This window comes from Bubalus kerabau, chromosome 7 (genome assembly GCF_029407905.1).
Source record: "Bubalus kerabau isolate K-KA32 ecotype Philippines breed swamp buffalo chromosome 7, PCC_UOA_SB_1v2, whole genome shotgun sequence".
Classification (NCBI taxonomy): domain Eukaryota; kingdom Metazoa; phylum Chordata; class Mammalia; order Artiodactyla; family Bovidae; genus Bubalus; species Bubalus kerabau.
Window position 1 is genome coordinate 82,903,347 of NC_073630.1, and position 144,179 is coordinate 83,047,525.

The 144,179-nt window shown below is 36.7% G+C and overlaps 1 non-coding gene across 1 annotated transcript; it reads left to right on the forward strand.

Annotated features, from left to right (window-relative positions):
* Positions 1-84,338: 84,338 nt before the first annotated feature.
* On the forward strand, positions 84,339-84,411 carry TRNAC-GCA (transfer RNA cysteine (anticodon GCA)). The gene has a single exon. It is a non-coding gene; the product is annotated as a tRNA-Cys (tRNA).
* Positions 84,412-144,179: the final 59,768 nt, after the last annotated feature.

The following is a 144,179-nucleotide window of genomic DNA, read 5'->3' on the forward strand; positions in this document are numbered from 1 at the left end:
CAATAGTTATTTCAGAGAGCTAAGAATGTCAGACTCTGACAAATGTCAGTAATATAATTATTTGATGTAAGACAGATTTTTATAGCTTCCATTTCTACTGAGTTTCCTCAGTGTGCATATCCTACTAAAAACATAAACAGTGAAATTATAAATTTCCTTTCCACTCAATCAGTCTTAAAACATACAAAGGCAGTAAATTCGTCTTTTTTTTTTTTTTTAAGTAACAGTTTTGGAAATCACAGTTTAATCTATATAAAACTTTTCTCTATCCAATTTAAAAGCATTTTTACTTAAAACTTTAGAATAAGTAAGCCTTACTTTTTAATTTTATGAATTAAATATTTCTCTAGCTTTCCTCACTGGGAAACAGGACAACAGTTCATAAAAGCAATTCATTAGCACTATGAAAGATTGTTTTTAAAATAATATAGATATTAAAATATTGTAAAACTTTAATTTCTCTTATAAAATTTAAGGTATACAATGCCATGGGGCTTCCCAGGTGGCTCAGTGGTAAAGAATCTGCCTGCCAATACAATAGAAAAAGGAGATGCGGGTTCAATCCCTGGGTCAGAAATATCCCCTGGAGGAAGAAATGGCTCCCTACTCCAGTACTCTTGCATGAAAAATTTCATGGACAGAGGAGCCTGGTGGACTACAGTCCATAGGGTCTCAAAGAGTTGGACACGACTGAGCATGCCTGCACTATACAATGCCATAGGGACTATTGAGGGAAACATTTGAAAGCTGTCTTTTACAAGTGAATCTTTTTTCTCAGCTTCAATTGTAATCACTATTTCCATTTTGATATGTACCATAAAGAGCTTTGTAAAGTGCATGGACATGCTCACGCATGTGCACACACACACACACACACACACACACACACAACACTCTCTGTCTTTCAATATTTTGCTCTCTAACCGGTGAGGATGATACAAGGACCACGTCAGTCAGTCATTAACCTGCTACAGGCAGATGATCAGAAGGTGGGAAGAGTGAAGAGAGTCATATATCATTACCTCTTCTCTGGTAGGTAAACAAAGACTATATTACTCCTAGAATCTCTACAATTTTTGTCACATGTTCTTTTCTCATATTGCTCTATTAAAGGTGTTGGTGTTAAAAGCTCTTCTTAGTAACCATCTTACTGTACCCTCCCTTCTTTTTTCCCTAAATCTTTTAACAAAGTAATAAATAAATAAATAAAAATTAGTCTTTTTATTATGTCATCTTCAAATAACACGTGGAGAAGGCAATGGCACCCCACTCCAGTATTCTTGCCTGGAAAATCCCATGGACAGAGGAGCCTGGTAGGCTGCAGTCCATGGGGTCGCTAAGAGTCAGACACGACTGAGCGACTTCACTTTCACTTTTCACTTTCATGCATTGGAGGAGGAAATGTCAACCCACTCCAGTGTTCTTGCCTGGAGAATCCCAGGGACAGGGGAGTCTGGTGGGCTGCCATCTATGGGGTCGCACGGAGTCAGACACGACTGAAGCAACTTAGCAACTTAGTAACAGCAATTAACACAGGCTCCCCAGGTGGCACTAGTGTTAAATAACTTGGCTGCCAATGCAGGAGATGCAAGAGACCTGGGTTCGATCCTTGCATTGGGAAGATTCCCTGGAGGAGGGCATGGCTTCATGGAGGTTCATGGAAAAACCCATGAACACAGGAGCCTGGCTGGCTATGATCCATCAGGTCACAAAGAGTCAGACATGACTGGGCACATATCATACACACACACATAGCAAAACAAATTCAGCACCAAGAACCTAGTAAAACTAACCAGACTGTATGTTTAAGACAATCTCAGCAGTAAATTTATTGGACAAAAAGAATTTGAGTACAAGAGACTGGAGAACATATTTGATTTGAATCTGTCTGTGAATACAATGAAATGATGCCACATAAGAAGTTCCAATATAAAAGTGAGGGAATACCCAGAACTGTCAAGGAATAAGAACATGTATCGATACATAAAATTATGAATTTGGATTTATGGATTAGTTAAATAAAGAAGTCCTTGAGGCTCCTCTGTCCTTGGAATTCTCTAGGCAAGAATACTGGAGCAGGTTGTCATTTTCTCCTCCAGGGGATTGTCCAACCCAGGGATTGAACCTATGTCTCCCACCTCTCCTGGATTGACAGGTGGATTCTTTTCCACTCAGCCACCTGGGAAGAGCAGGTCATATGTGAATTCACTGGGCAAATTGCTAATCTCGTGTATGAATTAGGGACATTTTATTATTAAATAATATATTATTTGTACATTTGATTGTACTTGATTAGTTACAAACAAGAGTGGTGGTTGATATCAGTCTAAAATCATGATTTATATTGTCTGAGAAGTGTGTTTCATAATATTGACTTAAGACAAGTGTATATTGACATGGATATGACTGAATATTGACATTCAGTCTTAGAAGTGTGTTCACTGGAATGTCTACCAGTCTGGCTGATGTTTAAAGTGTAAGGCTGAACCAGTTGGTCTGGTATGCTTACTGAAGCAAGTTGTCATTGATTGTTCACACTAGATTACAATCCATCCTGGTGCTCACCTGTTACTTATTACTATGACTATAAAGTTGTCATTGATTGATTAAACAGTTGGGGACCATTTTCAGTATCACTGGTTATAATGAGTTGCCAGTCTTTACTGGGAATATGGGGATTATATTTTTATGTTTTTAACCACAGTGGGTATTGACTGAAAATTTGCTCTTGTCTGGAAAATAAGTTACAGATAACTTAGATAATTTTTCATTTATAATTTTCCATTGCTACAATCGACATCAGCCTCTCATTACCAATTCTTCATATTTTAAAAGTTCAACAATGTGATTAATAGATTGCTATCTTATCTGATTCCTGGAGATCATGTTCTATTAGCCAGTGACATAAATTTTCATGTCAAGTGAGACCACCAGGACTCTATATCCCCAACACTTGGGAATCGAGTTCATAATAGCATCCTCTACAATTAGTCCTGACCCACAGAGGGCAGAAACCATCAAGGTTTTCAATGCTGTTAATCCTCTTATTAGTACTATCCTTATCACTGGAATAAACAGAGGGCCATCTCTGTTGTCCCTGGAAGCATAGTCATCTGGAAAATTTGTTTGGCTTTACAGCTTAAAGTTCATTTTCCTGAGCTTTAAAAAACCCTTTCTCGTCTTTTCCTAGCAGTTTCAGAATTTCCATTTTTCTCCCATGCTCCAACAAACTATTCCAGTAGCAAATACAATGTGACCTTACCAGGTTATTAAATTCTGATTTCTAAGAGTAACTCTTAGACAAATAAACTGTTATATACATTGTTATACTCTGACACCCCATACGTTCTTTTTCAAAATTCAGTCCCCTGTATATTCTGCTAATTCTGACTGGTGCATACTAGAGGGTGTTACAGCTATTTGATTTTTTAAAAAATCCCTTTTCTCACATAATATAAGCAGTATTTACTTACTTAGGTCATTACCTGAATGACTTCTATATTATGGAGTGCACTGCAAATTTTATTAAAGCCTTATCTATGAACATCTGCAATTTCTTTCATTATTCTTGAAAAAGACATGTACTCTCTCTCTCCCAGCCCCATATATATATGATACAAACTGTCATTCTTTCTATATATATTAGGGAGTAAATATAGTGAAATTGCACATGACACTAGTTGAATAACTATAAAATAATGAAAATGGAAATATAAAATATTTAATTAAATAACCAATACTATTCTTATGGATTTGGAGAGAGAAGATTTTGTAGAAGGCAAATCCCTTCAAATTTTTCTAGAGATTCAATGAAAATCCTATGGAATCCCTAAACAAATTATATAAAGTTGTTTTTAAAATATTGTACCAGCCTTTTAAAAGAAATTGACGGTTTTACTTCAAATAGTGCTTGAAAGTGAAAGTCGCTCAGTTGTATCTGACTCTTTGCGACACCATGGTCTATACAGTCCAGGGATTCTTCAGGCCACAGTACTGGAGTGTGTAGCTTTTCCCTTCTCCAGGGGATCTTTCCAACCCAGGAAGAACCAGGGTCTCCTGCATTGCAGGCAGATTCTTTACCAGCTGAGCTATCAGGGAAGCCCCAAGTATTGCTTGGAAAGACAGAAGACTTAGGGCAGACCAAACGATCTCAAGGCAGAAGGACATGATGGATAAATATATACCACATGATTATAAGATTTGATATAAAGCTAGAGTAATCAAAATACCATGGTGTAAGACAGGCATATAGATTAATCAAACAAAATAGAGTACAGAATAGATTCAAATTTAGATGTTCAACTGATTTTCATCAAAGGTGCCAAGTTAATTTGAGGTGATAATACCAAATAACCCATAGTAAAATATTAAGAATTACTCCAATGAGTCAACTCTTCACATCAAGTGGCCAAAGTATTGGAGTTTCAGCTTTAGTATCGGTCCTTCCAAAGAATACCCAGGACTGATCTCCTTTAGAATGGACTGGTTGGATCTCCTTTCAGTCCAAGGGACTCCCAAGAGTCTTCTCCAACACCACAGTTCAAAAGCATCAATTCTTCAGTGCTCAGCTTTCTTTAGAGTCCAACTCTCACATCCATACATGACCACTGGAAGAACCAAAGCCCTGACTAGATGGACTTTTGTTGACAAAGTAATGTCTCTGCTTTTTAAAAAGCATGTCCAGGTTTTTTATGCTGTCCAGGTTGGTCATAACTTTCCTTCCAAGAAGTAAGCATCTTTTAATTTCATTGATGCAATCACTATCTGAAGTAATTTTGCAGCTGCAAAAAATAAAGTCTGACACTGTATCCACTGTTTCCCCATCTATTTGCCATGAAGTGACATGACCAGATGCCATGATCTTTGTTTTCTGAATGTTGAGTTTTAAGACAACTTTTTCACTCTCCTCTTTCACTTTAATCAAGAGGCTCTTTAGTTCCTCTTCACTTTCTGCCATAAGGGTGGTGTCATCTCCATATCTGATATTTCTCCCAGCAATCTTGATTCCAGCTTGTGCTTCTTCCAGCTCAGTATTTCTTGTGATGTACTCTGCTTATAAGTTAAATAAGCAAGGTGACAATATACAGCCTTGATGTACTCCTTTCCCAATTTGGAACCAGTCTGTTGTTCCATGTCCAGTTCTAACAGTTGCTTCCTGATCTGCATACAGGTTTCTGAAGAGGCAGGTCAGATGGTCTGGTATGTCCATCTCTTTCAGAATTTTCCACAGTTTATTGTGATCCACACAGTCAAAGGCTTTGGCATTGTCAATAAAGCAGAAATAGATGTTTTTCTGGAACTTTCTAGCTTTTTGATGATCTAGCAAATGTTGGCAATTTGATCTCTGGTTCCTCTGCCTTTTCTAAAACCAGCTTGTACATCTGGAAGTTCATCGTTCACGTATTGCTGAAGTCTGGTTTGGAGAATTTTGAATATTACTTTACTAGTGTGTAAGATGACTGCAATTGTGCGGTAGTTTGAGCATTCTTTGGCATTGCCTTTCTTTTGGATTGGAATGAAAACTGACCTTTTCCAGTCCTGTGGCCACTGCTGAGTTTTCCAAATTTGCTGACATATTGAGTTCAGCACTTTCACAGCATCATCTTCTAGGATTTGAAATAGCTCAACTGGAATTCCCTCACCTCTACTAGCTTTGTTCTTAGTCATGCATCGTAAGAACCACTTGACTTCACATTCCAAGATGTTGGCTTTAAGTGTGTGGTCAAACCATCATGATTATCTGGGTCATGAAGATCTTTTTTATACAGTTCTTCTGTGTATTCTTGTCACCTCTTCTTAATATCTTCTGCTTCTCTTAGGTCCATGCCATTTCTGTCCTTTATTGAGCCCAGTTTACATGAAATGTTCCCTTGATATCTCTAATTTTCTGGAAGAGATCTCTAGTCCTTCCCATTCTTTTGTTTTCCTCTATTTGCATTGATTGCTGAGGAAGGCTTTCTTATCTCTCCTTGCTATTCTTTGGAACTCTACATTCATATGCTTATATCTTTTCTTTTCTCCTTTGCTTTTCACTTCTCTTCTTTTCACAGCTCTTTGTAATGCCTCCTCAGACAGCCATTTTGCTTTCTTGCACTTATTTTTCTCTGGGATGTCTTGATCCCTGTCTCCTGTATAATGTCACGAACCTCTGTCCATAGTTCATCAGGTACTCTGTCTATCAGATGTAGTCCCTTAAATCTATTTCTCACTTCGACTGTATAATCATAAGGGATTTGATTTAGGTCATACCTGAATGGTCTAGTGGTTTTCCCCACTTTCTTCAATTTAAGTCTGAATTTGGCAATAAGGAGTTCATGATCTGAGCCACAGTCAGCGCCCCATCTTGTTTTTGCTGACTGTATAGAGCTTCTCCATCTTTGGCTGCAAAGAATATAATCAATCTGATTTTGGTATTGGCCATCTGGTGATGTTCATGTTTAACCTTCACTTAATAATGAGATGTTAACTTCAGCATTCATTATAACAATAAGATAGAGAGTTGTCTAAATACAATATATTTCTGCCATATTCTTCAACAGTAAAAAATAATAAAAGAGTAACCTTGAGGATTGATTAAAAAAGAATTCCATGATAAACTGCTTAATTAAACTGCAAGGAGCAGAATGATGCAAACATTATAATGCCATGAATGTAGTTAAACTATGGGGATAAACTGATTCAATTTGTAAAATGTCCTAATAGTTTACACAGCTTTATAATATTCATTAAACATATTTGTACATTTTATATTTTTATATTACATAATTTTATGATAATATGTTATCCATACAAAACTATTAGAAAGTCAGTAAGACAGTATTAATTAATTTCAATTTGCTAATGAGGAATCATATTCATTGGAGTTGAGAGGACCAAAACCACATACAGATGGGGTGAAGGTTTTGGCTTTACAACTTAACAGCATATAATACTGTAGGTAATATAATACTGAAAAGATTTCAAATTCTATCTGATAAAGGGCCTCCAGAGAACACCAAATCTAATGTATAGAATGCCACATTTTGAAATACACTTGGATTTTTACTGTGTAACCTAAAAATATCAACCACCACTACTTCTTTAGAACATTAGAATTATAGACATAATTATTTGCTAATTCAAGCAAAAGTGAAGGTGTCTATTTTCTATTGGTGGTAGAAAATACACCTCCAGGATAATATGGATACAGCTTACTTCCATTGATATTCTCTATTACCTTGACTCCAGATAGTACCATCTTTCTCAAAACAGGGGGTAGAGGAAACACTTTTCCTGAGCCATTTGTGTGATTCTATTCTTAATGTTGCAAAAGGAATGCTGTTTTGAAAGTAAAGAGGAAAAGATAGTGGTGAAATTTAATCTACACAGATCTTAGAAAAAATGTCATATTGTTTGAATATTTATAGGTTTAAAAAAAACCACAAGTATATAATCTTGGAAAAAAGTATCTCTTAAACAACAGAAGGTCAAGATTTAAGATTTAGACTTCTTCATGGCCTCATATTGTTACCACAGGCTGACAGAATAGCTGGAAGGCATTTCTACAGCTTTTGAACAGATGATTACTTACTCTGATATCCCAATAGTATTATTTTGCACCTTAATGGCAGATCTTATTCTTAAAAGTCAATTCCATTTAAAATAACAGAGTGCATGTCTGAACTTTTGACAAAGACATTTTAAAAATTCAGTAAAATAATCATTGCTATAAAATCTAGAAGTCCTAGCTCTCCTCTTTCTTACAATTTTTACAAGCTTGCTTGCTTTCTTTGTATAGAAAATCCTTTCATATTATCTGGCTTCTTTTAATTTTCTTTAGTATTAATTGTATCAGGGCAATCAGTAATATCTTTTCTGATAAAATATCACCAGTTGTGACAAGTGGGGAGAGACCGCAATAACCTAAACTTGTTTCCCAAATTGATTTTGCTTCTTGTGTCTTCCGATTGTTATGACTATGGTTGACACATTTTATACATTGACAGTAATCATTAAAATAAGAAGAAAAGAATATTTTAACACATACATTAATTAAGACTTTATGGTTACTTATTAGTCTTGTATGTAAAAAGAGGTAAAATTTATTATGATTCATTTTGCTATTTTTGCCTGTGGAAATTAACAAAAATAATATCAAACAAAATATTGTATCCCATATTACCTTTATGCTGAGTTTAATTTCCTGTCTGTAAAAAAACAAAAACAAAAACAAAAAACAAAATCCTCCAACTTCAAATTTTCATCCTGTTTACCTTTCTATCCTACATCACACAATTTAAAATAAATTTAAAAAATAACATGTAAATAATAACAATTTTTCTCAGAGAATTGGTCCCAACATACCACAGAAGACTGAAACTCTGTTAGTATATGAACCAGAGATCAAATTGCCAACATTCGATGGATCATCGAAAAAGCAAGAGAATTCCAGAAACAATATATATATTTCTGCTTTATTGACTATGCCACAGCCTTTGACTGTGTGGATCACAATAAACTGTGGAAAATTCTGAAAGAGATGGGAATACCACCTGACCTGCCTCTTGAGAAACCTGTATTCGGGTAAGGAAGCAACACTTAAAACTAGATATGGAACAACAGACTGGTTCCAAATAGAAAAAGGAGTATGTCAAGGCTGTATATTGTCATCCTGCTTATTTAACTTATATGCAGAGTACATTGTGAGAAATGCTGGGCTGGAGGAAGCACAGGCAGGAATCAAGATTGCTTGGAGAAATATCAATAACCTCAGATATGCAGATGACACCACCCTTATGGCAGAAAGTGAAGAGGAACTAAAGAGCCTCTTGATGAAAGTGAAAGAGGAGTGGAAAAGTTGTCTTTAAGCTCAACATTCGGAAAACTAAGATCATGGCATCTGGTCCCATCACTTCATGGCAAATAGATGGGGAAACTGTGGAAACAGTGGCAGGATTTATTTTTCTGGGCTGCAAAATCACTGCAATGGTGACTGCAGCCATGAAATTAAGACACTTACTCCTTGGAAGGAAAGTTATGACTAACCTAGACAGCATATTGAAAAGCAGAGACATTACTTTGTCAACAAAGGTCCATCTAGTCAAGGCTATGGTTTATCCAGCGGTCATGTAGGGATGTGAGTGTTGGACTATAAAGAAAGGTGAGCTCCGAAGAATTGAAGCTTTTGAACTGTGATGTTTGAGAAGGCTCTTGAGAGCCCCCTGGACTGCAAGGAGATCCAACCAGTCCATACTAAAGGAAATCAGTCCTGAATATTCATTGGAAGGACTGATGCTGAAGCTGAAACTCCAATATTTTGGCCACCTGATGCAAAGAGCTGACTGATTTGAAAAAACCCTGATGCTGGGATTGAGGACAGTGGAAGAAGGGGACGACAGAGGATGAGATGGTTGGATGACATCACCAACTCAATGGACATGGGTTTGGGTGAACTCCTGAAGTTGGTGATGGACAGGGAAGCCTGGAGTGCTGCAGTTCATGGGATCACAAAGAGTCGGACACGACTGAACTGAACTAAACTGAACTACCACAGAAGAAAACCATTTTGATTTTGTAGATATATGAAAGTGAATGTTGCTCAATCATGTCTGACTCTTTGTGACCCCATGGACTAAACAGTCCACAGAATTTTCCAGGCCAGAATACTGGAGTGGGTAGCGTTTCCCTTCTCCAGGGGATCTTTCCAACCCAGGGATCGAATCCAGGTCTCCCGAATTGCAGGCGGATTCTTTACCAGCCTGAGCCTCGAGGGAAGCCCTTGGAGATATGATAACCTCAGTCGGAACTGAGTAAATGAATTGACTAGGGTCATGTTGCATGTGCATCTTTCAAACAGAAATCCCAAGCCTTCTAACCCCACGTATTAGGACTTCTTCCATTTAATGTTCCTCTAAATAAAATGTCAAGTAATCTTACTTTATTATTTTTTAATGTACATTCTAATTCATTTTTATTCCAGCTTACACAAATTTGTCAAGTCTGATGAATGAAATGTATTTCAGTGTTTACTCATTTCATCTCAAGATACCTCTGTCAATATTTAATCAGCAATATTCACTGGCCATCCATAGTATGTTCTTTTCCTTTATTTAACCTCCATTTTTTTTTCATGGTTAATAATTTTTTGTACATTGACAAGTTTCCTTTGGAAATAAAAGGAGATTATATAACATAAATTGAGCTTGGTAAGAGACACTTTTCAAAATATGCCTCAGTATTCACAATAATAATACCAACTACAATTTTGCTTGTAATATTCTGCAAACAAGACTTTAGTCTTCCCAAACTCATATCATTATTAACCATGTCTAAACTCTGCTTCTGTAGACATGGATTCTGAGACAAGAGTTCTTGTTTAAGTAGTGTATTGGGGAACTGTCTTCTAGAAGAAGCTAGTAAAGAAAGCACAGCAAGGCAATGTAAGAAGCTAAGCAAGAATGTGGCCTCCCCTAGAGACTACATTCAAGCTGATTCCATCAGAATAAACTGAAGTGCAAATTATACCAAAGAGTTAGGTAAACTTTTTGAATAGACAACCAGCTTAGTGTATCCCATTATGGTCAGTCATTGAGTAATATGTGGCCCAATATATGTGTGGCAGGTATAGACTTGTGAATATGGTGCTTTCATTTGGCTAACGGCTGTCTGTTCTTCAGAAGCCGGCAGCAGTGAGTTGTCATCAGTCAACTCTCACAGTGGTTGGAGGATGGGTGCATCAGCTGATAAAAGAGACTTGAGTGGAGCATCACCAATACTCAGTGTAACCCATGACTGCCCCCATATAGATTTACTTCTTTTTTCTACTAAACTACACAAATGGGGCAAAAATTCTCCAGATTTAGAGGTTTATGGCTGGACACAATTTCAGGGAAATATAAAAATATATTTCAGAGTTAATGAGACAAACCATAGACCTCACTACTCCAGTTGTTCCCAAAGTCTTTACTAACATTTATCATTTCATTTCTCCAGAATCCATTCTTGATAACTTTCTATCTATTGGTTTAGGTGGCACACCTAGTTAATTGACGGAGATTCTGATCTCTGACAACTTTGAATTTCTGCCTCTATTCAGGAAATGGCTGCTGTATTTGACTTACACTTACAGATGGACACTAGAATTTCAAGGGGTATCCTGGAGGATTACCTAAGAGTCTAATATATTCCTCCATCTGTGCTCAGTTACTCAGTCATGTCTGACTCTTTGGGACCCTATGGACTATTGCCCACCAGGTTCCTTTGTCCATGGGAATTCTCAGGCAAGAATACTGGAGTGCATTGCCATTTCCTTCTCCAGGGGATCTTCATGACCCAAGGATAGAACCCATGTCTCCTGCATTGGCAAGCAGATTCTTTATCATATTCCTCTATATTCCCATTATAAAGCAAAAGCCCAAAACCTTTATGTAGATAAGAGTCAACCATTGCTGGTATTATAACTTCTTTATTTGCTTGGTGGTTTACTGGCACAAAGTAAACATAACATCTATGGTTTTTTATTCAGTAAAACTCTCACTTTGTTTCTTTTTGAAAATACCCCTCCACCCCAAACATAGGAACTAGTACATCTAGTCCCACAGAGCCTAAAATTACAGGCTCAGATTCCCCAAATTAACATTGGTAAGTGGGGACACTCATTCCTATACCATAATTCCTGAGTTCATATATTCTACCTACTGGCTACCACATAGAGATCGTTGGTGTAAAGTGTATGCTGCATTCTAAAGCATTGTCTTCTATCCTTGCACAGTGTCATCTTTAACCTGAAATATAATCTATACCTACAAAAGGCTGTCTTATCACACTTGTCCAGTCATCCACTCTGGGTGGTATGCTATTTAGTAGGGTCAGTGAATTCTTTCACCATTTCACTTCCTCTGATGTAAGCAATATTTTTAGACTTAACATCAGCAGGTTGGATATTTTCTTAGCCCTTGTAGCACAGACTAAGGCAATGAGGTCAAGAAAGTATAAGCATAGCCAAAATGTGTATCAATACTGGATGTGTATCAATTTGAGTTGACATAATATATTGTTCTTTCCAAGTTGAGATGGATCTGAGACAATCCACTTTCTACTTGGTAGTACTTAGAAAACTGTCAGGGAGTTAGTGTTTTCATTCTTTTTTTTATTTTCATTGCAGTGAAACTCATGTAACAAAATTAACTTTTTAAAGTTTTATTCATTTGTGGTCAGTACATTCATAGTGTTGTTCAACCACTTCCTCTGTCTAGTTTCCAAACATTTCATCACCCCTAAAATAAGACTCTGTACCCATTAAGCAGTCGCTCCCCATTCCTTCTCCTATATTCAGGCAACCAACAATCTGCTTCTACATCTGTGGATTTATTTATTCTGGCTATTTCATATAAATGGAATGATACAATAGATGAAGTTTTATATCCAAATTCTAGTATTTTTGAGGCTGATTCACTGAGTAGTGATAGCCTGCATCATTATTTAATTCATTTATGGCTGAATAATATTCCATTGTATATACCACAATTTCCATATCCATGAATCTGTTGATAGATATTTGGGATGTTTCCACCATTTGGCACAATGTGACTACTGTTTCGCTGAATATTTGTGTACAAGAATTTATTTGAGTATCTGTTATATACTTTTCTGGTGTAGAGCCCACGAATAGAATTGCTGAGTCATAATTGTATGTTTAAATTTTAGGAAACTGCTAAACTGTTTTATACAGTGGCTATGCGATTTTGTATTTCCACCAGTATTGTGCCAAGGTTCTAATTTCTCCATATTGTCACCAACACTTGCTTTTTATACTTTCAAAAATTATAACCATGTCATCATGTATTATTATTTTCATTGTATGGGACTTTCACCTCCTGAGTTAAATTTATTCATAACTATTTTATTATTTTTGATATTATGCTACTCTGATGCTGGGAGGGATTGGGGGCAGGAGGAGAAGGGGACGACAGAGGATGAGATGGCTGGATGGCATCACTGACTCGATGGACGTGAGTCTGAGTGAACTCCGGGAGTTGGTGATGGACAGGGAGGCCTGGCGTGCTGCGATTCATGGGTCGTAAAGAGTTGGACACGACTGAGCGACTGATCTGATCTAAATTAGATTAATTTCTTAATTTTGTGTTGAATTATTGTTAGTGTAAATAAATGTGTCTAATTTTTATATATATATATTTTTTTTTATGTGCAAGTTTATTGAATTGGTTACTTAGTTCTAGGAGTTTCATTTTTTTCAATTGATTTTTGTTTTGGTGCATGAAGTCTTTAGAGTCTATAATCCTATCATCTGGAAACAGATAATTCTCCTTCTTCCTCTTCTATTTGGATGTTTTTTGTTTTTTTTTTACCTGCTGTAGGTAAGACTTTCAGTACTATGAAATATAAGTGGTGAGAGTGGTCATTCTTGCTTTGTCCTTGATCTTAGAGGAACAGCTTTCAGTTTTCCACCACTGAATATGTTATTTGCTATGAGTTTTTCATATGTTGAGATAATTTCCTTCTATTTCTAGTTTGTCAAGAGTTTTTGTGATAGGATGCTCAATTTTGTCAAATGCTTTTTCTGCATCTATTGAGATGATCATGTGATTACATTTGTTCATCATTTATAGATCTTTTTAGAATATACACAATATTACAGTCTTCTTTTGGCTTCTCATCTATCTGCTATTGTTAACATGATATCCTATTAGTCATTTCTGTAAGTCTCAATCATTGGGCATTTTTGTCTGCCATTTTTAATTTTTGACTGATTATAGCATCCCTGATGCCATGAGGCAGTTTGCCTACCAAAGGCAAACTGTACCTATGAGCTAGTACAGAGTTAAAGGGTTAAAAGTGTGAAATTTGAAGTTAAAGATAATTGAGTTTGAATCTGGGATCTATCATTTATTAGCTTAACCAATAACTAGCTTAGCTATCACTTAATCTTATGAATTCTTAGTTTACTCACATTTAAATTTGGGATAATAGTAAAGCTTTTATAGGATTGTAGTGAAGAAAACATAATCTTTATACTTTCTAATTCTAATATATATAATAATTTACAATTATATTTAGTATTACTGTTAAAAATATAATAAAATGATAAAAATTGTTAAGAAAATAATTGAAAGTGAACACTGAAATCTGGGTATATTGCAGGAATAGATGGTCTTCGACAGGCTGAGTAGCTACTTAACAATCTAAGAATACAGTCAGCAGGAACAATGGAAAAAGGATTATTAAGACAGGTTTGCTTCTCTGATAGTTCAATTTGTAAAGAAGCTGCCTGCAATGCAGGAGACCCTGGTTCAATTCCTGGATTGGGAATATCCCCTGGAGAAGGGATAGACTACCCACTCCAGTATTCTTGGGCTTCCCTGGTAGCTCAGCTGGTAAAGAATCCACGGAGGCCTGGGTTTGATCCCAGGGCTGGGAAGATCCCCTGGAGAAGGGAAAGGTTACCCACTCCAGTAATTTGGCCTGGAGAATTCCATGGACTATATAGTCCATGGGGTCAAAAGTGCTGGACACGACTGAGTGACTGTCACTTTCACTTTAGGTGACTTGCTAAGCAACAGAAGGGGATGTACCTAGGAATTATGTTTTGTATACAAATTGAAAAATAATATTTTGTATATAGATTGCACCTAAATCTTCAGGTGAGCAGCACTAGTTCTAATACTGAGAAAATCTATTTATATTAAATACTAAAGCCTATAGTGAAAAGTCTCCAAATTTCCATGGTCACTTTTCTACCATCAGCATATGATATAGAAATAACTGGTAAAGACACAAAAACTGAAAAAGTTAGCACTTAGTACTACCCTGAAATATACTTTTTGTTTTTTGCTGGTCATCAAAAATACGTTTTAAATTCTATGTATAATGTTATAAAAATGATGTGTCAAGAAAACCAGACAGTTAAGCAACTATACTTATAAAATATTGGAGTAGGAACTGACAACCCACTCCGGTATTTTTTTCCTGGAAAGTTCCATGGACAAAGGTGTCTGATAGGCTACAATCCATGGTATTGCAAAGAGTGAGCTGCTGAGCATGCACACACTTATAAGATATTTAATCTATCACTGTTCTAGATTTTGGAGATACTGGAGATGTAAAATCATCATTATTTTCATGGAGTTTACCATGTAGGCAGTAATTCTTAAACAAAAGAAATTTTGTAACTCAGGTGACATTTATTAATGTTTAGAAACATTTTTGGTTACTGCAACTAGGAAGATCTGGGGCTAAAGCAGAGAAGAGATGAGGTTAGAACAGAGCTCTGAAGATCTTCAACATATTTAGTGGTTCAGTAAAGAAAACAAAGCTGGCAAAGAAGGCTGGGAAGGAAGAGTCGGATATAAGAGGAAAGCCAAAGATGTATATCATCCAAATTTTAACGAAGAAGAAATGGTTAGTTCAAATTCTGTGTGCAGAGATAGAACACATACAGTGGGGGATGGTTGAATATATTGGACTTCACAACAAGCAGGTTATTGGTACCCTCAAAAATAGCAACTTGTTGTGAATAAAAGAATTGATTATTTGAGAAATAAGTGTTCTGAAACACGTTTACAGGATTAAACAACACATTTGATAACTTTAGCTGCTAAGGAGAGCAGAAAATGGAACAATATTTAGAAAAGGATAGGCTCAAAGCAATTTTAGTTGTATTTTGTTTGATTTTTGTGTATTTTTTAATATTGGTGATACCAGTTCATGTTTCTCAGCCACTGACAATGATTCACTAGAGAACAAGAGGTTGACAATTCAGGTGACAATATACTACAGGGACTAAAAAGGCAAATCAAAGATAAAACAGAAATAACTGTATTATTAGTCAAACAAACTAAAGCACAGATAACATATGACAGACTTTATGCTTGAGTAAACATTCTACTTGATTTTATGTTTCAGAGTTATAACTGAATAAGATAGCCTGTCTGTTAATCAAATAAGACTGTTTTAAAATTTTCATTTTTTATCTAATAAGGAGCAAAAAAAATTACCATTGAGTGTTCTTAAAAAATTTGGAAAAAATATAAGAATATTCTTATTCTGAAACATGAATGTTCATTTATATACCTTAAACATGTAGATTTCTTCAAGGTATAAGAATTAAATTAATTACTTTTTTAACCTTAAAAAGGTAAACAATTATAAAACTGCATAAATTTTTAAATTTGATTTAGATTATCATTCTAAGCCATGGGTTAATATTTGTGCATAACCTAAAATCAGGAAATGTCTTCTTTGATCAATGATAACAAGTGGTATCTTTCAAAATTTTTATTGACCTATATACTTTTTATTTTCATTCCAATCCCAAAGAAAGGCAATTCCAAAGAATACTCAAACTACTGCATAATTGCACTCATATCCCATGCTAGTAAAGTAATGCTCAAAATTTTCCAAGCCAGGCTTCAGCAATGCATGAACTGTGAACTTCCACACAAATGGAGTATTACTAAGCCATTAAAAAGAAAACGGATGTTCAAGCTGGTTTTAGAAAAGGCAGAGGAACCAGACATCAAATTGTCAAAATCTGTTGGATCATTGAAAAATCAAGAGAGTTCCAGTAAAACATCTATTTATGCTTTGTGGACTATGCCAAAGCCTTTGACTGTGTTGATCACAATAAACTGGAAAATTCTGAAAGAGATGGGAATACCAGACCACCTGACCTGCCTCTTGAGAAACCTATATGCAGGTCAGGAAGCAACAGTTAAAACTGGACATGGAACAACAGTCTGGTTCCAAATTGGGAAAGGACTACATCAAGGTTGTAATTTGTCACCCTGCTTATTTAACTTCTATGCATGGTACATCATGAGAAATGCTGGGCTGGAAGAAGCACAAGCTGGAATCAAGATTGCCGGGAGAAATATCAATAACCTCAGATATGCAGATGACACCATCCTTACAGCAGAAAGTGAAGAAGAACTCAAGAGCCTCTTGATGAAAGTGAAAGAGGAGAGTGAAAAAGTTGTCTTAAAGCTCAGCCTTCAGAAAACTAAGATCATGGCATCTTGTCCCATCAGTTCAGTTCAGTTCAGTTCAGTCGCTCTCATGTCCTACTCTTTGAGACCCCATGGATCGCAGCACACCAGGCCTCCCTGTCCATCACCAACTCCCGGAGTTCACTCAGACTCACGTCCATCGAGTCAGTGATGCCATCCAGCCATCTCATCCTCTGTCGTCCCCTTCTTCTCCCGCCTGCAATCCTTCCGAGCATCAGAGTCTTTTCCAATGAGTCAACTCTTCGCATGAGGTGGCCAAAGTATTGGAGTTTCAGCTTTAGCATCAGTCCTTCCAAAGAAATCCCAGGGCTGATCTCCTTCAGAATGGACTGGTTGGATCTCCTTGCAGTCCAAGGGACTCTCAAGAGTCTTCTCCAATACCACAGTTCAAAAGCATAAATTCTTTGGCGCTCTTCCTTCTTCACAGTCCAACTCTCACATCCATACATGACCACTGGAAAAACCATAGCCTTGACTAGACGGACCTTTGTTGGCAAAGTAATGTCTCTGCTCTTGAATATGCTATCTAGGTTGGTCATAACTTTCCTTCCAAGGAGTAAGCATCTTTTAATTTCATGCTGCAGTCACCATCTGCAGTGATTTTGGAGCCCCCAAAAATAAAGTCTGACACTGTTTCCATTGTTTCCCCATCTACTTCCCAGGATGTGATGGGACCAGATGCCATGATCTTCGTTTGCTGAATGTTGAGCTTTAAGCCAACTTTTTCACTCTCCACTTTTACTTTTATCAAGAGGCTTTGTATTTCCTCTTCACTTTCTGCCATAAGGATGGTGTCATCTGCATATCTGAGGTTATTGATATTTCTCCCGGCAATCTTGATTCCAGCTTGTGTTTCTTCCAGTCCAGCGTTTCTCATGATGTACTCTGCATATAAGTCAAATAAGCAGGGTGACAATATACAGCCTTGATGAACTCCTTTTCCTATTTGGAACCAGTCTGTTATTCCATGTACAGTTTTAACTGTTGCTTACTGACCTGCATACAGATATCTCAAGAGACAGGTCAGGTGGTCTGGTATTCCCATCTCTTTCAGAATTTTCCACAGTTTATTGTGATCCACACAATCAAATGCTTTCGCATAGTCATTCATGGCAAATAGATGGGAAAACAGTGCATACAGAGGCTGGCTTTATTTAGGGGGCTCCAAAATCACTGCAGGTGGTGACTTCAGCCATGAAATTAAAAGACGCTTACGCCTTGGAAGGAAAATTATGACCAAACTAGACAGCATATTAAAAAGCAGAGACATTACTTTGTCAACAAAGGTCCATCTAGTCATGTCTGTGGTTTTTCCAGTAGTCATGTATGGATGTGAGAGTTGGATCTAAAGAAAGCTGAGTGCCAAAGTATTGATGCTTTTGAACCATGGTGTTGGAATGGACTCTTGAGAAGGGGAAAGTCTACCCACTCCAGGTTTCTCAAGACTTCCATGGACTGTATAGTCCATGGGGTCACAAAGTGTAGGACACGACTAAGCAACTTTCACTTTTACTTATTTTTTCAAATGTGGCTTACACTTGAAATTATATCATTAAAGTTCTACAAACTACAATGACTGCAAAAACTGTATTTAATATTTGTTTTCAACTTATATCAGAATAATTGTCATTTTCCTTTGTAATAGAAATGATTTATGGATCTTTCTTATTGCAAAACTTATTTGTCTCTCTTAATTTAAAATACATTATAACCCTTTAATATACACTTTATTAAATTTTCTTGATTCCAAATACTCATTTGAATTATTAAAGAGATAACAAATTAATCAATATTTTTCTAATCCCATTGTGGTAATAAACCTGTCAAAGATGAAGTTTAACAGAGTTTTCTACTTAAATGGTTTCTTAATAGTTCAAAAAGATTTAGTAATTGGTGGTAATCTGAAACATCTGTCAAAACTGTTTCACTTCCATGAAATAATTCCAAAATTACATTTTAAATTATTTATTGTCCAGAAAAGGCTTACCTCTACTGCTTTCTTTTCTTCTATGGCATTTTTATTAGTTAGTGAGTTAGTGTTAGTGGCTCAGTCGTGTCCAACTCTTTGTGACCCCATGGACTGTAGCCTGCCAACCTCCTCTGTCTATGGGATTCTCCAGGCAAGAATACTGGAGTGGATAGACATCCCCTTCTCCAGGGGATCTTCAAAACCAAGGATTGAACTCAGATCTCCCACGTTGCAGGCAGATGCTTTACCATCTGAGCCACCAGGGAAAGTTAAAATCTATATTTTTCATGTTTATGCCTAGACATATATGTTCATGTGATACATATTTTCTAATAGCTTATCTTCTCTAACAGCCATAATTTGTAATAATGCAGAATATAGTTCTTTGCATTAATATTTCCTGTCTGTTTCACTTTAATTTTGCTTCTTACTTTTGTATTTAATGCATTAATGAATTATAATATTTAGTAACTTCCACTTTTTAGGTCATTTTCTTAGTCCAGGCTACTATAACAAGCTACTACAGATTGGTTGGTTTAAACAATGAAAATTAATGTTTTGCTGTAAAGGTCAACATTTGGATGCCAGAAGAATCAGTCTGACTTTAAGAGTTCTCTTTCTTTTTGCCAAACAACTGTCTTTTTATTTGTATCCAATACTTGGAAGAGACAGAGAAAGGAGGAAATAGGTCTCTCACCTGTCTTCTATAATCCCATCATTAGAACTCTACCTTCAATACCAAATTACTGCCCCCTAACCCCATCTCAGAGATCAAATTGCCAACATCTGCTGGATCATGAAAAAAGCAAGAGAGTTCCAGTAAAACATCTATTTCTGCTTTATTGACTATGGCAAAGCCTCTGACTGTGTGGATCACAATAAACTGTGGAAAATTCTGAAAGAGATAAGCATACCAGACCACATGACCTGCCTCTTGAGAAACCTATTTGCAGATAAGGAAGCAACAGTTAGAACTGGACATGGAAAAACAGACTGGTTCCAAATAGGAAAAGGAGTTCGTCAAGGCTGTATATTGTCACCCTGCTTATTTAACTTCTACGTAGAGTACATCATGAGAAACGCTGGGCTGGAAGAAGCACAAGCTGGAATCAAGATTGCTGGGAGAAATATCAATAACCTTAGATATGCAGATGACACCTCCCTTATGGCAGAAAGTGAAGAGGAACTAAAAAGCCTCTTGATGAAGGTGAAAGAGGAGAGTGAAAAAGTTGGCTTAAAACTCAACATTCAGAAAACAAAGATCATGGCATCTGGTCCCATCACTTCATGGGAAATAGATGGGGAAACTGTGGAAACAGTGTCAGACTTTATTTTTCTGGGCTCCAAAATCACTGCAGATGGTGACTGCAGCCATGAAATTAAAAGACGCTTACTCCTTGGAAAGAAAGTTGTGACCAACCTAGATAGCATATTCAAGAGCAGAGACATTACTTTGCCAACAAAGGTCCATCTAGTCAAGGCTATGGTTTTTCCTGTGGTGATGTATGGATGTGAGAGTTGGACTGTGAAGAAAGCTGAGCACTGAAGAATTGATGCCTTTGAACTGTGGTGTTGGAGAAGACTGCTCAGAGTCCCTTTGACTGCAAGGAGATCCAACCAGTCCATTCTGAAGGAGATCAGCCCTGGGCTTTCTTTGGAAGGACTGATGCTAAAGCTGAAACTCCAATACTTTGGCCACCTCATGCAAAGAGTTGACTCATTGGAAAAGACTCTGATGCTGGGATGTATTAGGGCAGGAGGAGAAGGGGACGACAGAGGATGAGATGGCTGGATGGCATTACTAACTTGATGGACATGAGTTTGAGTGACCTCCAGGAGTTGGTGATGGACAGGGGGGCCTGGTGTGCTGTAATTCATAGGGTTGCAAAGAGTAGGACAGGACTGAGCGACTGAACTGAACTGAACCCTATCTCATTGGAAAATAGGGTTTCAGCATATGAATTTTGGGGTCTATAAACCTTTAGCACATAGCACAATGTATCCAAATTTTGGATTCACTGTTTGTTTTTATTCATGAGTTGAGAACCAGATCTACTTTTAATATGTTTTAACTTTTATTTAAAGTACTTTTTTCTTTTTATTCTTTTATTTTAACATTGATGCTCCACACTGTATTGAAAAAGTAATATATATATATATATATATATATATTTACAAGTAACCTAAATTTATTTATATCTACAAACACATTTTTCCATCATTCATTTCACTATTTCAAATTTTCTAATCACTATATAGTCAGCAGTCACTATAGAAATAGTATACCTCTTTTTTTTAATTTAAATTTATTTATTTTAATTGGAAGCTAGTTACTGTACAATATTGTGTTGGTTTTGCCATACATCAACATGAATCTGCCACGGGTGTACACGTGCTCCCCATCCTCACCCCCCCTCCCACCTCCTCCCAGTACCATCCCTCTGAGTCATCCCAGTGCACCAGCCCCAACAATTGCCTAATCACATATCATTTATCATCTGACATTTATCTGAATTCTTTTTAAAATAAAGATAATAATTTCTAACATATGTTATATATGCCATTAAGAACTGTTAGACTATCAATCCAGTATTACTCATAATTTTACTTTAGGTAGGTTCATTAATAAAAGAAAAACTGACTTAAAGGCTTTGCATAATGTGTCAGGACAATTATAATATAATCCTTCAAAATTCATTCAGTCAACATTATTTCTCATCTGTATAGAGAAGTGCATAATATTATAAAACAATCTTCTGTAGACATGCACACAGATTTCATTTTTTTCTACACCTGTTTAACTGAAATATTTAAATGATTAAATCTTTGTATGTATGTGATTCACAGTAAATTTTTTGATACATAATAGAAATTTTAGTCTACTTTTTCTTTTTTTTTTTTAATTTTATTTTATTTTTAAACTTTACATAACTGTATTAGTTTTGCCAAATATCAAAATGAATCCACCACAGGTATACATGTGTTCCCCATCCTGAACCCTCCTCCCTCCTCCCTCCCCATTCCATCCCTCTGGGTCGTCCCAGTGCACCAGCCCCAAGCATCCAGTATCATGCATCAAACCTGGACTGGCAACTCGTTTCATACATGATATTTTACACTCTTCTCCATGTAACGCTGTGAACCTCTCTGAGTGACCCTCACAGTACTTTTTCTTGAAATATAAGGTACAAAAATGTTGCAAAATAAGTGAATAACATAATTAAGCATAACACTATGTTTATTTCACAATCATTTCACCCATCTTCATAAATAATTGCCTATTAATATATGTAATAAATCTTTATTAAATATTTATTCAGCCATTCTAAATTATCTATTATAAATGTATTATGTACCAGACTCTGCTAGGCACAAGGTATATATTGGTGAGTAACACTTTTATAGTCCTAGGAGTTTTGGCATGAATATTCTATTTGAGTATGATGATCAAATGACATAAACATACTTACAGATTTTAGTAAGTACAACCTTACAATATTTGCAAAGATTAGCTAAAGCAGTTAAACAGAAAGATAATTTGGACTGAAAATTTAGAAAGGCATTGCAATACCTATTTTCCAATACCTTATCTTCTAAACTGTGATTGACAATCCTATCTTCAAATAGACTTTTAAAATTATATTGTTCTTACAGCAGTCACTGTTAATTTTTTTTGTTTATATTTTTACAAACAGAAGCTTAGAGTGGTATTTCAGTATGAATCTTGCCACATATTTTTATTAAAAATTCTCATATTATTTTACTAATTTATTCATTTTGCATACATCAGATTACTAAGTATTTAATGTTTATCAGGAACTTATGTAGGTCCTAATTATATAGTCTCTAATAAGAAAGATGAATTTAACATCATTATAGTAGATTCTAGTAAATTAAGAGATTCAGTAATCCAAAAACCAAGAGTTATATAAAATTCTGTCCACTGAGATTTCCCTTCTTAGCTGCTCATTAGAACCACTTACTGAGTGAATGAATAACCCCACAGCTATCCATTTAAAAATAGTACTAACTTAGAAATTAGAGCCACTTATAACCAGAATTAATATGTCCCACTTCAATTAACTACTCAAAAGTTTTTACCCATGACATTGTGAATGTTGAGGGAAGATTGACATTCTGTCAGTACAATCAGCCTGGGACTCTGTGACACTTGCTTGTTAAAATTCCAAGTGTGTTCAAAACTACCTCACATTAAAAAGTTATAATTTGATTTTTTATAAATAATAAGTGGTTATTTTCCTAGCATATGGATTTTATTAGTCAGGGTTCTCCAGAGAAACAGAACCAATAGGACCCCAAGGGATGTGTGTGTGTGTGTGTGTGTGTGTGTGTCTCTCTCTTCATATACAGCATATGTGTACATGTGTATGTATATGTAGAGAAAGAGAGACAGAGACTTTAAGGAATTGTCTCAAAGGATTGTGGAGGTTGTCAAGTCCAAAAACTACATGGTAAGCTGGCAATCTGGAGACTCAGGGAAGAAGCTGATATTTCAGTTCAAGTTGGAAGGCACTCTGCTGACAGAATTTCCTCTTCTTCTGGGGAGGTCAGGTTTTTTGAAATGATTGGATGCATAATATGGCCCATGATATTATGCATGTAAGTTGCTTTGCATGCATATGTGCTAAGTTTTCAGTGGTATCTGACTCTGTGTGACCCTATGGACTGCAGCCTGCCAGGCTCCTCTGTCCATGGGATTCTGTAGCAACAATATTGGAGTGGGTTTCTGTGTCCTTCTCCTGGGGATCTTCCTGACCCAGGAATCAAACCCCCATCCCTTATATATACCTGCATTGGCAGGTGAGTTCTTTACCACTAGAGCCACCTGGGAAACCCAGTAAACTGCTTTACTCATATTTAAATGTTAACCTCTAAAAAATGCCTTCACAGCAATATTCAGACCATTATTTGACCAATGAGCAGGGTCCTACATCCTACCTAGCCAAGTTGAAACAAAAAACTAACTGTCACATTTAACACAGTTACCTTTTCAACTTATCTTTTCTTATTGCATTAATCTTAGGAATGCTTTTTTCTTTTTATTTGCTAGGTGCAAGTGACTTTCCCCCCTTATTTTTCATTTGATGAAAATACTCCCAGTTCCTTTACTGGAAATAATATTATGCACACACATTGCCCCCTGGAACAGGGATAACTCCCTTATTTGTTGTTCTATATATTCATAAATGTTCATTGTTTTTGTGTCTGCTGCTGCTGCTAAGTCACTTCAGTCATGTCCGACTCTGTGCAATCAAATAGATGGCAGCCTACCAGGCTCTTCCATCCCTGGGATTCTCCAGGCAAGAACACTGTAGTGGGTTGCATTTCCTTCTCCAATGCATGAAAGTGAAAAGTGAAAGTGAAGTCGCTCAGTCGTGTTTGACTCTTAGCGACCCCATGGACTGCAGCCCACCAGGCTCCTCCATCCATGGGATTTTCCAGGCAAGAGTACTGGAGTGGGGTGCCATCACCTTTTCCAGTCTTTGTGTCTATTTACACTATCATTCTGATGGATTTAATAAAGAGAAGTTTATGGGTAGATAACTTCTACCCATAAAGTTTATGGGTAATGTAACACTCATGGAAAAATCAGTAATGTGTTTGAAACCTTTCTGCCTGTCTTTACATTCCTAAATTGACAAGGGATCACATCACAAAATATACCATTGTTAAAGTTCTGCACTCAATAAGGCAGCAACTTTGGCAAACTCAGCAGTGGCCACAGGGCTTGAAAAGGTCAGTTTTCATTCCAATCTGGAAGAAAAGCAATGCCAAAGAGTGTTCAGATTACCACACAATTGCACTGATCTCACAAGCTAGCAAAGTAATGCTCAAAATTTTCCAAGTCAGGCTTCAACAGTATGCGAACTATGAAATTCCAGATATTCAAGCTGAATTTAGAAAAGCAAAGGAACCAGAGATCAAATTGCTAACATCTGTTGGATCATCGAAAAAGCAAGAGAATTCTAGAAAAATATTTACTTCTGCTTTATTGACTAGGCCAAAGCCTTTGACTGTGTAGATCACAACAAGCTGTGGAAAAGTCTTCAAGAGATTGGAATACCAGAAAACCTTAACTGACTCCTGAGAAACATGTATGGAGATCAAGAAGCAACAATTAGAATTAGACATGGAACAACAGACAGGTACAAAATTGGGAAAGGAGTACATCAAGGCTGTATATTGTCACCCTGCTTATTTAACTTACATGCAGAGTACATATGAGAAATGCCTGGCTGGATGAAGCACAAGCTGGAATCAAGATTGCTGTAAAAAATATCAATAATCTCAGATACTCAGACACCACCCTTATGGCAGAAAGTGAAGAAGAGCTCAAGAGCCTCTTGATGAAAATGAAAGAGGAGAGTGAAAAAGCTGGCTTAAAACTCAACCTTCAAAAAACTAAGATAAAACTCAACTTTTAGAACTGCCTTATAGTCCAGCAATCCCACTGCTGGGCATACACACAGAGGAAACCAGAATTGAAAGAGACACGTGTACCCCAATGTTCATTGCAGCACTTTTTATAATAGCCAGAACATGGAAGCAACCTAAATGTCCACCAGCAGATGAATGGATAAAAAAGCGGTGGTACATATACACAATGGAGTATTACTCAGCCATTAAAAAGAATACATTTGAATCAGTTCGAATGAGGTAGATGAAACTGAAGCCTATTATACAGAGTGAAGTAAGCCAGAAAGAAAAAAAACAATATGGTATACTAATGCATATATATGGAATTTAGAAAGATGGTAGTGATAACCCTGTATGCGAGACAGCAAAAGAGACACAGAAGTATAGAACAGTGTTTTGGACTCTGTGGGAGAGGGAGAGGGTGGGACAATTTGGGGGAATGGCACTGAAACATGTTTAATATCATATAAGAAATGAATTGCCAGTCCAGGTTCAAAACAGGATACTCGGGGCTGGTGGATTGGGATGACCCGGGGGTATGGTATGGGGAGGGAGGTGGGAAGGGGGTTCAGGATGGGGAACATGTGTAAGCCCGTGGTGGATTCATGTTGATGTGTGGCAGAACCCATACAATATTGTAAAGTAAAAATAAATAAATAAAGAGAAATTAAAAACAAACAAAAAAAAGAAAACAAAAAAACAACCTAATATCATGGCATCTGGTCCCACCACTTTATGGCAAATAGATGGGAAACAATTGAAGCAGTGAGTAATTTGGTTTTTTGGGTCTCCAAAGTCATTGCAGATGGTGACTGCAGTCATGAAATTAAAAGACTTTTGCTCTTGGGAAAAAAAAAGAAAGTATGACCAACCTAGGTAGCATGTTAAAAAACAGAAACATTACTTTGTTAACAAAGGTCCATCTAGTCAAAGCTATGGTTTTTCCAGTAGTCATGTATGGATGTGAGAGTTGGACTATAAAGAAAGCTGAGCACAGAAGAATTGGTGCTTTTGAACTGTGGTGTTGAAGACTCTTGGCAATCTCTTGGGCCACAGGGAGATCAAACCAGTCCATCCTAAGGGAAGTCAGTCCTGAATATTCCTTGGAAAGACTGATGCTGAAGCTGAAACTCCAATACTCTGGCCAGCTAATGCGAAGAACTGACTCATTTGAAAAGACCCTGATTCTGGGAAAGATTGAAGGCAGGAGGAGAAGGGGACGACAGTGGATGAGATAGGTGGATGGTATCACTGACTCGATGGACATGAGTTTAAGCAAACTCCAGGAGTTGGTAATGGAGAGGGAAGCCTGGCGTGCTCCAGTCCATGGGGTTGCAGAATCAGACATGACTGAGCGAGTGATTTGAACTGATGTAACCCTGCCACTCATTTCTGAAACACTTTAAGAATATATCTGACAGCAAGCTCCCACAAGTCTCATTAAAAATATTTTTAGACAAATTTATGATTAAGTAAACCTTGTAAATAATATTTCATTTTTATAGTTAACTGGTTAATGTTACAAACATGAGATTTACTGATGGCTGAGAGAGTTGTCATAGTTTCTGCAGAAGCTCTAGGAATATACTAGTTAGGCTTTTGAAAATATAAGGGATTATAAATATTAATATAAAATGTGAGTATTAGGAGGTATCACAGATTAAATCCTAAAGAGACACATGAGATTTTTTGTTTGTTTGTTTTAAATGCACAATTTTCAACTTGCCAAGCTCTATATTTGAAGATGTGTCTTTAATAATTTTTGCCATACCACCACCAACACTCATCACACTATGGCTCTTCTTGGGCAAAGAGTACTAAAAAAGTAATCTGAAATTGCTTCTGAGCATGAGATTTATTTTTAGCATACCTCACACTATTATGTTATCCACGTATTCAAATGTTCTAAATATTAATTTACTGTGTATTGTATCATCCTTTTTTAAACAATATATAATAACACTTATCAACTATTATAGGATCATACAGAATAGTTTCATTGCTATAAAAATGCAATGTTTATGCATCCCTCCCTGATGGATGACATATTTATTTAAATATATTTCAGTTCAGTCGCTCAGTCGTGTCCAACTCTTTGCGACCCCTTGAATCGCAGCATACCAGGCCTCCCTGTCCATCACCAACTCCCAGAGATCACCCAAATTCATGTGCATTCAGTCGATGATGCCAACCAGCCATCTCATCCTCTGTCGTCTCCTCCTACTGTGCCCAATTCCTCCCAGCATCAGGGTCTTTCCCAATGAGTCAACTCTTCCCATGGGGTGGCCAAAGTATTGGAGTTTCAACCTCAGCATCAGTCCTTCCATTGAACACCCAGGACTAGTTTCCTTTAGGATGGACTATCAAGAGTGTTCTCCAGCACCACAATTCAAATGCACCAATTCTTCAGCGCTCAGCTTTCTTCACAGTCCAACTCTCACATCCATACATGACCCCTGGAAAAAACATAGCCTTGACTAGATGGACCTTTGTTGGCAAAGTAATATCTCTTTACTAGATGCCATGATCTTAGTTTTCTGAATGTTGAGCTTTAAGTCAACTTTTTAACTCTCTTCTTTCACTTTCATCAGAGGCTTTTTACTTCCTCTTAACTTTCTGCCACAAGGGTGGTGTCATCTGCATATCTGAGATTATTGATATTTCTCCCGGCAATCTTGATTCCAGCTTGTGCTTCTACCAGCCCACCATTTCTCATGATGTACTCTGCATAGAAGTTAAATAAGCAGGGTGACAATATATAGCCTTGATGTACTCCTTTTCCTATTTGGAATCAGTCTGTTGTTCCATGTCCAGTTCTAAGTGTTGCTTCCTGACCTGCATATAGAGGCAGGTCAAGGTGGTCTGGTATGCCCATCTCTTTCATAATTTTCCACAGTTTATTGTGATCCACACAGTCAAAGGCTTTGGCATAGTCAATAAAGCAGAAATAGATGTTTTTCTGGAACTCTCTTGCTTTTTTGATGATCCAGCAGATGTTGGAAATTTGATCTCTGGTTCCTCTGCCTTTTCTAAAACCATCTTGAACATCTGGAAGTTCACAGTTCACATATTGCGGAAGCCTGGCTTGGAGAATTTTGAGCATAACTTTACTAGCGTGTGAGATGAGTGCAATTGTGTGGTAGTTTGAGCATTCTTTGGCATTACCTTTCTTTGGGAACAGTATGAAAAGGCAAAATGATAGGATACTGAAAGAGAAACTCCCCAGGTCAGTACGCGCCCAATATGCTACTGGAGATCAGTGGAGAAATAACTCCAGAAAGAATGAAGGGATGCAGCCAAAGCAAAAACAATACCCAGCTGTGGATGTGACTGGTGATAGAAGCAAGGTCTGATGCTATAAAGAGCAATATTGCATAGTAACCTGGAATGTCAGGTCCATGAATCAAGGCAAATTGGAAGTGGTCAAACAAGAGATGGCAAGAGTGAATGTAGACATTCTAGGAATCAGCGAACTGAAATGGACTGGAATGGGTGAATTTAACTCAGATGACCATTATATCTACTACTGTGGGCAGGAATCCCTCAGAAGAAATGGAGTAGCCATCATGGTCAACAAAAGAGTCTGAAATGCAGTACTGAAATGCAGTACAACAGAATGATCACTGTTCATTTCCAAGGTAAACCATTCAATATCACAGTAATCCAAGTCTATGCCCCAACCAGTAACACTGAAGAAGCTGAAGTTGAATGGTTCTATGAACACCTACAAGACCTTTTAGAACTAACACCCCAAAAAGATGTCCTTTTCACTATAGGTGACTGGAATGCAAAAGTAGGAAGTCAAGAAACACCTGGAGTAACAGGCAAATTTGGCCTTGGAATACGGAATGAAGCAGGGCAAAGGCTAATAGAGTTATACCAAGAAAATGCACTGGTCGTAACAAACACCCTCTTCCAACAAAACAAGAGAAGACTCTATACATGGACATCAACAGATGGTCAACACCAAAATCAGATTGATTATATTTTTTGCAGCCAAGGATGGAGAAGCTCTATACAGTCAGCAAAAAACAAGACCAGGAGCTGACTGTGGCTCAGACCATGAACTCCTTATTGCCAAATTCAGACTGAAATTGAAGAAAGGAGGGAAAACCACTAGCCCATTCAGGTATGACCTAAATCAAATCCCTTATGATTATACAATGGGAGTGAGAAATAGATTTAAGGGCCTAGATCTGATAGATAGAGTGCCTGATGAACTATGGAATGAGGTACATGACATTGTACCGGAGACAGGGATCAAGACGTTCCCCATGGAAAAAAATTGCAAAAAAGCAAAATGGCTGTCTGGGGAGGCCTTACAAATAGCTGTGAAAAGAAGAGTAGCGAAAAGCAAAGGAGAAAAGGAAAGATATAAACATCTGAATGCAGAGCTCCAAAGAATAGCAAAAGGAATAAGAAAGCCTTCTTCAGTGATCAGTGCAAAGAAATAGAGGAAAACAACAGGATGGGAAACACTAGGGATCTCTTCAAGAAAATCAGAGATACCAAAGGAACATTTCATGCAAAGATGAGCTCGATAAAAGACAGAAATGGTATTGACCTAACAGAAGCAGAAGATATTAAGAAGAGATGGCAAGAATACACAGAAAAACTGTACAAAAAAGATCTTCACGACCCAGATAATCACGATGGTGTGAGCACTGACCTAGAGCCAGATATTCTGGAATGTGAAGTCAAGAGGGCCTTAGAAAGCATCACTAAGAACAAAGATAGGGGACGTGATGGAATTCCAGTTGAGCTATTCCAAATCCTGAAAGATGATGCTGTGAAAGTGCTGTACTCAATATGCAAGCAAATTTGGAAAACTCAGCAGTGGCCACATGACTGGAAAAGGTCAGTTTTCATTCCAGTCCCAAAGAAAGGCAATGCCAAAGAATGCTCAACTTACCGCACAATTGCACTCATCTCACACGCTAGTAAAGTAATGCTCAAAATTCTCCAAGCCAGGCTTTAGCAACATGTGAACCGTGAACTTCCCGATGTTCAAGCTGGTTTTAGAAAAGGCAGAGGAACCAGAGATCAAATTGCCAACATGCGCTGGATCATGGGCAAAGCAAGAGAGTTCCAGAAAAGGATCTATTTCTGCTTTATTGACTATGCCAAAGCCTTTGACTGTGTGGATCACAATAAACTGTGGAAAATTCTGAAAGAGATGGGAATACCAGACCACCTGATCTGCCTCTTGAGAAATTTGTATGCAGGTCAGGAAGCAACAGATAGAACTGGACATGGAACAACAGACTGGTTTCAAATAGGAAAAGGAGTTCGTCAAGGCTGTATATCGTCACCCTGTTTATTTAACTTCTATGCAGAGTACATCATGAGAAACGCTGGAGTGGAAGAAACACAAACTGGAATCAAGATTGCCGGGAGAAATATCAATAACCTCAGATATGCAGATGACACCACCCTTATGGCAGAGAGTGAAGAGGAACTCAAAAGCCTCTTGATGAAAGTGAAAGTGGAGAGTGTAAAAGTTGGCTTAAAGCTCAACATTCAGAAAACGAAGATCATGGCATCCAGTCTCACCACTTCATGGGAAATAGATGGGGAAACAGTGGAAACAGTGTCAGACTTTATTTTTCTGGGCTCCAAAATCACTGCAGATGGTGACTGCAGCCATGAAATTAAAAGAAGCTTACTCCTTGGAAGGAAAGGTATGACCAACCAAGATAGCATATTGAAAAGCAGAGACATTACTTTGCCAATAAAGGTTTGTCTAGTCCAGGCTATGGTTTTTCCTGTGATCATGTATGGATGTGAGAGTTGGACTGTGAAGAAGGCTGAGTGCCTAAGAATTGATGCTTTTGAACTGTGGTGTTGGAGAAGACTCTTGAGAGTCCCTTGGACTGCAAGGAGATCCAACCAGTCCATTCTAAAGGAGATCAGCCCTGGGATTTCTTTGGAAGGAATGATGCTAAAGCTGAAACTCCAGTACTTTGGCCACCTCACGCGAAGAGTTGACGCATTGGAAAAGACTCTGATGCTGGGAGGGATTGGGGGCAGGAGGAGAAGGGGTCAACAGAGGATGAGATGGCTGGATGGCATCACTGACTCGATGGACGTGGGTCTCAGTGAACTCCGGGAGTTGGTGATGGACAGGGAGGCCTGGCGTGCTGCAATTCTTGGGGTCGCAAAGAGTCGGACACGACTGAGCTACTGATCTGATCTGATATTCTTTGGGATTGGAATGAAAACTAACGTTTCTCAATCCTATGACCACTGATGAATTTTCCAAATTTGCTGGCATATTGAGTGCAGCACTTTCACAGCATCATCTTTCAGGATTTAAAATAGCTCAACTGGAATTCCATCACCTCCACAAGCTTTGTTCATAGTGATGCTTTCTAAGGCCCACTTGACTTCACATTCCTGGATGTCTGGCTATAGGTGCGTGATCACACCATCGTGATTATCTTGGTCATGAACATCTTTTTTGTACAGTTCTTCTGTGTATTCTTGCCACCTCTTTTTAATATCTTCTGCTTCTGTTACGTCCATACTATTTCTGTCCTTTATTGAGCCCATCTTTGCATGAAATGTTCCTTTGGTATCTCTAATTTTCTTGAAGAGATCTCTAGTCTTCCCCATTCTGTTGTTTTCCTCTATTTCTTTGCATTGATCACTGAGGAAGGCTTTTTTATTTCTCCTTGCTATTCTTTGGAAGTCTGCATTCAAATGGGAATATCTTTACTTTTCTACTTTGCTTTCCCTTCCCTTCTTTTCACAGCTATTTGTAAGGCCTCCTCCTACAGTCATTTTGCTTTTTGGCATTTCATTTCCCTGGGGATGATCTTGATCCCTGTCTCCTGTACAATGTCATAAACTTTCATCCATAGTTCATCAGGTACTCTGTCTATCAGATCTAGTCTGTTAAATCTATATCTCACTTCCACTATATAATTCTAAAGGATTTGATTTAGATCATACCTGAATTGTCAAGTGTTTTTCCCTACTTTCTTCAATTAAAGTCTGAATTTGGCAATAAGGAGTTCATGAGCTGAGCCACAGTCAGCTCCCAGTCTTGTTTTTGCTGACTGTATAGAGCTTCTCCATCTTTGGCTGCAAAGAATATAATCAGTCTGATTTCAGTGTTGACCATCTGCTGATGTCCATGTGTAGAGTTTTCTCTTGTCTTGTCGGAAGGGTGTTTGCTATGACCAGTGCGTTCTCTTGGAAAGACTCTATTAGCTTTTGCCCTGCTTCATCTGTATTCCAAGGCCAAATTTGCCTGTTACCCCAGGTGTTTCTTGACTTCCTACTTTTGCATTCCAGTCCCCTATAATGAAAAGGACATCTTTTTTGGGTGTTAGTTCTAAAAGGTCTTCTAGGTCTTCACAGAACCGTTCAACTTCAGCTTCTTCAGCGTTACTGGTTGGGGCATACACTTGGATCACAGTGATATTGAATGCTTTGCCTTTGAAATGAACAGAAATCATTCTGTTTTGTTTCATTTGTGTGTGTGTGTGTGTGTGTGTGTGTATGATTGTATCCAAGTACTGAATTTTGAACTCCTTTGTTGACCTTTGTGGCTACTCCATTTCTTCTAAGAGATTCCTGCCCACCATAGTATATGTAATGGTAATCTGAGTTAAATTCACCCATTCCAGTCCATTTTAGTTCGCTGATTCCTAGAATGTCAACATTCACTCTTGCCATCTCCTGTTTGACCACTTCCAATTTGCCTTGATTCATGAACATAACATTCCAGGTTCCTATGCAATATTGTTCGTTATAGCATCAGAAGTTGCTTCAATCACCAGTCACATCCACAAGTGGGTATTGTTTTTGCTTTGGCTGCTTCCCTTCATTCTTTCTGGAGTTATTTATCCACTGATTCTAGTAGCATATTGGGCATCTACTGACCCAGGGAGTTCCCCTTTCAGTATCCTATCATTTTGCCTTTTCATACTGTTCATGGGGTTCTCAAGGCAAGAATACTGAAAAGGTTTGCCATTCCCTTCTCCAGTGGACCACATTCTGTCAGACCTCTCCACCTTGACCATCCATCTTGGGTGGCCCCACAGGGCATGGCTTAGTTTCACTGAGTTAGACAAAGCCGTGTCCGTGTGATCAGATTGCCTAGTTTTCTCTGATTATGGTTTCAGTGTGTCTGTCCTTTGATGCTCTCTTGCAACACTTACCATCTCACTTTGGTTTCTCTTACCTTGAATGTGGGATATCTCTTCATGGGTGCTCCAGCAAAGCACAGCCACTGCTCCTTACCTTGGACTAGGTCACCCTTCCTGACTTTGAATGTGAAGTAGCTCCTCTTGGCCCTCCTGTGCCCACATAGCCCTGGTGGCTTAGACCATAAAACACCTGAGTGCAATGTGGGAGACTCAAGTTTGATTCCTAGGTCTGGAAGATCCCCTGGAGAAGGAAATGACAACCCACTCCAGTACTCTTGCCTGGAAAATTCCATGGACTGAGGAACCTGGCAGGCTACAGTTCATGGGGTCGCTACTAGTCAGACATGACTAAGCGACTTCACTTAAATATATTTAAACAATTATTAATTATTCATAATCACATCACCTTGTGTCACACAATATATATGGACATCAAAACTGAAAGATTATGATTTCCAGAAAATATTCATTCAGAGTAACAAAGATATAAAAAATCAACCCTAATTATTCTTTCATTTTAGCTTATTTTTTGACAGACCATATACATAGTAAAAATTATGATTTATTAAGAATTGAGGATTATTTAAATATTCATATACTATTTAAAAAGTTTAAACATTTAATTCAATAAAATAGAGTGCAACACATAATTTATCATTAGAAAAAAAAAAGAAAAACATTATTTTAACCATTCACAAATACACACTTAACTTACCATCTCCTTTCTCATTTACACTGGGAGTAGATATATCTGTTCACCTTATTCACATGAATGTTTATGGATGCAATTTCTAGAATTGTACTTCTGCCACATCAACAATAATGTTTTTTATAAATCTATTTGAACAACAGGATAGATACCTACAAATAATAAATTTGAGTTTATACTGCACACTTTATATTGGGATAAATTCCCAATAATTTAAATATTTGAATTAACATTATCAAAAAAATTTAAAAATAAGTCTAAAAGAAAGGTATTTTATAGAATCAAAGTGCTAATGCCCTTTGTTATTAAAGGTTTAACCTAGAAGATCCAAGAGAAATGATAAACATATGACCAAAGTGCAAATAATCACATAACAATAAAGAACTGAAAACTAAAGTAAAAATATGTTTATTGAAAACTATTTGTAAATCATATAAAAGATATCACTTCCTGTTTACAAATATATTTTTTCAAATCACTAAAAAAAAAAATAAATATCCCAGTACAAAAATGAACATATGATCTGGAGCAACAGGAATTTTCATTCATTGTTGACAAGAATGGAAAATGGCGTAGCCAATCCAGTCATTTCTTCAAAAACTAAACATATTCTTACCACACAATTCAGCAGTCAGACTCCTTGGCTTATGCCCCAAAGACATGAAAACTTATATGCATACAAAAACCTGCACAAGGGTATTTATAGCAGCTTTATTCATGATTGCCAAAATTTGGAAGCAACCAAAAAGTCTTTCAGTTAATGAATGGATAAACTATGATACATCCAAATTATGGAATATTATTCAGTGTTAAAAAGAAATGAGCTATCAAACCAAGAAAAGAGTTGAACCTTAAATGCATGCTATTAAGTGAAAGAAGTAAGACTGAAAAGGTTGCATACTGTGTGATTTCAAACATTTGACATTCTGGAAAAGGTGAAACTAAGATGATAGTAAAAAAAATTGTGATTGAGGGCTTTGTGGTCACAGGAGGGACGCATACACAGAGTACAGAGGATTTTTAGAGCAATGAAACTATTCTGTATAAACTTATAACCATGGATACATCTTGTATATTTTTCAAGCACATAAAAGATATAATACACAAAATGTGAACCATAATACAAATATGGACTTGGTGAGATAATGATGTTTCAATGTAGGTTCACCAATTACAACAAATATAACTCTCTGGGGGGAATGTTGATAATGGATGGCTAAACATATATATGGGAGAATAATGGGAAATTACTGTTCCTTCCTTTTAATTTTGCTGTGAAACTTAAGTGCTTTAAAAACAGGAGTCTTAATATCAAATATATATATATATGAAATAATGTAATAGTTAATCATTTATTTTATGAAAGTAATCAGAAACACAAATAATAAACTTACATGAAATGGTTATAATGTAAAAAGTGCAGTAAAGTTGAAAACTAAGATATATTATACATTTTATAGATGTAACATAATTAACAAATTCTAAAGACAAAAGGAATGTCCCAATTACATTTTTAGTCAGTACACCATGTTAAAAGAGACGATTCAAGTACATTATATATGTTTGGATAACATGGGAAAAATGCACCAAAATATAAAAGGTGGTTTTTGCCTGCTGCTGCTGCTAAGTCACTTCAGTCGTGTCTGACTCTGTGCGACCCCAGAGACGGCAGCCCACCAGGCTCCCCCATCCCTGGGATTCTCCAGGCAAGAACACTGGAGTGGCTTGCCATTTCCTTCTCCAATGTATGAAAGTGATAAGTGAAAGCAAAGTCGCTCAGTCATACCAGACTCTTTGCGATCCCATGGACTGCAGCCTACCAGGCTCCTCTGTCCATGGGATTTTCCAGGCAAGAGTACTGGAGTGGGGTGCCATTGCTTTCTCCAGATTTTTGACTAGGTGTAATAATTTTGTGTGATTTTACTATCTTTTCCAATATTTTTATAATAATCTTTAATAAATATTTGTTAGACAAATTACCAAGAAAAAGGTTGATGTAGAATAAAGTGTACTTACCCTAATCACCATTTGTTTATTTACCTTCTTAAAAGTAAAATATAGAGGCCCTACAAGACAAAATGGTTTTCTCTCAGTTCACTTTGATAAACTGAAAAGATTGATTTTATCACATTATGACAGTTTAAGTTTTTTTTTTTTTAATTCTTTGTTTTGTAGTCTACCAAAATCAGTTACCTCACAAACATCTTTTCTTCGTTGGAAAGCATCATGGACAAAAAAGCAAGATTACAGTAATCTAATTCCAGCCTGTTTACAACCCATCATGTGAACTTGACATATATGAGTTCGCTGCTGTTGCTGCTGCTGCTAAGTCGCTTCAGTTGTGTCCAACTCTATGCAACCCTGTAGACGGCAGCCCACCAGGCTCCCCCGTCCCTGGGATTCTCCAGGCAAGAACACTGGAGTGGGTTGACATCTTCAATGCATGAAAGTGAAAAGTGAAAGTGAAGTCGCTCAGTCGTGTCTGACTCTTTGCGACCCCATGGACTGCAGCCTACCAGGCTCCTCTGTCCATGGGATTTTCCAGGCAAGAGTACTGGAGTCGGGTGCCATTGCCATCTCCATGAGTGTGTTTGCTATGCTATGCTATGCTATGCTAAGTCACTTCAGTCGTGTCTGACTCTGTGTGACCCCATAGATGGTAGCCTACCAGGCTCCCCCGTCCCTGGGATTCTCCAGGCAAGAACACTGGGGTGGGTTGCCATTTCCTTCTCCAATGCATGAAAGTGAAAAGTGAAAGTGAAAAGTGAAAGTGAAGTCGCTCAGTCGTGTCCGACTCTTAGTGATCCCATGGACTGTAGCCTACCAGGCTCCTCCGTCCATGGGATTTTCTAGGCAAGAGTACTGGAGTGGGGTGCCATTGGGCACCTGCAAAATGGGATCCATAATATCTTCTACCTTCATTGAACTCATAGGCTTATAATAAAGAATATTAAAGTATTAGGCCATTAAATTTGCTTTAATATGACCTACTATGCCACATTATATATTTTATTTAAATTATTATTATATTTATAGTTTCCACATAATGTTTAGCAAATAACTTTGTGATTAATATATCTTTGAAATATGTACAGAGTATTTATATATACAGTATGTAGTACGTATTCCCAAATAATGAAAATGGTCCTGAACATGTCTAGTATTGGAAAAAAAAAAGAATATACTATTTTGATTATTTTTACTTGACACAATTCATGTCTTATGAGAAGTAAGTAATATAGCTGATCTAGACAGGTGTTAGTGGGTTTGTATGTGTGTGTGTGTGTGTGTGTGTGTGTGTGAAACACAAGAGAAAATAGTTCTACAGAGTCTGTGTAATTATCATTGCAAAAATTACTACTTGTCTAATCTCAGTGTTATGTGTTTGTATCGTGCTTTCTGACACCCCTTCAAAGGTGTTCATTCTTCTGGTACAGAATAAAAGGCTGATGGGCTGCTCCTTTCAAGTTATTTTCAGCAGAAATCAGATACTCCCAATGACAAAATCTGGGCCTGTTAAAATGTACCTAACTGTCTTTTACACTACAGAATATCTGAATTGATATATTTCATATAACACAACTCTCCCTTACAATAGGAGCATTTAAGACATAATTCAAACTCAACGAGGTGAGTAATGGAGAATATTTTAAAACATGTTTAAGTGGATATTATTGGTTGTCGTGCCAATATTCATTGCTGTGCCTTATTCATTCTCTATAGAAACCTAATATTTCTCAACTTTATGCTTCTGTGTTACTTAACTCATGTATTCAGTTAAAGGCGACTGCAATTCAGCTACTAAGGTGGCTCTGATTGGTGTACAGGTAATTCCACCCATCTTGCCAGTGGTTGCCTTACAATGATCATCTGACCCAGAACAATGGGTCCAAAGCAGTGGTTTGCTAAGAACTATTGGCAAAACTTTGTTCTCATCAAGGTTCAACAAACCACATTATATGTGAAATTAAAGAGCAAAATGCTGCAGCCATCGTACTACAACATGATCCAATACATTTTTTGGAGCAGTTTGAGTCAGATTACATATTATTTGAAGTTGAGTATATTTCAACTGATGTAAAACATAAGCAAGAGCAAAAGCACAAATTATATTTAAAAGTAATGTGCAGTAGGTCTTTTGTTCTATGATCTACTTTCTAATGAGTGGCATTATATGTAATTTATTCAATTTAAAATTGCATCACACAATATGAACAACTGTCATTGCAGCATGATAAGTAAATCAGATTTGTTGGGATATTTAGAGACTTAAACATAAGGTATATTTGATATACTATTTGGCCTAATTGAAGGAAATAAAATTAGAAGCCCTGAGAGAAGACGTGATGAGGCAGAATGGGAAACAAACATAAACAGATGAAAATAGTACCAGAAGGCAATTTATCTTTCTTCACAAACAGAATAAAAATACTATACAGGTTTTTTTTTTCTTTTTTGAGTGTCATAGGGCAGCAGTCTCCAAACTTTCTGGCACCAGGGACCAATTTCTTGGAGGATCATTTTTCTATGAACTGGGAGTTGGGGAGATTGTTTCAGGATGATTTAAGTGCACTACATTTATTGTGCACTTGGCTTCTAATCTAATACTGTAGCTGATCTGACAGGAGAAACTGGTCTGTGGCCTGGAGTTTGGGGACCCCTGACTGAGGTCATCCTTACATATACTTGTATAGCAAAGTAAAAGAAAACCAGAAAAGTATTTAAAGGATCCTTAGAGCAAAACAAAGTTTGAATCATGTACCTTTAATTATAGACTTAAACAATAGGATAAAAAAGATATTCAGAAACTTAAACCCTTTCCAGGTCTTTGTTTATATCTTCACCTGTTCACTATCCTACTTGGCTCAATTCATCTGAAAAATCCTGAGTCTCAATAACCAAACTTCTACCTACATGTTGCTTAACTGTGCCAGTTAACTATTTCCTCTTCTCATTATTTCATGCATATTAAACAGTAGATGCTTTGCAAAACACTAGAGGCATGACCTATAACTGTGTTGTTTCTTAAAATTCAGGAATTTGACAGGTTTGTTTGTTTGTTTGTTTGTTTTTTATAATGAGGAGTCTTAACAAGTGTGGATTTCTTATGAAATAGGGAAAGTCACAAAGTTCAAGTCAGTATATGAGTTATTCACTAAGCTTATCCTACTACAGTGTCAGTTTAAGAGACAGTCATTCAAAATCCTCATCATTGTATTGATTTTTGTATTTCCTATTTCCTCTAGAGAGAATTGAGATAATGAATTAATACAGTTTAGATCATGTATATATAGACTACTTATAATAGAGTCAAAATATAGCACAGTGCTAAAACAATTGATTTGTTAGTTGTACATAGTTAATTGTATTATTGTCAAAATAATTTCCTACTACTCCCTCTTATGTCCCACTGGCTATCAGATTTGTCCTAGAAGGAAGATGACACTTTTTGCTACACTATATGATTTGCTTTGGCCAGTGAAATGTGTGTGTAAACTCTCAGGAACACACTATAGGACTTACTGTGTCTTTTTGGGGTCATATTTGTCTTATTATGCTGCTCTGAGACCTACATGTCCCAGAGACTCTCCTACAGTCTTGGTGTGAAAATCAATTAATGCTCTGTTATCTGCATTTTGAGACGCAGATTCAATCTGTGAGTCAGGAAGATCCCTTGGAGTAGGAAATGGAAACCCACTCCAGTATTCTTGCCTGGAAAATCCCATGGACAGAGGAGCCTTTAGGAACATGAGGTCACAAGGAGTAGGACACAACTGAGTGACTGAGCATGCACACATCTGCACTTTAACAGTGAGAAAAATAGGACTCAGATAAACTGAGTGTACAAAGCTCATTCAAAATGACTTAAGTTGATGATTTTAAAATCTATGCATTTAGGTACTTCTCTATGAAAGTGAAAAGTGAAAGTGAAAGTCACTCAGCTGTGTCCAACTCTTTCTGACCCCATGGACTATACAGTCCATGGAATTCTCCAGGCCAGAATATTGTAGTAGGTAGCCTTTTCCTTCTCCAGGGGATTTTCTCAACCCAGGGATTGAACCTGGGTCTCCCGCATTGCGGGTGGATTGTTTACCAGCAGAGCCACAAGGGAACTCTATGCTTCATCCTATTTAAAAAATAAATCATGACTCATCAAAGACATTAATTTCTGAAAGAAAACAGCTATAACTGAACTGAAGCTTAGTTGCCATAATTTCAAGTTTTGTTTTCTTTTCACTTCATGATTATATGATGTTGTTGTTTAGTCACTCAGTCATGTCCAAACTTTTTGTGACTCCATGTACTGTAGCCCACCAGGCTCCTGTGTCCATGGGATTTTTGGGGCAAGATTACTGGAGCGGGTTGCCATTTCCTCCTCCAGCGGAATCTTCCCAACCCAGGGATCAAATCTGTTTCCCTGCATCTCCTGTACTGCAGGTGGATTCTTTGCCATTGAGCCATTGGGGAATAATAATCTTGAGTAATAAAGTCCTTTCTTATATGAAATTTTGTTTCATCTGAGAGTAACTTCAGTGCTGATATTTCTATATCATAGTTAAATATATGCTGGAAATTATTTCTTAATTTTTATTTTATTCAATTATTTTGAATTATTTACAGAATCAAAATATAGGAGAATTAAGAATTTCCCTCCAACAAAAAACATTAACCAATTCCTAATTGGAAGTAACCAATGTTATCAGTTGGGAGAGGGCAATGGCACCCCACTCCAGTACTCTTGCCTGGAAAATCCCATGGACGGAGGAGCCTGGTGCACTGAAGTCCATGGGGTAGCTAGGAGTCGGACACAACTGAGCTACTTCACTTTCAATTTTCACTTTCATGCATTGGAGAAGGAAATGGCAATCCACTCCAGTGTTCTTGCCTGGAGAATCCCAGGGACGGGGGAGCCTGGTGGGCTGCCATCTATGGGGTCATACAGAGTCAGACATGACTGATGCGACTTACCAGCAGCAGCAATGTTATCAGTTATTCATAAACCTTCCCATAGGGAATGTATGCACATAGAAGCAATACTCTGAAACTTGTTTTTGTTATTTAATATTATCTTCTATTTAATATTACCTTTTAGATGATAAAGTAGGGCATCATAAAATGTAGATTACATGTACATGTATAGATATATAGATTAAGAGATTTCTCTTTCAGAAAAGTATCATGATTTATTATATAGATGTTTGCACACATGCATTTATATCTATAGAAAAAATTCAAAATAAAAAGGATAATTTATAATTCAGATATATAAGTAAATTATATATATACGCACATATATACATATATACATTATTTATTAATATTTATTATATAATATACATTTATTATTATATCAATGCAAAGAAATAGAGGAAAACAACAGAATGGGAAAGACTAGAGATCTCTTCAAGAAAATCAGAGATACCAGAGGAACATTTCATGCAAAGATGAGCTCGATAAAGGACAGAAATGGTATGGACCTAACAGACGCAGAAGATATTAAGAAGAGATGGCAAGAATACACAGAAGAACTGTACAAAAAAGATCTTCACGACCCAGATAATCACGATGGTGTTGATCACTGACCTAGTGCCAGACATCCTGGAATGTGAAGCCAAGTGGGCCTTAGAAAGCATCAGTACGAACAAAGCTAGTGGAGGTGATGGAATTCCAGTTGAGCTATTCCAAATCCTGAAAGATGATGCTGTGAAAGTGCTGCACTCAATATGCCAGCAAATTTGGAAAACTCAGCAGTGGCCACAGGATTGGAAAAGATCAGTTTTCATTCCAATCCCAAATGCCATTCAATCCAATGCCAAAGAATGCTCAAACTACAGCACAATCGCACTCATCTCACATGCTAGTAAAGTAATGCTCAAAATTCTCCAAACCAGGCTTCAGCAATACGTGAACCGTGAATTTCCAGATGTTCAAGCTGGTTTTAGAAAAGACAGAGGAAACAGAGATTAAATCACCAACATCTGCTGGATCATGGAAAAAGCAAGAGAGTTCCAGAAAAACATCTACTTCTGCTTTATTGACTATGCCAAAGCCTTTGACTGTGTGGATCACAATAAACTGTGGAAAATTCTGAAAGAGATGGGAATACCAGACCACCTGATCTGCCTCTTGAGAAATTTGTATGCAGGTCAGGAAGCAACAGATAGAACTGGACATGGAACAACAGACTGGTTCCAAATAGGAAAAGGAGTTCATCAAGGCTGTATGTTGTCACCCTGTTTATTTAACTTACATGCAGAGTACATCATGAGAAACGCTGGACTGGAAGAAACACAAGCTGGAATCAAGATTGCCAGGAGAAATCTCAGTAACCTCAGATATGCAGATGACACCACCCTTATGGCAGAAAGTGAAGAGGAACTCAAAAGCCTCTTGATGAAAGTGAAAGTGGAGAGTGAAAAAGTTGGCTTAAAGCTCAACATTCAGAAAATGAAGATCATGGTATCCGGTCCCACCACTTCATGGGAAATAGATGGGGAAACAGTGGAAACAGTGTCAGACTTTATTTTTCTGGGCTCCAAAATCACTACAGATGGTGACTGCTGCCATGAAATTAAAAGACGCTTACTCCTTGAAGGAAAGGTATGACCAACCTAGATAGCATATTCAAAAGCAGAGACATTACTTTGCCATCAAAGGTTCATCTAGTCAAGGCTATGGTTTTTCCTGTGGTCATGTATGGATGTGAGAGTTGGACTGTGAAGAAGGCTGAGCGCCTAAGAATTGATGCTTTTGAACTGTGGTGTTGGAGAAGACTCTTGAGAGTCCCTTGGACTGCAAGATCCAACCAGTCCATTCTGAAGGAGATCAGCCCTGGGATTTCTTTGGAAGGAATGATGCTAAAGCTGAAACTCCAGTACTTTGGCCACCTCATGCAAAGAGTTGATTCACTGGAAAAGACCCTGATGCTGGGAGGGATTGGGGGCAGGAGGAGAAGGGGACTACATAGGATGAGATGGCTGGATGGCATTACTGACTCGATGGACGTGAGTTTCAGTGAACTCCGTGTGTTGGTGATGGACAGGGAGGCCTGGCGTGCTGCGATTCATGGGGTCGCAAAGAGTCGGACATGACTGAGTGACTGATTTGATCTGATATAATATATATATATAAATGGAGAGCGAATGAGAAAGACAACTCATTCCTTTGAGAGGTTTTATCAATTTACACTTCTACAAGTAATGCAAAAGAGATTAAGCACACATTTCTTGATGATAATCTGATAGGAAAATAAATTTATTTCAATGTGATTTGATTTACATTTCTCTTCTAATACATGTGAATCTTTTTATTTGTTTAGGAATTTCTTTTATTTACTTTTCTATAAGCTATTAATATCATTTTTCAATTTTAAAAGACTATATGTAGTCCTAAAATTTATTGGCATACGAAAGGTCATCTTGATTTTCTCCTATGCTATTTTATAGAAATTTTATACTTTTTCTTTTTAACATTCAGATATGTGATCTATCTTGAGTTAGCTTTTGTGAAGTGTGTATAAAATCTGCATTTATTTTTTGCATGTGGATGATCAGTTGTTCCAGCACCATTTATTGAAAATTGTCTTTATTGCATTGTTTTTACTCTTTTGTGGGTATCAGTTGACTACATTTATGTGGGTCTATTTTTGGGCTCTCTATTGTGTTCTACTAATCCATCAGATTTCAGTCCTCTATTATTCTTCTCCAAATCTTGTTGGCTATTCTGGGTCTTTTGCTTCTCCATATAAACTTTAGAATCAGATTGTTGATATCCACAAAATAAGTTGCTGCAAGTTTAAGACAGGACTGAAGCTATTAGTCATGTTAGGAAGAACTGACATCTTGAAAATATTGAATATTCCTATCTATGAACATAGATAATCACTCCATCTATTTAGTTTTTCTTTGATTTTATTCATCACAGTTTTGTGATTTTGCTTATATAGCTCCTATAATATTTTATTAGGTTTATACTTAACTATTTCATGTTTTGGATACTAATATACATGGTAAAGAGTTTAAAATTTCAAATTCCACTTGTTTTAGTGGAATTGACATTTTTCCTCATAACAGTCCAAATAATTACATAAATCCTAATAAATTGGGACAGTTACCAAAACTCACCTTACTGAAATAGGTAAATTGCAAAAAGTATTATTAATGGAAACAATTGTGCCACTTCATTTAAACAAAAATTCTAATTCAATTAAAGTATTATAAAACACTAATATTTTGTGATTTGACTATTCAGATTAAGATGTGCTTCCGTGTAAAATGATATTTTTTCAGTGAAATATGTCATATCATTAAACTTTGCATTTGTTATAAAATATTAACAGAAGAAAATACTATTTTAGTGTGTGATGGCATAATTGATTAGATACAAGAGCCTATACAGTAATTGATGAAATTGCTCTTCTGCTTATAATTTTGTAGAACAATGATATACTAGTACCTTTTGTATTATAAAGCATTTTGAGAAATTTATATGTTGTAAGAATTTCTGTCTTTTTTAGATTCAAGAATAAATGTTTAAATAGTATAATCCCCTCTTATGCTTCTTTTGGGCTTTGTAGCTACTTTTTTTATTAGTCACTTTGCATTCTTTTTCCTTCAAAAATTCTCATTTCTATTTTTGATAAACAAATTAGATAGCTATTCTGCATCTATTTTTAAAATTTATTTATTTTTTATTGAAGGATAATTGCTTTACAAAATTTTGTTGTTTTCTGTCAAACTTCAACATGAATCAGCCATAGGTATACATATATCCCCTCCCTTTTGAACCTCCCTCCCATCTCCCCTCCATCCCACCCCTCCAGGTTGATGCAGAGCCTGTTTTTGAGTTTCCTGAGCCATATAGCATATTCCCGTAAAATACCATTTTACATAAGGTAGTGTAAGTTTCCATGTTACTCTTTCCATACATCTCACCCTCTTCTCCTCTCTCCCGATGTCCACAAGTCTATTCTCTATGTCTGTTTCTCCCCTGTTGCCCTGTAAATAAATTCTTCAGTACCATTTTTCTAGATTCCGTATATATGCATTAGAATAAGGTATTTATCTTTCTTTCTGACTTACTTCACTCTGTATGATAGGTTCTATGTTCATTCACCGCATTAGAACTGACTCAAATGCTTTTCTTTTTATGGCTGAATAATATTCCATTGTGTATAGACACCACAACTTCTTTATCCATTTATCTGTGGATGGACATATGCTTCCACATTCTAGCTGTTGTAAACAGTGCTGCAATGAACAATGGGTTACATGTGTCTCTTTCAATTTTAGTTTCCTCAGCGTATATGCCTAGGAGTGGGATTGCTGGATCATATGGTGGTTTTATTCCTAATTTTTAAAGGACTCTCTATACCATCTTCCATAGTGGTTGTATCAGTTTATATTCCTACCAACAGTGCAAGAGTATTTCCTTTTCTCCACACCCTTTCTAGCATTTATTGTTTGTAGACTTTTTGATGATGGCCATTCTGACTGGTGTGAAGTGATATCTCATTGTAGTTTTGGTTTGGTTTTCTCTAATAATGAGCAGTGTAGAGCATCTTTTCATGTGTTTGATAGCCATCTGTGTGTCTTCTTTGGAGAAATGTCTGTTTAAGTCCTTTTCCTAATTTTTGATTGTGTTGTTTTTCTTTTTTTCTGGTATTGAGTTGTATGAGTTTCTTGTATATTTTGGAAATTAATCCTTTTGCCAGTTGTTTCATTTGTTATTATTTTCTCCCATTCTGAGGGTTGTCTTTTCACCTTGCCTATAGCTTCCTTTGCTTTGCAAAAGCTTTTAAGTTTAATCAGGTCCCACTTCTTTACTTTTGTTTTTATTTCCATTACTCTAGGAGGTGAGTCACGGAGGACCTTGCTTTGAGTGTTCTGTCTATGTTTTCCTCTAAGAATTCTATAGTTTCTCGTCTTACATTTAGGTCTTTAGTCCATTTTGAGTTTATCTTTGTGTATGGTGTTAGAAAGTATTTTAATTTCATTCTTTTACATGCAGTTGTCCAGTTTTACTAGCACCATTTATTTAAGATGTCATATTTGCCTCATTGTATATTCTTGCCTTGTTTGTCAAAAATAAGGTACCCATAATTGCATAGATTTATTTCTGGGCTTTCTACCTTGTTCCATTGGTCTATATTTCTGTTTTTGTCTCACTACCATACTGCTTTGATGACTGTAGCTTTGTAGTATAATCTGATGTCAGGAAGGTTGATTTTTCCAGCTCCCTTCTTCTTTCTCAAGACTGCTTTGGCTATTCAGGGTCTTTTGTGTTTCCTTATGTATGGATGTGAGAGTTGGACTACAAAGAAAGCTGAGCACCTTTATTTTTCTCTTCTTCTGGGACCCTTGTAATTCGAATGTCAATGCATTTGATATGGTCTCAGAGGTCTTTGAGACTGTCCTCAGTTCTCTTCATTCTTTGTACTTTATCCTGCTCTTTAGAAGTTAGTTCCACCACTTTATCTTCCAGCACACTGATTCATTTATCTGCTTCAGATATTTTGCTATTGATTCTTTCTAGAGTATTTTTAATTTCAGTAATTGTGTTGTTTGTCTCTGTATGCTTATTATTTAATTCTTCTAGGTCTTTGTTAATTGATTCTTGCATTTTCTCCATCTTGTTTTCAAGGTTTTTGATCATCTTTATTATCATTATTCTGAATTCTTTTTCAGGTAGTTTGCCTATTTCCTCTTCATTTATTTGGATTTCTGTATTTCAAGTTTGTTCCTTCATTTGTGCAGTATTTCTCTGCCTTTTCATTATTATTTTTTTTTTTTAAGTTATTGTGTTTGTGTTTGAGGTCTCCTTTTCCCAGGCTTCAAGGAAATTTGAATTCTTTCCTTGAAGAGGGTTGATTTCTTTATTCCTTTGCTTTCTTCCCTCCTAAAGTTGGTCCAGTGGTGTGTGTAAACTTCCTTTAGAGTGAAATTTGTGCTGAGTTTTTGTTTGTTTGTTTTTCTTGTGATGGGCAAGGCTGAGTGAGGTGCTAATCCTGTCTGCTGATGATTGGGTGTGTATTCTTGTTTTCTTTGTTGTTTAGATTAGGCATCCTGCACAGGGTGCTACTAGTGGTTGGGTGATCCTGGGTCTTGTATCCAAGTGGTTTCCTTTGTGTGAGTTCTCACTATTTGATACATCCAGAGACATTACTTTGCAAACAAAGGTCCATCTAATCAAGGCTATGGTTTTTCCAATGGTCATGTATGGATGTGAGAGTTGGACTGTGAAGAAAGCTGAGGGCCAAAGAACTGATGCTTTTGAACTATGGTGTTGGAGAAGTCTCTTGAGAGTCCCTTGGACTGCAAGGAGATCCAACCAGTCCATTCTAAAGGAGATCAGTTCTGGGTGTTCATTGGAAGGACTGATGCTAAAACTGAAACTCCAGTACTTTTGCCACCTCATGCGAAGTGTTGACTCATTGGAAAAGACTCTGATGCTGGGAGGGATTGCGGGCAGGAGGAGAAGGAGACGACAGAGGATGAGATGCCTGGATGGCATCACCGACTCGATGGACGTGAGTTTGAGTGAACTCCGGGAGTTGGTGATGGACAGGGAGGCCTGGCGTGCTGCAATTCGTGGGGTCGCAAAGAGTCGGATATGACTGAGCAACTGAACTGAACTGAATTGAACTGAAGGGTTAGTTCTCTGTTAGTCAAGGGTCTTGGAGTCAGTGCTCCCACTCCAAAAGCTCAGGGCTCAATCTCTGGTCAGGAACGAAGATTCCACAAGTGTTTTTTTATGGCATTAAGTGGGATTAAAACAAATATCCAAAAACAAGAAACCAAAGATGAACACCAGACAAATGGCAGTTACAAAATCAGGTAAATAATAATTAAAATAATGGAACATACACGAATGCACATGCACATCATGAACAAAGTCAAAAGAGTCCAACAAAAATAAAGTACAGTAGATGGGAACAGTGAACAAAGGAAATAAAAAATTATATTTACCAGTTAAGAGCAAAACTAAATAAAGCATGAACTGGAAAGCAAAACTAAAGCCAGGTGCCAAGTGGGGAATAAAGCTATGAAAACAAAACTAACAAATATGTTGAGAGGAAAGGAAAGAAAGAAAGAATAGATATGTAGAGTTAAATAGAGGTAGATGGAGAAGATTTATATACATTAAAGATGAGCTTCAAGGAGAAAGAACAGTAGGAAAGGCAATCATTTTAGTTTAATGTAGAAAAAATATAACAGGTTTAAAAAATTAAAACTTAAAATTATAAAAAAGAGAAAAGGAAAAAAATGGAAGAAGAATGAAAAATGGGAAAAAAAATGGAAAAACCCCACAGAACTGCAGAAGCCCAGTGTAGAAGCAGAGATTTATAATAATAAAAATTGTGACTGAAGGCCTCTTTGGCTAGTCTTTCTCTATAGTTCCATTCATTCAGGCACTTAGAGGGCTCCCTTGCCTGGGGTCCTTCTTTGTTCTTCGGTGCCTCAGGCACATAGAGGGGCCCCTTGACTGGGGTCCTACTCTGTAGGTTGTTGTGTCAGGCACTTAAAGGGGCACCCTGGGTGGGTTCCTACTCTGTAATTCAGTGTGTCAGGCATTTGATGGGCCAGCCTCTCTATTGTTCAGGTGCCGGTGCTGGCTTGTGGGGAAAGAGAGGCTATTGTGATGGCTCTACTCCCTACATGTGACTCAGCAGCATTGCCTTGCTTCCATGGCTGCCTGGCTTTCTTCCACCAGCATTTCCTCACATCTCCTCAGTCTATCTCTCCACAGTCAACAGGAGCCCTTGCCCTGGGATTTTGCTCCACAGTGCCTAAACTCCAGTTCCCTAAACTCCAGCTGATCCAGGGGACCAGCATTCCTGTCCTGTATATGTATGTCTGCGTCAAGGTCTGTCTGATTCTCATTCCATTTAGGCTGCCACAGATCAGCTGTTTCATTCTCAGTCTTAAATGTTTCTCCTCTGACTCAGACAATTGCCCCACTGTGGGGATCAAACGCCTGCTTCAGTTCCCCTACCCAATGAGGGCAGGTCCCATCCTACTAACACTCCTGTTTTTCCCCCTAGTTCCTTCCTCCTACAGAAATTTGTGTGGTTCTATAAATTCTTTTCCACTGGTTAGGTATTCTATCTGCTCTCAGCTGGTGTTCTGCATGCATTTCTGTGTCTAAAGGTGTATTCCTGATGTGTCTGTGGAGAAAGATGTACTCCACGTCCGCCTGCTCCTCTGCCATCTTGTTCTCCTAGGGTAAACTGGATGCTGGGTCAGCAAAGGCATTCATGGACCTTGCCCTGTCACCTGGCTTGAGTCACTAAGGGGCTAGCAGGGGCAGATTCAGGCAGGAGCATCCTGGTGTCTAGCCTGCTGGCCACAGCCCCATCTTCCCACCTCAGTGCATCTTTTTTTATAGGATTTTTTCCTTTACTAAAATCTCCAGAATTTTAGAGTGTTACATTTGTCAGATTTCCTTATAGCTAGCATTCTGTATAGTAATTATGTTGTGCACAGTAAATGAATTTCAATGTGATTTGAAAGGGGGGAGTCAGAGAAAGACCATATTGTCACTGCTTTTGACTTTAATAGCTTGCAAGCGAGGTTATAGAGCACTGATGTTGACACAAAGTTGCAGAGGCCAATGTGAGTGGTTAAGTGTCTAAGTGCCATCATTTTGCCTGCAAAAAGCAGTTGCTAAAACAGTGACTTTCCCACCCAGTTTTCTGATCATTAGATTATGATTATAATACTGTGTTCTCTAATAGCTTCTTCTGATCTCCACTTTTCAGTTTTTCTAATTATCAGCTCAGTCACAATTCTGTTAATAAACCACAATGTACATATTATGTATTAATAGATCATATTTGCACAGTCATATAGCAACAATTTTATGAAACTAGCCCCTTTTTTTATTTTACAACATATATTTCTTCTCACTAGGGAGAGTACTTTCAAGCAAATTCTCATGGTCCATGTGGAGCTAGTGGTAGAGTATCATCTCACTTATTTTTAAATAAATGAAATAAATGAGATTCTTAGTCCTTTTCTCCCACAAGATTTTACCAAAATTATTCTTAATATTTTTTTTTGTTACTCTTTTTTTTTTTAATTTTTAAATTTTATTTTATTTTTAAACTTTATATAATTGTATTAGTTTTGCCAAATATCAAAATGAATCCGCCACAGGTATACATGTGTTCCCCATCCTGAACCCTATTCCTGAGAATTTTATCAAGTGCCTCTTCTTTAATTTTTAAAGATTTTTATACAAAAAGTCACCACTGAGCATATTTAGCTTCTTTGTTTCTCTCAGGCAGGTACTCAGTTGCCAGTCTCACTGAGATGGAATCTTTCCTAGAATCATTAAAGAAGCGAACAGAGTCATGCACTCTGTTCTTCTGTTATATTTCTTCCCATCACACTGACTCCTTAATGTCTGAATACCTGAATGAGATCCTGGATAAGAATAAGGCCCACCTCCTTCTTGGCTATAACTTTGTCATTTTCTTTGGACTAGATACCCTCTCAAATATTCACCTTAAATTTCTTCACGTGTGCTTGCTCTGTTTTTTTTCTGGTTCACTCTGATGATGATCTCTGGACTTTACTAACATTACTGAAATCAACGTTGGTTTGATATTCTACCAAGGTAGGACACAGATGCCTCAAAGTCCAGGTTTTCCAAACAATTTATTACTTCCACTTCCTTTATAATGTCAAAAATCTGCTGTTATTATAAAGTGGCTTTTTCCGAGGAATGTTATTATATTTTATTTAACTGTGCTGGAAGATTGTATATCATCCTTAACGTCATCTTTTTACTCTTCACACCCTATATATTACGTTGCCTATTTCACTCCTCAATTGCTTCCAAATCCATTTATCCCTGCCATCTGCATGACTGCTAGTCACATTCAGGTCAGCATCACAGCACTGTGAGTGTACGCATTTCTTAAGTCAAGATTTTCTCATCCTAAATTTGTTTTCTATCATAATTATACTAATTATGTTAATCTAACCATGTTACTATTGATGAAAATAATATCAATTAATCCACAGAGGAATTGTGTATCAGCCCTCACTTGTGTGTCAGCCCTCTGCACTCTTACTCTAGTTCATATTTCATGATATTAGGCAGGAGTATAACACACTTTGTGGCTTATATTGTGCTAAACTCTTATTTCATTAAAGATAGCATTTTTCCCCTCAATTCTTCTCTTTCATCTACTTTCAGTGTTTATCGGTTAAGAGAATTAAAACTAAAAAGTAAATAACCACATCCTTCCAAATAGTTTATATCTTTTACACTTCCCCTAATGTTCTTTAGAGCCTGAATGTGTTTGTTGAAACTAAACATTGATTATAGCACATCTTAAAATAGAGGCTTGTCTATTGACACACAGCAGTTAAATTAGAAGTACATGCAGCCATTCCTTCCCCCCTCCTTTTAATAGGATGCTACTCATTGACAGTGGTTCACAGTGGTAGGGGCAGAATTCAGTCTGATTCTTTGTTTAGTCATCTGGAATTGTTTGGAAGATCAGTGGCCAGTGCTTATCAGTGTTGCTGGGAGAGAAAAAGATTCCCCTTAGAGTACTTTTTCTAACTTGCTTTGAACTGAGGCTTTATAGTGTGGTACACTGCTTCTTTACAATAGGGGAGTTTCATATTGATTACTTGCTTGGATCCTGTTCAAAGACATTAACAAGCCTGAAAGTTAAAGTCGTTAGTTGCGTCCAACTTTTTGCAACTTCATGGCCTATACAGTCCGTGGAATTACCTAAACCAAAATATTGGAGTAGGTAGCCTTTCCCTTCTTGAGGGGATCTTCCCAACCCGGGGATCAAACCCAGGTCTCCCACATTGCAGATGATTCTTTACCAGCTGAGCAACAAGGGAAGCCCAAGAATACTGGAGTGTTGTAGCTTATCCCTTCTTCAGCAGATCTTCCTGATCCAGGAATCCCACCAGGGTCTCCTGCATTGCAAATGGATACTTTACCTACTGAGCTATCAGGGAAGTCCATGAGCAAAACTAAGGAAAGTCATTTATTGTATTCTCTGATTTTTATCTTTGGAAAATCTTTGCTCTTCAAGTTTCTCTAAAAACACTTCACATAAATAATTAGTTGTACAATGTCTTTTATACCTTTTCTTCATAATGGAAACTTTGAACACTATTTTCTGATCATGATACTGGTTATAAAGCATTGTTTAACAGTTCAAGTGCATGCTTACAGAGGAGAACCTGCATCTGGTTAAAAACCTCTGTGTGATGGCTGACCATACATAATTACAAAGGCTTTATCTGACAGCCTTAACAGGACCTTCACTCTTAGGTTTCTATACCTGGAAAGGCCCCAGCACTAGGAAAGATTGAAAGCAAAAGGAGAAGGGAGTGGCAGAGGATGAGATGGTTGATGGCATCACCGACTCAGTGGACATGAATTTGAGCAAACTCCAGGAGATAGTGAAGGACATGGGAGCCTGGCATGCTACAGTTCATGGGAGCACAAAGAGTTGGACACGACTTAGTGACTGAACAACAACTGCAATCTGAGGCTCTCTTTAAGAGCCTCTGCTGAGAGTTCCTTATGAGGGCAGGAGGGAAACCACTTGAAAAGACTTTCCCCACCCTGACCTTGTACTTAATACTTTTCTACTCCTAGTCCTTACCCCTGTTCTCCTCACTTTCTTGGGGTTCATAAAACTCTTAGAGTCTTTTTTTGGGGCTCCCAAAACAGAGACGATCCCACATCTGTCCTGATCAACCTGCTCCTGAACCAGGGAACCATATTCATGAGGGAAATAAAACAGTTGGGAGTCACTGTGTTCTCTGGTTTAGTGCTTTTCCTTCAACCATTGCAGTAAGTGATCAAAGGTTTAACTCTTTCCATTTTGGCTTAATTCTTTAATAGGCTACTATTATACACCTAACAGCTATCTTACCCAGCTAAGCTGAGCTCCTGACACTTAACACATACTTTACCTAAATGAACCTGAAACAGAGCACCAGTTATAGAGTTACAATCCTTTTATTTTATGGTAGATTGCCTTCTTATGCTATTATGATTCATAACATCATCAACATTAATCTGGAATTATTTTTAGTATCTTAATGATAAAGTATATTAATGATATAATAATTGTAACCTGAGGACTTTAGTAAATAAAAGTGGCTATGTATTTTCTGCTAAGTTTTCATGATTCTTGAATTTTGATTGCCATCTAGAAATATCTACTCTTTATCTTTTCATCTGACAATAATTCCTAGCTATATAATTTTAAGAGTGTCATTTTGGCAATTTAGAAAAATTCAGTTATGTAAACAGTTTATTTAGTCTTTGTTTTTTAAATCAAACTCTGAATGAAGTTTAAGTTACATATATGTTTCTCAGCATTATTAGAAACCTGTTCTTTCTGTAAGAAAGAAAGAGTGAAATCGCTCAGTTGTGTCCGACTCTTTGCGACCCCATGGACTGTAGTCTACCAGGCTTCTCTGTCCATGGGATTTTTCAGGCAAGAATACTGGAGTGGGGTGCCATTTCTTTCTCCAGGAGATCTTCCCGACCCAGGGATTGAACCCGGGTCTCCCAAATTGTAGGCAGATGCTTTACCGTCTGAGCCACCAGGGAATTTATACCTATTTCATTTTTTTCTGTTGGTTATTTATAAATCTGTTCTCAAAAAGTCAATTATCACTGAAATTGAGATTACTTAGAAAACATAGAACAGAGTTTATTTTTCTCAGAATTCTCAGGTCAGCCTATTTAAGACTATCTGGGAAGCGGGAGGGAGAAGGATGGACTGGGAGTTGGGGGTTGGCAGATGTTATTAATATTCTGTCTAGAGTGGATAAGCAATAAAGTTCTGCTGTATAGCATGAGATGGCTGGATGCCATCACCAGCTCGATGGACGTGAGTTTGAGTGAACTCCCGGAGATGGTGATGGACAGGGAGGCCTGGTGTGCTGCGATTCATGGGGTCTCAAAGAGTCGGACACGATTGAGTGACTGAACTGAACTGAACTGTATAGCATAGGGAACTATATTCATTACTTTATGATAAACCATACTGGAAAAGAATATTTTAAAAAGAATGCATATATGTATATAACTGAGTCACTGCTGTACAGCAAATATTTCACGACATTGTGAATCAACTGTACTTCAATAAAAAAACAATATCTGGTAATTGGCTAATATCCAAATTTTCTAAAATACTTTATTTCTGCTTTCCTTATATAAGCCCCCAATTCAGGTTTACGTTAAACAAAAAAAGGCATGTCCCTTTTGACTCAGTATGAAATGCTATAATGAATAAGCAACCTGAATCAAAGGATTGTTTTATTAAGTTAATCATAAAATATTTTAAATATTTAGTTGTGGAACTTAACGTTAAGACAATTTCTTTCACAGTATACTGACAATATTTCTACCCCTGCTCTTCATTTCATGTATGCTTCAAGATGAAAGGAAAGAATGGATAACATGCAGAAGAATTATACTAAGATTATGAGTTATGTATTGTCGTTGTCATTAGTCTCTCAGTCGTGTTCGACTCTTTGTGTCCCCATGGACTGCAGCACACCAGGCTTCCTGTCCCTGTCACCATCTTCTGGAGCATGCTCAAACTCATGTCCATTGAGTTGCTGATGCCATTCAACCATCTCATCCTCTGTAGTCCCCTTCACCTCCTTCTTTCAATGTTTCTCAGAATCAAGTTCTTTTCCAATGTATTATATGTAATTTTCTGTTAATTAAACATAAAGACTATATGGACACATGGTCAACAACTTGGCAGGCAAAAAAGATCAAAATTCAAATTGTAACTGCAGCTTATTTTTATTGTATTCTTAGACAAGTTGAATATTTTTTCTTATCCTCTGTTTCCCCACTGTTACTATAGAACTTATACAGTTGTTGTAAGAATAAAATAATACAATGTATAAAAAAAAACGTAAGCTTTCTGTGCTATCATAAATACTAAATAAGTGGCAGATACTATCATTTGCATTAACATTGACATCTTTGAATGCCTCTGTAAATTCTATTTTTAAAATCTTAGTAACAGTTGAATAAAGCAGTTATTTTCACACATTTGGAAATCCAAAAGCACAAAACCTATAATCAAAAAGTAGATAAAAGAAACCAGAGTTGGTTTGCTTGTTTCTCTAACCAACTATAAAATGAACTTGAAGTTAGGGACATTGGTTTACTTTTATATGCCCACCAAATAGTAGACTGGAATGGTTAAGTAGTTATTAATACTTGTTTTAAGAACACTGTGTTTTTTCCCCCAACTCTTATACCCATTTCAATATCATTCTCTATTTATCACATAAGATCAGGCTGCCAATGAAAACTATGAAGTGATAAAGAGTTATGAATGATATGCTTTTATAACTCATATGCATCATTCACAGGTGCAATATCATTGTAATGAATTATAGCTTTGGGCTTTTAGGGAAAAAGAGTATTTAAAATCCAGATGTGGGCTTTCAATAGTATTGGAGAAAAAAAATGACTGCCCTTAACCTTGCAATTTAAAGCTTAGTGAATAGTGATTATTATGTCCTTAAATTTCTATATTTTAAAAGATTATACAAAGATAAATTTGTACATCTGCTCTGTAATATGTATTTACTAGAAGCAGGAGTATTTATGATACTTAGTCACTGGTATTTCTATGAGCCCTATTTACTAAAAATCTATATCTACTGATTTTGTAGTATTTGAATATATTTAATGAAGCTCAAACAGGAAAGATAATTTTTAGGTACTGAAGATAATCAGTGGGAGGCAAATTTACATGAAATCGTACACATAGCATGTAACACTGAGATAATCTAGTTTATATCATTAATTTATAACTAGGGTAATTAATGACCAGAAATATTAGTGGATTTTGCATGTTATATAGCAAGTTAGTGGCAGTTTTTCAAGTCTCTAGTGCCTTTTTCTATTTATAATTATAGATAGTTTATTATTGTGATATATAACTTATGCTATTTACAAGAATAAACTGGATTGGGAAGAAAGCATTAACCTTCCAATACAGCATTTCTTGCTTACGATTCTAAAAATGGTTTTCATTGAAGGTAAAATATAATTTAACATAATTTTATTTGAATTCATAAAGAAAATACATTTAAAAATTAGCATGAATTAAAAAACTAGTTGAACTATTAGGAAGAAAAAAGAAACAAAAGAGTCCTGGGAGAAACATGCAAATTTATAATGGGTTCCCTGTCTACATTGAGACCAGGCTTATGGCCCACCACAAGGGGTACCTTCAAGAGCTGAACTACTTAAATTAGGTTAAGGTCAAAGAAATATTTTCCAGTGATGGGTTTAAGGTTCACAGAAGGATAGTGTACATTAGCAATATATTTATGCTTGCCTAGTCTGCTCTTTTTTAGTCATACCATTTTGCCATTTACTGTTTGATCACTCTTTTATAATATGCATGGTTTTCCAAATTTAATGAATGATAATTCAATGAGTCATACAATTTTCTAAAGGAAACTATGTTTTCAATTTTTTCTGTAATTTTCATCTTTTATATTGTTATTTATTTTAATTATTCACTGTTTCTTCTGTTAATGATTCTTTACAACATGTTCAGTTCAGTTCAGTCCCTCAGTCCTGTCCGACTCTTTGTGACTCCATGAATCACAGCACACCAGGCCTCCCTGTCCATCACCAACTCCCGGAGTTCACCCAAACTCATGTGCTTCGAGTCGGTGATGCCATCCAGCCATCTCATCCTCTTTCATCCACTTCTCCTCCTGCCCCCAATCCCTCCCAGCATCAGGGTCTTTTCCAGTGAGTCAACTCTTCACATCAGGTGGCCAAAGTATTGGAGTTTCAGCCTCAGCATCAGTCCTTCCAATGAACACCCAGGACTGATCTCCTTTAGGATGGACTGTTTGGATCTCCATGCAGTCCAAGGGACTCTCAAGAGTCTTCTCCAACACCACAGTTCAAAAGCATCAATTCTTCGGCCTTCAGCTTTCTTCACAGCCCAACTCTCACATCCATACATGACCACAGGAAAAACCATAGCCTTGACTAGACGGACCTTTGTTGGCAAAGTAATATATCTGTTTTTTAATATGCTATCTAGGTTGGTTATAACTTTTCTTCCAAGGAGTAAGCATCTTTTAATTTCATGGCTGCAGTCACTATCTGCAGTGATTTTAGAGCCCCCCAAAATAAAGTCTAACATTATTTCTACTGTTTCCCTATTTATTTCCCATTAAATGATGGGATCAGATGCCATGATCTTAGTTTTCTGAATGTTGAGCTTTAAGCCAACTTTCCCACTCTCCTCTTTCACTTTCATCAAGAGGCTTTTTAGTTCCTCTTCACTTTCTGCCATAAGGGTGGTGTCATCTGCATATCTGAGATTATAGATATTTCTCCTGGCAATCTTGATTCCAGCTTATGCTTCTTCCAGCCCCACATTTCTCATGATGTACTCTGCATATAAGTTAAATAAGCAGGGTGACAATATACAGCTTTGACATACTCCTTTTCCTATTTGGAATTAGTCTGTTTTTCCACGTCCAATTCTAACTGTTGCTTTCTGACCTACATATAGGTTTCTCAAGAGACGGTCAGGTGGTCTGGTATTCCCATCTCTTTCAGAATTTTCCACAGTTTATTGTGATCCACACAGTTAAAGGCTTTGACATAGTCACTAAAGCAGAAATATATGTTTTTCTGGAACTCTCTTGCTTTTTTGATGATCCAGAGGATGTTGGCAATTTGTTCTCTGGTTCCTCTGCCTTTTCTAAAAGCAGCTTGAACATGTGGAAGTGAGAGGTCTTTTAATATTAAGGAAATTCAAATTAAAAAAAAAAAAAAACCTATAATATAGATTTATTCTATTGGCCCTTGCTCTCCACATAGCTGTTGGTAAAATTACAATTTCAGGTATAAACCTAATATGCTGATATTGTGAAGAGCTTTTGTTCCAGTTTTCTATTTTCTTTTGTGTCTTATTCATGATAGATCTTCTGAATTGCACTGGATTTCTGGTACTAGCTGCCTAGTCATCTGATTGAAGAAGAGAAATTTAGGTGTGAAAATACTATGTAGGTAATCTTTTCTCATTCAACACTATATTCATTACACACTACTGCTAGGATTATTTCCTTTGAAACATCCAAATCACATCATGAAGGTAAGGTTCTATTCATTGATTGCTTCTGTACTCAATTGTAATGTGTTAAGACATTAAGGCTAGAAATGGAGAAAACCAGAAGATGGCAGAGGAGTAGGTGGAGGTGGAGTACATCTCTCTCCACAGATACATCAGGAATACACCTTTAGACACAGATGTGCATGCAGAACACCAGCTGAGAGCAGACAGGAGGACCTGACCAATGGAAAATAATATATAGAACTATGAAAAACTCGGTAAGATGAAGAAACTAGGGAGGGGAACAGGAGTATTAGTAGGACTGGACCTGCCTTCAGTGGGTGGGGGAACTGAAGCAGGGGTCTGATCCCCACAGTGGGGCAATTGTTTGAGTCAGAGGAGAAACATTTAAGGCTGAGAGTGAAACAGCTGATCTGTGGCAGCCTATATGGAATGAGAATCAGACAGTACTTGACACAGCCATACATATGCCATCCAGGAATACAGGTCCCCTGGAAGGGACTGTGGCTGGGAGCTGGAGTTTAGTGATTGTGGACCAATCCCAGTGTGAGGGCTGCTGTTGGCTACAGAGAGATAGATTGAGGGGATGTGAGGGAGGAGACTGAGGTGGGAAATGCTGGTGGAGGAAAGCCAGGCAGCTATGGAAGCAAGGCAGTACTGCTGAGTCACGCGTAGGGGATGGAGCCATCACCACAGCCTCTCTCTTTCTCCACATGCCAGCATTGGCAACTGAACAATAGAGAGACTGGCCCATCAAACACCTGACGCACCAAACTACAGAGCAGGACCCCAACCAGTGTTCCCCTTTAAGTGCCTGATGCGTGGATCGATAGAGTAGGGCCCAAGTCAGGGGGCCCCCTCTATGTGCACCAAACTACAGAGAAGGACCCCAGACAAGGGAGCCCTCGAAGTGCCTGAATGAGTAGAGCTACAGAGAAACACTGGCCAAAGAGGACTTCTGATCGCCAGCTACAAGAGGCTCAAAAAAAAAAAAAAAAAAAAAAGCTCTGATAGGGCCATAACTCCTGCTGTGGAAACAGTTTGTTTCCCTAAACACTTCACACTGCCAGGGTCCCTGCAAGCCAAGCAGCTTCAACATCTTCACACTCAACTCTCACTGGCTCAGGGCTGCCACAGGCCAAAAAAGTCTTGTGTTTATGCGTGCAGGGTCACTTAGGTCCTGTCAGGCTTCTCTGTCAGACAGGGGGTTCTCCAGGCAAGAATACTGGAGTGTATTGGCCAATACTGGTTGCCATACCCTTCTAGAGCACTATATTTCCTGTTGCCCTAGCAGTGAACCCCCCTAAGTACCTGGTGCTTCCAATAACCTTGCAACCCAAGAAGCTGCATCACCTCCACACTTGGCCCTTATAGGGCCATACCCAAGCTCTCCAGCCTCAGGAGCTAAACCCCAGTGGACGACCCACATGTAGAGGTGCAAATAAAACCACAATTGAAACCCAGGAGCAGTGTGGCTAAGGAAGAAGACCCAAAACCTTCCCACCAGCTGTACAAGCTACAGATTAAATCCACAAGATCAACTAGGAAGACTCTGTGCCTATTCAATATATAAAAGGCCATTGAGAGCACCCACAAAAGAAAACACACTAGTTCTGATAGCTGTGGACATTGGAGGCAAGAACACACAGGAGTAGGACCAGATTAGAATCTGAGCAGCCCCCACAGCAGGACCAGAGATCAGTACAGTGTTGGAGGGCATCCTAGGAAGGTAAAGGTGGACTGTTGATTCCCAGCACGAGAAAGGACTGGCAGCAATGACTCAAGAAAAACATTTATTATTCTTATTTTTTGACTTGTTCTGTAGATTCTTTTGGATTTTTTTCTCCTTTTTGTCCCCCTCTGTTGTAGTTGTTGATTTTCTTGGCACTAAGAAATCCAATTAAGCTTTTGAGATTTTTTTTTTTTTCCCCGTTTTCCTCAGTCACATTTTTTACTGTTGTCACAAATCTCTGCCTCTACTTTGGGCTTTTGAAGTTCTGTGGAGTTTTTCCTCTTTTTTTTTTTTTTTTCTTTTCTCTTACTTTAATTTAAATTTTTAAAATTTTAAACCATTATTATTTTTTCTACATTTATTCCTTTGTTTTATTTTCCTACTGGTCTTTTCCCCTTGCATTTAATATTTAACATATATAAATCTTTATCTACCTCTATTTAACTTTGTATATCTATTCTTTCTTTCTTTACTTTCTCTCCTTTCCTCTCAACATATTTGTTAGTTTTATTTTCAGTGCTTTATTCCCCATTTGGCACCTTGCTTTAGTTTTGTTTTCCAGTTCGTGCTTTAATTAGTTTTGTTCTGGTAGACATAATTTTTGGTTTCCTTTGTTCAATGGGTCAATCTACTGTACTTAATATTTGTCAGACTGTTTTGATTTTGCTTTTGGATGTATATGTATATGTGTATATTCAGTCACATTTTCTATTGTCATTATAAACCTCTGCCTGTACATTGACCTATGGCAGTTCTGTGGAGTTTTACTTTTTTTCTCTTTACATACTTCTTCCGTGTTTTTCTCTTTTTATAATTTTAAATTTTTAAACTTATTATATTTTTTATACATCTATGCCATCGTTTTCCTTTCCTACTGCTTTTTTCCCCTTGCAGTTAATTTTTAATGTATATAAATCTTCTTCATCTACCTCTATTAAACTTTGCATATGTATTCTTTCTTTATTTCTTTTCCTCACAACATATTTGTTAGTTTTGTTTTCATTGCTTTATTCCCCACTTGACAACTTGCTTTAGTTTTGTTTTCCAGTCTGTGATTAAGTTAGTTTTGTTATTAACTGGTAAATACAATTTTTGATTTCCTTTGTTCTCCAGATCAATCTAATTTATTTTTGTTGGGCTGTTTTCACTTTGTTCACAGGAGTATATATATATGTGTATGTTCCATTATTTTAATTATTATTTGCCTGATTTTGTAACTACATTTGTATGGGGTTCATTTTGATTTCTCGTTCTTGTATATTGTTTTACTGTCTCTTAATGCCATAACAAACTTCTTGTGGAACCTTTTTTCCTGACCAGAAATCAAACCCTGAGCCTTTGGAATGGGATCACTGACTCCAAGACCCTAGGCTATCAGAGAACTAGCTCTAGGGAGTAATAAATAGTGAGAACTCACACAAAGGAAACACTTGAATAGAAGAAGAGGCATCATCCAACCACCAGTAGCACCCTTTGCAGGACACATCACCTAAACAACAAACAAAACAAAAATATAAACCCAATCATCAGCAGACAGGATTACCACCTCACTTAGCCTTGCCCATCACAGGAAAAACAAACAAACAAACAAACAAAAACTCAGCACAAATCTCACCCTATATGAAACTACACAAACCAGTGGACTGACCTTAGGAGGGAAGAAACCAAAAGGAGAAAAGAATTCAACCTTCTTCAAGGAAAGAATTCAACTTTCTTTGAAGCATGGGAAAAGGAGACCTCAAACACAATAACTTAAAAAAAAAAAAAAAAAAAAAAAGGCAGAGAAATACTGCACAAAAGAAGGAACAAACTAGAAACACAGAAGTCCAAATAAATGAAGAGTAAATAGAAAAATTTCCTGGAAAAGAATTCAGAATAACTATAGTAAAGATTATCAAAAACCTTGAAAACAAAATGGAGAAAATGCAAAAAAATCAACTAACAAAGACCTAGGAGAAATAAAGAATAAGAATATAGAGACAAACAACACAATTACTGAAATTAAAAATACTCTAGAAGGACTCAGTAGCAGAATATTTGAAGCAGAATGAATCAGTGAGCTGGAAGATAAGATGGTGGAAGTAAATCCCGAAGATCAGAATAAAGTAAAAAGAATGAAAAGGGCTGAGGACAGTCTCAGAGACATCTGTGACAATATGAAAAGCACCAACTTTCGAATTATAGGTGTCCAAGAAGAAGAGAAAAAGAAAGGGTATGAGAAGAGTTTTGATGATTTAGTTGACAATTTCTCCAACATGGAAAAGAAAAGAGTCAATCAAGTTCAAGAGGCACACAGAGTCACATACAGGATAAACCCAAGGAGAAACACACCAAGACACATACTAATCAAACTAACAAAGATGAAACACAAAGAAAAAATATTAAAAGAAGGGAGAAGTAACAAGTAACATACAAGGGAGACTCCAAACACCTAACAGCTGATCTTTCAGCAGAAACTCTACAGGCCAGAAGGGAATTACAGGATGTATTTAAAGTACCAAAAGGGAAAAATCTACAACCAAAATTACTGTACCCAGCAAGTATCTCATTCAAAATTGATGAAGAATAACAAGCTTTTCAGATATGCAAAACTTAAGAAATTCAGTACCACCAAACCAACTTTACAACAAATGTTAAAAGGACTTATATAGTTAAGAAATACAACAGAAGAAAAATGATTTACAAAATCAACTCCAAACAATTAGATAATGGCAATGCAAACATATATATCAATAATTACCTTAAACGTAAATGGATTAAATGCTCCAACCAAAAGATACAGACTGGATGAATGCATACAAAAAATAAGACCCATATATATGCTGTCTACAAGAAGCCCACTTCAGTCCTTAAGACACATATAGACTGAAAGTTAGAGGATGGAAAAATATATTCCATGCAAATGGGAAGCAAAAGAAAACTGGAGTAGCAATCCTCATATAAGACAAAATAGACCTTAAAATAAAGGTTGTAAGAGATAAGGAAGGACACTGCATAATGATCAAGGGATCAATCCAAAAGGAAGGCATAATAATTGTAAATATCTATGCACCACAAATAGAAGCACCTCAACACATAAGACAAACACTAACAGACATAAAAGGAGAAACCAACAGTAACACAATAATAATAGGAGACTTTAATACCTCACTCACACCAATGGACAGATCATCAAAATAGAAAATTAATAAGGGAACACAAGTCTTAAATTATACATGAAATGAGATGGATCTCATTGATATCTTCAGGACATTCCATCCAAATGCAGAAGAATACACCTTCTTCTCAAGTGTACATGGAACGTTCTCCAGGATAGACCATATCTTGGGTCACAAATCACACCACAGTAAATTTAAGAAGATTGAAATAGTATCAAGCATCTTCTCTGACCACAATGCTTTGAGACTAGTTATCAGTTACAAGAAAAAAAAGCATAAGAAACACAAACATATGGAGATTAAGCAACACATTCCTTAAAAAAAAAAAAAAAAAAAAAAAAGGCTACTGAAGAAATCAAAAGGGAAATCAAAAGATTTCTAGAAACAAATGATAATGACAACTCAAAACCCATGGAATGCAGCAAAAATAGTTCTAACAGGGAAGTTTATAGCAATATCATCCTACCTCAAGAACAGGAAAAGCAAGAAATAGACAACCTAACTTTGCACCTGAAAGAACTGGAAAAGAAGAGCAAAAACCCCCAAGTTAGTAAAAGAAAAAAAATCATAAAGGTCTGAGCAGAAATAAATGAAAAAAAAATAGTAAAGATTAATAAAACTAAAAGGTGGTTCTTTGAGAACATAAACAAATTTGACAATGCTTTAGCCAGACTCATTAAGAAAAAAAGAGAGAAGAATCAAATCAACAAAATTAAAAATGATAAAGGAGAGGTAACAACAGACAATGCAGAAACACAAAGGATTATAAGAGACTGCTGCTGCTAAGTCGCTTCAGTCGTGTCTGACTCTGTGCGACCCCGTAGACGGCAGCCCACCAGGCTCCCCCTGCCCCTGGGATTCTCCAGGCAAGAACACTGGAGTGGGTTGCCATTTCCTTCTCCAATGCATGAAAGTGAAAAGTGAAAGTGAAGTTGCTCAGTCGTGTCCTACTTAGCGACCCCATGGACTGCAGCCTACCAGGCTCCTCCGTCGATGGGGTTTTCCAGGCAAGAGTACTGGAGTGGGGTGCCATTGCCTTCTCCATATAAGAGACTATTATGAACAAATATATGGCAATAAAGTACATAACCTGGAAGAAATGGACAGATTCTTTGTAAAGTTCAATCTTCCAAGACTGAACCAAGAAGAAATAGAAATTATGAACAACACAATTACAAGCACTGAAATTGAAGCTGTGATCAAAAAAATCTCCCAAAAAACAAAAGCCCGGGACCAGATGGCTTCACAGGAGAATTCTATCAAACATTTAGAGAAGAGCTAATTCCTATCCCCAAAACTCAGCACCTATTTATGATTAAAAGTTTTCAAAAAATGGGCATAAAAGGAACCTAACTCAACATAGTAAAGGCCATATATGATAAGCCTATGGCAAACATTATTCTGAATGGTAAAAAACTGAAAGCCTGCTCCCTAAGATCCGGAAAAAGACAAGGGTGTCCACTTTTGCCACTATTATTCGGCATAGTTCTGGAAGTCCTAGCTATAGCAATCAGAGAAGAAAAATAAATAAAAGCAATCCAGATCAGAAAAAGAAGTAGTAAAGCTCTCACTATATTCAGATGACATGAAAACCATAAAGATAGTATCAGAAAATTACTAGAGCTAATCAGTGAATTTAGCAAAGTTTCAGGATACAAAAGCACCTATACAAAACAACAATAAACAGAAATCACTTGCATTTCTAAATGCTAACAATGAAAAATCAGAAAGACCAATTAAGGAATCAATCCCATTCACTACTGTAACAAAAATAAATATCTAGGAATAAATTTACCTAAGGAGACAAAAGAACCATACACGGAAAATTATATGACACTAATGAAATAAATTAAAGATGACATAAACTGATGGAGAGATATTTCATGTTCCTGGATAGGAAGAATCAATATTCTGAAAATGACTATATTACCAAATGTAACCTACAGATTCAATGAAATCCCTATCAAATTACCAATGACATTTTTCACAGAACTAGAACAAAAAAATTCACAATTCGTATGGAAACACAAAAGACCCCGAATAGCCAAAGCAGTCTTGAGAAAGAAGAATGGAGCTGGAGGAATCAAGTTTCCTAACTTCAGGTTATACTACAAAGCTACAGTCATCAAGACAGTATGGTACTGGCACAAAAACAGAAATATAGACCAATTGAGCAAGATAGAGAGCGCAGAAATAAACCCATGCACCTATGAATACCTTATTTTTGACAAAGGAGGCAAGAATATACAATGGGGTAAAGACAGCCTCTTCAATAAATGGTGCTGGGAAAACTGGAGAGCTTCATGTAAAATAATGAAATTAGAACATTTCCTAACACCGTGAACAAAGATAAACTCAAAATGGATTAAAGACCTAAATGTAAGACCAGAAACTATAAAACTCATAGAGGAAAACATAGGCAGAGCACTCAATGACATAAATCAAAGCAAGATCCTCTGTGACCCGCCTCCTCGAGTAACAGAAATAAAAACAAAAGTAAAGAAGTGGGACCTGATTAAACTTAAAAGCTTTTGCACAGCAAAGGAAACTGTAAGCAAGGTGAAAAGACAATTGTCAGAATGGGAGAAAAGAATAACAAATGAAACAACTGGCAAAAGGATTAATTTCCAAAATATACAAGCAGCTTATACAACTCAATACCAGAAAAACAAATAATGCCATCAAAAATTTGGAAAAAGACCTAAACAGACATTTCTCCAAAGAAGACATACAGATGGCTAACAAACACATGAAAAGATGCTCAACATTGCTCGTTATTAGCAAAATGCAAATCAAAACTACAATGAAATATCAACTCACACAGTTTAGAATGGCCTTCATCAAAAAGTCTACAAGCAATAATTGCTGGAAAGGGTATGGAGAAAAGGAAACACTCTTGCACTGTTGGTGGGAATGTAAATTGATACAGCTACTATGGAAGACAGTATGGAGATTTCTTAAAAATTTAGGAATAAAACCACTATATGACCCAGCAATCCCACTCCTAGGCATATACCCTGAGGAAACCGAAAGTGAAAGAGACACATGTAACCCATTGTTCATTGAAGCACTATTTACAAAAGTTAGAACATGGAAGGAACCTAGATGTCCACTGAAAGATAAATGGATAAAGAAGTGGTATATACACAATAGGACACATTTGAGTCAGTTCTAATGAGGTGGATGAACATAGAAACTATTACACAGCGTGAAGTAAGTCAGAAAGAGAAAGATAAATATCTTATTCTAATGCATATATATGGAATCTAGAAAAATGGTACTGAAGAATTTATTTACAGGGCAACAGTGGAGAAACAGACATAGAGAATAGACTTGTGGACATGGGGAGAGGGGAGGAGAGGGTGAGATGTATGGAAAGAGTACATGGAAACTTACATTACCATATGTAAAATAGATAGCCAAAGGGAATTTGCTGTATGACTCCAGAAACTCAAACGGGGTGCTGTATCAACCTAGAGGGGTGGGATCAGGAGGGAGATGAGAAGGAGGTTCAAAAGGGTTGGGATATTTGTATACCTATGGCTGATTCACATTGAGGTTTGACAGAAAACAGCAAAATTCTGTAAATAAATTACCCTTCAATAAAAAATATATTAATTTTTAAAAAGACAATAAGGCTAGAAATGGAGACTTCATTAAATATTCTAGTTATGAAACACAGCTATCTATGAACTAGAAAATTCTCAAGCAATAGAAAGGTTCTATTTTTCCTGCAAGCTCACATAACTTTGTTTTGTTTTTGATTTTAAATCTCTTTACTAAACGTGGTTCCTATTCTCTATTTCTCCAACATTGTTCCATTATTTTGCTTTATGGCTCTCCTTAAATCATGATTTGTGACAGTTTATCCCAGTACCTAGAAGAATGTTAACCAATATGAATAAGCTGCTGAACTCTTTAGTTCTCCTGTTCTGCTTTCAACAACATTACAATGGAAAGTGGGATTGGGTGATTTTGGTTTTATTGGTTTTTCTTCATCATGAACAATAAATATCTACCTAATATTTTTTAAGTTAGGAAACATAGAACTCTCTTTATTAGCTCAAAAATTTTTGAGCTTCAAAATAACTTCCATCCATTTATTTGTTTTAAAATAATTTCTTAAACATCTACTATGTTATATAAACTATACTAGGCAATAAGGGTGCAAAAATAACAAGACATTATCTGTCTGCCACGTTCTAATGGAAGAAATAGATGTACAATACATAGGCAGCAACATTTAAAGTATTTTGTCTCACTAAATGCTTTGAAGAAATGCTATATGAATTTGCAAATAAAGACTACAAAATATAAAAAGTTAAAAAAAAATAATTTTTTCAACATGCTTCTCTGAAGAAGGAGCATTTAAGCAGAGTATTTAAGAAGCATTAACTGTGAGAAGCCTAAAGGTACCTTTTGGGAAAATGTTTGTGGTAGAAGGAAGAAAACACACAGATCACACTGTGTTATAACAAATGTATTGAAAGATGTTAATTTTTTTTTTTTTAACATTATGGTACCTCTCAACATTTTATTAATTTGAATTAAATGATCTGGACTAGTCCAGACAAATAAAGAGTTTATTTTCTCACCTGGTAAGGATTTTGGTTAACCAATATAAATCTAAGAATGTTAACCAATGAACCAGACCTTTTCTTCACAGAGCTCTATACCATAGTCATTGTGTGTATATTCTGGGCAGGAAAAAGGGGAAAGCCCAAGGGTAAAGGCACATGCCTTTTTTATCTGAATAGTCATCTCTGTAGATGTAGATGCTCAAGACAGTAGGCTCTTCTTTTATCTTACTTGTTAGGATTGCTCACATGGCCACTTACAACAAATGATCCTGGACAACCCATCTATAGATTTAGGCTTGGCACATAAGCAAATTTTATGTTCCATTTTAAATGAAGAAGGGGAAAAGGGATAGGAAATTTGCAATGTGAAAAAAGCTACCTGCATCAGTAATGTTGGATAGATACTTAGGAATCCAAACCTGAAGTATTCTGTAAGCCATGCTATAGTCATTGAAATTGGTTTTTATTGGCAATATGAATAACAATATGAATTGTTATCAAAATAACAATATGAATGTTATTTTAGGCAGGGAAAGAACACAATATAAGTAAAGTTTACTTCTGTCATGATTATCACTAAGGTAGGAAGATTTCCTCTGATGTGTTAAGGCTGTTGGGCTTTGTTACACATATGTTTTGCTTTGTTTTTATTTGGTTATTGTTTCGATTCCTTTGTGCCTTTTGAAACAACATTTTTGTCAAAGAACTTAGAAGTGATCATGATATACTCTGTAACTCTACACAGATCAACTATCATTTAGTATTTAGAATTTAGTATTAGGGAAACTGAGTGAACTATTGTAATTTCAATTATATTTTTTCTTCTTGATGTTAGCAATGCTAAGTTTACTATTAATTTTACTGTTCTATTTGTTTTACAGAGAGTAAAATCACAAAATTACAACATATAAGCAAGAAAAATATATCATATACAGGTATGTTATTATATAATATGCTATACACATTTATATGTTTATTCACACAGAGACACTGATTTTTAAGACTGGAAAAAAATGCCATTAGGAGTGATAATCAAGTGAAGTGAATAAAACCACCTGAAATTTCACTTGTATAGAAGAATAGCTTGACCTATGAAACAATTTGAAACTAGTGCCCTTTGCCCACTTCACCTTTCCTCATTTCCAATAAATAACACAGTTCAGTTATCTGCCCATTTAAGACCAAAACCCAGATGTCTTACCTAATTCATTCCTTTCCTTTACCACCTGTTCCATTAAGATTTTTAGACTAATGACCATAATATGTGATATTTTCTATCAAGGCTATTCTCCTACCTCAGGGCATTTGTACTTGCAATTCCTTCTTCAATTGTATCTTTCCCCACCCCTTGCCTCCTCTATATTTATTTCACTGCCATCTGCCTCACCAGTGGTACCTTCTCTGATCACCATATTTAAAATTGGAATAACTTCCTTCCTACAAATTCTTTTCCGTGTCTAATTTATGCTCCTTTGCAGCATTTCCGTCACCTAACATACAATGTATTATGCTTACATATTTTAATGTCTTTCTCTTCTTTAGGGCTTTCCTTGTGGCTTAGTTGATAAAGAATTTACCTGCAATTTGGGAGATCTGAGTTTGATCCTGGGTTGGGAAGATCCCCTGGAGAAGGGAAATGCTACCCACTCCAGTATTTTTCCTGGAGAATTCTTTGGACTGTATAGTCCATGGTGTCGCAAAGAGTCTGACACGACTGAGTGACTTTCACTTTCTCTTCTTTAAAATGTGCATGTACTGTGAAAAGGATAGTGATTTTTACAAATTCTGTCTGCTGCCACATTCTTTCTTCCAAAATAAATTTTAGAAAAATCCAATTACAGGCCAGTTATTTTTTTTATATAATAATAATGCAATTTTAAGATAAATCTAAATAATTATTTATTCTTCTTAGTTACATTGAGCCTGTCATTTTCTATCTTCTAACTTTTGTTTTCTGTGAAATTCATTTTAAGTTTCTTAACATCAGAGTATCTTTGATCTTTGTGTTATAATCCTTACCATTAGGTCATATTTAGCAACAAAATTAGAATTGTTTATGCAAAAAGGTTTGAAAATAACCATCACATAATCATAACTTGCAGAATGCATAAAGTCACAAAGCAGACCATCTCTCAAGAAAGCAAGAAACAGGCCATTTAATTTTTAGAAACTAACATCTAACATATTTTTGAAGTGAGGAAAGAGTAAATTAAACCTTCATAAAGAATATCATAGGAGACCAAAAGCTTGGCAATACTTGAAATAATGATTTTGAACAATGAACTCAAAAATTGTAATAACATATATTCAAACCAGTTTTATATTATTTGTTACAATTAAAAGCATTGTTGTTCAGTTGCTGTTTGACTCTGCTACCCAATGGACTGCAGCATGCCAGCCTTCCCTGTCCTTCACTATCTCCTGGATCTTGCTCAAACTCCTATCTATTGAGTCAGTAATGCCATCCAACCAGCTCATTCTCTGTTGCCCATTTCTCCTCCTGCCCTCAATCTTTCCCAGCATTAGAGTCTTTTTACAAAGTGTCAGCTCTTCACATCATGGGGTCAAAGTATTAGAGCTTCCACTTCAGCATAAGTCCTTCCAATTAATATTCAGGATTGATTTCCTTTAGGACTGACTGGTTTGATCTCTTTGATGTCATAAGGAGTTTTAAGAGTCTTCTCCAGCCCCACAGTTTGAAAGCATCAATTCTTAGGTGCTTAGCCTTCTTTATAGTCCAACTTTCACATCTGTACATGACTACTGTTAAAAACCATAACTTTGACTATTAAGCCCAATTTAGGGTTTTCTTTGAGTTAACTTACTCCTTGGAAGGAAAGTTATGACCAACCTAGACAGCATATTCAAAAGCAGAGACATTACTTTGCCAACAAAGGTTCATCTAGTCAAGGCTATGGCTTTTCCTGTGGTCATGTATGGATGTGAGAGTTGGACTGTGAAGAAGACTGAGCATCGAAGAATTGATGCTTTTGAACTGTGGTGTTGGAGAAGACTCTTGAGAGTCCCTTGGACTTCAAGGAGATCCAACCAGTCCATTCTGAAGGAGATCAGCCCTGGGATTTCTTTAGAAGGAATGATGCTAAAGCTGAAACTCCAGTACTTTGGCCACCTGATGCGAAGAGTTGACTCATTGGAAAAGACTCTGATGCTGGGAGGGATTGGGGGCAGGAGGAGAAGGGCTCAACAGAGGATGCGATGGATGGATAGTATCACTGACTCGATGGACATGAGTCTGAGTGAACTCCGGGCATTGGTGATGGACAGGGAGGCCTGGCGTGCTGCGATTCATGGGGTCACAAAGAGTCGGATACAACTGGGTGACTGAACTGAACTGAACTGAAAGCAAACTGAACTATTATAGTTCTAATAATGTCACAAGCAAGATAAATATAAAGGAAATCTATGAATTAGTTTTATGGCTGAGAGAGATTATAAGAAGACAAAATCTGAGTTAGATTTTGTCCTTTGCTTATTTCCCTATGACCACTGATATCTCTAATATCACACAGATAGTAAGCTCAGCGTCAAGTGTAAAGCACAATCATAGGCATTGTAACTGAGTGACTATATATAATATACTAGTTAGAGCCTTTTTCATATAATGTGAGTCTTTATTATTTTAATGAGTCCTAAAACATATTGACATTGTTGTATCTTACTTTATCATAATGTGTCAATATAAGGATCCTTTTCCTCAATACCTTTGCTTGGATGTTGACAAGGACCTCACCTTACAAGTTGAACAACTGCAGCAAAACAAGAATTTGAGTGAACTTTGTTATAATTCTCTTTTCCACTTTAGAAGTGGGAAAATTTATTTCTCTGTGGAATATGTCAGCCAGTGAATAATTACTAAGTTAATTCACATCATCTGTTCTAAATAGATGGCAATTTCAATCATGTCAGATTTTCAGAAGGCAGTTATTATTAAGCTAAAATAATTATGTAAAATAGGGTAAAAAATGTGCAAGTGATTAGAGAATAAACCTAAACCTTGCATGTGCTTAAATCTATATTATTCTGAATAAAACGGAAAAGAACAGCATCAGTGTGGGATTTTAGTGGGAACATATTATCGTTATCCGATGACATAGATTTAGGCAAATTATTTGGTGAGAAAATTAGAAGTATAAATAAAACTTTATCACAGGGATTTTTTAAATGTCAGAGACAAATATTCAGATGTATATTTTGTATTGTAAATATCTTAATGCTATTGACTTGTATATTTATAAAACACAAGAAACTGGGCTGAAAAGGAGATGAATTTTATTGGAGATACTGTTAGGATAAAGTCTGAAAGAGAGGCTATATACAGTTCTCAGTATTCACCTTGATATCTAATTTATTCATGCCCATCAGTTCAGTTGCTCAGTTATGTCCGACTCTTTGTCACCCCATGAACTGCAACACGCCAGGCCTCCCTGTCCATTACCAACTCCCGGAGTCCACCCAAACCGATGTCTATTGAGTCAGTGATGCCATCCAACCATCTCATCCTCTGTCATTCCCTGCCCCTCCCACCCTCTATCGTTCCCAGCATCAGGGTCTTTTCAAATGAGTCAGTTCTTTGCATCAGATGGACAAAATATTGGAGTTTCAGCTTCAACATCAGTCCTTGCAGTGAACACCCAGGACTGATCACCTTTAGGATGGACTGGTTGGATTTACTTGCAGTCCAATGGACTCTCAAGAGTCTTCTCCAACACCACAGTTCAAAAGCATCAATTCTTCAGTGCTCAGCTTTCATCACAGTCCAACACTCACATCCATACATGACCATTTGAAAAACCATAGCCCTGACTAGACGGACCTTTGTTGGCAAAGTAATGACTCTGTTTTTTTAATATGCTGTCTAGGTTGGTCATAATTTTCCTTCCAAGGAGTAAGCGTCTTTGAATTTCATGGCTGCACTCACCATCTGCAGTGATTTTAGAGACAAGAAAAATAAAGTCAGCCACTGTTTCCACTGTTCCCCATCGATTTGACATAAAGTGATGGGACCGGATGCCATGGTCTTAGCTTTCTGAATGTTGAGCTTTAAGCCAACTTTTAAAATCTCCTCTTTCACATTCATCAAGAGGCTCTTTAGTTCTTCTTAACTTGCTGCCATAAGGGTGGTGACTGTCATAAGGGTGCATATATGAGGTTATTGATATTTCTCTTGGCAATCTTGATTCCAGCTTGTGCTTCCTCCAGCCCAGTGTTTCTCATGATATACTCTGCATATAAGATAATAAGCAGGGTGACAAAATACATCTTTGACATACACTTTTTTCTATTTGGAACCAGTCTGTTGTCCCGTGTCCAGTTCTAACTGTTGCTTCCTGCCCTGCATACAGATTTCTCAAGAGGCAGAAAAGGTGGTCTGGTATTTCCATCTCTTTCAGATTTTTCCACAGTTTATTGTGATCCACACAGTCCAAGGCTTTGGCATAGTCAATAAAGCAGAAATAGATGTTTTTCTGGAACTCTCTTGCTTTTTCCATGATCCAGCAGATGTTGGCAACTTGATCTCTGGTTCCTCTGCTTTTGCTAAAACCAGATTGAATATACATCAGTGCAGTTCAGTTCAGTCACTCAGTCGTGTCCGACTCTTTGTAACCCCACGAACTGCAGCATGCCAGGTCTCCCTGTCCACCACCAACTCCTGGAGTTCACTCAAACTCACGTCAAACAAGTCAGTGATGCCATCCAGCCATCTCATCCTCTGTTGTCCCATTCTCCTCCTGCCCCCAATCCCTCCAAGCATAAGAGTCTTTTCCAATGAGTCAACTCTTCGCATGAGTGGCCAAAGTACTGGGGTTTCAGCTTTAGCATCATTCCTTCCAAAGAACACCCAGGACTGATCTCCTTTAGAATGGACTAGTTGGATCTCCTTGCAGTCCAAGGGACTCTCAAGTCTTCTGCAACACCACAGTTCAAAAGCATCAATTCTTTGGTGCTCAGCTTGCTTCACAGTCTAACTCTCATATCCATACATGACCACTGGAAAAACCATAGCCTTGACTAGACGGACCGTTTTTGGCAAAGTAATGTCTCTGCTTTTGAGTATGCTATGTAGGTTGGTCATAAGTTTCCTTCCAAGTAGTAAGCGTCTTTTAATTTCATGGCTGCAGCCACCATCTTCAGTGATTTTGGAGCCCCCCAAAATAAAGTCTGACAGTGTTTCCACTGTTTCCCCATCTATTTCCCTGAAGTGATGGGACCAGATGCCATGATCTTAGTTTTCTGAATGTCGAGCTTTAAGCCAACCTTTTCACTCTCCTCTTTTACTTTCATCAAAAGGCTTTTTAGTTGCTCTTCACTTTCTGCCATAAGGGTGGTGTCATCTGCATATCTGAGGTTATTGATATTTCTCCTGGCAATCTTGATTCCAGCTTGTGCTTCTTCCAGCCCAGCACTTCTCATGATATACTCTGCATATAAGTTAAATAAGCAGGGTGACAATATACAGTCTTTACATACTCCTTTTCCTATTTGGAACCAGTCTGTTTTTCCATGTCCAGTTCTAACTGTTGCTTCCTGACTTGCATATAGGTTTTTCAAGAGGCAAGTCAGGTGGTCTGGTATTTCCATCTCTTTCAGAATTTTCCACAGTTTATTGTGATCCACACAGTCAAAGGCTTTGGCATAGTCAATAAAGCAGAAATAGATGTTTTCCTGGAACTCTCTGGCTTTTTCGGTGATCCAGCGGATATTAGTAATTTGATCTCTTGTTTCTCTGCCTTTTCTAAAACCAGCTTGGACATCTGGAAGTTCACGGTTCACGTACTGCTGAAGCCTGGCTTGGAGAATTTTGAGCATTATTTACTAGTGTGTTAGATGAGTGCAATTGTGCGGTAGTTTGAGCATTCTTTGGCATTGCAAGACACGTTGAAGACTCTTGATACTCAACATCCTTCCTTTTCGTTCATTTTGGAAGAAAAGGAAAAGAACAACTTTTGCTGTTTTTCTCCTAAGCTAACTTTTGCCAGCACTTAAAATTTAGTATTTCTGCTTCATATTTTGATAATTATTATGTTGAACTATATGTGCTTACTATTATAAGTTAAAATTGTGATGTTAATGACTTCATGTCGTTCAGTGAAATATGTTTGGTGTTTTCCCTTTCAGTTCTGGACTTTCGTATGAATATAGTTACTGTGCTATGCAACATAAGCTTTTAAAGCTATTTGTAATAAAAGATAAAACAGCGAATAAAAATTGATCTACTCCTATTTAAAATGATAAATAAAAATTTATGTTTAAAGGTACTACCTCCTCTGTCAAATTAATAAGTTTTGGGGATATGCAATAGCAAACAATTCTTGGTACTTAGTAAAATGAATACAGTCTTGGCATCAGATGATTAAAAATGATTAATTATCATATTTTTCCTTTGTTAGATAATATTTTACTTGATATTAATTTTTCAGAAAATAATTTTGGTCTATAAGTGAAATTCAAGTAAATTTCATAGGTTTTTTTTTTTTGATTGCTTTTCAGTTTCAGGAATTAAAAACATTCCCCAAATATGATTAACATGTAGAGAATATGACAATACTTTACATATTTCACAAAAATTTTAGATTTAAAAATTTTTTAAATAGAAGGGAAATCAATATACTTTAAAAATTTTTAAGATATCCAAAATAGACACATACTCACATACATATATACAAACATAAGCTAATGTAATGTTTTTAAAGACTGTAATAATGCAAATGTACATTTCCATTGCTTATGTTTAAAGATAATTTAAAAGGTGTAAAACATTATTTTTATAAATGAAAAAATTACTTTAAAATGAACAGATTGAAAAATGCATTTTACCCTTTTATTTAAAAAGAAAGGAATTAATATTCAAAGTAGAGTCATCACTGTCATTAATTAAACCGGCTTAGTTGGTGGCCTAATGATTTAAATGACACATTGAGACTTCTCATAAATCAGAAATTCACTCCTATGAATAATACAGTCATTATCTCATTCTTTCCCACTGATTTTATTTCTCTCCCAATTTGATTTTTTAAAATAAAGGTAAAACTTTCATCTTTGACTTTATAATGAAGAAAAAAGTTTGTTAGTAAAGTAGTATTATGAAAATAAATGATACCTGGTTATGGATTTTAAAGGACACTTATACAACGTGATGAAAAAAACTGATGAAATGGACTTGAAAATTTTATATTATAATGAGCTTCTTTTTGGTGACCAATATTTATCTTTATATGGTAATCTGATGAAACTGAAATTTTAGGAACTTAAATATCATTTAAAATAATTTGAATTAATATCTTTATATTTCTTCTAACTTGAATTTCACCTTATTTCTCTCTTTGTTTATCATTTCCTACTAATTCATTACTTTTTCCATAAAAAAGAAATCTGTCTAAATGTATAGTGTTTTCAGATCAGTTCAGTTCAGTCGCTCCATCGTGTCTGACTCTTTGCGACACCATGAATTGCAGCATGCCAGGCCTCCCTGTCCATCACTAACGCCTGGAGTTCACTCAAACTCACGTCCATCAAGTCAGTGATGCAATCCAGCCATCTCATCCTCTGTTGTCCCCTTTTCCTCCTGCCCCAAATCCCTCCAAGCATCAGAGTCTTTTCTGATGAGTCAACTCTTCGCATGAGGTGGCCAAAGTACTGGAGTTTCAGCTTTAGCATCATTCCTTCCAAAGAACACCCAGGACTGATCTCCTTTAGAATGGACTGGTTGGATCTCCTTGCAGTCAAAGGTACTCTCAAGAGTTTTCTCCAATACCACAGTTCAAAAGCATCAATTCTTTGGTGCTCAGCTTGCTTCACAGTCCAACTCTCACATCCATGCATGACCACTGGAAAAACCATAGCCTTGACTAGACGGACCTTTGTTAACAAAGTAATGTCTCTGCTTTTTAGTATGCTATCTAGGTTGGTCATAACTTTTCTTCCAAGGAGTAAGTGTCTTTTAATTTCATGGCTGCAGTCACCATTTGCAGTGATTTTGGAGTCCCCAAAAACCAGTGTTTCCACTGTTTCTCCATCTATTTCCCATGAAGTGATGGGACCAGATGCCATGATCTTCGTTTTCTGAATGTCGAGCTTTAAGCCAACTTTTTCACTCTCCACTTTCAGTTTCAAGTGGCTTTTGAGTTGCTCTTCACTTTCTGCCATAAGGGTGGTGTCATCTGCATATCTGAGGTTATTGATATTTCTCCCGGCAATCTATATTCCAGGTTGTGCTTCTTCCAGCCGAAAGTTTCTCATGATGTACTCTGCATAGAAGTTAAATAAGCAGGTGACAATATACAGCCTTGACATACTCCTTTTCCTACTTGGAACCAATCTGTTGTTCCATGTCCAGTTCTAACTGTTGCTTCCTGACCTGCATATAGGTTTCTCAAGAGGCAGGTCAGGTGGTCTGGTATTCCCATCTCTTTCAGAATTTTCCACAGTTTATTGTGATCCACACAGTCAAAGGCTTTGGCTTAGTCAATAAAGCAGAAATAGATGTTTTTCTGGAACTCTCTTGGTTTTTTGATGATCCAGCGGATGTTGGCAATTTGATCTCTCGTTCCTCTGCCTTTTCTAAAACCAGCTTGAACATCTGGAAGTTCACGGTTCACATATTGCTGAAGCCTGGCTTGGAGAATTTTGAGCATTACTTTACTAGCGTGTGAGATGAGTGCAATTGTGTGGTAGTTTGAGCATTCTTTGTCATTGACTTTCTTTGGGATTGGAATGAAAACTGACCTTTTCCAGTCTTAGATTTATATTATTCTACTTAAAAGTGTGTGCTTATAAGTAAAATTGAATACTTATATTTAAATAAAATTTGTTCATTTAAGTGAAAAATGTTCATATTTGTGTAGAAAAAAGGTTAACATTTGTGGGCATCAGTTCTGACCCAATATTAGTATGGGACACTTTAAATAATTTTTCTAATTATAACATGTATGCCTACTAACAAAAAGAAAGACAAATGGGAGACAACTATACATTGGGCTTTCCCTAACTGTCTAATTTGGATAGCCATTGATTTAATTTTTATATTCACACATGAATCTCTGTTATCTCTCAAAGCCAATATTGGGTAATGTTACTTTGAAGGGGGTAATGGGGACCCAAAAACCCAAAATCAGAAGATGAGTTCCAACACTCTGCTCACACAAATGAGGTTCGTTAGATTTTAGTATTCTAAATACAGGTCTCTATCACATCTAAAGTCAGGATGACCTTGACTCCAATTACTAAGCATAGTATGAGGAAAGCTAAATGGAGCTTCCTTATAGAAATTAACCTGAGACCACGGTGTGACAAGAGAATGCACTGACAGTTGCTAAGACAAGGCTCAGTACCTCGGGCCATACCATATCCAAAATATATCCTTAACACTTGGCATGTTTACTTGTTTTTTGCCTAGAATACATCCTTCCATGTAATTTTTAAATATGTAGTCAACTTTATCAGTTTTCTTATAAGTGCTTTCTAAGGCATGAATATAATTAGATTTTTGCCGCTCTGAAGAAATTTTTTTTTTTTAGTTAAAATACTAAAACAAGCATTTGTTTGAAGTTAAGTATGTGAAAAACACAGATGGTGACAATATTGGCAATTTATTATATTTTTTTGACCAGTCTTACTAATTATTTAAGAATGCTAACCAAAACAAAGTAAAGTATATTTCACTGTAGCTTTACATCATCCATAAAAGACATGTTTTTTTAATAATGTTAAAGATGTTCCAAGAATATACATTTCTTGAATGTCCATGAAATTATTCATTAAATATTCAAAATATTCATTCAAAAATTAAAATAAATAATAACTACTTAGTAATCAGAAGATTATAGTCCGATTTATGTCTGGTTGTCTTGTGTGATTATTTTTCACCAAAATCTAACCATTATCAAATGCCCAGCAATGATGGAATTACATTAATCATTAAGTATGCATATTCTTAATGATTATGCATGATGAAATTACATTAATCATTAAGTATGCATATTATGTGTAAGATGGTAGTTATTAAAATGATAAATATTGTAGTGACATAATTTTGGTGCTTATGTTACTTAACTAAATAGAGTGTATGATCACTATGCTTTCAGACATGCTTGCATAGGTTAACACATTAATACTGTAGTAATGAAAAATAAAAATTTTAGGTATATTTTAAATTTTATGAATGTTTCCTATTCATTTTTAATAACAAGAATCCACTTTAAGCAAAAACTATTTAATTCAGGGAACTAGGAGGCTTACATTTATTGGAAGAGCTTTATGAGTAGACTCTATTTCTCTCAGAACAACAAAGCAAACAGTCTTTCAAGGGAGAGTGTTGAATTAACAGAATTTCAGAGTTGAGTAATCAGGAAGCCATGTCAAGAGTACTGACACCAAGACCACATTAGATTTTTTTGAAGTTTGGAAAGCCCAATCCTTAGCATTCCAGTCTCTTATGCATAGTAAGACACTTCAGAGTGAGCCACTCTGCAGTTATCTATATGCAGAGATTGTTAAATTTTTTGCTTCAGCTTCCATGCCTTTACCTAATGTCTGCAATAACTTTTGTTTTAAATCTAAATATTCAAGCATTGCCATCATCATTAGTATTCGCACAGCACTGATCTTACACAAATTAATGGAAATACAAATTCCTGTCTCTAATCCAGTAATCTCTTGACATTTTTTCTATCATTCTATAATTTATCCATAATTTTCTTTAAGGAGTATGCTGAAAACTGTAATCTTGCTTATGAATTTTTGAGTATTAAAAATTCTGGAACTGAACAATCAAAGGCTTTTTCAACTATCATTGTATGGCCAAATGTATGCTTTCTAGGTTTTATGTCAGAAGTCAGATCCTGGCTTTTGCTAATTAAGCATACACTATTCTATTTTATGTGTCATTTTTTTAAACAGTAAGGAGACTGTCATTTTGCTCTAGGTGATTGGCTTTCATTTAGAATATTTGTGACAGATAAAAATGGAATATAAAGCCTATTTTTTAATTAAAATAATCCTGTATCAGAAGACTCAATCTTGAACCCATCTAGCACATTGCAGTTATAAACGTGTAGTACTTAGCAGTAATTCTAATATTATTGCTATTAATTTATGACTACTTTTTAAAATAATACTAAAAAGCTACGTAAGTTATATTAAGCACTTAAAATGGTTTATCCCTCAAAGTAAAAACTTATGAGATATGCCATTAATATCTTAAATTTATTTACTGAAAAAGTCAGAATTTAATAAATAGTAGGACTTGGTTCTTCATCAAACTATTTTTTAGTCCTTTGTTGATTTTCTATTGTTGTGTGACAAACTGCCCAAACTGGGTGACTTAAAACAACCCAATATATTTTATTATATCACAGTTTCTGTGGGTCAGGAGTCAGAAGGTTATCTAGGTATTTTGCTAAGAATCTCACATGGCTGAAATCAAAGCATGTGCTAGAATTCATTCTTTTGTGGAAACTAAGAAAAGTCCAGGTTCAATAAAGTGTTTGTAGAATTCATTTCCTTGCATCTTCAGAACTGAGGGCCCCAGTTTCTTATTGGTTGTTGGCAGAAAGCTTGGCAGGTGGGTTTTACAACGTGGCTGCTTACTTCTTCCAGGGCACTTAGGTAGAGAATTGCTAGAGCCAATGAGCTAGAAATGTGAGTCTTATATAATGTAACATAATTTCTCCAACTTTGCCATATTTTATTCATTAAAAGCAAATCAGAGGACATAACCACACCCAAGTACTTGGAGGGGGCTTGTTATAAAGGGATGTAAACACCAGCAGCGAGACGTTATAGAGGGCTACTCTAGTGTTGATTGCCACAGTCTATCCTAAAGCTCCCAGTGATTCTTATCCCTCCTAAATGAAAAATATATTCACCATCTCATGTCCTAGATCCAAAACAGTCTTATAATGAGTTGATTACAGTGTCTGTTCAACCTACAGGATCTAAATTATGTGTATATTTGGATGAGGTTCCTTAGGTGTAGTTCCTTTAAAATCATGTTTATCTGTAAAACTGAAGAAACTGGTTATCTCCCCGTCCCCACTATATGCAATATACAGTGGTGCGACAAGTAAAAGATGATAGCTCTAAGTATTCCCATCCATAAATGGGAGTCACAAAGGAGTCAGTGGTCTGTAGCAGTTTTGAAACCTATCTGGGCAAATGTTGGCTATTTTGATTAGGTTTCAGTACCTAGGGAGAACTGTCCATGCCTCTCAGCTCTATCTCTGGGTCCTTGATCTTGTTCTCCAAGCCATTCTTCCCTTTTCATGAGATGTACCATTTACTTTATCAGCCAACTTCATGTCAGTTGACTTTTGAGACTTTGGCAATCTTCTTTCTTTTGAACTTTTTGCTTCTTTTAGTCCAAGTTGGCAGTTGTCAAAGAAATAAATCTCTCAAAAAACTTTGTAGGGCTCTTGTGGATTTCACAGGGGTTCACTCTACAAACTACACATATAGATCTTTTCAAAATAAGCTTTTCACTACCAGGGGATCCTGCTGAGATGGCTAGGAGACAACTCCATTAAGCTTTCTAGAGTCTCTATGGTTTATTTAGAAATTATGTGAGGCATAAGATTTAGGGTCTTCAAAGAGTCGGACACGACCGAGCATAAACACACACAGTCTTTTTAAAGAACACTTCCTATGACAGAATACTATGATCTTTTGACTGTAAATTTTAGGAAGATATTTTATAGTCAATCCTTGACTTTTTCTCTAGATCACTTTTTAAATATTGATTGACAGCCAGTTCCCAGTAGTAGCATCCTTGCTACCTGGTAATATTGAGAATTTTCATAAATATCAGGTCCAGTTTCCTTTTGCTTTAACAGTTCTTTCCTCAATTGACCTCTATCCTCTAACATTTCACAATAATCAGTAACAAGAAGCCAGTAGGCATTCAGTACTTTTCTTCCGAGTCCCTTTGACTGCATATGCAAGTTCATCACTTAAAATTCTGCTTTCTGTATCTATCTCATGAGATAATTTTGTGAAACTTTCTGTCACTGCATAAAAATAATCTTTTTTTAAATCATATTCACATTTGTATATTTTTTTAATTTATTTTAATTTGAGATTAATTACTTTACAATATTGTATTGGTTTTGCCATACATCAACAATAATCTTTTGTATTCTAGCTTCCAATAACATCAAATGCTTTTGAGCTGTCACTCTTAGCATCCTAATAATCTGTTCAAAACAATTTAGGATTTCTCTATGAAACTGTTCAGAATTTCTCCAGCCTCTAAACACTGCTTACTTCCAAATTTACTCCCACATTCTTAGGTATTTAATACAGTAGCACTCTACTTTGAGGTATTAAAATCTGTATTATTATCTATTTACTCCTTAACAAATTGACAGAGTCTTAATGGTTAAAGGATGCACATTTATTACCTCACAGTTCCTATGTGTAAGAAACTGGAGTTTACTTACTGAGGTCTTCTGGAGAAGGCTTCCCAAAGCTATAACCAAGGTTTCAGCCAGGATGTATTCTCATCTGGAGGCTCAAATGGGGGAGAATTCACTTGTAAGCACAATAAGGTTGCTGGCAGAACTCATTTCCTTATGTTTGTAGGACTGAGGTTCCAGCTTCTTGCTAGGTGCCAGCTAGAAGTTTATCTCAGCTTCTAGAGGCTATCCTTAAAATCCTTGCCAAATGCATTTCCCAAGCTGACTGCTAATCTACTTAAACCAAAGAGGGGGAGGGTCTCTTAGCAGTCTCTCTGCTAAGCCTGTGGAGTCTTATGTAACAAAATCATGGAAGTGATATCTACCTCCATCATCTCTGTCATGTTCCACTGGTTAAGAGTAAGTCATAGGTCATACCACACTCAAGGGAAGGGTATAGACAACAGGACATAGAATCATGAATGGTCATCCTAGAAGTATGCCCATTGTAGCTAGAAACACCAAGGTGTTACGTTCCAAAACTAGACTTACTAATTTTATAAAAATGATATTTTTAAAAATCTGTGAAATGTATTTCTTCTTCAAAATGCTTTAGTGACAAGAATTGCTATGACCGTGAACTTCCAGATGTTCAAGTTGGTTTTAGAAAAGGCAGAGGAACCAGAGATCAAATTGCCAACATCTGCTGGATCATTGAAAAACCAAGAGAGTTCCAGAAAAACATCTATTTCTGCTTTATTGACTATGCCAAAGCTTTGGACTGTGTGGGTCACAATAAACTGGAAAATTCTGAAAGATGGGAATACCAGACCACCTGTCCTGCCTCTTGAGAAACTTATATGCAGGTCAGGAAGCAACAGTTAGAACTGGACATGGAACAACAGACTGGTTCCAAATAGGAAAAGGAGTGCATCAAGGCTGTATATTGTCACCCTACTTATTTAACTTCTATGTAGAGTACATCATGAGAAACACTCAGCTGGAAGAAGCACAAGCTGGAATAAAGATTGCCGGGAGAAATATTAATAACCTCAGATATGCAGATGACACCACCCTTAAGGCAGAAAGTGAAGAGGAACTCAAAAGCCTCTTGATGAAAGTAAAAGAGGAGAGTGAAAAGATGGCTTAAAGCTCAACATTCAGAAAATGAAGATTGTGGCATCTGTTCCCATCACTTCATGGGAAATAGATGGAGAAACAGTGGAAACACTGTCAGACTTTATTTTTGGGGGCTCCAAAATGGACACAGGGAAGCCTGGAATGCTGCAATTCATGGGATCACAAAGAGTTGGACATGACTGAGCGACTAAACTGAACTGAAAGAGACCCATGTAATGATGATATAGTAATGATGAAGCTTCTAAAAACTTAAAACCTACTCCTTAATACATTTATAGAGTGGTACTCATATTGATTAGAGAAAGCAATGGCAACCCACTCCAGTACTCTTGCCTGGAAAACCCATGGATGGAGGAGCCTGGTGGGCTGCAGTCCATGGGGTCGCTAAGACTCGGACATGACTGTGCGACTTCACTTTCAATTTTCACTTTCATGCATTGGAGAAGGAAATGGCAACCCACCCCAGTGTTCTTGCCTAGAGAATCCCAGGGATGGGGGAGCCTGGTAGGCTGCTGTCTATGGGGTCTCCCAGAGTTGGACACGACTGCAGTGACTTTGCAGCAGCAGCAGCAACAGCAACTGATATCGATCATAGCTTTCTCAAATAAAAAAAAAATAGTATATATTCACTTAATGAAAAAGATCAGTTTTCATTCCAATCCCAAAGAAAGGCAATGCTAAAGAATATTCAAACTACTGCACAATTGCACTCATCTCACATGCTAGCAAAGTAATGCTGAAAATTCTCCAAGACAGAGTTCAATATTACGTGAACCTAGAACCTCCAGGTATTCAAGCTGGATTTAGAAAAGCAGAGGAAACAGAGATCAAATTGCCAACATCTGTTGGATCATAGAAAAAGCGAGAGAGTTCCAGAAAAACATCTGCTATTGATTTATTGGGGCTTCCCTGGTGGCTCAGATGGTAAAGTGTCTGCCTGCAATGCAGGAGACCCAGGTTCAATCCCTGGGTCAGGAAGATCCCCTGGAGAAGGAAATGACAACCCACCCCAGTACTCTTGCCTGGAAAATTCCATGGACAGAGGAGCCTGGTAGCCTATAGTCCATGAGGTTGCAAAGAGCCAGACACGACTGAGTGACTTCACTTCACTTTTACTTTATTGACTACACCAAAGCCTTTGACTGTGTGGGTCACAACAAACTGGAAAATTCTACAAGAGATGGGAATGCCAGAACCCATGGCCTGCCTCCTGAGAAATCTTTATGCAGGTCAAGAAGCAAGAGTTAGACCTGGACAAGGAACAACAGACTGGTTCCAAATTGGGAAAGGAGCATGTCAAGGCTGTATATTGTCACCCTGCTTATTTAATTTATATGCAGAATACATCATGCGAAATGCCAGACTCGATGAAGCAGAAGCTGGAATCAAGATTGCCGGGAGAAATATCAATAACCTCAGATATACAAATGATTGCCACCCTTATGGTGTAAAGTGAAGAAGAACTAAAGAACCTCTTGAAACTGAAAAAGGAGAGGGAAAAGTTGACTTACAACTCAACATTCAGAAAAGTAAGATCATGGCATCTAGTCCCATCATTTCATGGCAGATAGATTGGGAAATAGTGGAAACATTGAGACTTTATTTTTAGGGGCTCCAAAATCACTGCAGATGGTGACTGAAGCCATGAAATTAAAAGATGCTTGCTTCTTGGAAGAAAAGCTATGACTAACCTAGACAACATATTAAAAAGCAGAGAAATTACTTTACCAACAAAAGTCCATTTGGTCAAAGCTATGGTTTTATGAGTAGTCATGTATGGATGTGAGAGTTGGACTATAAAGAAAGCTGAGCACTGAAGAATTGGTGCTTTTGAACTGTGGTGTTGGAGAAAACTCTTGAGAGTCCCTTGGACTGCAAGGAGATCCACCAGTCAATCCTAAAGGAAATTAGTCCTGAATATTCATTGGAAGAACTGATGCTGAAGCTGAAACTCCAATACTTTGGCTACCTTACCCAAAGAACTGACTCATTGGAAAAGATCCTGATGCTGAGAAAGATTGAAGATGGGTAGAGGATCTTCCTCTACAGAGGATGCGATGGTTGTACGGCATCAACAATGCGATGTACATGAGTTTGAGAAGGCTCCCGGAGTTGGTGATTGATAGGGAAGCCTGGCGTGCTGCAGTCCATGGGGTCTCAAAGTCGAACATGACTGAGAGATGGAACTGAAAAGATGATTACTAGTATAATTTTTATATATATATATATATATATATATATATAAAACTTAAAATGGCAGGCTGTTACAAATATTATCAAAATTGTTTAAAATGAATTAAAAAAAAAAAAGAACGTCTCAAGTTCTACAAAGTTAGAATCTGTAGTAAAATAGACTAATTATGTTCTTAAGCATGAAACACAATAGTAAGCCCATTGATACTCAGTTATTTAAATGAATCTCCCCTTTCTTGTAGCTTTGATTTTTTGCACTTAATTTTCAGTGCGTTTTAGAGAGCAATTATTATAGCAAATAAAACTTTCAAGTATATAATACTCAAAACTGCATCTGTCTGTTTTCACAAAGGTAAAATCTAATTCAATGTACATTTCTCTCTCAAAGGTATTATTTTTAATTGAGTCTTGCAAATGGATTTAATTAGCGTAGTTTTTGTTTATTCTCAGACTGTTGTATTTCAATCATTATAGAATGTAGGCTTTGTTTTGCATTTAAAATTCATTTTACTGTGAAGTAAAGTCTTGCATACAAATACCCACACCAGCAGCAGCATTTTAACCCCACCATTATTACTCTAGAAGCAAGAAAAGGAAAAGAAACTTAAAAAAGTATACAATCCTAAATGGAAAAGCAAATCTCAAAATAAATAGGCAAAAATTCAAAGTGTGTGTCTTTCTTTTCTTCACAAGGTCAAATATTTTTCTTATAATTTTAAACATGCTAATTAACTTAGAATCAAATGTCCAATAATTTGGCACAAAATAAAAGTAATTAATCATATCAGGAGGTAGCAACAAAAGTAATAGATTCCAAAAGAAAGGCCAGAAATGATTTTTTTTTTTAGAAGTGAAATTTTAATACACATTGGACAGTAATTTGAAATAGAGGATTTATATTGCAAAAATAGAAATGTTTGGCAAAGTGGAACTGTTCATTATTTTTCATACAAAGTTAAAAGCACATTGTATTTCCTTCCTGACTGCTTCCTGAGCCCCCATCTTTCAAAAAAAAAAAAAAAAAAAACAAGCTTTGTCTAAATTATTTCATTTGATGGACTGTCATTTATAACTTTATTGCTACTTCTGTCTCAGGTATTCCTTTTGGAAAAAATGTATGTATTTGTTACATACTCTAATGTATTGTCTATAAATTATAAGATAAAGTCAAACATGTATCTGCTGATACTTTTTAAGTTGACCTGTCTTTATAATTAGAAATGTCTCTTAATGGTAGGCTTCCCTCATGGCTCAGATGGTAAAAAATCTGCCTCCAATACAGGAGACCTGGGTTAAGTCCCTAGGTTAGGAAGATCCCCTGGAGAAGGATATGGCAGCCCACTTCGGTATTCTTGCCTGAAGAATCCCATGGACAGAGGAGCCTGGCAGGTTGTAGTCCATAGGGTTGCATAGTCAGACACGACTGAATGACTATCACTCACACAAAAAATAGTTAAACTTTTAGGAGTCATCAGTATGTAGACTTAGATAATTATTATTTAGTGCAAAAAGCCTGGGAAAATTTTCTAAGTTTCTCAATAAAATGTATTTGCTCAACTGAATCTTTTCTAACCTTTGAATAAAAAATGTAATCCTAGGGATTATTTTCCTATCAATTTGCAAAACTTACTATAAAATGTATATTATTTAAATTAGAATAGTTAATGCATTTTTCCATTTTATCAAAATATATGTTAATTATAGACTAATAGGCAGAAGATTATATGGAATGAAATTTTTAGAAGTTGTCCATAATCACCCCTGACAAGTACTTTTGTTAATTTCTTGTATAATTTCTTATATTTCCCTATGAATATTCTGTATCTATAGTCTGTAGTAGTATTGTCCAATAGAAATGTAAAGCCTGCCAAATCTGTAATTTTTAATTTTCTGGTACATTAATATATGTACAAGGAGATGGTTGAAATAAATTTTAATAATATATTTACCTGATATGTTAAAATTATATAGTATGGCTGATAGTTAATTTTATGTCAACCTGGCTGGATCATGGTGCTCAAATGTTTGCTCAAACAGTATTCTAGATATTTCTGTGAGGTTTTCTTTTTTTTTTTTTTCAAATCAGATTAAGATATAAATAAATGGCTTTGAAAAAAGCAGATTGCTCTCCATGATATGGGCCTCATCCAATAACTTTAAAGCCTGAATAAATTAAAAGACTAATCTCTGAGCAAGAAGGAATTCTGCCAGCAGACAGCCTTTAACATTGAAATTCAATTATAAGCTCTTCCCTGAATCTCTGTCTTGATGGCAGCTTTTGGATTTCCCCCCTCCAAAATTTCATTAGCCAGTGTTTCTCACTTTTGAACTATAAACAATTTTACAGTCAGGCTCTGTTTATATGAATAGTTATTCTTACCCAGACTGATTTCTCCAAGATGAAGTTTTGGGGAAAAGAGTCAAATTTTTAATTCTAGTTGTGTGTATTAAAAATGAATCTCAATGGCCATGTTCCTCTATACTTGCTACATAATGGGTTACAGAATATCATTCAATTATTATATTTATTTATAGTAACTATTTTAAAATTTAAAGGATTCAGGCTAATACAAACCATGAGAAATCTTTTGAAAGCAATGGGTTTTCAATTAACTTGTAACAGGTTAGTAGATGAGTTAGAAAACTTTGCCAGAGCTATCTTAGATATTAGTATATATAGCAATTACCTGGAGGGGGTGTAAAACAGATTCCAGGTGTTTACCCACCAAAATTACACCCAATAGGGAAGTAGGACTCAGGACACAGATGGTCTGCTAACCCCTACTGTATTAAACTTATAACCTGATGCTTACTCAAACTGTTAACAAGAAAATCAGTTTTCACTTCTCAGGACTGTTAAATACTACTAGGTCAGCCATGACATTTACTCTGGGGCTAAATAGAGATTTTTTGCTTTTGCATTTTTTCCCCAATCTTTTATTTTGTGGCCTTAAAATAAAGCCTAACTTTAAGTAGTGATAATGGCTCATGTAAAAACCATAATTTACCACTTAGATATACAGAATAATTAATAAAAATCTATAAAAAGCTTAATAATTATTTCAACTAATTGACTTTCATTTTTATCACCTTGAAAATTACTTGAAGATTATTTATCTATTTTAAATACCTGAAGATATTTGGTCAGAATATATCAAAATCAATAGTTGCTAAACTCAATGTTCTTATGAGTTTTCCTGATGGCTCAGTAGTAAACAATCTCCCTGCCAATGCAGGAAACACAGGCTTGATCCCTGGGTCAGGAAGATCCTCTGAAGAAGGAAATGGCTACCCATTCCAGTATTCTTGCCTAGAAAATTCCATAGAAAGGAGCCTGGTGGGCTATAATCCACGGAGTTGCAAAGAATCAGACACAACTTATGACTAAACAATAACAAATGAGTTTTATGTGCCAGAGAAACTTTTTCAATATCCAAGAATAGATAATTAATTAGTAGAAGATCTAGGAAGCTGAGCACTATTAACTGTGAAAGAAAGTGAAAATCACACAGTCATGTCCGACTCTTTGCGACCTCGTGGACTATACAGTCCATGGAAGTCTACAGGCCAGAATAATGGAATGGGTAGCCTTTCGCTTCTCCAGGGGATCTTCCCAACCCAGGGATTGAATCCAGGTTTCCCACATTGCAGGCAGATTCTTTACCAGCTGAGCCACGAGGGAAGCCTAGGAATACTGGAGTGGGTAGCCTACTCCTTCTCCAGAAGAGCTTCCCAAGCCAGGAATTGAACTGGGGTCTCCTACATTGCAGGCAGATTGTTTACCAGCTGAGCTATCAGAGAAGCCTTAAGTATTAACTAAGCACCAAAATATTATTTTTAGGTTCCCCCCTCCCTTTATCTAATTTCAAAGTTATTTATATTTTCTATGCCCAAATTATTACTGTAAGTTAAAAATAAGTCATATTTCTTAAAAACTGTTTATGGTTTATGATATCTTCCATGCATGCTAAACTTTTGAGCAAAAATTGTCTTGTTTTAAACTCTTGGGATTTTCATTGGAAATTTCTTTGCAGGCTTTATATGGCTTTTCAAGTACCTCTAAGGATTTATTAAAGATAAAGACTGCAATTATTAAGTATGTTTTTATGTCTTCTCAGTATTTCCTTACACAGATAAATTTTAGGGCCTGGCTAAAATGTCTCAAAATCTCCTCCAGCATGATTCTTGGTTGATCTTTTATCTGAAATGCTTTTTATAAGATAACCTCATTTTTATCTAGTCCTCTATGCATCATTCTTCTACTTTAATTATTTGTTCATCCAATTTTTCTACACTAATTAGTACCACTGAATGCTTTGTTTAATGATTGCTTTTTGAAAACAGTATCCTATGCAGGGTAACTGTTTCTAACAAGAAGTGAGAAAGAATCCCTACTGAAGTATTACAATTCTGAGTGGGAAAAAAAAGGAAATAGTTATTTTTTACAAAGATCATTTTAAAATACTTTGTTAAAAACTATTTTTGACTCAGACCAGTTAAGGAACTCTGATCTAAATCATAAAATGAAATGGCATAATTTCTCAGTCACAGAATGGCTTCTCAACTTCATAACACATAAAATATTTAAACATGTGTCAAAAAAGATTTTCCAGTGTCAAAATAATCAGTTTTATCCTGCTCTATTACTAAAACTTCCAGTGTGTGTGTGTGTTTAATGTATCTTAGTCTAGGGAAATATAGATGCATTTAATTAAACAGTATTTTTTCACCAGAAATAAAAGAGTACAAAATGGATACAATTTGTCAGTTATACCATAAATATAATCAGGATATAGAGGGAATAGTACTAGAAGATGAATCTAAAAATATAAGTTTACAATGATTCATATAATTAAGTATCAAGAATTTAGGATAAGTTTCAGCTGTCACTGGGAAGTATTTAAAACTTTTAAGTCAGAAAAGTGACATTATTAGAATTGAGTTTTCAAAAATTATAATTCTGAAAACAGCATATAATTCATTAGGAGAGTCTAAAAAGATGGAGATAAATTAATAGATATTAGTACAAGAAAGCATGATGGGCTGAATAGAGGTTTCAATCTTCAGTTTGGAAAGACAATAACAAAATGGGAATATATTTCATATGCAGAAACAATAGAACAGGGTTTCCAAATATTGATATGATGAAGGAATGAGGGGAAAAAAAAAAACAAAAAACAACAGCAGCAACAAAAGTCACTACCATTCATTGCCTTAGAAGAAATGTAAACAGTGACTTACAGGAGGCCTTTAGATTTGGAAATTGAATGGCTAATGCCAATAGATGTGATGTCATAAAAAATAATCATAACTCTGAATTTTTCAGAAACTTTTGAGACTTACTCCATTTCCTATCTAAACAAACCATAAACTTCTGGCATGAGATTTAATCCCCTCTGAGAATTGATTCCTCCACCACACAAGAGACCACATGTTAAACCACAGTAGATTTTTTTAACAGTAGAGGTAGGTGCTTGTGGTGGTAACCTGATCCATGTAACCTGATCCATGTAGACACTGAACAATTTATCTCCTGGCCATTCTCTCTTCTCCTTTACTCATGTTGCCCAGATGTGAAGTAATGGATTATCTGTTAATATATTTGATAGGAGAAACTCATTTTATATAGTCCAGCAGCTCCTTTCTTCTTTGGGGATCAGGCTACATATATGAAATCTCCTGAGGCTGTAGTTTAAAACTTAGCTCTTTTTCATACTTCAATTCATTACTATTATAATAATATTATAGTTTTTCACCCATTCAGTGAGTATGCAAGCATGTACAATGTGCCAGTATGTTCTAGAAATGGAAGATACAGAAGTGAACTTAATAGCCAAAGAACACTTTAACACGGATCTTACTTGATTTGTGTTAAGGAGATTCCTGCTGTGGGCAGGAATCCCTTAGAAGAAATGGAGTAGCCCTCATAGTCAACAAAAAAGTCCGAAATGCAGTACTTGGATGCAGTCTTAAAAATGACAGAATGGTCTCTGTTTGTGTTAAAGGAGATAGGTTAGCTCATATTTACCATCTTCTTTGTTTCATTTTTCAATTGTTTTAGCTTTTGATTGAGAGAAAAACGTGTTGCTTATTAATCTTATCCTCAATGCCACTCCTCCTCCAAATCATCTTGGTTTCAACCATTTCCCTAAATTTTATTTCCATTGCCATGTTTTAATTGTTTCTTCTACCCTCTCTATTTAACTTTCAAGTCTAATTTACATGCCACGACCTTAATCCTGGTAGCTTACGCGCTCTGTGTGGTCCATCGCAGCCGCTGTGAGGTCAGGGGCTGCAGCCAAGAAGAGCAACCCCACGTACAAGGAGTGGTGGCTGCGTGAATGCAGGTGGGCCAAGAGTAGCTACTCCACGTTCAAGGTCAGGAGGGGCGACCTTGTCCAAGGTAAGGAGCAGCGGCTGCACTTTGCTGGAGCAGCCGAGAAGAGATATCCCACATCCAAGATAAGAGAAACCCAAGTAAGATGGCAGGTGTTGCAACAAGGCATCAGAGTGCAGACACACTGAAACCGTCATCACAGAAAAGTAGCCAGTCTGATCACATGGACCACAGCTTTGTCTAACTCAATGCAACTAAGCCATGCCGTGTGGGGCCACCCAAGATGGACAGGTCATGGTGGAGAGGTCTAACAAAATGTGGTCCACTGGAGAAGGGAATGGCAAAAAACTTCAGTATTCTTGCCTTGAGACCCCATTAACAGTATGAAAATGCAAAATAATAGGATACTGAAAGAGGAACTCCCCAGGTCGGTAGGTGCCCAATATACTGCATGAGATCAGTGGAGAAATAACTCCAGAAAGAATGAAGGGAAGGAGCCAATGCAAAAACAAAACCCTGTTGTGGATGTGACTAGTGATAAGGTCCAATACTGTAAAGAGCAATATTGCATAGGAACCTGGAATGTCAGGTCCATGAATCAAGGCAAATTGGAAGTGGTCAAACAAGAGATGGCAAGAGTGAACGTCAACATTCTAGGAATCAGCAAACTAAAATGGACTGGAATGGATGAATTTAACTCAGATGACCATTATATCTACTGCTGTGGGCAGGAATCCCTTAGAAGAAATGGAGTAGCCCTCATAGTCAACAAAAAAGTCCGAAATGCAGTACTTGGATGCAGTCTTAAAAATGACAGAATGGTCTCTGTTTGTTTCCAAGGCAAACCATTCAATATCACGGTGATCCAAGCCTATGCCCCAACCAGTAATGCTGAAAAACCTGAAGTTGAATGGTTCTATGAAGACCTAGAAGACCTTTTAGAGCTAACACCCAAAAAACATGTCCTTTTCATTATAGGGGACTGGAATGCAAAAGTAGGAAGTCAAGAAACACCTGGAGTAACAGGAAAATTTGGCCTTGGAGTATGGAATGAAGCAGGGCAAAAGCTAATAGAGTTTTGCAAAGAGAACACAATGGTCATGTCAAACACCCTCTTCCAACAACACAAGAGAAGACTCTACACATGGACATCACCAGATGGTCAACACCGAAATCAGACTGATTATATTCTTTGCAGCCAAAGATGGAGAAGCTCTATACAGTCAGCAAAAACAAGACCGGGAGCTGACTGTGGCTCAGCTCATGAACTCCTTATTACCAAATTCAGACTTTAATTGAAGAAAGTAGGGAAAAACACTAGACCATTCAGGTATGATCTAAATCAAATCCCTTATGATTATATAGTGGAAGTAAGAAATAGATTTAAGGGACTAGATCTGATAGACAGAGTACCTGATGAACTATGGACGGAGATTCATGACATTATACCAGAGACACGGATCAAGACCATTTCCATGGAAAAAAAATGCAAAAAAGCAAAATGGCTGTCTGAGAAAGTCTTACAAATAGCTGTAAAAAGAAGAGAAGTGAAAAGCAAAGGAGAAAATGAAAGATATTCCCATTTGAATGCAGACTTCCAAAGAATACCAAGGAGAGATGAGAAAGCTTTCCTCAGTGATCAATGCAAAGAAATAGAGGAAAACAACAGAATGGGAAATACTAGAGATCTCTTCAAGAAATTTAGAGATACCAAAGGAACATTTCATGCAAAGATGGGCTCGATAAAGGACAGAAATGTTATGGACCTAACAGAAGCAGAAGATATTAAGAAGAGGTGGCAAGAATACACAGAAGAACTGTACAAAAAAGATCTTCATGACCCAGATAATCATGATGATGTTATCACTCACCTTGAGCCAGACATCCTGGAACGTGAAGTCAAGTGGGCCTTAGAAGACATCACTATGAACAAAGCTAGTGGAGGTGATGGAATTTCAGTTGAGCTATTTCAAAACCTGAAAGGTGATACTGTGAAAGTGCTGCACTCAATACGCCAGCAAATTTGGAAAACTCAGCAGTGGCCACAGGACTGGAACAAGTCAGTTTTCATTCTAATGCCAAAGAAAGTCAATGCCAAGGAATGCTCAAACTACTGCAAAATTGCACTAATCTCACACGCTAGTAAAGTAATGCTCAAAATTCTCCAAGCCAGGCTTCAGCAATACGTGAACCATGAACTTCCAGATGTTCAAGCTGGTTTTACAAAAGGCAGAGAAACAAGAAATCCAATTGCCAACATCTGCTGGATCATGGAAAAAGCAAGAGAATTCCAGAAAAGCCTCTATTTCTGCTTTATTGACTATGCCAAAGCCTTTGACTGTGTGAATCACAATCAACTGTGGAAAATTCTGAAAGAGATGGGAATACCAGGCCTGACCTGCCTCTTGGGAAAACTATATGCAGGTCAGGAAGCGACAGTTAGAACTGGATATGGAACAACAGACTCATTACAAATAGGAAAAGGAGTATGTCATGGCTGTATATTGTCACTCTGCTTATTTAACTTATATGCAGACTACATAATGAGAAACACTGGGCTGGAAGAAGCAAAAGCTGGGATCAAGAAATATTGGAGAAATATCAATAACCTCAGATATGCAGATGACACAACCCTTATGGACAAAAGTGAAGACGAACTAAAAAGCCTCTTGATGAAAGTGAAAGAGGAGAGTGAAAAAGTTGGCTTAAAGCTCAACATTCAGAAAACTAACATCATGGCATTCAGTCCCATCACTTCATGGGAAATAGATGGGGAAACAGTGGAAACAGTGGCTGACTTTATTTTTTTGGGCTCCAGAATCACTGCAGATAATGATTGCAGCAATGAAATTAAAAGATGCTTACTCCTTGGAAGGAAAGTTATGACCAACCTAGATAGCATATTCAAAAGCAGAGATATTACTTTGCCAACAAAGGTCCATGTAGTCAAGGCTATGGTTTTTCCAGTGGTCCTGTATGGATGTGAGAGTGGGACTGTGAAGAATGTTGAGTGCTCAAGAATTGATGCTTTTGAACTGTGGTGTTGGAGACGACCCTTGAGAGCCCCTTGGACTGCAAGGAGATCCAACCAGGCCATCCTAAAGGAGATCAGTCTTGGGTGTTCTTTGGATGATGCTGAGACTGAAACTCCACTACTTTGGCCACCTGATGCAAAGAGTTGACTCATTGGAAACGACCCTGATGCTGGGAGGAATTGGGGGCAGGAGGAGAAGGGGATGGCAGTGGATAAGATGGCTGGATGGCATCACCGACTCGATTCACATGAGATTGAGCAAACTCTGAGAGCTGATGATGGACAGGGAGCCCTAGTTGTTGCAGTTCATGGGCTCCCATAGTCGGGTCCCAGAGTCGGACATGACTGAGCAACTGAACTGAACCTTAATCCTTGTCACTATCAATTAAATTATATTACCTTATCTATGCTAATCTGAAAGGCTGTATGTTAACTTATTTTCACTCTGTATTTTATATAATATATAATTTAGATAGTTGACAGGTAAATGATAGCTTATTATGGAAAATTTGAATATATACAAAATTGGCTATGTACATATCCATGGTAATATACTAGTATATTAAATATATTAATGTTAAGAAAATCTGTTTGATCAATACTCAGCTTCAACAATTATTAGTTCAAAATCAATCTGTTTTATTCAAACCTTCCATAACTTTCAAAAAATATTATCTTGATACAAATTAAAGATACTTTACCATCTAATTAGTACATAGTTTGGTATTTATTTCTAAAGGATAGTAAATTTAAGACACATATCCATAATATTATTATAATTCCCCTGAAAGAAACAGAAGTTTCTTAATATTTTCAATTATGCAATAAATTCGGAGATGGTTGGATGGTATCACCCACTCAATGGACACAAGTTTGAGCAAGCTCCGGGTGTTGATGATGGACAGGGAAGCCTGACGTGCTGCAGTCCACGGGGTCACAAAAAGTTGAACATAACTGAGTGACTGAACTAAACTGATTGATTCAAGAAATACTGTAATGTTCAAAATTTCAATTGTCTCATGTGTGTCTTGTGATTATTGTTGTTTTAAATTTTAGTAAATCTTAATCCAAATAAATCTACCCTATGACTGCTTGATATGTGTTTTAAATTTCCCAAATCTATAGATTTTCACTGTATCTATTTTTTCTTTGCAAGCTATTTGCTAAAGAAAGGTGGTCATTTGTAGAGTATCTTATCTTACGAATTTCACTGGTTTTTCTTCTCCCCTTGTCCCTGCCCATATGCCAAGGTGTTACTTGGAATATTCCTCTGATTTCTGTAATCTTTATAAACTGTACTTGAATACAGAGGCTTGATTTAGCTTATGTTAATTTTTGGGTAAGTCCACTTCATAAATGGCCATTCTTCCATCAATAGATGTATTATGTCTACTTTCTTATGTTGAGTGATAGCAGTTGCTAAAGACCAGCACCCTGATTCATTAATATATGTGCTTTATAAATTATATTTCTAACACCACTTCTCCATTTACTACTTGAAATGCCACTTTTCATGTACTTGTAGGTTATCCAATAGTTTCAAAAGCAAAATAAATGTTTTTTTTTTTTCTTTTTTACCTTTTACTGGTTTTCAAAACAATTTCTTCAATAACATGCCTGATAATGACCAACTAGATTTGTTTGTTCATCATAAAATCATGGATTAATAGTATGTGATGTTTTAACTTTTTGCATTTATTACAAATTAGTATTTCCTCCTTGACTAATGAATGTCTTATAAGATTGGTTCCTCAGTAATTTTGATCTGATCCTGTTGGTGATTGTTTCATCCTCATAATCTAGTGTGAGAATATGTTACAAGTTTATCTTCCACAATTCCCAATTCACCTTTGTGAGGAACTGTGTTTCAAGACAACATTGTATACATTACATGATTCATTGCTATTGAAAGTATCATTCTTTTAAATTTTTTATTGGAGGGTAATTACATTACAATATTGTGCCAGTTTTTGCCATAAATCAAGATGAATCAGCCACAGGTATACCTATATATTAAATCTATCATTCTTACATGATGTAGGTAAATGTATATGGTATGTTACTTACTGCTCATCTAATAAGGGTCATATATATGCTTCTAGTGGAGAAGGAAATGGCAACCCACTTCAGTATTCCTGCCTGGAGAATCCCATGGACAGAGGAGCCTGGCAGGCTACAGTGCCTGGGCTCACAAAGAGTCAGACAGGACTTGGTGACTGAACAACAATGTGCATATAGGGACTTCCTAGGTGGCGGTGGTGGTAGAAAGTGTCATGTTGAAAGTGTCATTTGTGTCTGACATCGGTTGTATAGTTTATATCTGTGTTTAGTTATAATTTACAGTGATACTTTATAGTCGTATTGCTTATAGTTCTAGAAGATGAATGAAGAAATTATAAATAAATATATTTAACTTTATATAAATAAAACAAATGAAAATATACACCCAGAAAGTGGTATACTCTACAGAGAAGGAGCATTCCAAGATATTTCAAAACTCAGTGATTTAGTTGTACATTCCAATTGAATAGTGTACCATGGTCAGTAAACAAAATAAAAATGTAAAATAAATCTTAAATTATTTGCAATTATATGTATTATTAAACATATCATTCTGAGAGTATTAGTTCAGTTCAGTCGCTCATTTGTATCTCTTTGCGACCCCTTGGACTGCAGCATGCCAGGCCTCCCTGTCCATCACCAACTCTCAAAGTTTATTCAAACTAATGTCCATTGAGTCAGTGATGCCATCCAATCATCACATTCTCTGTCGTCCCCTTCTCCTGCTGCCTTCAATCTTTCTCAGCATCAGTGTCTTTTCCAATGAGTCAGCTCTTTGCATCAGGTGGCCATAGTATTGGAATTTCAGCTTCAACATCAGTCCTTCCAATGAACATTCAGGACTGATTTCCTTTAGGATGGACTGAGAGTATTAAGTGTGAATAAACTGAGATACAAGGAATATACTAATGTATTCTGCCAAGTGTTATTAAAAATTGGGGATTTAAGCATGGAAGAAAGAACTATAAATTTTAAGAAAGAATCTAAAGATTATTTGTTGTAAATAGTTATTGGAAAATTATACATTTCAGTAGAGATTCATGATTTATTTTAATTCTACCTATTTATAGCTATATTTTGTTGTTGTTCAGTCTCTAATTCTTGTCTGACTCCTTGCAACCCCATGGACTTCAGCACACCAGCCTTCCCTGTCCTTCACTCTCTCACAGAGTATGCTCAAACTCATGACCACTGATTTGGTGATACTGTCAACCATCTCATCCTCTGCTGTCCCCTTTTCCTTTTGCGTTCAATCTTTCCTGGCATCAGGGTATTTTCCAATTAGTCAGCTGTTTATATCATGTGGCCTCTTTATATCATTGGAACTTCAGCATCAGTCCTTCCAATAAATATTCAACGTTGATTTCCTTTATCATTGACTAGTTTGATCTTGCAGTTGAAGGGACTTTCAAAGTCTTCTCTAACACCACAGTTCAAAAGCATCAATGCTTTGGCACTCAGGTTTCTTTATGCTTCAATTCTCACATCTGTAAATGACTATTGGAAAAACCATAGATATGACTATATGGACTTTTACTGGCAAAGTAGTGTTTCTGATTTTTAATACACTGTCTAGATTTGTCATAGCTTTCCTTTCAAGGAGCAAGTGTCTTTTTAATTTCATGGTTGTAGTCACTGCCCATAATAATTTTGGAGCCCAAGAAAATGAACTCTATCACTGTTTACACATTTTCCCTTTCTATTTGCAATAAAGTGATGGGACCAGATGCCATAATCTTAGTTTTCTGAATGCTGAGTTTTAAATAAGTTTTTTTCACTCTTCTCTTTCACCCTCATCAAGAAGCTCTTTAGTTCCTCTTCACTTTCTGCCATTAGAATAGTATCATCTGTATATCTGAGGTTGTTGATATTTCTCCTGCAATCTTGATTCAGCCTGTGATTGATCCAATCTGGCATTTCACATGATGTATTCTGCATATAAGTTAAATAAGCAGGGTGACAATATACAGCCTTGTTGAACTTGTTTCCCAATTTTGAACCAGTCTTTATTTTGTTGTTCAGTCGTTCAGTCATGTCTAACTCTTTGTGACCCCATGGACTGCAAATACACCAGGCTTCCATGGCTTTACTTGAACTTTACTTTCACCACCAGATATATCCACAACTGAGTATCATTTCAGCTTTGGCCCAGCCTCTTCATTATTTCTGGAAGTATTTCTCTGCTCAGTAGTATATTGTACACCTTCTGACCTGGGGGACTTATCTTCCAGTGTCATATCTTTTTGTCTTTTCATACTGTTCATGGAGCTCTCTTGGCCGGAATAACTGGAATGGTTTCCAATTCACTACTCCAATGGACCATGCTTTGTCAAAATGCTCCACTATGAACCACCCATCTTGAGTGGTCCTGTATGGCATGGCTAGTAGCTTGATTGTCTTAGAGAACCCCTTTACCATGACAAGGCTGTGACCCATGAAGGGGTAACAGCTATGTATGAAGCACATATAGTCTGTAACTCTACTATTCAAAAGGAAAGTTCTTTTGAAAAGAAATGATTCCATGTGAATTTGTTCTGATAGTCATTTCTTATTATTTTTTAATCTCCTTTCCTTTCTGACAGTCATTTTATTTGGAAATAACCTAGGGTCCTACCATTGAAATAGATACCTAGAAGAAGAACAACTGTCAATCAATGGAACTAAGTTAATATTAATTTCAAGAGACTAGATAAGAAGTCATTTATTTTTTAAACTATATTTTCAAAATATGTCCATAATTTTGAAGGGGTTTTGAAGCTACATGAAAAATCATAGACTCCTATCTGTCAGAACATCTTTCTCAAGTCGCATACAAATAGCACATAATTTTTCCTCTAGTAGTCACAATAATCTTTTAAAAATAATAAAATGTACTGCTACTTTATAATTTTGAAATGCCATTATTGACATTTTATTATATCACAAGAGACTTTACCAATTTTACATACCTGTTTCAACCTAAGCAATATCATTTCCTTCAGTTCAGTTCAGTTCAGTCGCTCAGTCATGTCTGACTCTTTGCAACCCCATGAACTGCAGCATGCCATGCCTCTCTGTCCATCACCAACTCTCAGAGTACCCTAAACAAAGTCCATTGAGTCGGTGATGCCATCAAACCATCTTATCCTCTGTTGTCCCCTTCTCCTCCCGCCCTCAACTTTTCTCAACATCAGGGTCTTTTCAAATGAGTCAGCTCTTCGCATCAGGTGGCCAAAGTATTGGAGTTTCAGCTTCAACATCAGTCCTTCCAATGAACACCCAGGAATGATCTCATTTAGAATGGACTGGTTGAATTTCCTTGAAGTCCAAGGGACTCTCAAGAGTCTTCTCCAACACCACAGTTCAAAAGCATCAATTCTTCTGTGCTCAGTTTTCTTTATAGTCCAACTCTCACATCCATACATGACCACTGGAAAAACCATAGCCTTGACTAGACAGACCTTTGTTGACAAAGTAATGTCTCTGCTTTTTAATATGCTGTCTAGGTTGGTCATAACTTTCCTTCCAAGGAGTAAGAGTCTTAATTTCATGGCTGCAATCACTATCTGCAGTGATTTTGGAGCCCAGAAAAATAAAGTCAGCCACTGTTTCCACTGTTCCCCACCTATTTGCCAGGAAGTGATGGCACTGGATACCATGATCTTAATTTTCTTAATGTTGAGCTTTAAGCCAACTTTTTCACTCTCCTCCTTCACTTTCATCAAGAGGTTCTTTAGTTCTTCTTCACTTTCTGCCATAAGGGTGGTGTCATCTGCATATCTGAGGCCTATTATAGATGAACTAGATATTTGGGCTCAAAAATTTTCTTTATTGTTTAGTTAGTTAGTGGATAATGATTAATTTATTATTCTATAACTCTTGTACCAGACAGACGGGTAGATAAATGAGTGGATGGAATTTTTTTATTTATTTATAATTTTCTCTGTACTTACCAAAACTATTTCCAAAACTCTCAAACAAAAATTTTAAAACTAATCATTTTTGACAATATTAGACATACCAAGAAATCATTCCAATTCTTTTTGGTTTCCTTCACAGATATGCATGTGGACCCTTTTGTTCCCTTGTTCTCTGTATCTTATCTATAACTCTCATGTTAAATTTTACCAGCTTGTCTTCTGTTTTGTTTGCTCTTTTATTTTTACTTTTTCCTTTTCCTTAGATTAGGCGCCTTGTCTGCTAGATACTGTTAAAGAGCCACTGAAAGATATATTCCTTGCATTCTTACATGTCTAAAATATCATTGGCATATATTTGAGAGACAGGTTTTCTGATTATAAAAGTCAAATTTGGAAACAGTTTTCTTTTCTGAAATTTGAAGTCATTGATCACTATTGTCTACTATTGAGAAGTCTTATCATCATGTGTACCTTAAAATTTTATGTTTTATATGTTATCTATAAGTTTTCCTCTAGTAGATTTTAATCCTTCTGTCTGACAAAAGGTTCTGAAAATATATTAAGAAGTGACTTGGAATGGTGTTTTCCCACTTTGATTTTCTATACAAGTTAGATGATTTCAGGATAATATTTTACTGTTCTAAAACTTTTTGTCATTTAGCTGTGGGAAATATTCTTAATGTATCCTTGTAAATCATTATTGCACTTTTGATTTTTACAAATAATATTTCCTCTCTGATTGTTATTCTTAAATTACCTCTTTTCAAATGAATTCAAAACCTTATTTTATATATCTGAGACTATTATAGATATTATTAAAACTTTTTCTTCCTTCAATTTCCTTTCCTTTGTTTCAGGCTTGAGCTCCAAATTTAACATGGGGAAAAGTTCTTTCATTAAATATTTATCAGTTCTGGTCTTTCCTACCCCCTCCCCCCTACTTCAAGAAGCACTAAAATCAATTAGCAGAAACTCTGTGAATGACAAGTTTTTTACCTGTAACAATTCACCAAAAAAAAATTGGGTTTTTCTCCTTCTGAGAACATAAGGATCTGGACATGTTATTAGGAGTCCTTTTTATTAATCCCTCACATGTTTTAGGAGGTATGCTTTTCCCTGTCTTTTTCTATGGCTATTGTTTTAGATAATGGACCATATCTGCTCTTGGCCTTGGTTCTGTGACATGGAATGACACACTTCTAATTGCTCTCCCTGCTCTGTAGGTACTTAGTGTTTACTTCGTTTAGATTTGCTAACTTCCCCATATTCTGTCTGTAAGTTGAGAACCTTCTAGACTTTCTAGGTTTTTTTCATTAAGTTTATACTTTTATTTATCCTCATTTTAAGTGAAATTAAGTGATGCTTACTCCTTGGAAGAAAAGTTATGACCAACCTAGATAGCATATTGAAAAGCAGAAACATTACTTTGCCAACAAAGGTCTGTCTAGTCAAGGCTATGGTTTTCCAGTGATCATGTATGGATGTGAGAGTTGGACTGTGAAGAAAGCTGAGTGCTGAAGAATTGATGCTTTTGAACTGTGGTGTTGGAGAAGACTCCTGAGAGTCCCTTGGACTGCAAGGAGATCCAACCAGGACATTCTAAAGCAGATCAGCCCTGGGTGTTCTTTGGAAGGAATGATGCTAAAGCTGAAACTCCAGTACTTTGGCCACCTCATATGAAGAGTTGACTCATGGGAAAAGACTCTGATGCTGGGAGGGATTGGGGACAGGAGGAGAAGGGGACAACAGAGGATGAGATGGCTGGATGGCATCACGGACTCAATGGATGTGAGATTGAGTGAACTCAGGGAGATGGTGCTGAACAGGGAGGCCTGGCATGCTGCGATTCTTGGGGTCAGAGAGTCAGACACGACTGAGCAACTGAACTAAACTGAACTGAACTGAAGTAAGGAACAAAGGCAGACATATTAAATAGAGGTTCAATTGAGCACTTTCAACTGTTTTTTTTTTTTTTAATATAGTTCTTAGCTTTCTATTTCCTAATCCTATAATGTTTCTATGCATCTTAGAATTTTTTTGTGATTATAACCAATAATAAAAAAGAAATCTGAGAAAAGTCACTATGTATAATGTTATTACAAACTTTGTGGGGAGTTTTACAGCTAATTCACTCTACTAACTGATTCCATTAGCATTTGCTGCCTAAGAAAATGTGTGAAACTCACTCAATTTCAGAGATGAAAGTGAAAGACTCATCTTTCAGAGAGTTGTGTCCAGCTTTTTCTGATCCCTTGGACTATACAGTCCATGATATTATCCAAGCTAGAATACTGGAATGGGTAGCTGTTCCCTTCTCCATGGGATCTTCCCAACCCAGGGATCAAACCCAGGATTCTGGCATTGCAGGCAGATTCTTTACCAGCTGAGCCACCAGGAAAGCACTTAGTGAAGCCTAATAAAATACCTTGAAACTAAAATCTTAAACTAATAAACACTTTGTTGGCCCATGAATCTATAGGTGTATAATTCTGGGTATATACTGGATACTCCTCTCGTCTGGGCTCAGCTCATTCTCTGGTATCTTAACAGAGAATTACTGAGTTGATTAAAAAAACCTCTGATGCCTCTCTCCAGTGAATCCCTCATCCTTCATCAACTAGTGAGGGCTACTTTACCTCATAATTGGAGAGTTTGAGGTGCAATAGTGTATAAACTCCAATGAATAAACCAAAGCTATTCACCCATCTCACTTAAGCTGGCTTAAAACTCAACATTCAAAAAGCTTAGATCATGGCATCTGGTTCCATAACTTCATGGCAAATAGATTGGGGAAACTATGTAAACAATGACAGACTATTTTTCTGGGCTCCAAAATCACTGTAGATGGTGACTGCAGCCATGAAATTAAAAGATGCTTGCTCCTTGGAAGAAAAGCTATGACCAAACTAGACAGTGTATTAAAAGGAGAGACATTACTTTACTGTCAAAGTCCACCTAGTCATAGCTATGATTTTTCCAGTAGTTATATATGGATGTGAGAGTTGGAGCATAAAGAAGGATGAGTGCCAAATAACTGATGCTTTTGAATTGTAGTGCCGGAGAAGATCTCAAGAGTTCCTCGGACTGAAGGAGATGAAATCAGTCAATCCTAAAGGAAATCAACCTGGAATACTCATTAGAAGGACTGGTGCTGAAGCTGAAGCTCCAATACTTTGGCCACCTGATGCAAAGAGCTGACTCTTTGGAAAAGACCCTGATGCCAGGAAAGATTGAGGGCAAGAGGAAAAGGGGATGACAGAAGATGAAATGGTTGGATGGCATAGCTGATTCAGTGGACATGAGTTTGAGCAAGCTCCAGGAGACGGTGAGCCAGGAAAGCCTGGTGTGCTGCACTTTACAGGGTTGCAAAGAGTCATACATAGCTTTGCAATTGAACAACAATTCACCCATCATATTTTTGTTGACTAAAAAAGTTTAGTCACCCACTGACTAAAGCAAGTCACATGATCTAGCCTAGATTCAAGTGATAGAAGAGTAGACTCCACCAGTTTATGTAAGATGTTGCAAAGTGACATTGCAAAAGTGGGCTATAAAAATTGTGGCCATTTTTTCAATTTATCACATTGCTACTTGTTTTATAAGAGAAAAAATTGTTAATGTATACTATTAAAAAGAGAAGTACAGATGAATACAGACAGCCAACAAATACATGAAAATATGCTCAACACTGGACTTCCCTGGCGTTGCAGTGGATGAGTATCTGCTTTCCAATGCTGGGGACACAGTTTTGATCCCTGATCCAGGATGATTCCACCTGCTGTGAGCAACTAAGCCCATTCTCCACAACTACTGAGCCAGTGCTCTAGAGCCTATGTGCCACAACTACTGAAGCCCACGTGCTCTAGGGTCCATGAGGCACAACTACTGAAACCCACATGTCTAGAGCTTGTGCTTGGCAACAAGAGAAGCCACTTCAATAAGATATACATGCACCACAACAAGCTCCCTCTTGCCACCACTTAAGATAGCCTGCACAAAAGCAACAGAGATACAGCACAAAGGAAAAAAAAAAATAATAAGATTCTCAGCATTGCTCATTATTAGAGAAATTCAAGTCCAAAATGCAGTGAGGTATCCCCTCCCACCAGTCAGAATGGCCATTATCAAAAAATCTACAAACTATAAATGCCAGAGAGGATGTGAACAAAAGGGAACCCTCTTGCCCTGTTGATGGGAATGTAAATTGATAACAATGACTATGGAGGACAGTATTCAAATTCTTTAAAAAAGTAGGAATAAAACTACCATATGGTCCAGCAGTTCCACTACTGAGTATACACCCTGAGGAAACCATAATTCAAAAAGACACATATGCCCCGGGGTTGATTGCAGCACTATTTACAATCACCAGGATGTTGACCTAGATCTCCATCAACAGATGAATAGATAAGGAAGCTGTGGTACATATATACAATGGAATATTACTCAGCCATAAAAATTAACACATTTGAGTCAGTTGAAATGAGGTAGATAAATCTAGAGTTATACAGATTAAATATATGGAATATAGAAAAATGGTACCGAAGAACCCATTTGCAGAGCAAAAATAGAGATGCAGATGTAGAGAATGGTCTTGTGGACATAGCAGGAGAAGGAAATCATAGGACAAATTGAGAGAGTAGCGCTGACATATATATGTGTGTGTATATATATATATATGTCATATATATGACATATGTATATGTATATATACATATACATAAAATCACCATGTGTAAAATTGATAGCTAATTGGAAGCTGGGATATAAAACAGGGAGCCCAGCCCACCACTGTGTGATAACCTATAGGGGTAGGATGGGGTAAGTGGGAGGGAGTGAGGCTCAAACTTACCCCATCCTACCCCTATAGGTTATCACACAGTGGTGGGCTGGGCTCCCTGTTTTATATCCCAGCTTCCAATTAGCTACCAATTTTACACATGGTGATTTTATGTATATGTGTGTATATATATGTATATATATATATATATATATATATACACACACACACACACATATGTCGTATATATGACATATATATGTCATTGCTACTCCCTCAGTTCATCCTATGATTTCCTTCCCCTGCTATGTCTTCAAGACCATTCTTTACATCTGCATCTCTGTTTTTGCTCTGCAAATGGGTTCATCAGTACCATTTTTCTATATTCCATATATTTACTCTGTATAACTAGATTCATCTACCTCCTATATATCTATATATATATATAGATATATATGTATATATAGGAGCTTCCCTCATAGCTCAATTGGTAAAGAATCTGCCTGCAATTCAGGAGACCCGGGTTCGATTTCTGAGTTGGGAAGATCCCCTGGAGAAGGAAATGGCAATCCACTCCAGTATTCTTGCCTGGAGAATCCCATGGACAGAGGAGCCTGGCAGGCTGTAGTCCATGGGGTCACAATGAGTTGGACATGACTTAGCGACTAAACCACCACCATATATGTATATGTTGATTTTTGTTGTATGGCAGAAACCAACACAACATTGTAAGCAATTATCCTGCATTATTTTTTTTTAATTACTGATATTTATTTCTTGGTAGGAGAGACAAACATGAATTCATATATAGCTCTCTCTAATGTGGGGCTATAAATAGCTTTCACTGATTGTGGCCTATAGTCAATTGCAAGCAGCTAATCTAGGAATGCTTAAAATTCTCCAAGCCAGGCTTCAGCAATACATGAACCATGAACTTCCAGATGCTCAAGCTGGCTTTAGAAAAGGCAGAGAAATGAGAGATCAAATTGCCAACATCCGCTGGATCATTAAAAAAGCAAGAGAGTTCCAGAAAAACATCTATTTCTGCTTTATTGACTATGCCAAAGCTGTTGACTGTGTGGATCACAACAAACTGTGGAAAAATTCTGAAAGAGCTGGGAATACCAGACCACCTGACCTGCCTCTTGAGAAATCTGTAGGCAGGTCAGGAGGCAAAAGTTAGAACTGGACATGGAACAACAGACTGGTTCCAAATAGGAAAAGGAGTACGTCAAGGCTGTATATTATTATTCTGCTTATTTAACATATATGCAGAGTACATCATGAGAAATGCTGTGCTGTAGGAAGCACAAGCTGGAATCAAGATTTCAGGGAGAAATATCAATAACCTCAGATATGCAGATGACACCACCCTTATGGCAGAAAGTGAAGAAGAACTAAAGAGCCTCTTGATGAAAGTGAAAGAGGAGAGTGAAAAAGTTGGCCTAAAGCTCAACATTCAAAAAACTAAGATCATGGCATCTGGTTCCATCACTTCATGGCAAATAGATGGAGAAACAGTGGAAACAGTGGCTGACTTTATTTTTCTGGGTTCTAAATCACTGCAGATGGTGATTGAAGCCATGAAATTAAAAGATGCTTGCTCCGTGGAAGGAAACTTATGACCAACCTAGACAGTATATTGAAAAGCTTAGTCAACAAAGGCCTATTTAGTCAAGGCTGTTTTTCCCAGTGGTCATGTATAGATGTGAGAGTTAGACTATAAAGAAAACTGAGCACAGAAGAATTGATACTTTTGAACTGTGGTGTTGGAGAAGACTCTTGAGAGCCCCTTGGACTGCAAGGAGATCCAACCTGTCCATCCTAAAGGAGATAAGTACTCTGTGTTCATTGGAAGAACTGATGTTGAAGCTGAAAGTCCAATATTTTGGCCACTTGACGTGAAGAGCTGACTCATTTAAAAAGACCCTGATGCTGGGAAAGATTGAGGGCAGAAGGAGAAGGGAATGACAGAAGATGAGATGGTTGAATGGCATCACCGACACAATGAACATGGGTTTGGGTGGACTCCAGGAGTTGGTGATGGACAAGGGGGCCTGGCGTGCTGTGGTTCGTGTTGTCACAGAGTCGGATATGACTGAGCGACTGAACTGAATTGAATCTAGGGATAAATGACCAGTAAAGAATATTCATAACCACAATTTCTATGTAGACATATTTTCAGTTAAACACAGTATGTATTTGCATTAAAATTAATTTTTATAAATAAAATATAAGGAAACATTCACAGAAAACAGGAACATTGAACATAGATGCAGTTTTTCATTACCTTTTCAATATGGATGGAGTTCACATCTGTAGGAGGGATTCAGTTATGCTATTTTAAGCATAACACAAAAGAAAGGTGAGATATGAAGTGCAAGTAAATTATAGGAAAGCAGGTAACAAGTTTCCTTCTTGGTTATATGTTCTACTTTAAAAAAAAAAGTATTTGTGAAAATGATATTTAGAAATAAAAGAAAATGCTATGGCCTCTAATAACAGTTTTCCTGTGGAATATATGTGAAAATGGTGAAGAAAATAAATTATTGGGTGAACTCATATATGTTTAAATAAAGAGATGAAATGGTATTTATCACAAAATTGTAGAAACTAGAATATGTCATACAAGCACAGAAGTAATATTAAAAGCTACTATGTTCATGTTAGGATTTTAATTATTTTGCTTTGTATTTTTTATTTTTATTTTATTGTATTTTTATTTACAACTTACTGCTAAAGATGATATGAAATATAAATCAGAAGGAAGATAATCAGATGGTTAAGATGTAATTAAGATTTTAGAATGGAAATATTATGGAAGGAAATAAAATCAGACAAGTCAAAATGAGGTTTCTTTGTAATGTAAAAGACACCACACTGATATGAAAGGTCAGCCATACGTGAACACACAAATAATCACAAAATCAACCCTTTTGGTGACCTACAAAATTATAAGGCTCTAAGTGAGCTCTTCCTCAAATAGCCCAAAATGATACTGAAATATGTTTTCTTTTCCTGAGCTGTACATTGGTCTAATAGTGATGAACTAAACTCTCAATTGTGTGTGACTCTTTGCAACTTCCTGGACTGTACCTCACCAGGCTTCTCTGTTCATGGAATTTTCCAGGCAAGAATATTAGAGTGAATTGCCATTTCCTTCTCCAGGAGATCTTCCCAACCCAGGTGGATTGAACCTGAGTTTCCTGCATTGCAGCCAGATTCTTTACTGTCCGAGCCACTAGGCAGTAATACTTTCACTTTTCAAACCATAAGTATGCATATATTTACCAATTATGTACAGAGGCTAAACAGGGAAATATGTAAGAACTATCAAGTGCACTTATTACTGTAGTAATGTAGTTCCATTAGTTCATTAAGCATGTGGGATAAAGGCAACCTTATCTCCCCAGTACTTCTCCTTCAACTTAAGTAGCAAGATAGCATTATGCTTGACATTCTCACTTGATTTATGGTTACTGACTGTGAAAAATAAAAAAGAGAACTGTCCACTACAAAAATCTTGAGGTTTCTTAACTTATATAAGAAATATATCTCTCTTGTTACATGACATAGAATTAGAATTAAAGTATTAAATTTGATAAGATCATTAATTTTGTTTCTTCACTGCTATGTCCAATGCTTGAAACATTGCCTGGCATAGAGTAAAAATTAAATTTTAGAAAAATTAAATTATTTATCATGTATATGTACTTTCTTCATCTTTTCGTAGACTGTGCAATTTTTATCCTACCAGTAAGCATTTATTCAAAACTTATTTGGGTATATCAAGTTAATATTGTTGTTTCTGATGAGCTGCTCAGTCATGTCTGACTCTTTGGGACCCCATGGACTGTAGCCCACTAGGCTCCTCTTTCCATGGGTTTCTCCAGGCAAGAATACTGGAGCGGGTTTCCATTCCCTTCTCTGGGAGATCACCTTGGCCAAGGAATCAGACCTGGGTCTCCCATATCGTGGGCAGATTCTTAACCATCTGAGTCACAAGGTTTAATTTCAAGTCAAACTTCAAGTTTTACATTGTTTTTTTTTTTTTCTTAGCTGTATTTATCAGAGGTTGTACTATTTCCTGTATCTATTACAACCTTGAGATGTGGTCCCATTAGTTCATCATTAAACATCTGGGATGAAGGCAACCTTATCTCCCCAGTACTTCTCTTTCAACTTCAATAGCAAGATAGCTTTATTCTTGACATTCTCATTATCATTTGATTTATGATTACTGCAGAAAATAAAAATGAAAAACGTCCCCTAGTAAAACCTCAAAGATTCTTAAGTTACATTTTTAAAAAATTAATTTTAATCATCAGGATTGAGGCAAATTGTCTAAAAGTAAGCTGCACATATTGAATACTAATATATAGATATAGATGTACATGCAAATATGAGAACATCAACAATAAATGCAAGAAACTTGTCCATCATCCTTCCAAATTTTCTCTTTCCTCTTAACTTCTTACTGCTCCCTTCCCATTTCAAACCATCACTGATCTGCTGTTGACTCTTTCTTTGCTATGTATTAGCCTGCATTTTCTGGAGAAGGCAATGGCACCCCACTCCAGTACTTTTGCCTGGAAAATCCCATGGAAGGAGGAGCCTGGTAGGCTGCAGTCCGTGGGGTCGCTATGAGTCAGACAGGACTGAGCGACTTCACTTTCACTTTCACTTTCATGCATTGGAGAAGGAAATGGCAACCGACTCCAGTGTTCTTGCCTGGAGAATCCCAGGGATGGGGGAGCCTGGTAGGCTGCCGTCTATAGGGTCACACAGAGTTGGACATGACTGAAGCGACTTATTAGTAGCAGCAGCCTGCATTTTCTAGAATTTTATGTAAATGAAAATATACAACATGTACTCTCTATTTATTCATTTACTACTTTATATCCTCTCCTAGTGTCTTGTGGTTATAATTTGTTTCCCCTAACAGTGAATTTTTCTTACTAGTACTACTGTAAACTTTATTATTTGTCAATTTTACTCAAAATGTAGATAAAATGTTAGCTGGAATAAAAAATATATATAACACTTTTATATTCAATGCATTAAGCAGGGCACTCAAAGCCAGTGCTTGGGACAACTCCGAGGGATGGTGTGAGGAGAGAGGTCAGAAAGAGTTTCAGGATGGGGGGACACATGTGTACCCGTGGCTGATTCATGCCGATAATGGCAAAAACCATCACAATATTGTAAGTAATTATCCTCCAATTAAAATACATTAATTTAAAAAATAGCACTTCTTAGACAATGATAAGATTTCAAGAAAAGTTAGATTCATGGTTGTGAAAAAAGAAAGGTATAACCTGTAGAAATCAATTCCATTTTAGAGATAGTTACCAAACTTCATTATATTGACAAAATGATAGAGTTTTAAAGAAAATTTTCTTTATTATAAAGTGAATTCACACAGATTTCTGCTTTTCAATATGCTTGAAGTGAGACATACATATTAATCAGGGAACCCTTAGAGAGTATTTATTGAAATTTCTACTGTTAATATTCATTGATTCCACAAGTTGCTAGTTTCTGTATATACTAGTGAATCAGAAAAGTCTCAGGAAATTTTTGGAACATTGATCAACATAGCACTTAAGGCTTTACAGTTTCAGTTTCTTCAATGTGTGCCTTTCATAAACAGATTTAAAAACTTCCCAAATGAGGATTCAACAGTGTGCTTACACACACACACACATACCACATATACACATATCCATTCCTTATTTAGGTTTTGGGACAAGTTCAAATTGTTTATGCCCAAAATAGAAACATTATTTGATTAATACCACCTGGTATGCAACTGGTTCCAGGTCAAGGTAGAGCTCCTAACAATGGAAAATAAAATGATCAGGCAGCCAGACTACATATCAAAAGAATGAGTGATGAAAAGCAGCAAATCGTAAGGTTATTTGGGCCCACCAGTAATCTACCATATGCAGTCTCTACAATAATGAAAGAAAAACTTCCTGTTATTTTAAGTCACCAGGTTTGTGGTAATTTGCCACTGCAGCCCTATGTAACTAACACAAACCCATAAAAGTGCTAGCCAAGATTAGAGGACTCTCCAGTGAAGCAGAGAGGTGGTAAGTAGCAGTTGCTATTTTGAGAACAGCTGCAGAATGAGGATAGCTTCTCCTATATATCTTACTCTTTGAAGTTTCCCCAGAAAGAGTCCAACTAGTATCCTAGTCCAACCAGTTCCCAAAACTCAGGAAAATGGATTTGAACATTGTTGAGGGGTGGGGAGGGGAGCAGTTAATGGATACTATAGGGCCCAACCCAGATCCCCTTTTAGTTTTGAGAGGCTTACTCTTCCCTGTGCAGATAGTGTTTTTGGCTTTGTGCTATAACCTAAAACCTACTCTGATAATTGTTTTCAGTTGAAAAAATCCACCTAACCAAGGAAATTTCTTTCTGCCTAGGGTGCAGCATACATATAATGACCCATGTATAGTAACAAGGCTCAGATTCCTTGACCTAAGGTGGACAATTCTGAAAAGTCATTTTGAGTGTGGAACTCTCCATGAAACAGTGTCTGCATCATAGTTCAACCTTTCATTTGAAAGAAGTAACAAAAGAGTTGTTTCAACAACAGAAGAGTTGTTTCATTTTTCTTAATTACTTTTGATAGCCCAGAATTATTTATTTAAGCTAACCCATGTAGAAATTGGACAATCAGGAAACCATAATTTTAATACAATTTTATATTAATACAATTTAAACAATTTAGAAGTTTTTCTAACAGAAAGCAAAAATTATAGACATTCAGTTCAGTTCAGTTCAGTTCAGTTGCTCAGTCATGTCTGACTCTTCATGACCCCATGAATTGCAGCACACCAGGCCTCCCTGTACATCACCAACTCCTGGAGTTCACTCAAACTCATGTCCATCAAGTCGATGATGCCATCCAGCCATCTCATCCTCTGTCGTCCTCTTCTCCTCCTGCCCCCAATCCCTCCCAGCATCAGAGTCTTTTCCAATGAGTCAACTCTTGGCATAAGGTGGGCAAAGTATAGGAGTTTCAGCTTTGGCATCAGTCCTTCCAAAGAACACCTAGGACTGATCTCCTTATAGACATTAGTCATTATTAATTTGATAATTTTTTTCCATCTTCCAAAAGCTCTGCCTTTTAATTTTTTATTTATCTGCAGTTGAATATGCAGAGAAAGTTTTGATTTTGAACCATATCCTCTGCTGCCCTGCTTCTAAGCATTCATGTATTGCCCAAAAGACAGCCTTTGGAACCCATGCAGAGCACTGAAGGTGATTTATCTTCAACTGTGTTACTAAGAATTTGAAATATTTAAAGAGATGGATTGACTGGCTTTGTAAGAAGAAAGAAAAATAAACTCATATGTTTTCTTTTGGCATAAAATTATGTATGCCTCCTCTTTGTGGCTTTTTTTTTTTTTAGAAAAATAATCATTATCAATCTTTATGCCTCTGGAGTCTTTGATTTTCATAAATTCACTGATTAGCTCCTCAAGTCTCTTACAAGAATTAGTATAAAGTGTCCTATACCACAGTCATATTTGCATTTAAGTGGTAAGTGGTAAGCACATTTTATGTATTTAAACATTCAAGTCAAACAACAGACATATTTGGGAAATATTTTTGTAAGTATTAAAGTACAATCTTAAAATATATTTGTAATTATATATGATGTTTCACTTTTTAAAAAAATATTATAAAAATATTATTCTTTAGGGGAAACTCGATGTTGTCTTTGGATCACTAAATAGTGGAGTGAACTCCCAAGAGACTATTGGATCACTGGAGCTTTACAATGTATGCTAATTTCATGTAAAACTATTCATTATCTGTTTTTTTTTTTTTTTCTTTTATAATTTGGAATAAAGGATTTGGTGTGAATATTCTTCAAATTGACACCAATTCATATCATAATAATAGTACTTTAACATTTATATAAAATTTTAGTAAAGTTCCTACATTAAAACTTTCAAATAAAGAACTATAGATAATTACAAATGTGATTTTAGATCTGTCTGAAGTTCATACATCAGTTAAATGATTCAACAGTAGGTAACAAAAGGATTGACAATTGTCTCCATGTGGAACAAAGGTCATGTTGTTCTGGGTGTTAGAAGACCCAAATTCTTCAGAAAGTGGAGATTTCATATTCCTCACTCTGGTCAAGTAGAAACAATGAAGTGAATGCTGTTAGGTCAGTTTCCTCACAGAGATTAAGAACACAGGTTATTGACTAGAGAGACTTGCACTGACTTCCAACTACTACTTACTGAATATGTAACTAGGTCAAACTATTTAATATTTTATGATCTGTATTTTATATGCATAATAGTAGTATATTCATATTATATTAGTATAATCTATTGTGAATATTAAAGGTGATGATTTATGTAAACCTGTGTACTATGACTAGTTCAATGTCTGGCATGCATGCAGACACAAAAACCATTTTATATTTTTCCCGCTTAGGCTGTTACACAGTATCTCACATGAAAGACAACTAAGTTTCTGAAAGCCTTGATGGTGTGCTATGCTTACAAAAGTTATGCAAATATGTAAGAAAGGAATTCAGAAATAAGTCAGAGTGTTTAAGTCTATATATTTTCAAAAGATATAAACTTGTTATTTAGAGATATCCTTTTGGTAAAAAAATGTGTTCAAGATACCCTTTTCATGAGAAGTAATTTTATACCACACAGGTATGGAGAGAAAGTATAAAATAATGAAATTTCAACTGAGAGTCAGAAGTAAGCCACTTAAAATGCCTCTTTTTCAAAATAAAATAAAATAAAATGCCTCGACTACAAAGTGTGACAAATTGTTCCCTCCCAAGTCAATTTTTAATTAATTTAATTTAATTGTAGTTTATAATACCATGAGATACAATATACACTGCTGACACTCTTTTTCATTGTTGCTGCTATTGCTGCTAAGTCGCTTCAGTCGTGTCAGACTCTGTGTGACCCCAGAGATGGCAGCCCACCAGGCTCCCCCGTCCCTGGGATTCTCCAGGCAAGAACACTGGAGTGGGTTGCCATTTCCTTCTCCAATGCATGAACGTAAAAGTGAAAGGGAAGTCGCTCAGTAGTGTCCGACTCCTAGCAAGCCCATGGACTGCAGCCTACCAGGCTCCTCCATCCATGGGATTTTCCAGGCAAGAGTACTGGAGTGGGGTGCCATTGCCTTCTCCGTTCTTCTTCATTGTAGGCTTACAAAATCTTACAAAGTCATATTTCATTCAGAGCAATTAATGACATTTATAAATATTCCATGTTAAAATAAATTAAAGATGTATTAAATTTTAATATATATTTATTTTCTAATTATTGGTATATGAATAAAACAACTGTAGTTTCTATTTTCAACTGATGATACGTAATACAACAAAATATCCTTTTCCTTTTCCAACTCCAACTGAATTGAGCAAAGGAAACAAAAACATACTCATACCATAAAAACATCATCTTAGCTATCTCTCTGAAGTCAGGTGGAATGAATCTACCAAATGAAAGAATTGTGAGCCACAGCTGCTGCCCCGAAATTGATCTGTTTAGTAGAACATATCTGTTTAATTTTTCATGATAGATCATGACACAAAAAACATCTTGACATGAACTGAACTTGACATTTGGCAAATTAATCTATCATTTTCTTTCCAGAAACAAGAAATGTTAATTTGCAGCATATTCACAGCATAAACCAACATATATATAATTAACACAACATATGGCAAATGATAAGTGGTCTATGGGACATTGTATTCAAAATGAACACTCATTCAAATAGGATTTAACTATTCAATTCTAGCTAAATACTTGTAAGTGATTCTAGCAAAATGCTTGGTTTTGAGTATATTTGTTGATATTATTTATTTTTTTCCTTGTCAATGAAGCTGATTTGTTCAATTTCAATTAGTGTTTACATGGAATTCACATATATCTTATATAAATATATTAAATAAATATATAAAGTAAATATAAGAATTTACAGTAATAATTCAAAATACCTTCTCAGAATTTTTTTTTTCTTTTTTTACAAAGTAAAACATAGTTCTGCATAGTTTGGTTTTTAAGTAAGGTAATATATTAAAATTGTACTTTAAAACCATTATTCTGAACATTATGCAGATCAAAGATGAGAAAGAATAAGGCTTGGAAGCAGAGGAATCAGAAAGAAAGCTATTTGAAGAATCTAGGTAAAACATAATAGTAATTATCCTAGTGTGTTGTGGTAGATAGAAATAAATTTATAGATTTAATAGTGCCAAATTAAAAAAGCCACACAACATGAGTTGTGGGTTTAAGGTGTCTTCAGGATCTTACTGAGGACTATAGCCTGGAGACAACCACTCAGTCAGCTCAGAGGAAACTGCTTTGAAGAAATAGTGAAAGTGAAAGTTGCTTAGTCATGTCTGACTCTTTGCGACCCCATGGACTGTACAGTACATGGAATTCTCCAGGAATACTGGAGTGGGTAGCCTTTCCCTTCTCCAGGGGATCTTCCCAATCCAAGGATTGAACTCAGGTCTCCCACATTGCAGGAGAAATAGAGGAGTAACCAATTTATATATGATTTGTGGCTGAGGAATACATGTAGTCAAGCATACATCTTGATAAATGATTACCACTGGTCACAAAGAACAGACATCTCAAGTAAAACTATGTATGGGAAGATGTAAGAATCTGGGGTCATAATAGTTCTTCCTGAGATGTTTATCTGTCTAAGGCGCCTGCTTGTCCAAATCTCAGGGGGCCTCATCCTGTTATTGTCTTAATTTTTCTAAGAGTGACCATCAGTCAATAACTGCAGTGGGTTGCAATTTAATCCATGTAGAACTTGTGGAGAGCAATCTTCTCTGTTCTTTGTTCACAAGAATAGGAAAGTTTTGGGAAAAGATGAGTTAATTTTAGACATATTAGCTTTCAAATGCTTAAATTTGAATTCACTAAGTTAAAAAAAAAAGCTGTTGTGTTAAGACAGTATAAATCACAAAGGAAATACGTGAAAATGCTAAGACTCTAGTGCATGATTTAGTCACCTTGTGTAGATGAGATCACTTAGGTAAAAAAGCATGAATCCTCTTTTATACTGGGTGAATTCTACCTCACATTTTCATTAGTAGTTAAACTGCTGTGTGTGTGTGTATATATATATATATATATTATATATATATATATATAATATATATATATTAGAGCTTAATTACATGCAGTAATAAGCATTCTGCAACATTATTGGGTATGTGATATTCTGATCTAAACACAAGAAAATAAAACAAATAACTGCCATTCCCAAAATAAACTGCTTCCAAATAATTAAAGAGTACCCCATCTTGCAAAACAAAAAAGGTGTGTTTTCTCTACATTTCTTGTGAAATTGCTTCTTAATAATATAGTTTGATGTAAAAATATGTAACAGAAAGGAATACTATCTGGCCATATCAAAATATTCCATTAGGTTTATCAGATAAAGCTCTATTAAACACTTAAAAACTATGACAAATATTTTAAGAAACAACTGCTTGTAATTTTGTGAGAAAATAAAATAAACAGGCATAAACTACAGAAATATACCATGGGAGAAAAGAACTGAGATTGTATATATAAGAACTTTTACTTGAGAGTACTCCCTAAACCACAGGTTATCAGAGAAGGGAGCTGGGAGTTCCAGTAGAATGTCATAATTTCCTTGTTGTGGTAGCAAGATCCTGCAGTTCGGGGTTGCCAAAGCTGCAGAAAGGTGAAGATAAAAATTACATAAAGAAAAGAGCTGCAGATGAAGAAGCCTAAACATGTATATAAACTCTCATTCAAATTCTTGGTTGATCATAAATTGAATTTATAGGGGAGAATAAAAGGAGCTAGTGGACAACAGTATTTTGAACTGAGTGAAAATTTCAGCTCTTGCCCATTGCTGGGAAAACTGAGTTTGCAGTTTAAGTCAAGCCAAGATGATTTCATTCTAGGACAAAATCCACACACTTCAGGGAGAGGTAACTGAGTATATTACTATTCACAGTATTATGGCCAAAACAAACCAAAAACAAACAAACAAACAAAAACTATGTAAAAATTAGAAAAGGGTGTAATAGCTTAACAGAAAACAGCCTAGAGATTATTCAAGTGTTGGAATTGCAAGACAAGGATTTTAGAGTAATCATTAGATGTATATTCACCTACTTAAAGATAAATATGATGATAATAAACAGATGTAGAATATTATGACAGGAAAAATACAAATATTTAGGCAAACAGATTTCTAAAACTAAAGACTACAATAACTAAAATGACAAATTTATTAGATGGGCTTACCAGCAGGTTGCAGGAGCAGATGACAGGGCTGGTGTATTTGGGAATAAAAATTGTCATCAGAGAATAAAATTAAAAGATTATGACGATAATTGCAGTGACATGTTGGACAATATCAACCCCTCTAATGTATACATATATACAAATATGTGTGTGTACATGCATATGTATGGGCTTCCCTGGTGGCTCAGAGGTAAGGAATCAGGCTGCAAAGCAGGACACCTTGGTTCGATCCCAGGGTCAAGAATCCTCTAGAGAAGCGAATGGCTACCCACTCTAGTATTCTTGTCTGGGGAATTCCATGGACAGAGAAGCCTGGTGAGCTACAGTTCATGGAGTCACAAACAGACATGACTGAATGACTAGCAGTTGAATATATATAACGTGTGTGTGTGTGTGTGTATGTGATCTAGAAGGATAGCAGGGAGAAAATTGAGCAAATGAATATTTTAAGAAACAATAGATAGGTATTTCCCAAAGTCAATACTAGAGAGGGTAGCTGTTCTCTTCTCTAGGGGATCCCCAAACCAGGGATTGAACCTGGGTGTCCTGCATTTCAGGCTGATTCTGTACCCTCTGAGCCATCAGGGAAACCCATACATACACACACTCATTTGTTTATATGTATATTAGAGGGTTTTATATTATCCAATATGTCACTGTATTATCTTCATAATTTTTCAAATACATTCTCTGATGACAATTTTTATTCTCAAATACACCAACCCCATCTGCCCCTGAAATCTACATGGTATAGGGCTGTATAGGTCCATCCAGGATGGACAGGTCATGGTGGTGACTTTTGACAAAACATGGTTCACTGGAGAAGGGAATGGCAAACCACTTTAGTATTCTTGCCTTGAGAACCCCTTGAACAGTATGAAAAGGTAAAAATATAGGACACTGAAAGATGAACTCTCCGGGTTGGTAGGTGCTGAATATGCCACTGGAGTACAGTGGAGAAAGAATTCCAGAAAGAATGAAGAGATGGAGCCAAAGCAAAAACAACACCCAGTTGTGGATGTGACTGGTGATGGAAGTCCAATGCTGTAAAGAGCAATATTGAATAGGAAGCTGAAATGTTAGATCCATGAATCAAGGCAAATTGGAGGTGGCCCAACAGGAGATGGCAAGAGTGAACATTGGCATTTTAGGAATCAATGAACTAAAATGAACTGGAATGGGTGAATTTAACTCAGATGACCCTTATATCTACTACTGTGGGCAAGAAATCCTTAGAAGAAATGGAGTAGCCATCATAGTCAACAGAAGAGTCCAAAATGCAGTATTGGATGCAAACTCAAAAACAACGGAATGAACTCTGATCATTTCCAGGGCAAACCATTTAATATCACAGTAATCCAAGTCTATGCCCTGACCAGTAATGTTGAAGAAGGTGAAGTTGAACTGTTCTATGAAGACCTACAAGACCTTCTAGAACTAACACTGGAAAAAAAAAAATGTCCTTTTCATTATAGGGGGCTGGAATGCAAAAGTAGGGATTTAAAAAATATCTGGAGTAACAGGCAAATTTGGCCTTGAAGTACAAAATGAAGCAGGTCCAAGACTAACAGAATTTTTCCAAGAGAACACACTGGTCATATCAAATACCCTCTTTCAACAACACAGTTGAAGTCTCTATACATGTACATCAACATATGGTCAATACCTAAATCAGATTGATTATATTTTTTGCAGCCAAAGATGGAGATCCTCTAGACAGTCAGAAAAAAAAAAAAAAAAAAAAAAAAAAAACAAGACCAGGAGCTGACTATGGCTCAGATCATGAACTTCTTACTGCAAAATACAGACAGAAATTGAAGAAAGTAGGGAAAACCACTAGACCATTCAGGTGTGAACTGAATCAAATCCATTACAGTTACACAGTGAAAGTGACAAACAGATTCAAGGGATTAGATCTGATAGACAGAATGCCTGAAGAACTATGGATGGAAGTTCACGACATTGTACAGGAGGCAGTGATCAAGAACATCCCCAAGAAAAAAGAAATGCAAAAAGGCAAAATGGTTGTCTTAGGAGGCCTTACAAACAGTTGAGAAAAGAAAAGATGCAAAAAGTAAAAGAGAAAATGAAAGATATACACATTTGAATGCAGAGTTCCAAAGATTAGCAAAGAGAGATAAGAAAGCCTTCCTCAGTGACCAATGATAAGAAATAGAGAAAAACAATAGAATGGGAAAGACTAGAGATCTCTTCAAGAAAATTAGAGATACCAACGGATTTTATCATGCAAAGATGGGCACAATAAAGGACAGAAATGGTAGGTACCTAACAGAAGCAGAAGATATTAAGAAGAGGTGTAAGAATACAAAGAAGAATTATACAAAAAAGATATTCACGACCCAGATAACCACGATGGTGTGATCACTCACCTAGAGCCGGACATCCTGGAATGTGAACCCAAGTGAACCTTAGGAAGCATCACTACAAACAAAGCTAGTGGAGGTGACGGAATTCCAGCTGAGATATTTCGAATCCTAAAAGATGATGCTGTTAGAATGCTGCACTCAATATGCCAGCAAATTTGGAAAACTCAGCAGTGGCCATAGGACTGTGAGGTCAGTTTTCATTCCAATCACAAAGAAAGGCAATTTTAAAGAATTCTCAAACTACTGCACAATTGCAATCATCTCACACACTAGCAAAGTAATGCACAAAATTCTCCAAGCCAGGCTTCAACAGTATGTGAACTGCGAATGTCCACATGTTCAAGCTGGGATTATAAAAGGCAGAGAAACCAGAAATCAAATTGCCAACATCTGTTGGATCATTGAAAAAGCAAAAGAGTTCCAGAAAAACATTTAATTTTGCTTTATTGACTATGCCAAAGCCTTTGACTGTGTGGATGACAACAAACTGTGGAAAATTCTGAAAGTGATGGGAATACCAGACCACCTGACCTGCCTCCTGAGAAACCTATATGCAGGTCAGGAAGCAAAAGTTAGAAGTGAACATGGAACAACAGTCTGGTTCCAAATAGGAAAAGGAGTACGTCAAGGCTGTATATTGTCACCCTGCTAATTTAACTTCTATGCGGAGTACATCATGAGAAATGCTGGGCTGGAAGAAGCACAAGCTGGAATCAAGATTGCCGGGAGAAATATCAATAAGCTCAGATATGCAGGTGACACCACCCTTATGGCAGAAAGTGAAGAAGAACTAAAGAGCCTCTTGACAAAATTGAAAGAGGAGAGTGAAAAAGTTGACTTAAAGTTCAACACTCAGAAAACTAAGGTCATGGCATCCGGTCCTATCATTTCATGGCAAATAGATGGGGAAACAATGAAAACAGTGAGACTTTATTTCTGGGGGCTCCAAAATCACTGTATATGGTGAGTCCAGCAATGAAATTAAAAGATGCTTGCTTCTTGGTAGAAAAGCTGTGACCAACCAAGACAGCATATTAAAAAGCAGAGACATTTCTTTGCCAACAAAGGTCCATTTTATCAAAGCTATTTTACCAGTCGTCATGTACGGATGTGAGAATTGGAGTATAAAGAAATCTGAGCACTGAAGAATTGATGCTTTTGAAGTGTGGTGTTGAAGAAGACTCTTGCAAGTCCCTTGAACAGCAAGGAGATCCCACCAGTCCATCCTAAAGGAAATCAGTCCTGAATATTCACTGGAAGGGCTGATGCTGAAGCTGCAACTCCAATACTTTGGTCACCTGATGCATAGAACTGACTCATTTGAAAAGACCCTGATGCTGTGATAGATTGAGGGCAGGAGAAGAAGGGGACGACATAAGTTGAGATAATTGAATGGCATCACTGACTCTATGAACATGAGTTGGTGATGGATGCAGAAGCCTGGCATGTTGCAGTCCAAGGGGTTGCAAATACTTGGACATGACTGAGTGACTGAACTGAATTTTAAAATAAATGACAGATCTAAGAAACTCATCGCACTTTAAACAAGAATAAAGCAAACAAAAAACACACTTAAGGTTATCAAACTTTTGAAAATAAGTGAAAAAAAAAAATAGATGAAAATCTTCTATGTATACTTCCAGAAAGCCAAGAAAAAAATACCATATTACCTAGAGGGGAGCAACTATACTAATGAAACTTGCTTCTATGAAAATAATAGAAACTAGAAGTCAAAAAATGAAACATGTAAAGTGGTAAATTGAAAGGAAAAATAATCAACCCTGAATTACATATTCAGAAAAAATCATATTTCAAAGATTAAGGTGAAATAAAAATATGTTTATATAACTCTTAACTGTAAGAATCCATAATCAGCACATCTGTACACTGGAAAATAAGCCAAAATCAGTTTTTCAGCTGATAATAGTGTGACGTAAAGACTCAGATCTCCTGGAAAAAATGAAGAAGAATGGATGTGGGATAGAATATCATTAAAATCTTTACACTGTATTGTGCTTTTAAAATATATGTCAATATAATATATGTGACAATAACTACAGAAAGGACAGGGCAGTAAATTGAGTTATACTATTAAAAGGTTCTTGCATTTTATGTGAGGTAGTAAAATATTAACTTCACATAAACTTGATAGGTTAATGATGCATATTATAATACCTAGATCAAGCACTGAAAATAAAGCAAAGATATGGCTTAAAATTCAAGTAATTGAGTAATTACAATACAATCCTATTTTAAAAATTAACCTAGAAAAAAAAGGAAAAATAACTTAGTATAGAAATAACAGGAAAAATAAAAAGCAGAAACAAAATGGTAAATTGAAAACCAGTTATAAGAATAATTACATTTACTTGAAAAGGATTATACTTACCAAATAGTGTAGAACACACATTGAGGGAAGATGGCATTTTGTTTGCTGTATACTTTATGTCAGTTCTTACAATTAATGTAATTGTCCTTCATTCTTCTTATTATACTGTGACATGCCATGTATGTTTAATGAATGTTAGCATGGGTCGTTTCTCAGAGGCTTTGCTTTGTTCTTTTATCTTAAATTAATTTTTACTGAAGCATAGTTGATTCACAACATTGTGTTAGTTTCTGCTTTACAGCAAAGTGAATCAGTTATACATACATCTACTCTTTTTTTAGAGTCCATTCTCGTATGGTCATTACAGAGAATTTGGTAGAGTTCCCTGTGGTATACTGTAGGTTCTTATTAGCTATCTATTTTATATAGAGCAGTGTGTATATGTCAATACCAATCTCCCAATTTATCTCTGCCCTCCCGCATTTTCATTTTGGTAACAATAAATTTTTCTGCATCTGTGACTCCACTTCTGTTTTGAAGATAGACTCATTTGTACCATTTTTTAGATTCCAGACATAGGTGATATTATACGATGTGTCTTTGTTTGGTGTATTTCACTCATTATGACAGTTTTAAGGTCCATCCATGTCATTGAAAAAAAGGCATTATTTCAATCCTTTCTTTATCCATTCCTCCACTGATGGACATTTAGGTTCGTTCTGGGTACTGTAGTACTACAAAGAACTAGAGTGCATGTAGTCCAACAATCTTGATTCCAGCTTGTGACTTAATCAGCCTGGCATTTCACATGGTGTACTCTGCATTTAGTTAAATAAGCAAGGTGGCAATATACAGCCTTGACATACTCTTTCCCCAATTTTGAAGCAGTGTGTTGTTCCATGTACAGTTCTAAATGTTGCTTCTTGGCCTGCATACAGGTATCTCAGGAGGCAGATAAGGTGATCTGGTATTCCCATTTCTTTAAGAATTTTCCAAGTTTGTTGTGATCCACACAGTAAAAGGCTTTAATGTAGTCCATGAAGCATAAGTAGATGTTTTTCTGGAATTCATATGCTGTTTCTGTGATCCAACAGATGTTGCAATTTGATCTCTGGGCCCTATGCCTTTTCTAAATCCAGCTTGTACATCTGGAAGTTCTTGGTTCATGTACTGCTGAAGGCTGAAGTTAGCTTGAAGGATTTTGAGCATTTTCTTGTCAGCATGTGACATGAGGACAATTTTACAGTAGGAAAACATTCTTTAGCATTACTCTTCTTTGGAATTGAGATGAAAACTGAATTCGTCCAGTCAAGTGGTCACTTCTGGGTTTTCCAAATTTGCTGGCATATTGAGTGAAGCATTTTGACAGCACAATCTTTTAGAATTTGAAATAGCTCATCTTGAATTCCATCACCTCCTCTAGCCTTTTTCATAGAAATGCTTCCTATTTCCCACCTGACTTCACACTCCATGACATCTGGTTCTAGGTGAATGACCACACAGCTGTGGTTAGCCAGGTCATTAAGACATTTTTTATACAGTTCTGTGTATTCATGCCATGTCTTCTTAATATCTTTTGTTGCTGATAGGTCCATGCAATTTCTGTCCTTTATTGTGCCCATTATTGCATGAAATGTTCCCTTGGTATCTCTTATGTTTTTGAAAGGATCTCTGGTCCTTCCCATTCTATTTCCCCCCTCTATTTCTTTGCATTGTTAACTGAAGTAGACTTTATCTTTCCTTGCTATTCTCTGGAACTTTGCATTCAGTTTGATATATCTTTCCCTTTCTCTACCTTCCACATATTTTCTCATCTATTTGTAAGTCCTCCTCAGACAATCATTTTGCCTTCTTGCATTTCGCTTTTGTTGAGATGGTTTTAGTCATTGCCTTCTGTATAATGTTACAAACCTCCATCCAAAGTTCTTCAGGCACTCTGTCTATCAGATCTAATCCCCTGAATCTATTGGTCACCTCCACTGTATAATCATAGGGATTTGATTTAAGTCATACCAGAATAGCCAAGTGGTTTTCCCTACCTTCTTCAATTTAAGTCTGTAGTTTGCAATAGGGAGTTCATGATCTGAGCCACAGTCAGCTCCTGGTCTTATTTTCTGCTGACTGTATACGGGCCTTAGAAAGCATCACTATGAACAAAGCTAGTTGAGGTGATGGAATTTCAGCTGAGCTATTTCAAATTGTGAAAGATGATGCTGTGAAAGTGTTGCACTCAATATGTCAGCAAATTTGGAAAACTCAGCAGTGGCCACAGTACTGGAAAAGGTCAGTTTTCATTCCAGTCCCAAAGAAAGGCAATGCCAAAAAATGTTCAAACTACCACACAATTTCACTCATCTCACACGCTAGTAAAGTAATGCTCAAAATTCTCCAAGCCAGGCTTCAGCAATACCTGAATTGCGAAATTCCAGATGTTCAAGCTGGTTTTAAAAAACTCAGAGGAACCAGAGATCAAATTGCCAACATCTGCTGGACCATGGAAAAAGGAAGAGAGTTCCAAAAAAAAAAAAACCATCTATTTCTGCTTTATTGACTATGCCAAAGCCTTTGACTGTGTGGATCACAATAAACTGTGGAAAATTCTGAAAGAGATGGGAATACCAGACCACCTGACCTTCCTCTTGAGAAACCTATATGCAGGTCAGGAAGCAACAGTTAGAACTGGACATGGAACAACAGACTGGTTCCAAATAGGACAAGGAGTATGTCAAGGCTGTATATTGTCACCTTGCTTATTTAACTTCTATGCAGAGTACATCATGAGAAACGCTGGGCTGGAAGAAGCACAAGCTAGAATCAAGATTGCCAGGAGAATTATCAATAACCTCAAATATGCAGATGACACCACCCTTATGGCAGAAAGTTAAGAGGAACTAAAAAGCCTCTTGATGAAAGTGAAAGAAGAGAATGAAAAAGTTGGCTTAAAGCTCAACATTCAGAAAACCAAGATCATGGCATCTGGTCCCATCACTTCATGGGAAGTAGATGGGGAAGCAATGGAAACAGTGGCAGACTTTATTTTTGGGGGCTCCAAAATCACTGCAAATGGTGATTGCATCCATGAAATTAGAAGACACTTACTTCTTGGAAAGAAACTTACAACCAATCTAGATAGCACATTCAAAAGCAGAGATATTACTTTGCTGACAAAGGCGCTTGTAGTCAAGGCTATGGTTTTTCCAGTGGTCATGTATGGATGTGAGAACTGGACTGTGAAGAAAGCTGAGCTCAGAAGAATTGATCCTTTTGAACTGTGCTGTTGGATAAGACTCTTGAGAGTCCCCTGGACTGCAAGGAGGTCCAATCAGTCCATTCTAAAGGAGATCAGTCCTGGGTGTTCTTTGGAAGGACTGATGCTAAAGCTGAAACTCCAATACTTTGGCCACCTCATGTGAAGAGTTGACTCATTGGAAAAGACTCTGATGCTGGGAGGGATTGGGGGTAGCTGGAGAAGGGGACGACAGAGGATGAAATGGCCGGATGGCATCACTGACTCGATGGACATGAGTTTGAGTGAACTCTGGGAGTTGGTGATGTACAGGGAGGCCTGGCGTGCTGCAATTCATGGGATCTCAAAGAGCAGGACACGGCTGAGCGACTGAACTGAACTGATACGGATTCTCCATCTTTGGCTGCAAAAAATATAATCAGTCTGATTTTGGTATTGGCCACCTGGTGATGTCCATGTGTAGAGTTGTCTCTTGTGTTAGAAGCGGGTGTTTTCTGTGACTAACGTGTTCTCTCGGCAAAACTCTGTTAGCCTTTGCCCTGTTTCACTCTGTACTCCAAGGCCAAACAAGTTTGTTACTCCATGTATCTCTTGACTTCCTACTTTTGCTTTCCAATCCCCTATGATGAAAAGGTCACCTTTTATGATGTTACTTTTATAAGGTCTTATAGATCTTCATAGAACCATTCAAGTTCAGCTTCTTCAGCATTAGTGTTTGGGGCACAACTTGGATTACTGTGATGCTGACCAGTGTTGCCTTGGAAACAAATAAAGATCATTCTGTCATTTTTGAGATCATACCCAAGTACTGCATTTCAGACTCTTTTATTGACTATGAAGGCTACTCCATTCCTTCTAAGGGATTCTTGCCAACAGTAGTAGATGTAATAGTCATCTGAATTAAATATGCCCATTCTTGTCCATCTTAGTTCATTGATTACTAAAATTTTGATGTTCACTCTTACCATCACCTGCTTGACCACATCCAATTTGCCTTGATTCATGGACCTAACATTTCAGGTTCCTATACAATATTGTTCTTTACATCACCAGACACATCCCCAACTGGAAGTAATTTCTGCTTTTTCCCAGCCTCTTTTTTCTGGAGATGTTTTTCTGCTATTCCCCAGTAGCATATTGGACACCTACCAACATGGGGACTTATTTTCTGGTGTCATATCTTTGCTTTTTCATACTTTACAAGGAGGGAGCACAGCTCTCACTCAACAGAAAATTAGATTAAAGATATACTGAGCATGGCCCTTCCCACCAGAGGAAGATCCAGTTTTCCCAACAGCCAGTCCTTCCCATCAGGAAGTTTGCACAAGCCTCTTGTCCTCATCTATCAGAGGGCAGACAGAATAAGCAAGAAGTACAATATTACACCTCCAGAACGAAAATCACAGTCACAGAAAATTAACCAAAATGATCACATGGATCACAGCTTTGTGTAACTCAACGAAGCTAAGAGCCATGTCCTGCAGGGCCAAACAGACAGCTCATGTTCGCAAGTTTTGACAAAATATTTTCCTTCCTCCAGAGAAGGAAATGGCAAGTCACTTCAGTATTCTTGCCTTGAGAACCCCATGAACAGTATGAAAAAGCAAAAAGATATGACACTGGAAGATGATAACTCCCCTGACAGTATTGATTGTCAAAATCCAGTGGAAATACATTTGTAGAAATGAGTATGTTTTGCTAAATTGTTTAGCATATGGTCGACCATATTCTTATCAGTAAATTAGCTGGGAGAAATTGCTGCTACATTAAAAAATGTTTGAGATAACTTAGTTGTTTGAGATGACTAAGTTTTATCTGACCTTATTTGTAAGATTAGGTAAAAATAACCTCTATCATAATTAAATGTCATCTAATTCTCCAAATATGATATTATGCACCATTTTGTGTTAGCTTTTTTGGACCCTAGAATTCTGTTTTTAGCCCTGTTTTACTGAATTACTTGCCATCATTCCTTAACAGAGTTAATTTTGAATCTTACTTAACAATATTGCCTGAGGATATGTTACTTTAAAAATTGTTGCAATGAGAAGTATTAAATTTGCAGGGTATGGAAAACAAGCTGTTTGCTTATAGACAAAAATTTTCAGAGGGCCTAATTAGTTGAACTGAAAGCTGTGTTGCAGCTTCAAAATCAACAGGGAACTAAATTATTAGCTTTAAGTTATAAAACTTCAGGTGACCACCTGAGCTCTTCTATATTATTTGAACATACTGAGGAATTAGATAATTATTCACTCTATTTATATCAATTACAAGACACAGGCATACCTTGGAGATATTGTGGATTTGGTTTCAGACCACGATAATAAAGGGGATATCTCAAAGTGAATCACATGAAATTTTTGGTTTCCCAGTACACAAAAAGCTATATTTATTAAGTGTGTAATAGCATTATGTTTAAAAAAAAAAAAAAAGCATAGTGTATACACTGATTTAAAAATATTTTGCTGAAAAATGCTAACCATAATCTGATAACTTGGGGTTACAGCAAATCTTCAATTTGTTAAAAAACAAACAAACCAGTATCTGCCAATTTCAGCAAAGTACAGTAAAATGAAGTATGCCTATGTGTGTGTGTGTATATACATATATATACACACACACACACACATACGCAGAGACAGAGAGTGTGTGTGTAGTCTTCACATTGTTTATCTTGGTTTTAGAATACTCACAATATGTATTTTGGACATAAGCACTTTATATTTAATGTCTGTCTTATTGATTAGTAAAGGCATTAAACAAAGAAATATGACTTTGCATGTTGTATATTCATATTCTAAATCATATTTCTCCATTTTAGAATATTAATGGTGATCTTTTGTCAGTCCATATGATCCTAAAATTAGCTGTTCTTTCTCTCACCACTCTGTTAAGGTGCAGTTAGTGTTTTTTCTTACAATTTTGCTCACTTCCCACTGCCAACTAAAGCAGAGTACATATATTTTGTTTGATCTAGGGTGACAGAACCTTACTTTTCAAGCAAGACTGAAGTTGCTGTCTAACTTACAAAGGTGAGTATTCCTATCTAAGCACTACTCAATTGTCTTATTCCACTATCACCTTGTTTCCTCTTTAAAGAGGAGTTCAAGAAGAAAGGCAGGGTAGGCAGCTAAGAACAAAGCCCCATACAGGCAACCTTATTCTTAGTACGTGTCAGTTTGGGAATCATCCAAGATCATGTTTGGCTCTTTTGGTAGAACAGTGTATAATGGAGGACTCTCTATTCTTGATGTGGGTGTCTGATTTTTATCTGAAGATGTGGTTTTATTTACTTATTTTTGGCTGTGCTGGGTCTTCACTGATACACGGGCTTTTATCTAATTGCAGAGTATGGGCTTCTCATTGAGGTGCGGAGGACCTTGTTGCAGAGCACAAGCTCTAGGGCACATGGGCTTCAATAGTTGTGGCACTTGGACTCAGCAGTTGTAGCTCCTGGGCTCTAGAACACAGGCTCAGTAGTTGTGATGCACAGGCTTAGTTGCTCCATGGCATGTAGAATCTTCCCAGATCAGGGATTGAACCCGTGTCTCCTGTATTGGCAGGCAGATTCTTCACCACAGAGTTACCATGGAAGCCCTGAGAATAGAATTTTAAATAATGAAGGCTGTCAACTACATCTGTGATCTCTGTGTCTCACTATATCCCCTCACTCCTTATGATTTCTTGTATGCTGGCCTGATATCCTACTGCCAGCAGTTGACTCTTATCACTGGGGATTTTTCTCTAAATCCTAAGGCCCCTTCTATTTATTTGTGCTGTCAATCCAAAACTGATGGATTTTTTAAGCCCCTGGGGTAACTATGAAATAATGGCTTTGAGGAATATGATAAATATTCCTGGTTTCTCAGAGTGCAGTTGAGAAGACTCTAAGGGACTTGTTCTAAATGATTATCACCATCCTCTGGAACTAACCCCCATTACCCACAGTGGTAACTGGCTTGATAACTCCTGGTTATTGCTTTCTTTTCAGTTCTTGTCTCAATTATCACTCCTGACATTTCTGTCGACCACAATCAATGTGAATGATTACCTGCTATCACTTCTGTATGTTTATTTTCAGAAAAAAATCATTTATAATTTTAATATTAAGAACAATAGTGAAGCAAGATATAAGGAGGATATAGTAAGTCAAATTATAACGGCATTCTGATAGAGTTTGATAGCAAAATGAATATGTACCAAGCAAAATACATCATTCCAACACTGGACTTTTGGATGTTTTGAGTATGCAATGGCTCTAATAAAATATTAAAAGAAAAATAGCTGTACAGATCATAAGGCCAATAAGGGAACATTATGAACAAAGTTGCATTGATAAATACAGCCAATTAGTCACCTACAGAGTAGATCCTTGCTAGTTATCATATATTTAGTAGTGTATGTATGTTAATCTCAAATTCCTGACTTATCCCTCCTTCCAAATTTCCCCTTTGATAAGCATACTTTTGTTTTCAATATCTGTAAATCTGTTTCTTAGTTATTTTGTATCATTTTAGAAAATGAGATTCAACATCTGAGTGCTATCATAAATTTGTCTTTTTCTTTTTTCACTTATCATGATAATCTCAAGGTCTATCCAGGTTGCTGCAAATGGTATTTTTCATTCTTTTCATGGCTGAGTAATAGTCTGTTATATAAATCCACTACATCATTTTTATCTATTCATCCGTTGATGGACATTCAGGTGGCTTCCATATCTTGGCTATTATATATAGTGCTACTCTGAACATTGGAGTGCATGGATCTTTTGTAATTATGATTTTCTCTAGATATATGCCCAGAGTGGCATTACTGGATTATATGCTAGTTCTATTCTTAGTTTAGTTTCTTTTTTTTTTAAAGGAGTGTCCATACTGTTCTCCATAGTGACTGTACAAATTTAAATTCTAATTCATAGTGTAGAAGCCTTCCTTATTTTATTGTTTTTAGGATAAAATATATGAAAACATGAAAAAACAATGCTATATTTGATTTTTTAGAGGAATATGGTAATTTCTCAATTCATCTACATTATTATTTTTATTTCAATATTCAAAATTAGAGCACGCACATATAGATGCACACACCATGCATGCACGCATATATTGTGGACACATATAATCCAAACCAAGATAAAATATAAAACTCAGCTTTAGAAGAAATTTACCACATACTTTTTGAAGTTGAGGCACAAATTTGTCATTTATCTAGTAAAAAATAAAAAATGGTATGGTAACATGGAAGATGAAAAGGGTAGGAACAGGTAGAAACAACTATTTATAAGACTTTGATATTCATGCAAAGAACACATATATTGAAAGGAAAAGCTTTCTTTTTTCCTTGAATTTAATATTAAGTAAAAGAGGAGAACAAGATGACAGAGGAGTAGGTAGACATGGAGTTCATCTCTCTCCATGGACACATCAGGAATACACCTTCAGACATAGAAGTGCATGCAGAACACCAGCTGAAAGCAGACAGGAGTGCCTAACCAGTGGAAAAGAATATATAGAACCACACAAATTTAGGTAGGACAAAGGAACTAGGGGAAAAAACAGGAGTGTTAGTAGTATGGGACCTGCCCTCAGTGGGTGGGGGAACTGAAGCAGGAGTCTGATCCCCACGGCAGGGCAATTGTCTGAATCAGAGGAGAAACATTTAAGGCTGAGAGTGAAACAGCTGATCTGTGGCAGCCTAAATGGAATGAGAATCAGATACTCCTTGCCACAGTCATACATACCCTGGACAGGAATGCTGGTCCCCTGGAAGGTGTAGCGGCTGGGAGCTGGAGTTTAGGGATTGTGGAGCAATCCCATGGGAGGGCTGCTGTTGACTGCTGAGACATGGATTTAGGGGATGTGAGGGAGGAGATCATGGTGGGAAATGCTGGTGGAAGAAAGCCAGGCAGCCATGGAAGCAAGGCGATACTGTTGAGTCCCATGTAGAGGGTGGAGCCATCATCATAGCCTCCTTCTCCCCCACACAAGCACCAGAAGCTGAACAATAGAGAGGCTGGCCCATCAAACTCTTGACACAATGAACCACAGAGTAGGACCCACCCAGGATTCTCCTTTCAGTTCCTGACTGAAGATCTACAGAGTAGGACCCCAGCCAGGGGGGCCCCTCTAATGTGCCTAAATGGGTGGAACTATAGAGAAAGACTGATCAAAGAGGCCGTCTGATCGCTAGCTACAAGAGGCTCGAAAAAAGACTCTGATAGGGCCATAACTCCTGCGGTGGAGGCAGTCTGTGTCCCTGCACACTTGGTGCCACCAGGGTCCCCCGCAAGCTAAGCAGCTGTGCCACCTTCACGCTCAACTCTTAATGGGGCAGAGCTGCCACAGGCAATACAAAATCTTGCATCTATGCATTCAGGGTTGCTTCTGTCCTGTCCAACTCTTTGAGACCCTGTAGACTGGCCTGCCAGGACTCTCTGTCAGGGAGGGAGGTTCTCCAGGCAAGAATAGTGGACCATATTGGCCAATACTTATTGCCATATCCTTCTAGAGCACTATATTTCCTGCTGCCCTAGCAGCCAACCCCACTGAGTACCTAGTGCTGCCAGACCCCTGTGACCCAAGCAGCTGAACCACCTCCACACTTGGCATTCACAGGGGCAAACCCAAGCCCTCCAAGGCAGCCTCAGGAGCTAAACTCCAGTGGATAACCCACAGGTAAAGGTGAAAATAAAACCACAATTGAAGCCGAGGGGCAGTGTGGCTAAGGAAGAAGACCCAAAACTTTCCTACCAGCTGTACAAGCTACAGATTAAATTCGCAGGATCAGCTAAGCAGACTCTGTGTCTATGGAATATATAAAAGGCCATTTAGGGCTCCCACAAAAGAAAACATGCTATTTCTGATAGCTGGAGAACTAGATAGCTGGACATTGGAGGCAAGAACACATAGGAGTAGGACCAGATTAGAATCTGAGCTGACTCAACATCAGGGTCCAGAGAACAGTACAGTGTTGGAGGGCATCCTAGGGAGATAAGGTGGGCTGTGACTCCCAGCGAAGAAAAGGACTCTGACAGCAGTGACTCAAGAAAAACATTTATTATTCTTATTGTTTGACTTACTCTGTAGATTCTTTTGGATCTTTTTTTCTTTTTCTTTTTCTTTTTTTTCCTTTTCTCCCCCACTGTTGCAGTTGTTGATAATATTGGCACTAGGAAATCCAATTAAGTTTTGATTTTTTTTTTTTTTTTTGTCCTCAGTCACATTTTTTTATTGTTGTCATAAACTTCTGCTACTACATTGGGCTTTTGCAGTTCTATGGAGTTTTCCTCATTTTTTTTCTTTTCTCTTTTTTTAAATTTTTTAACATATTATTATTTTTAATACACTTATTCATTTGTTTTCTTTTCCTACTGTCCTTTTCCCCTTGCAGTTAATCTTTAACATATATAAATCTTCTTTATATATCTCTATTTACCTTTGCGTATCTTTTCTTTCTTTCTCTGCTTTCTCTCATTTCTTCTCAACACATTTGCTAGTTTTATTTTCATTGCTTTATTCTCAATTGGCACCTTGCTTTTCTTTTGTTTTCCAGTTTGTGTTTTAATTTTTTTTTTTTTTTCTGGTAGATATAATTTTTGGTTTCCTTTGTTCACCAGGTCAATCTGTATTTTATTTTCACTAGACTGTTTTGATTTTGCTTATGGGTGTACAAAGTGAAAGTGAAAGTAAAAGTGAAGTCGTCTCCAACTCTTTGCTATAGCCAAGTAGGCTCCTCTGTCCGTGGGATTTTCCAGGCAAGAATGCTGGAGTGGGTTGCCATTTCCTTCTCCAGGGGATCTCCCTGACCCAGGGATTCAACCCAGGTCTCCCACATTGCAGGCAGGCACTTTACCCTCTGAGCCACCAGGGAATTCATCTTATGGGTGTATATGTATATACCCAGTCATACTTTCTATTGTTGTTATAAACCTCTGCATCTACATTGGACTTTTGCATTTCTGTGGAGTTTTCCTTTTCTTTTACTTTTTTCTTTATTCTTCCTTTTTTTTTCCTTTTTATAATTTTAATTTTTAAGCCTATTATATTTTTTCTACATTCATTCCTTTCTTTGCATTTCCTACTGTACTTTTCACCTTGTAGTAAAATTTTAATGTATATAAATCTTCTTAAAAAGTGAAAAATGAAGTTGATCACTCATGTCTGACTGTGGCCCCATGGACTGTAGCTCCTCCATGCATGGAATTTTCCAGGCAAGAGTACTGGAGTGGGTTGCCATTTCCTTCTGCAGGGGATCTTCCTGACCCAAGGATCAAACCTGGGTCTCCAGCATTGCAGGCAGATGCTTTTACCAACTGAGCCACCAGGGAAGCTATCTTTTCTTTCTTTTCTTTCTCTCCTTTCCTCTCAATATATTTGTTAGTCTTATTTTTATTGCCTTATTCCCCACTGGGCACCTTGCTTTAGTTTTGTTTTCCAGTTTGTGCTTAAATTAGTTTTGTTCTTAACTGGTAAATGTAATTTTTGATTTTCTTTGTTTGCCAGGCAGACTACTGTACTTGATTTTTCTTGGACTGTTTTCACTTTGCTCATGGGTGTATATGTATATGTGTATATTCCATTATTTTAATTTGCCTGATTTTGTAACTGCCGTTTGTCTGGGGTCCATTGTTGATTTCTCATTTTTGGATATTTGTTTTAATCTCACTTAGTGCCATTACAAATTACATGTGGAATCTTCGTTCCTGACAAGAGACCAAGCCCTGAGCCTTTTGAATGGTAGCAATAACTCCAGGACCCTAGATTACCAGAGAAATAACACTAGGGAGTATCAAATAGTGAGAACTTACACAAAGGAAACAGCTTGAATACAAGACCCCTCATCACCCAAAAACAAGTAGCACCCTATGCAGAATGCCTCATTTAAACAAAAACCAAAACAAAAAAACAAACTGAATCATCAGCACAAAGATAACCACTTCATTCATCCTTGCCCATCAGAAGAAAAACAAAACAAAAAAACTCAGCACAACTCTCACACTATATGAAGCTCACACAAACTACTGGACCAACCATCAGTCAGTTCAGTTGCTCAGTCATGTCCAACTCTTTGTGACACCATGGACTGCACCACATCAGGCCTCCCTGTCCTTCACCAATTCCAGAGTTTGCTCAAACTCATGTCCACTGAGTCAATTATCCCACCCAACCATCTCATTCTCTGTTGTCCCTTTCTTCTCCCAGCTTCAATCTTTTCCAGCACCAGGGTCTTTTCAAATGACTCAGTTCCTTGTATCAGATGGCCAAAGTATTAGAGTTTCAGCTTCAACATCAGTCCTTCCAATGAATATTCAGGACTGATTTCCTTTAGGATGGACTGGTTGGGACTCCTTGCTGTCCAAGGGACTCTCAAGAGTCTTCTCCAACACCACAGTTCAAAACCATCAATTATTTGGTGCTCAGCATTCATTATAGTCCAACTCTCACATCCATACATGACCACTGGAAAAACTGTTCCTTTGACTAGATGGACCTTTGTCAGCAAAGTCATCTCTCTGCTTTTTAATATGCTTTCTAGGTTGCTCATAACTTTTCTTCCAAGAAACAAGTGTCTTTAATTTTATGGCTGCAGTCACCATCTGCAGTGATGTTGGAGTGCAAAAATATAAAGTCTGTCACTGTTTCCATTGTTTCCTCATCTATTTATGGGACCATATGCCATGATCTTAGATTTCTGAATGTTGAGCTTTAAGTCAACTTTTTCACTCTTCTCTTTCACTTTCATCAAGAGGCTTTTTAGTTCCTCTTCACTTTCCGCCATAAAGGTGATGTCATCTGTATATCTGAGGTTATTAATATTTCTCCTGGAAATCTTCATTCCAGCTTGTTCTTCAACCATCCCATCATTTCTCATGATTTACTCTGCATTTAAGTTAAATAAACATGGTGACAATATAAAGCCTTGAGGTACTCCTTTACCTATTTGGAAACAGTCTGTTTTTCCATGTCCAGTTATAATTGTTGCTTCCTGACCTGCATACAGATTTCTCAGGAAGCAGGTCAGGTGGTATGGTATTCCCATCTTTTTAAGAATTTTCCACATTTTGTTGTGATTCACATAGTCAAAGGCTTTGGTATAGTCAGTAAAGCAGAAGTAGATATTTTTCTGGAACTCTTTTTTTTTTTTTTTTTTTTTTTTTAATAACCAAATGATGTTGCAACTTGATGTCTGGTTCCTCTGCCTTTTATAAATCCAACATGAACATCTGAAAGTTCATGGTTCATGTACTGTTGAAGCCTGGCTTGGAGAATTTTGAGCATTACTTTGCTAGCATGTGAGATGAGTGCAATTGTGCGGTAGTCTGAGCATTCTTTGGCATTGACTTTCTTTGGGATTGGAATGAAAACTGATCTTTCCTAGTTTTGTGGCCACTGCTGAGCTTTCCAAATTTGCAGGCATATTGAGTACAGCACTTTCACAGCATTATCTTTTAGGATGAAATAGCTCAACTGGAATTCCATCACCTCCATTAGCTTTGCTCATGATGGTGCTTCCTAAGGCCCACCTGACTTCATATTCCAGGATGTCTGGCTTTAGGTGAGTGATCACACCATCGTGATTATCTGGGTCATGAAGATGTTGTTTGTATAGTTCTTCTGTGTATTCTTGCTACCTCTTCTTAATATTTTCTGCTTCTGTTAGGTCCATACCATTTCTGTCCCTTATTGTGCCCATCGTTGCATGAAAAATTCCCTTTGTATCTCTAATTTGCTTGAAGAGATCTCTAGTCTTTCCCATTCTAATGTTTTCCTCTATTTATTTTCACTGATCACTGAAGAAGGCTTTTTTATCTCTCCTTGATTCGTTGGAACTCTGCATTCAACTTGACCAACCTTAGGAGGGTAGAAACCAAAAGGAAAAAAGAATTCAACCATTTTCAAGGAAAGAATTCAACTGTTCTTGAAGTCTGGGAGAAGAAGACCTCAAACACAACAACTTAAAAATAATAATGAAAAGGCATAAAAATACTGCACAAATGAAGCAACAAAGTAGAAACACAGAAGTCCAAATAAATCAAGATGAAATAGGCAAAATTCCTGAAAAATAGTTCAGAATAATGATAGTTAAGATGATCGAAAACCTTGAAAACAAAATGGAGAAAATGTAAGAATCAATTAATAGAGACCTAGAAGAATTAAATAATAAACATACAGAGTGAAACAACAAAATTACTGAAATTAAAAATTCTCTAGAAGGAATCAATAACAGAATATTTGAAGCAGAAGAATGAATCAGTGAGCTGGAAGTTAAAATTTTGGAAATAACTTCTGTAGAGCAGAATAAACTAAAAGGAATGAAAAGAGCTGAGGACTGTCTCAGAGACCTTGGGGACCATGTCAAATGCACCAACATTTGAATTATTAGGGGTCCTAGAAGAAGAGGAGAAAACAAAAGCGTATGAGAAAATTTTTGAAAAGATTATAGTTGAAAATTTCCCCAACATGGAAAAGGAAAGAGTCTATCAAGTCCAAGAGGCTCAAAGAGTCCCACACATGATAAACATAAGGAGAAACACACCAAGACACATACTAATCAAATTATCAAAGACTAAACACAAAGAAAGAATATTAAACACATCATGGGAAAAGTAACATACAAGATAAACCCCATACTATTAAAAGCTGATCTTTCAGCAGAAACTCTACAGGCCAGAAGGGAATTGCAGGATATATTTAAAGTACTGAAAGGGAAAAATCTACAACCAAGCTTACCTTACCTGGCAAGGATCTCATTCAGATTTGATGGAGAAATAAAAAGCTTTTCATTCATGCAAAGTTAAGAGAATTTAATACCACCAAACCAGCTTTACAACAAATGTTAAAGGAACTTATAGAGTTAAGAAGTACAACAGAGGAAAAAAAGATCTACAAAATCAAATCCAACAATAAAGAAAATGGAAATAGGAACATATATATCAATAATTACTTAAATGTAAATGGAGTAAATGCTCCAACCAAGAGACACAAACTCGCTGAATGGACACAAAAACAAGACCCATAAATATGCTGTCTACAAGAAACTCACTTCAGACCTAAAGACACATATAGATTTAAAGTAAGAGTATTGAAAAATATATTCCATGAAAATGGGAAGCAAAAGAAAGCTGGAGTAGCAATATTCATATAAGACAAAATAGACCTTAAAATAAAGATTATAAGAGATAAGGAAGGACACTACATGATGATCAATGGATCAATCCAAGAGGAAGACATAACAATTGTAAATATCTATGCACCCAACATAGGAACAGCTCAATACACAAGACAAACACTAACACACATAAAAGGAGGAATTGACAGTAACACAATAATAGTAGGATACTTTAACACCTCATGCACACCAATGGACAGATCATCATAACAGAAAATTAATAAGGAAACAGAAGTGTTAAATGATACATAATATGAGATGGATCTCATTGCTATCTTCAGAACATTCCATCCAAATGAAGAAGAATATACCTTCTCAAGTGCACATGGAACATTATCCAGGATAGACCCCACCTTGGGTCACAAATCACACCTCAGTATAGTTAAGAAAATTGAAATTGTATCAAGCATCTTCTCCAACCACAATGCTTTGAGACTAGCTATCAATTACAAGAATAAAAGAGTAAGAAGCATAAACACATGGAGCCTAAACAACAGGTTTCTAAATAACCAACAGGTTACTGAAGAAATCAAAAGGGAAATAAAAAAATTTCTAGAAACAAATGACAATGAAAACACAACTCTAACCCTATGGGATGTAGCAAAAGCAGTTATAAGAGGGACATATATAGCAATACAGTCCTAACTCAAGAAACACGAAAAACACGAATAGGCAACCTAACTTTACACCTAAAACAATTAGAAATAGAAGAACAACAACAAAAAAAATTAGTATAAGAAAAGAAATCATAAAGATTTGAGCAGAAATAAATGAAAAAGAAATAAAAGAAATGATAGTAAATATTAATAAAACTAAAAGCTGGTTCTTTGAGAACATAAACAAAACTGACAAGCCTTTAGCCAAGCTCATCAAGAAAAAAAAGAGAGAAGAAGCAAGTCAACAAAATTAGAATGAGAAAGGAGAGATTACAACAGACAGTGAAGAAATACAAAGGATTATAAGAGACTATTATGAACAAATATATGGCAATAAAATAGATAACCTGGAAGAAATATATGGATTCTTAGAAAAGTTCAATCTTCCAAGACTGAACCAGGAAGAAATAGAAATTATGAACAACCCAAATACAAGCATTGAAATTGAAGTTATGATAAAAAAAACTCCCAGAAAAAAAAAAAAAAAAAAAGCCCAGGACCAGATGGCTTCACAGGAGAATTCTATAAAACATTTAGAGAAGAGCTAATGCCTATCCTTCTAAAACTCTTTCAAAGATTCCAGAGGAAAAAACACTTTCAAACTCATTCTACAAGGCCACCATCACCCTGATACCAAAACCAGAAAAAGACAACACAAAAAAAAGAAAATTAGAGGCCAATATTACTGATGAACATAGATGCAAGAATCTTCAAAAAAAAAAAAATTATCAAACAGAATTCAGGAACACATCAAAAAGCTCATAAACCATGATCAGGTTGGGTTTATACCAGGGATGCAAGGATTTTTCAATTTTCAGAAATCAATCAATGTGATACAGCATATTAAGAAATTGAAAGATAAAAACCATATGATCATCTCAGTAGATGCAGAAAAATTGTTTGACAAAATTCGGCAACCATTTATGATTAAAACTCTTCAAAAAATGGGCATGGAAAGAACCTACCTCAACATAGTAAAGGCCTACAGCAAACATTATTCTCAATGGTGAAAAACTGAAAGTATTCCCCCTATAATCAGGAATAAGACAAGGGTTTCCACTTGCACCACTATTATTCAGCATAGTTCTGGAAGTCCAGCAATAGCAATCAGAGAAGAAAAATAAATAAAAGGAATCCAGATCAGAAAATAAGAAGTAAAGCTCTCACTGTTTGCAGATGACATGATACTGTACATAGAAGACCCTAAAGATAGTATCAGAAAATTATTAATCAGTGAAGTTAGCAAAGTTTCAGGATACAAAATCAATACACAGAAATCAATTGCATTTCTATATGCTAACAATGAAAAATCACAAAGAGAAATTAAGGAATCAATCCCATTCACCATTGCAACAAAAAGAATTAGATATATAGGAATAAACTTACCTAAGGAGACAAAAGAACTATACACAGAAAATTATATGGCACTAATGAAAGAAATAAAAGATGGCATAAACAGATGGAGAGATATTCCATGTTACTGGGTAGGAAGAGTCAATATTTTGAAAGTGACTATACTACCAAATGCAATCGACAGATTCAATGTGATACCTATCAAACTGCCAATGACATTTTTCACATAACTAGAACAAAAAATTTCACAATTCATATGGAAACACACATGACCCCAAATAACCAAAGCAGTCTTGAGAAAGAAGAAGGGAGCTGGAAGAATTAACCTTCCTGACTTCAGATTATACTACAATGATACAGTCATCAAAACAGTATGTCATGGCACAAAAACAGAAATACAGACAGATGAAACAAGATAGAAAGCCCAGAAATAAACCCATGTACCTATGGGTACCTTATTTTTGACAAAGGAGGCAAGAATATACAATGGGGCAAAGACAGCATCTTCAATAAATGGTGCTGGGAAAACTGGACAACTACATGTAAAAGAATGAAATTAGAACACTTCCTAACACGATACACAAAGATAAACTCAAAATAGTTTGAAGACCTAAATGTAAGACCAGAAACTTCATAGCTCTTAGAAGGAAAACATAGGCAGAACACTCAATTATATAAATTAAAGGAAGATCCCTATGACACACCTCCTAGAGTAGTGGAAATAAAAACAAATGTATACAAGTGGGACCTGATTAAATTTAAAAGCTTTTGCATAGCAAAGGATACTATAAGCAAGGTGAAAACAGAACCATCAGCATGGGAGAAAATAATAGCAAATGAAACAACTGACAAAGGAATAATTTCCAAAATATACAAGCAGCTCATACAACTCAATACCAGAAAAACAAATAGCCCATTCAAAAATTGGGGAAAAGACCTAAACAGACATTTCTCCAAAGAAGACTTACAGATGGATAACAAACACAAGAAAAAAATGTTCAGCATTGCTCATTATTAGAGAAATGCAAATCAAAACTACCAATGAGATATCACCTCACACCAGTCAGAATCAGTTCAGTTCAGTTGCCCAGCCATGTCCGACTCTTTGAGACCCCATGAACCACAACATGACAGGCCTCCCTGTCCATCACCAACTCCCAGAGTCCACCCAAACCCATGTCCATCAAGTCGATGATGCCATCCAACTATCTCATCCTCTGTTGTCCCCTTCTCCTCCTGCCCTCAATCTTTCTCAGCATCAGGGTCTTTCCCATTGAGTCAGCTCTTCACATGAAGTGGACAAAGTATTGGAGTTTCAGCTTCAGCATCAGTCCTTCCAATTAATACCCAGGACTGATCTCCTTTAGGATGGAATGGTTGGATCTCCTTGGCCCTCATCAAAAAGTCTACAAACAACAAATGCTGGAGAGGGTGTGGAGAAAAAGGAATGCTGTTGCTCTGTAGATGAGAATGCAAACTGATACAGCCACTATTGATGGTGGTATGGAGATTCTTTAAAAAACTAGGACCCAGCAATCTCAATCTTAGGCATATCCCCTAAGAGAAGCAAAACTGAAAGAGACACATGTATCCTATTGTTCATTGCGGCACTATTTACAATAGCTATCACATGGAAGCAACCTAGATATCCATCAACAGATGAATGGATAAAGAAGTTGTGAAAAAAAAAAAAAGAAGTTGTGGTACATATACACAATGGAATACTACTCAGCCATAAAAAGGAATGTATTTGAGTCAGTTCTAATGAGGAAGATGAACCTCAAACATATTATACAGAGTGAAGTGAGTCAGAAAGAGAAAGATAAATATCATATTGTAATGCATATATATGGAATCTAGAGAAATGATGCTGAGTATTTATTTACAGAGCAATAGTGGGAAAAAAAAAAGACATAGAGAAGAGACTTATGGACATGGGGAGAGGGGAGGAGAGGGAATGGGAAGAGTAACATCGAAGCTTACATTACCATATGTAAAATAGATATTCAACTGGAATTTGCTGTATGGCTCAGGAAACTCAAACAGGGGCTCTGTATCAACCTAGAGGCATGGTATGGGGCGGGGGGCGGGATGGGAAAGAGTTTCAAAAAAGATGGGATATATGTATACCTATGGCTAATTCATGTTGAGATTTGACAGAAAACAGCAAAAGTCTGTAAAGCAAATATCCTTCAATAAAAAATAATTAAAAAAAAAAAAAAGGACATAGCATGAAAAATTGTGTAGAGGACTAACCCCTTTCTGTTAAAGTAGGATGTCAATGTACTTCAGTCAGTTCAGTCACTCAGTAGTGTCCAACTTTTTGTGACCCCATGAGCCGCAGCATGCCAGGCCTCCCTGTCGATCAACAACTCCCGGAGTCTGCCCAAACCCATGTCCATTGAGTTGATAATGCCATCTAACTATCTCATCCTCTGTTGTCCCCTTCTCCTCCTGCCCCCAATCCTTCCCAGCATCAGGGTCTTTTCCAATGAGTCAGCTCTTCGCATGAGGTGGCCAAAGTATTGGAGTTTCAGCTTCAAAATCAGTCCTGTGAGAGAGGGAGAGGGTGGGAAGATTTGGGAGAATGGCATTGAAACATGTAAAATATCATGTATGAAACGAGTTGCCAGTCCAGGTTCGATACATGATACTGGATGCTTGGGACTGGTGCACTGGGACGACCCAGAGGGATGGAATGGGGAGGGAGGAGGGAGGAGGGTTCAGGATGGGGAACACATATATACCTGTGGCGGATTCATTTTATTTGGCAAAACTAATACAATTATGTAAAGTTTAAAAATAAAATAAAATTAAAAAAAAAAATCAGTCCTTCCAAAGAACACTGAGGAATGATCTCCTTTAGGATGGACTGGTTGGATATCCTTGGAGGCCAATGGACTCTCAAGCATCTTCTCAAACACCACAGTTCAAAAGCATCTGTTCTTTGGCACTCAGCTTTCTTTATAGTCAAACTCTCACATCCATACATGACCACTGGAAAAACAATAGCCTTGACTAGACAGACCTTTGTTGACAAATAATGTTTCTGCTTTTTAATATGCTGTCTAGGTTGGTCATAACTTTCCCTCCAAGAAGTAAGTGTCTTTCAATTTCATGGCTGCAATCACCATCTGTAGTGATTTTGGAGCCCTCGAAAATAAAGTCAGCCATTGTTCCCATCTATTTGCCATGAAGTGATGGGACCAGATGCCATGATCTTAGTTTTCTGAATGTTGAGCTTTAAGCCAACTTTTTCACTCTCCTCTTTCACTTTCATCAAGAGGCTCTTTAGTTTTTCTTCACTTTCTGACATAAGGGTGGTGTCATCTGCATATCTGAGGTTATTGATATTTCTCCCGGCAATCTTGATTCCAGCTTGTGCTTCTTCCAGCCCAGCATTTCTCATGATGTACTCTGCATATAAATTAAATAAGCAGGCTGACAATATACAGCCTTGACATACTCCTTTCCCTATTTGGAACCAGTCTGTTGTTTCATGTCCAGTTCAAACTGTTGCTTTCTGACCTGCATACAGGTTTCTCAAGAGGCAGTTCAGGTAATCTGGTATTCCCATGTCTTTCAGAGTTTTTCACAGTCTATTGTGATCCACAAAGTAAAAGGCTTTGGCATAGTCAATAAAGCAAAAATAGATGTTTTTCTGAAACTCTTTTGCTTTTTCGAGGATCCAGTGGATGTTCTTGCAATAGAGATTTTCAGATGGGATAAACTATGAAATCAGTCTTCCTGGGAGGCACTTAGTTCTGATGAAAGTATTAGTTTCTTCCCTTCATTCTTCATTTTACTACTATTTGAAAAAAAAATGTTTTACATACTTTATTAATATTAACATAGGTGGCACACCAAATAACTAAAGACTCTACAATTCTAACTGAGCTTTCTCTTCTCTATGGTCATTATGTACTGAGTGTTTTCGCTCTCCCTTCTTGTTGTTCGGTCACCCAGTCATGTCCTACTCTTTGCGA